The sequence below is a fragment of the Oryctolagus cuniculus genome, chromosome 1, assembly GCF_964237555.1.
Source record: "Oryctolagus cuniculus chromosome 1, mOryCun1.1, whole genome shotgun sequence".
In the NCBI taxonomy this organism is placed as follows: Eukaryota; Metazoa; Chordata; class Mammalia; order Lagomorpha; family Leporidae; genus Oryctolagus; species Oryctolagus cuniculus.
The window spans coordinates 140356385-140500563 of record NC_091432.1 but is presented as its reverse complement, the minus strand read 5'-3'; the positions used below and the strand labels follow the sequence as shown (position 1 = coordinate 140500563).

At 44.6% G+C, this 144179-nt stretch overlaps 1 protein-coding gene and 1 long non-coding RNA gene across 6 annotated transcripts; one reads left to right on the top strand and one right to left on the bottom strand.

Moving 5' to 3' along the window:
* Nucleotides 1-66071: 66071 nt before the first annotated feature.
* LOC138843881 (uncharacterized) lies at nt 66072-66860 on the bottom strand. The gene is made up of 2 exons (XR_011379026.1): nt 66624-66860; nt 66072-66333 (listed from the first exon to the last, which is right to left on the bottom strand). It is a non-coding gene; the product is annotated as an uncharacterized lncRNA (long non-coding RNA).
* Nucleotides 66861-66926: 66 nt separating this feature from the next.
* Nucleotides 66927-122322, top strand: SPTLC1 (serine palmitoyltransferase long chain base subunit 1). Of its 5 annotated transcripts, none has more exons than XM_008257928.4 (15): nt 66927-67082; nt 70024-70131; nt 72530-72624; nt 83819-83912; nt 84785-84857; nt 93106-93238; nt 96818-96947; nt 101064-101153; nt 103371-103478; nt 105789-105884; nt 106443-106539; nt 107334-107388; nt 116042-116159; nt 120119-120192; nt 120958-122322. In XM_008257928.4, the coding sequence occupies exons 1-15, from the start codon at nt 67026-67028 to the stop codon at nt 121049-121051; spliced, it is 1422 nt and encodes a 473-aa protein (XP_008256150.2). In that variant the 5' UTR covers nt 66927-67025; the 3' UTR covers nt 121052-122322. The 5 variants fall into 5 exon arrangements, with proteins under 5 accessions (XP_008256150.2, XP_008256154.2, XP_069905568.1 ...); XM_008257932.4 differs by having other exon boundaries at nt 66928-67082; nt 120990-122318; XM_070049463.1 differs by having other exon boundaries at nt 67013-67432.
* Nucleotides 122323-144179: the final 21857 nt, after the last annotated feature.

Genomic DNA, 144179 nt, shown 5'->3' with positions numbered 1-144179 from the left:
CACTCTGTGCGCATGTACTATTACGTGGATTGTGAAATATGACCAATGCTGTCTTACAAATGCTGTCTTGTTTGGAAATAGTACCATTTTTCAAAAGTCAGCTGTGTTTTTCTAGATTTGGTTTGGTCTGAATTTCTTGGGCACAATAAACCGTTTTTTATCAGCTGACCACTTCGTGCCCTTTGGAGCCCTGTTTTGTTCCTAGTGAAGATATTCCTCTGAACCTGCATACGTGGCTGAATGTGAATTATTAACAAGTGTCAGATAGTAAAATCTATACCTGGTCACATACTCACGAATTCGAGATAATGTTGATTTTCATGGCCAGTAACTAAACACATTTGCCAAGTTATCATTTTAATACTCTCCCGTCCGACCTCCAAAGTTGCTTGTTGTCCTGTTCTAGGACATTTGTGGTTCTCTGTGCACAATTGCCAGTGCCCTCTGTTGGCCTGCTTTACTATTCTGGAGAGTCATGTTTCACTAGAAGAATAGAACAGCCTGGCTTTGTTTGCTTGAGTTATTTTCTTTGAGGCTAAACCATCTTTACTGAGCATTTTAAAGACTCCTAATCGTTTGTAAGTTCCTTTGCCTCGTTTTGAGTACATTTTGTAGAAATCAAAATTACCAGGAGGACCAAGTGATGTGTGTCTCAGTTAACTCCACTGGTGTGGGATGCGGCTGCACTCAGATGGCCATCTGCCGTAGCTCTGCCAGACCCAGGGGTCTGTCTGAGTTCCCAGTCCATCAGTGTCCACCCCCTCCCCCAGTGCAGGCATTGTCGTCAACAGCGTTTTCTCTGAAGCAAAGAGAAGAAATTAGGAAATCAAGAGCTAAGTCTTTGTATCTGTTTCCACTGTACATACATAAACACTATAAAGTTTACTCCCAGAATAACCAAACGTTTGTTGTTTAAGTATATGATGTTAAGATCAGTTATTACAATAAGGAAGACAAAGTAATATGAAAATATACCTGAAACAAAGGAAGATTTCAGACAGACTATTAAAAAGAATACAAGAACAAAACTATAACGCTTGTCATATTAGTCAATGGAAATGGGATAAATCTGCCTACCAAAAGGTCATAATTAAAACCAATTATAGGAATAGTTATTTAGTTAAGACACAGCTTGGGACACTCACATCCCATATCAGAGAGCCTGGATTCAAGTCCTGACTCTTCTTCCAGTCCAGCTTCCTGCTAATGCACACCCCGGGAGACAGCAGGTGATGGCTCAAGTGCTGAGTCCCAGCCACTCATGTAGGAGGCCCAGGGTTGAGCTCCTGGCTCCTGATTTCTGCCTGACCCAGCCTTAGCTGCTGTAGGTATTTGGGGAGCAAACCAGTGGATGGTTTTGCTTGCTCGCTCTCTCTCTCTCTGTCTCTCTCTTTCTCCCTCCCTTGCTCCCTTGCACTCCACCTGTCCCCATCCTTTTGTCACCCTGCCTATCAAATAAATCTTTTTTTTATGGTGGTGAGGTTTATTTCACTTCTACACACATATTTATCACCACTAATGTGTTAAATTATTCCATTATTTTTTTTTTTTAATATGATGGGGGCTAGGGCAGAAGACAGAGACTTTCTGAGTTGATCAGCACCTGGTCTAAGTTCCAAACCACCAGGGAAATACAAGCCACCATATAAAGAACACCAGCATGGAAGGTTTCAATGTTTAGAAGTTAATGCCAGGGCCGCTGTGGTGTAGCAGATAAAGCCACCGCCTGCAGTGCCGGCATCCCATATGGGTACCCGTTTCAGTCCCAGCTGCTCCTCTTCCAATCCAGCTCTCCGCTATGGTCTGGGAAAGCAGTGGGAGATGGCCCAAGCCCTTGGGCCCCTGCACCCATGTGGGAGACCCAGAAGAAGCTCCTGGCTTCGGATCGGCACAGCTCCAGCTATTGTGGCCATTTGGGGAGTGAACCAGTGGACAGAAGACCTTTCTCTCTGTCTCTCCCTCTCTCTGTCTGTAACCCTGCCTCTTAAATAAATAATAATCTTTTAAAATTACATTTGAAAAGTATTTAAAAGAAAATATTGTAAGGCACTTGGTAGCAAAGGATTTTCTCAACAAGTGTATTAAAAAATATGCAGGCCAGCGCCGTGGCTCACTAGGCTAATCTTCCACCTGCAGCGCCAGCACACCGGGTTCTAGTCCTGGTTGGGGTGCCGGATTCTGTCCCGGTTGCCCCTCTTCCAGGCCAGCTCTCTGCTGTGGCCAGGGAGTGCAGTGGAGGATGGCCCAAGTGCTTGGGCCCTGCACCCCATAGGAGACCAGGAGAAGCACCTGGCTCCTGGCTTCAGATTGGCGCAGCGCGCCGACCATGGCGGCCATTTGGGGGGTGAACCAACGGAAAAAGGAAGACCTTTCTCTCTGTCTCTCTCTCTCACTGTCCAACTCTGCCTGTCAAAAAAAAAAAATGCAAAGATTAGGAGGCAACTCAAAGAAAATATAAATATAATTAAAATATGCCAAAACTCACTAGGATGTGGTGAGCTACCATCTAGAGCCAAAGGAGGTATCATGTTGTATTCCCAAGCGGTGGAGTGGGAGAAGGTGACTGAGACAGCAAACAAATTAGCAGGGCGACCTGGAGCAATGGGGGATCTGCTCCTCTTGGAGGAAGTCTGAATTACAACCCTTGGAGGGGTGTGAGTACGCGAGACTGTTCACACCACGACCCTGGTGCCCAGGCACACAAAGGCATATGCAAATTATACTTGCAGCAACACTATTTGCAATAGCAAAAAACCGGACGCAGGAGGAGCATAAATAAATAAATGATGGTGTTCTCATGCAACAGAATACTCTATAGCAGTGAGAATGAATAAACAGTGTTAGCAACACGGACAGACCTCACTACAAATTTTCTTGAGTAGAACAAGCAACTCAGGGGAGTGGACCAATTGTGAACTGTTCAAAATATGCAGAACAGATCTGTCTTGTTTATGAAGACATGCAAACATAATAACGTCTAAAGACAAATATGGGAATAATTAGGACTAAGTTCAGACTATTTCTGGGGGAGATTACAGGAGGGGTCGGAGAGGGCAATGTTAGGAGTCCCCTTATGTTTTTAAAGTAGGAGGTCAAGCGTGGTGCCCGTGACTTTTTAAAAGCATTTTTGTATTTACATATTCAGTTATAAAACTCATTAGCATATCTGCCCCAATGGAGAATAATACACCAAAATCTTCGTGTTGCTGAGTATTAGGATTGGGCTGATTTCGCCTTTATTTGTATACGTATGTATTTTCTAAAAATTTCTTCCAGAATGTGTTTCACTCTTATCAGGGAAAAAAAAAAAAAAAAAAAAAAAAACCACTTACGGCAGAGGTGTGTGCGCCCCCTATGGCCCAGCGGAGGGACTGCACCCACCCGTTCACTGGTAGTCAGGGAAATAGCTCCCCCTCCCCCGCCAGGGTTTGGTCCTGGCTAGCTGTGTTTAAATGCTGTAAATGAGATGAACGTGTTGGATTCCTGCAGACAATACACTGTGTGACAACTACATTTCCTTTTTTTTTTTTTTAATACCACAAGACGTGCTTGACTTGCGGTCCTTGGTGGACTTCCACTGACGCATCTTCGGAACAGTGTTTTGCATTTCCCGTGACTGCTGAGCCATTTGACCTGTTGGAGTCTTTAAGGACCACTTCAGGGCAATGTTGTGAGTAGCTGAGGGAAAGAGAGAAACACGCAGGGGGAAAGCAAGTGTTTTTAAGGCCCAGGAGGTCGCCGTTCTCTCCTGTGACTACAAGAGCAAGGTGCATGTAGCTGTGTGGGTGCACACAGCCGTGCGTTCTGTGGTTGTGGGCAGCACTGAATTCTCCCTTCCACACGGTTTGTGTCGTACACGCATCCCGCATGCGGAGCTTGAAATGGAAAACGTTGATCATTAACAAAACAGCGGCGAACGGCTCCTCTTGGAATAGTTTAGAATTACCATTTGACCCATTTTTTTAAAAAAATTATTTATTTGAGAGAAGGAGAAATAGAGAGAGAGTAACCTTCCATTGCTGGTTCGCTCCCTAAAGGGCCCTAATGGCTGGAGCTGGGCTGATAAGAGACAGGAGCTTCTCCTGGGTAGATGCAGGGGCCTAAACACTTAAGCCACTTTCTACTGTTTTCCCAGGCCATAGCAGAGAGCTGGATGGGAAGTGGAGCAGCTGGGACTTGAACCAGCGCCATATGGGATGCTGGCACTGCAGGCACAGGTTTAACCTGCTACACCGTAGCACCAGTACCAGTCCCACAGTTTGACACTTTTTGTCTTGATTGTTTTGTCATGTGTATTGACCCTTCTAGAACGTTAACGTGGATGTATTCAACAGTGTCCGCTTACAGAGAATTCCAGTTGTGTCTCTCACTCTCACACGTAACTCCTAATGTTCTGTAGCACCATGGGTAAGTGGAGTAGAGAACATTTAATTGTGGAATTCTGAATAACTAGCAGAACTAGTGGAGAAGATTGTGAATGTTTCCAACACGAATGATAATGCTTGATGTGATAAATATTCCAGTCACCCAGGTGGGATCATTTCTCGTTGCTTAAGCATATTAGAATGTGACACTCTATTCCCAGAAGAATGTAAAATTGTATGTTGAACACTTCCGCAGGACAGACGCGTTGTGTGCTGTGCAACACTGCCATCTGGTGGTCAAAACTCTTCATTACACAGTACTCCAAAGGCCACTATATTCAAAATCTCTTGAAAAATTGTACTAGACAGAGCATACAACTCCATAAGTAAAGAACAATAGCATTCAAATGTCCAGCACACATCAAATACATTTAATTATTTTTTGATTTGTGAATCTTTGCAATCCTCAACAATCTAAAAATTCCATTTCCTGAAGCTAATTTCAGGCAGGCTTTAAAAGAATACTAACTAGGTGCAGGTATGTGGAACCGCTGGTGAATTTGCCACTTGGCGTGCCTGTGCCCCATATCAACATCTGGTTCAAGTCCCAGTTCCTCCGCTTCCAATCCAGCTTCCATTTAAGTACTTGGGAGGCAGCAACTGACGGTGCAAATACTTGGGTCCCTGGCACACAAGTGGGACACTCTCACTGAGGTCCAGGACCCTGGCTTCAACCTGGCCCAGCCTCAGCTATTGCAAGCATTTGGGGAGTGAACCAACAAAAGGAAGATTCTCTCTCACTCTCCTCCCTTTAAATAAATAAGAATAAATGTTGCAACACGCAAATAAAAATATTAACTAGATCATAGAGAAAAGCATGAAACTATTACTCTCTCATTGACTCAGCTTCCCCAGGATTCATTAGTGGTTGTGTCTCTGTATGTGTGTATTTTAATATTGTTTCTCTGTTTATAAAAGCTATACGCGTTCATTTTAGAAAATCTAGAAATTATAGAATTTGATTCTTCTTATTCCAGACCCACTGGAAGAACTTCCGCTACTGAAGGAAAGGGGATGACTTGTGGACACACTCCTTCCTCCCCCATGTGTGGTCACAAGACTGGCAGCAGGAAGCTCGCTGGAGAGTCTCTGACACGGCTTGTGCTTGGCTCGTGATAAATGCGGGATGAGGGTGCAGAGAGGAGGAGGCTGCTCTGACGTTAGCCAATAACCCCGGGGTTCCAGAAACCAGTACTGAGAGGGGAAGGTGTGGAGCAGCCGGAGCAGAGCCCGTAAGAAGTCGGAATGGGGTCGGCTCCCACACGCAGCAGACACCGGCACTGTGTTCAGGTTGTAGTATCTCCGGGACTACTTTATGACGACGCATTAATCCCGTGCTGTCAGAGGCGACGCGTGACAAAGCCAAACGAGCGGATGTGAGTTCCTGATCTATTTGTGCAAAGTAGCATTCTCCGGTCATCTGTGTCTGTGTCTGGCGGCCGGGGAACGCGTGGCCATGAGCACCCTGACCAAATGAGCTTTGCAGAAACTGCACGGTGAATACCCCCGCCTTTCTGCTCAGGTGTGGGTCTCGATTGTCTTCCCCAAATTTAAAGAGAACTGGAGCGGTCGCCAGTGCTATTCCTGGGAGTACAGGGAGGAAAAAACACACCCGAGCAACACGCAAGGAAAAATATCTAACGGTGTATCCGAAGAGTGAAAATACTGCTTATGTCCAAGCTGGTGAATTAATTTTATCCTTTATTCCTACTTTCACATTACTTGGACTAAAATTGTCACAGAGATGGGGGGGTGGACGTGTCAGAATGGCTGCGGCTGCTGTGAGAACACAGCTTCAGCGCCCCCCTTCACCCCACTGCTGAGGAAGGGGCCCCGCCCTGGGGTGAGGGGTGGCTGAGCACACCCACCGGCCCCCGGCTAGAGGAGGGGCCCGGATGTTTATCAGTTGTGCGCACTGACCAGGCCAGACCCCGAGGACACCAGACACCGGTCCATGCAGGGCCTCATGGGGCTGCCCTGGGGGGGCAGAGTGTCCCAGCAGGGGCTGCAGCAGGTGGGGGTGACCCGAACGCATGGAGAGAACGTGACCGCGCCATTGGACTAGTTCCCCAGGGCTCACAGGGACCTGCAGCTCCCTCTTCAGGGATGAGCAGGCACTGCGGCTGGTCCTTGTGATGGGTGCTGGGATTGGCCTCAGGAGCCTGGCTGCAGGGCTCAGTGGGGAGGGGACTGTGATGGGGCCATTGGAGCCCCCTGCCCCAACCCGGGTTTCATATGTCAGGGCACTAAAGCAGTGGCCATCAGAAACAGGGACTTCATTTTTTAAAAAAGATTTATTTTTATTTATTTGAAAGGCAGAGTGACAGAGAGGGAGAGGAAGAGAGAGAGAGAAAAAGAGAGACAAGAGAGATCTTCCATCTGCTGGTTCACTCTCCAAATGCCCACAACAACCAGGCCAAAGCTAGGAGCCAGGAACTCAGCTACTTGGGCCGTCATCTGCAGCCTCGCAGGGTGTGCATTAGCAGGAAGCCAGATGGAAAGCGGAAGAGCCGGAGCTTGAACCAGGCACTGCAATACGGGATACAGGCATCCCAAAGGAAGGCTGAACCCCTAGTTCCACATCACCCAGAAACACGGACTTTAGGGATGGTCCCCAGTACAGGCACTCTGCCTGTGAAAGGTGGGGCACAGGCGGCCCCAGGAGGCAAACGTTGAGAGGAACCAAGGGCTGTGGCAATAGTGATGCTCAGCAGAGGTGTCTACCGGCAACACTGCAACTTAAGTGGGCACTTTGGAGAGTGCGATATGCCTCCCATGGAGCCAGCCGCCTGCAGTCCACAGGGAAGCTGGCAGTTCCGTGGGGTGCACGCTGAGAAGTGAAACCAGGGCCTGGGCCACCCTCAGGAATGCCTGAGTTCCAATGGGCACACAACTGTCCTGGTCACCACGTATGGTGATCCCAGTGTACGTAAAGGTATTTATTGGGGTGGACATTTGCCACGGTAGTTAGCATGCCTGCGTACCAGCAGAGCACCTGGGTTTCCCTCCTGGCTTTGGCTCCTGATGCACACCCCGGAGGCTGAAGTAATAATTGGGTTCCTGCTATGCACATGAGAGACCTAGATTGAGTTCCCAACTCCTGCCTGCACCTGTGTGGCCATTTGGAGGGTGAACAAGTAGATGGGAGTCTCTCTCTCTCTCTCTCTCTCTCTCTTTGTGCCTCTCAAATGAAAAAATACCAATGCAGGAAAGTAACATGACTGATGGAATCACACCAAGTTCCTGCCTCTTTCCCAAGGAGATCCCTTGGATCCAATGCACCTGATGTCTTCTCTATTCTACATGGACATGGGCAAGAGAGTTTCTAGGTGCATAGCCTGGGGGCGGAGCTGCTGGGCCACTGGGAATGTGCACATTCAACCTCAAGCACAGTGCCAGGCTGCCCTCCAGGGCCACGTGCCAGCCGACTGCCACCCCTCTTCCGTAAGGAGCCCTCGCGGGGTGTGTTTGGACACTTGGCGCATCTGTTAGCTTGGTGATTGACAGCCGATGGGGAGTCAAGGGCATTCCGTGACCTCACCATGCATTTCCCTGATGATGGTAAGACCCGCTTTCCATATGTCTATCAGCCATCTGCGTTTCCTTTTCCAGGAAAGCCCGATTTTCCTCTAGACTGCTTGGTTGTTCTGCATCTGTCCGTGACATACACTGGATGCAGGGCATCCAAAAGAGAACCCACAGAAGTCCCTGCTCCCTTCGAGCTCACATTCCCAGGATGCTAGATGGGCAGGGAGATGCGTCAGCTGTGCACACGTGTCCTACACGTGTCCCATACATGTCCAAGGTGGGTAGGGTGCTCGGGAGAGAAGTGAAGCTAGCAAGGGCAATTATGACTGCCTAAGACGAGGGGGCTGCCTCAAAGCAGCTGCTCACAGCAGGCCACGCCACAGTGAGTTCTTTATGTTACCCATGCTGAGTTTTTGTAGATTATACCTGAGGCGGATATAAAAGTACGTCCAAAAGTTAGTGGAAAATGGAATGTAAAGATAAGTCTAGGGGTCAGCGTTGTGGCACACACAGCGGGTTAAAGCCCTGGCCTGCAGTGCTGGCATCCCATATGGGCGTCGGTTCAAATCCCAGCCCGCTCCCTGCTGATGCGCCTGGAAGAACAGCAGAGGATGGCCCAAGTGCTTGGGCACCTGCACCCACGTGCAAGACCAGGAGGAAGCACCTGGCTCCTGGCTTCTGATCGGCTCAGCTCTGGCTGTTGCAGCCATTTGGGGAATGAACCAACAGATGGAAGACCTCTCTCTCTGTCTCCCCCTCTCTCTGTAACTTTGTCTTTCAAATAAATAAAATAAATCTAAAATACATTTTTAAAAATATGTTTCTTTTGGTGCCAAAAATATCAAATATATATGATGGGGGGGGTGACGGAGGGAGAATGGGAGCAGAGCTATGGCACCCCCGGGGCTTCTCCGTTCCTTGTCCACGTGACTGAGAGCAGACCCTGCCCCATCCTGCGGAGATACCTCCTCCTGCTTTCTTCCTCAACCAGCCAAAACTCACCCCCTGCTTCCCCCCGACCCAGCTCAACCCCACCCCAAACATTAGCCAGCACAAACCCGCTCAGCCCCACCTAACGCCCACCCCTCCCGATCCTCAGCAGACTTAGTCACGTAAGCCTCAGCTTGTAAGGGACCTTGGCTCTCCGCTAGGTGCTTACTCACGGGTAGTCACCTCACCTCTCAGAATAAAGACGCTCTGGCTGTGAGTTTGTGTCTGGCATCTTTTTTTCTTTTTTAATTTATTTGACAGGTAGAGTTATAGACAGTGAGAGAGACAGAGAGAAAGGTCTTCCTTCCGTTGGTTCACCCCCCAAATGGCTGCTACGGCCGGTGCTGCGCTGATCCGAAGCCAGGAGCCAGGTGCTTCTCCTGGTCTCCCATGGGGTGCAGGGCCCAAGCACTTGGGCCATCCTCCACTGCACTCCCGGGCCACAGCAGAGAGCAGGACTGGGTGAGGAGCCACCGGGACTAGAACCCGGCACCTATATGGGATGCTGGCACTGCAGGCAGAGGATTAACCAAGTGAGCCACGGCGCCGGCCCCATCTGGCATCTTCTTTGTCTTGCTCTTTGCTTATATGGGGTCTTCAAGAATTTCATGGAAAATGTGTATTAACAAAACAAAACAAAACAAAACACCATGCATAGATTTTTTAAAAATTGCACCAAAATAAATTTACGACCATTTTCCACAGTTTTTTTTTTTTTTTTTTTTTTTTTTAAGTACTCTTGTATTACACCTCACATTTGAGATCACTTCATTTGAAAAGCCATCTGCCACTCTCTGGCTTTCAAAGTGATTATCTTGTCCATCTGTGCTTTGGAACACTTTCCCTCCTGTGTCATGAAGGCGTTACACAGTGGGCTTTCAGTCAGGTCTTTACTCCAGCCCAGACTGATTCAGAGGTATGCTGTGAGATAGCAAACAATTGTGTTTTTTGGTACAGACAGAGCCAGATCTCTTCCTACTCTGCAGCGCCACCTAAGGGTCGACACCTACAACGCATGTGTTTGTTCTTAAGCACTGCTGTGTCTATTTGGTCATCCCAATCTGAACTCCATATTGTTTGTTTATGGGAGCTTTTATTAAAAAAAAAAAAAAAAGCCTTGATATCTGGTAGAGAAGGGATCTTCACCCTCCACAGTACTGGCACTTGGGGCTGAATAATCCTTACTGTGGAGGGCTGCCCTGCTGGCCATTGGTTCCCCTGGACTGTCCTCACACAGTGACAGCCACAGTCCCCACCTGCCCCAAGTCATGATGAGACAAAAATGTCTCCAAACAGGAGTAGACAAACTGTAGTAGACAAATCCTTCATCTTGTTAGTCTTCAAGAGAGGGGTTTGGTTTGGGAAACTATTGACTCTGCGTGGTGACTTGGGTAGAATTAACATTTATTTAAATACTGAGACTTGACCCATCTGCATATGTGCGGATTCAATTTTTCATTTCATTTGCTGCATTTAAAGTCTCTCAATAAAGTTTTATGGATTTCTGCGTGAACACGCCACCCTGTGCCACTGCATTTATGTCTAAATGTGCATCCGATGTTGACAGGTGGGAAGATTATCTCTGTAGTTTCTTGCATAGGTGCTGTCTCACTTCTGTCTGCTAAATTGGCTAAAAATCTCACCCATTTTACTTTTTCCCATTTTGAGAAACATTTCTTGGGTTTTTAAAAAAATGATTTTTAAAAATTTTTTCATTTCCTAGTAGTTGATTGATTTCTATTTTAAATAAATTCATTCTTCTACTTGGCTTATTTTTGTTTTTGTTCTTATACATTCCTTTTAGTAAGATAAACATGATTTTCCTCTAATCATCACTTTAGCCATTTCCCACAGTTCTAACATACACAGCACTTATTCTCATATTTTACAAAATTTCTGCATTTGGGTTCTCTTTTCTCACATAAATTGCAACAAAAGAACTGTTTCAGTTTCCATATGAAGAGAGCTTCTTTGTTTCCCGGTTTTCCTGTCGATCCCTGCTTTATCAAAGTGTAGCTATAGAATATCTTTCATAACAATGGCTGATGAGTAGAATTTGTTGAGATTTTCTGTTGACCTAATATACTTTCCACTTTTATTCGATGAATATTTTGTGGGAACTCAGAAGGAATTTTTCCCTTTTTGTCTGTTTTTTATTTATTATATCTTCCACAAACCCATTTATTTTTTCTGTCCTCTAGATCTGCTCTCAAACCAGCAAAGAATATTGCAGCCCACTTCTGATGCATTGTCATCCTTCTATCTCATCCCATACAGTCTTGTTTCACGAGTGCTGCCACTACCATTGTACTTATAGATCATCAAACTTCATAGCTTAATTTTACATGGTGATGTCCAGCTTATTAAAATGACACATTTTTCCACTACCTAAATTCTATGAATTCAGCTCTGATATTTAGAACTTGAACTCAAAACCCTATTTTTTGTAGTGACATTATCATCATCTGTTTCATTCTTTCAACCTCAGTTATTTGGCAAACATAGCAATGTTGGTAAAATTATTTTATCTGATGTGTTTGATTACATTTTGCACTTACTGATTGGCAGATCATATGTTATCTGAATTCTGTCATACTTTCTTAACTATTTGCCGACCTTATTAAACAAAGCTTTTCAGTAAGTGCATCCCATAATAGAGCACTGGGTCAAGTCCTGGCTGCTCTGCTCCTGGTCCAGCTCCCTGCGAATGCACATGGGAAGTGCTTGGGCCTCTGCCACCCACGTGGGAGGCTCAGCTGGAGCTCCGGGCTCCTGGCTTCTGCCTGGCCCAGCCCCAGCTGTTGCGGCCATTTTGGGACTGAACCAGTGGATGGATTTGAAGACTCAGTATTATTAAGATCCTCTACAATGATGGAACACAATACTAGCCAGGGATTTTTCATTAGTTAGTTTGCTTTACAAAAAAAAAAAAGTTAGTACTAAAGTTCTTAGGAAATGCAAAGAACCTGGTGAACTGTAATTCTTTTGAAGAGGGGTGAAAACAAGCTGATTTCAAAACTGCCTACAAAGGATAGGCTTGATGCATGCAGCACTTGCCAAAAACTAGACACAAGCAACTACAACTTGTACTCAATCAAAAGTCACCATTGAGAATATTAAAAAAAAAAAAAAGATATACCCTGAAAGAAATTATTCTCAGCAGGCGACCTAATTAAAAACTGGACAAAGAAGCCTTCTGGTCTGAGCAAGATCTCCTAGATGCGGTTTGTTCTGCTCTACCAAACGAAACTGCAAACCCTGGAAATCACACAGAGACAAGCAGAGAGAATCCTAGACGGTGGGAAGGGAAAAGCAAGCTGGTTCGTGATCCCAGACCTGGAAGAAGAGTAGGCAGGCAGGGTTCTGCATGCACCAGAGAGAGGCCACCCAAGTCCTGTGTTTCCTGACCCTGCACTTGGCAATGACAAGCAGCCCAGACAGGCTTATCCCTGCTCTAACCTGATCGGAAGGGCTGTCAGCTCCCACCACTGTCGTTCAACACAGTACAGGAAGTACCAGCTTCTGGGGCCGGTGCTGTGGCGTAGTAGGCTAAGCCTCCACTCTGGTGCCAGCAGCCCATCTTGGCTGCTCCTCCTCTGATCCAGCTCTCTGCCGTGGCCTGGGATAGCAGTAGAAGATGGTCCAAGTCCTTGGGCCTCTGTGCCCGCGTGGGAGACCTGGAGGAAGCTCCTGGCTCCTGGCTTCAGATTGCCCCAGTTCCAGCCCTTGAGGCACACAGCTTAGGATGTCTATATGCTAAACCGAGGGGCCTGGGTTCGAGTCCCTGCTCCGCTTCCAATCCAGCTTCCTGCTAATGCACACCCTGAAGGTGGTGATGGCCCAGGTACTTGGGTTGCTGCCACCCACATGGGAGACCCAGATTGAGGTCCAGGCTCCTGGCTTTGACCTGGCCCAGCCATAGCTGCTGGAGCCATTTGGGGAGTGAATCAGCAGATGGGAAGATGTTCTCTCTCTCTTTCTCTCTTTCTCTCTCTCTCTGTCTGTACTTTTACCTTTCAAATAAATACATTTTTAAAAATAAATTAAATTTAAGAAAAGCACATGTGAATCTGTAATTATCAGTTCAATGTCAATTTTTGAAAACCAGGCAAAGGGTTTGAGCAGATATTTCAGAAAAGGCCAGAAATCAGAGGAAGTCTTCCCATTACAGGTCCTGAGAAGGCAAATCAAAAGCATAATGAGTTACCACTACTTACCCATTAAAATAGATAAAATTACACACACATACCACAACAAACCCACAGGAAATGCCACACATCGGCAAGCATGAGTCTTTAATTGGAACTATCACACATTCCTAATGGGAATGTAAATTGGTAGTCCTTTGGAAGTTTCTCATGTAATTAAATAAACACGCACTTAACACATGACCTGCAATTCTATTCATAAGCAATTACCTGAGATAAATGGAAACATATGTCTACTAAACACTCGCAATGTGAATGTTCATGGCTCTTTCCTTTTTCCTTTTTTTTAATTTTAATTTTTTTCATTAACACATAAAGCTTGCACACATGATGAGCTAGCATGTGCAGTGCTGATCGCGCGGACACAGTGTGATGTTCCTACCAGGGTAAGCACATCTGTTTCCTGAAACATTTGTCATTCCTCGGTGGTGAAAACAGTTACAGGTATCTGTTCTTGCTCTTTTGAAATGCACACAGCTGTGTCCTTATTCATGTCACACGACTGTGCACCAGAACACCAGAGCCTGCTTCTCTTCTCCTACTACAGCTTGGGACCCATTGACCAAACTTTCCCGACACTCCCTGCCTCCTGTTGTGTACAATAGCTGCAAACTGGAAACAACTCAGGTAAGGTGCCCATGACTAGGTAAAAAGAAAAGCAAAAGTTGGTGTATTCATACAATTGAATAAGCAGTAAAAAGAAGGAGGAGGAGGAGGAGGAAGAGGGAGGAAGGAAAAAAAGAAGGAGGGCTGGTACTGTGGCATAGTGGGTAAAGCCACTGCCTGCAGTGCCAGTATTCCATATGGGCACTGGTTCAAGTCCCAGCTGCTCCACTTCTGATCCAGCTCTCTGCTGTGGCCTGGAAAGCAGTAGAAGATGGCCCAAGTCCTTGGGCCCCTGCACCCACATGAGAGACCTGGAAGAATCTCCTGGCTCCTGGCTTCAGATCAGCACAGCTCTGGCTGTTGCAGCCATTTGGGGAATGAACCAGCAGATGGAAGACCTCTCTCTCTCTCTCTCTCTCTCTCTGCCTCTGCCTCTCTCTGTAACTCTGCCTTTCAAATAAGTAAATAAATCTTTAACAAAAAAAAAGAAAGAAAGAAAAAGAAAAGAAGGAAAGAAACTACTAATATATAGTGAGATGGAGAATACTTAAAAATAGTCCAAGCAATCCGGCGCCACGGCTCAATAGGCTAATCCTCCGCCTTGCGGCGCCAGCACACCAGGTTCTAGTCCCGGTCGGGGAGCCGGATTCTGTTCCGGTTGCCCCTCTTCCAGGCCAGCTCTCTGCTGTGGCCCGGGAGTGCAGTGGAGGATGGCCCAAGTGCTTGGGCCCTGCACCCCATGGGAGACCAGGGTAAGTACCTGGCTCCTGGCTCCTGACTTCGGATCAGCGCTGTGCGCCGGTCGCAGCGCGCCAGCCACGGCGGCCATTGGAGGGTGAACCAACGGCAAAAGGAAGCCCTTTCTCTCTGTCTCTCTCTCTCACTGTCCACTCTGCCTGTCAAAAAAAAAAAAAAAAATAGTCCAAGCAAAATAAGTGAGATGCAACATGACACACGCTGATGGCTCCAATTTATGTTAAATTCTAGAACAAGCACAAGTGACCTATGGGGGGGAGGACTAAGACCCGGGGGACCGGCACTTGCTGCAGTGGGTAAGATGCCATTTGGGACACTTGCAGCCCGTAGCAGAAAGCCTGGCTCAGTCCCAAGTGCGGCCGCCGTCTGACGTGAGCTCTGGGATGATGATGGCTCAAGTAATTGGGTTCCTGCCATCCGCGTGGGCGACCTGGATTGATTTCCTAGCTCCTGGCTCTGGCTTGGCCCAGCCAGGGTCGCTGAGGGCTGATCTGGGGGCTAACCTGGGCAGGAAGTCTCTATCTGCCTGTCCCTCTGTCTCTCAAATAAAATAAATAGAATTTTTAAAAAACCAGGAAGATCAGTGGTTGCCTGGGACTAGTATGGGAAAAGGGATAGGAGGCAACTTTGGGAGCCATGGGAAGCTTCTGTGCCTTCAATATGGCACTGTTACAGAGTGCACATATTTGTCAAGACTCAGTGTACATTAAAAATGGGTGCATTTAATTTTAATAAAGTTTATTAAAAATTACAACCCCAAATATTTTCACAATAAATCCAAAAGAATAGCTAAAATGGTATCTATTTAATAAAGATCATTTTAAGCAAGTATTCCAAGAAATGAAAGTATTCTAAAATGACTAGGTTCTAGTATTATTCTCAGGACTAAATTGTTCTATGACTAGAGATTTATATAAATAATAATTTTGCCTTTCATCAAATCTTTCACAATAAAATGATTTTTTTTAGACATCTCACTTTGATGTAGTAATGAGTTCATTATTACCATAATAGTATTTTAAATTTAAGATAAAGAGGAAGTTATTAATTTATAAAAATCTCAAAATCACTCTACCTATGACTTCTCTTTCTAATAATCACTCTATGTAATGCTTGCCAAAAAACCCAAGCGAATTCTGCAACAGTTGACCATGATTCATCAGTCATTACTGATAAATCATTTTCATTTTAGGGGAGTCAGACAACTCCGCATCTGCTATACCACCTATGACCACAAGGTGGCGTTAAAACCTAACCTTGCAGTCCCGAGCTTTTTCGAACAGCGAGAGACCTCACAGAGGGCACTGGGACCAGCGGGGATTTCTCTCCTTGTGCAGTTCCCTAGAGAAGAGTCTTTTTGAGGCCCGCGTTGTGGTGCAGCAGGTGAACCCACCGCCTGCGACGACAGCAACCCATATGGGTGCTGGTTCTTGTCCCGGCTACCCCACTCCCAATCCAGCTGCCTGCCCAGGGCCTGGGAAAGCAGCCGAAGGTGACCCAAGTGCTTGGACCCCTTCTATTCTTGTGGGAGACCTGGATAGAGCTCCTGGCTTCAACCTGGCCCAGCCCTGGCCACTGCGGCCATCTGGGAGTGAACCAGCAAGTGGAAAACCTCCCCCCATCCCCCTTGCTCTCTCTCTCGCTCTCTCTCCCCTCTGCCCTCTCTCTCTCTCTCTCTCTCTCTCTCTCTCTCTCTCTCTCTTTCTGTCACTCCCTCTCTTTGTAACTCGGACTTTGAAATAAATAAAGAAGAAGAATCATGTTCCTGGATAAGCTTTGGCTTAGAAAACCCTAGTCCACAGAACAAGGTGTAAGTTACCATCAAGGAAGGCTGTCACATCAGCCTCAGGCCCACCTCACCCTAAATAAGACCCAGTTCACCCCACACAGCACCTGGTGCGGTCTTAACCATCCATCCGAGGCCCACACTTTTCTGGATCTTGTCAATGCTGGCATTTGGGGATGGAGGATTCAGTCCCTCGGGGCTGGGGATCCCGTCCTGTGCAGCATGCCCAGGCCTCTGTCCATTCCCCTCTCCCAAACTGTGACAACCAAGCACATCCTCATACCTTGCAAATGACCCCCAGCTGAGAGCCACTGTCCCAGAGAAGGCTGCAATTACTAGGAAGGCCCCTATTACACTCAAAGCCATCTCCACCAGCCCAGATCAGTTAAATTCACAAACTGGAAGCTGCCTTCCCCCTGGGGGACTCGTGGAAACGCCCCACTGGCCTCCCCCACGAGGCGTCTGACTTGCATTGCTAATGCATTCCCAGGGGACACAGGTGCTGCGGGTTCCAGGCCCACAGACAGCCTTGTTTTAATTGAGGCTACTGTCTCTCTGTGCCCAGGTGGTTGGTGCCAATGTCCCAGCTCACCTGGGAAAGGGGAGGGAAGCCAGCCAGGAAGGCACGTGGTGGTGGTGGTGGGGTCTGTGGGGGGCAGGGCTCCAGAGCAGGTGGGTTTCTGGGAGGCTATATTCCCTAGTGCCCCCCTCCCTTGGTCCATCCCACCTCCTTCCTCACTGTGAGGAAACTCTGCTTCCTGCCCCACCTCCAGGGCAGGTGCACCTGTCTGTAGAAACCTGCCGGTTGGTCAGAGCTCTGTGTCAGTTCCCTTTGTGTTGCTATCAAAGAGGCTCCTTTAGCTCCTGGAGCTGGAGGTTCAAGGTCAAGGCCATAGCGTCTGTGGCCTCACAATGGCAGGAGTGCGTGAGGAAGTCAGAGGGTGAGAGGAAGCCAGACTGAGAGGGACCAGGCCTGTGCTTTTTATAACCACCTGCTCCCAAGCAGCTGCCTCTGGCCTGCCAGACCTGAGCCACTCCTAGGGGGCAGCTCCTAGGGGGCAGCTCGGACCCACTCTCCACAGAGATGCTCACCACCTCACCCCTTGGCACCAGGCCCTGCCTCCTGAATATCCCACCTCCTCACGTGTGAATCCCTGGGGGACAAACCACACCCAAAACACAGCAACCTCCAACCCACAGCCACAGGATCTTAATGTGGTCAGCGGCCACTGATAGTGGCATCCTCAAATGCACACCTTAAATCCAATCGAAATCCTCATCGCTGCTGGTGAGTTTCGTGGAAATCATTTTCACTGAATGTTTTATACTCCACAAGAATAAGGCTCCAGATAAGACGCTTCATTATTATTATTTTCATTTAAGGCACAATCATGGGTTAAGTCCTCAGACATAAATATCAAAGCTTTTCTAAATGGCTGTCCCATTCCAGGAAATGTCTCAAAATAAAATACTTTCTCTGGGGTCGTCACTGTGGGGTAGTGGGATAAGCCTCAACCTGTGGCGCCAGCATCCCATATGGGCACCAGTTCGGGTTCTGGCTGCTCCGCTTCTGATCCGGCTCCCTGCTAATGGGCCCGAGAAACCAGTGGAGGGTGGCTCAGGTCCTTGGGCCCCTGCACCCACCTAAGAAGCCCGGAAGAAGCTCCTGGCTCCTGGCTTCTGATTGGCTCAGCTCTGGCCATTGCGGCCATTTAGGGAGTGAATCAGCAGAGGGAAGACCTTTCTCTCTGTCTCTCCCTCTCTGTGTGACTCTTTCAAACACATTTTTATAATAAATAAGTAAATAAAATACTTTCTCAGACAGCAGTTAAGCAGCCTTTAGTGTCCATGTTAATAATTTTATTGTTAAGGTAAAAGCAGGGATTTTTCATGGGAACACTTCAAAAGCAATTAGACCAGTTATTCCGGGCACAGAAGCCCCTCAGTGTGAAACAGGCCCCAGGACACAAGGATGCTTCTAGTCCTTGGGCCAAGGAAGGGCAGGTGGGGGCAGGTCCTGGGCTCCTGCCCTCAGCCGTCTTTGAAGAGAGATAAAGAAAAGGAGACAATTGGCTTCGAGGAGCAGTGCATTTAATTTTCATACTTGAAATTGGAGGAGCTTCCACAGGGCTTTGGAAATGATCACTTCAGAAATTCAAGAGCAAATAACATGCTTGGGCAATCAACTTTGAAAGGCAAAGACCCAAATCGTCTTGGTGAGTTTCATCTCCCTGCAGAGGCCCCAAAGACAAAATCCCGAGCGGAGAAGAATGCCCTTTCCTTGCAGGGTTTTTTAAGAAATGAGCTTGGAGGGTGGTTGTTTTATGTTTTGTTTTTGGTAGAATTCAGCGTCTTTAATAGCCACCAGACATCAAAGAAGCCAATGCCCTATTGCACGTTTTTCATACAATTCTGATTTTTAAAAGAATCTGTGCTACTTTAGAAGAGTTTTTATCTGCAACTCAGAACATCAGCCTGCTTTTCTGCCTCTTTGATTTTGGCATTTACTGCCAGCTTCAATCCATAGGCGCACAGAGCGATGTTTATTTATTCACAAACGACCTTGGGCGCACGACGTGGGCCATGTGCGGTCACAGCCCCTCGGCGGGACTCCCCTGCCCCTGGGGAGCTGGGCAGGGGCGACGCTGCTAGCTGTCGTGCAGCCCCCCCCCCCCCCCCCGCGGGCCTCCGAGGATTATCCGGGGTGTGATACTCATCCACACAAAACATTCTTACCTCCTCACACGGCTCCGTCCAATGAGCATCTCCGGCCGGGGAAGGAGAAAGCGCCTGCTTCAGCGTCTCTCCACGAGGGGGCGCCCTCCCCTGCCTGTGCTCACTTTTTCCAGATTTTCGAGCCAATAAGGGTATTGAAATATCTGGTTACGCTGCAGGGACGTTGAGCATAAAGAGGAAGTCTACACGTGAAGATGATTACAATTAAATACAATTATTGTTTTTTTAAAAAAATATTTATTTATTTGAAAGGCAAAGCTACAGACAGGCAGAGGCAGAGAGAGAGAGAGGTCTTCCATCCACTGGTTCACTCCCCAGTTGGCTGCAATGGCCAGAGCTGCGCCGATCTGAAGCCAGGAGCCAGGAGCTTCTTCCAGGTCTTCCACACGGGTGCAGGGGCCTAAGGATTTAGGGCATCTTCTACTGCCTTCCCAGGACACAGCAGAGAGCTGGACAGGAAGAGGAGCAGCCGGGACTCAAACCGGCACCTATATGGGATGCCGGCACTTCAGGTGGCAGCTTTACCTGCTACACCACAGCACCGGCCCTATTACCATTATTTTACTGCAGCAAAGCACTGCTGAGGCCCCCTGTGGAAAGAGGTGAGGCAGTGTCTGCAGCCCCCCACCGCCCCTTGCCAGAGTGAGACTGAGTTTCTCACGGGGTCTCTGTTCCTCACCTTTTTGATTGGTGAAAGGGGACGAGGGAAGGTGGTGAGGCAACACTTCCCTAGATCCCTAGGAGCCTGAGACCCGCTCTCTTTTAGCTCTCAATTTCTAGAAGTAAACAAAGCTGCCAACCGGAAACCCTCAAATTATTTTAGACTCCAAAAGAGAAACCAAGACCATTTGTCAGAGATTGACCCTGGCCCAGCCGCCACCCTTAACACGTGGATGTCTTAACTCCCAGTACCAGTGACTGGGACCAGAACCGGAAACAGGGTCTCTGCAGATAATGAGTTTACAATGAGGTCAATAAGGTGGGCCCTATTCCAACAGGACTGGGCTCCTTATAGCAGGGGGAAATCCAGACACAGGCGCAGTGAGAACACCAGGTCGGGATGAAGCGGAGAAGCAGGAATGCTGTTCTACCAGCCAAGGACTGGGAGAGGTGGCTGCAGACACTGGAAGCTGGGGGAAGGGACTAAGACAGATGCTGCCTCCAAGCCCCAGAAAATCAACCCAGCTGACCCCTTGATCTGGCACCGCCAGCCCCTACACTGGGGGGGGGGGGGGGCAGTGGGTTTCTATTGCTGAAGCTCCGGGCTGTGGCATTCTGCTAAGAAGGCAGCCACAGCCACGCCACAGACAGATACACGGGGACATTCCTCCACGTTAACAGAATCCAAACGTGAGATTCCAACACCTGCAGGCCTGCTAATGTCTGAGGTGTATGTGGGAGAGGTGGCATCAGCGCTGCTGTGGGCTCTGGGCTGCAGCGTGGGGCCCACACACACCCAATCCTCTTGGGAAGGCATGAGCTTTCACACTATAAATGGCGGCCAATGTTACGGGTGCTGGGAAAGGCCTTCCTGAAACATGACTGGAGGGCACACCAGAGGTGCATTCGTGTATCCGTGCACCTGGGCAAGCTGCAGGCGTGGCTATGGGTAAAGAGCCCAGACTTTAAGGCCAGGGGCTCCTGGGTGTAAATCTTGCCTCTGCACGCATGAGCGCTAGAACTTGGTCAGTCAGCTCGGGGAAGGCTCTCTTAGAAGTAGTTCTTCTAGCAAGGTGAAGTTGTCTCTTACCTGTCATCTTATTTTTGAAATTTATTAATCTAATTGTTTTCAAATGTAAAATAATTAGGGATCCTTCACAATTCAAGGGTCGAACCTAAAATAACAGAAAGCAAAATTATCGTTTCAATAAATGCTTCAAAAAGCTTTATAAGGATACAGGCTTATAGTCACATCCTATATGTGACCATATGCATATATCCTATATGCACGGACACAAGGACTTGGGCCATCTTCCACTGCTTTCCCAGGCCATAGCAGAGAGCTGGATCAGAAGAGGAGCAGCTGGGACTAGAACTGGTACCCACATGCATAGGATGCTGGTGCCCGAGCGGAGGATTAACCTACTGTGTCACAGTGTTGGCCCCCCAAATAAATTTTTTTTTATTTTTTTGACAGAGTGGACAGTGAGAGAGAGAGACAGAGAGAAAGGTCTTCCTTTGCCGTTGGTTCACCCTCCAATGGCCGCTGCGGCCGGCGCACCGCGCTGATCCGATGGCAGGAGCCAGGAGCCAGGTGCTTTTCCTGGTCTCCCATGGGGTGCAGGGCCCAAGCACTTGGGCCATCCTCCACTGCACTCCCTAGCCACAGCAGAGAGCTGGCCTGGAAGAGGGGCAACCGGGACAGAATCCGGCGCCCCAACCGGAACTAGAACCCGGTGTGCTGGCGCCGCTAGGCAGAGGATTAGCCTAGTGAGCTGCGGCGCCGGCCCCCCAAATAAATTTTTAAAAGATACAGAATTTGGGGGTTAGGCATTGTGGTGCATTGGATTCAGCCACCATTCATAAACCCATACTGGAGTGCCCATTCAACTACCGGCTACTCTGCTTCTGATCCAGCTTCCTGCTGGTGCTCCCCGGAGGCAGACGATGGCCAAGTACTTGGATTCCTGCCACTCACATGGGAGACCCTGATGCAGTTCCTGGCTTCTGGCCCAGCCCTTGCTACCGCCAGCATTTGGAGACCAAACCAACAGATGTAAAATCTCTTCTTTGCTCTCATTTTACCTTTCAAGGAGATGAAAATAATCATTTTTTAAAAGATGCAAATTTTTTTATGTTATTGTGAAATCCTGATTGAAAATCTGAAATGTGGCTTTGTTGATATGATTTCTTTTTTTGATCTGTAAATGTTTCCTTCACGGGAGGCCAAATGATGCTGAGAAGTGAACACTGGTGACAAGCGAAAGCAACTTCGCACTGTGTGTGGGAAGGAATTGCTATGCCGTGTGACATAAATAAGTAGACTGCGTATTTATAAAAGCTTACTTCATACGACGAAGCTAAACATCATGCGTCGCTCTAGTACTGGTGATAAAATGAACCACCGTGAGGTTTGATTTTCTTTTCTGTTTTCACTCTTCCTTAAGGCTCCAAGTTAGCAAGTGTGTCTTACAGTAATGAACAACAGAACGTTCCCATTTCCACTGTTCGTTCATTCCTTACTCACAGGGCCTTATGTCCAACTACCTTCTTGTGGGGCAGGGTCTGGATCTGCTCTGTGGGGTGCACATTAAGATGTCCACTGTTGGGACCCGGCGGGCAGTTGTGGTGTAGTGGGTTAAGCTGCTGCCTGTGACAGGGCATCCCATATGCGGCTCCACTTCAATTCAGTCTCCTGCTAATGCACCTGGGAAAACAGCGGGAGACTGGCTCAAGTACTTGGGCCCCTGCACTCATGTGGGAGACCCAGATGAAGTTCCTGGCTTCGGCCTGGCTCAGTCCCAGCCACTCTGGACATCTGGGGTGTGAACCAGTAGATGGGAGATCTCTTTGTCTCTCTCTTTCTCCTTCTCTCTCTGTAACGCTGCCTTTCAAATAAATAAATAAATCTTTAAAAAAAAGCAGCTTAACTGCTGGGTTAAATTCTCACCCCTTTGTTAATATTTTAAGTGAAATTTTTATTGAGATAATTATAGATGCACAGGTAGTTGTAAAAATAATACAGAGAGCTCCCTTATGCACCCCATCCAGTTTCCTCTAACAATGAAACTTTTTTAAGAGCGAATCAAAGCTGGCGCCGTGGCTCACTAGGCTAATCCTCCACCTAGCGGCGCCAGCACAGCGGGTTCTAGTCCTGGTCGGGGCGCCGGATTCTTTCCCAGTTGGCCCTCTTCCAGGCTAGCTCTCTGCTGTGGCCCGAGAAGGCAGTGCAGGATGGCCCAGGTGCTTGGGCCCTGCACCCCATGGGAGACCAGGAGAAGCACCTGGCTCCTGGCTTCGGATCAGCACGGTGCACCGGCCACAGCGTGCCGGCCGCGGCGGCCACTGGAGGGTGAACCAACAACAAAAGGAAGACCTTTCTCTCTGTCTCTCTCTCTCACTGACCACTCTGCCTGTCAAAAACAAACAAACAAAAAAAAACAATAAACAAAAAAACGAATCAATTGGGACAGTGCTTTGGGGTAGTAGGTAAAACCACCACTTGCAGTGCCAGCATTCCATATGGGCACCGTTTTGAGACCCAGCTGTTCCACTTCCGATCCAGCTCTCTGCTGTGGCCTGGGAAAGCAGTAGAAGATGGTCCAAGTCCTTGGGCTCCTGCACCCACATGGGAGACCCAGAAGAAGCTTCTGGCTCCTGACAGCGCAGCTCTGGCCATTGCAGCCAATTGGGGAGTGAACCATCTGATGGAAGACCTCCCTCCCTCTCTCTCTCATTCTTTCAAATAATAGAACTTTAAAAAAAATGTATGCAGGGCCCAGTGCTGTGGCGTAGTAGGCTAAGCCTCTTCTGGTGGTACTGGCATCTCATACGGGCACCAGTTCAAGTCCCGGTTGCTCCACTTCTGATCCAACTCTCTGCTATGGCCTGGGAAAGCAGTGGAGGATGGCCCAAGTCTTTGGGCCCCTGCACCCACGTGGGAGACCTGGAGGAAGCCCCTGGCTCCTGGCTTTGGATGGGCCCAGATTCAGCCATTGTGATCATTTTCTTTCTTTTCTCTCTCTGTCTCTCCCTCTCTTGGTCAATAACTCCACCTGTCAAATAAAATAAACAAATCTTAAACAAAAAAAAATAATAAAAGAAAATAAACAAAAGAAAAAAAATTCCATGTGAAATTTTTTTTCCAGAAGATGACTCCTGAAAAATTTCCCAAAACTAACCAAGGAGATCAGCCCTCAGATCTAGGCAGTTGGCCAAGCCTGGAGCAGGGAAAACAGAGAACCACACGGAAGCACATTGCTATCCAAGTCCTGAAAACCAAAGCTGAGGACAATGTTCAAAGTTGCAGGAGGGGAACGGGGTCGGTTACTGGGAGACAGAAGACAATGCATGGGACAGCACTGGTGAACCGAGGTCTGCTCACCGCCGGCCTTCCTGCCCATCAGCACAGCGCGCGCGTCAGGCCTCCTCACCTGTGCCTCCTCCTGCCCCAGGGCTTGCTGCACTGTCTCCGCTCACCCCTGCCATCCCCAGAGGACGTGCGCTTGTCTTCCCCTTCACTGTGACCTGGTAAATTTAACCATTAGCCTCGTAAGTTGCTCAAAGTCCTGTCCAACAAGAGAATTTACAGGTCGTATGTATTTTTCAAACTGACAGCCTGGGCAGAGGGCATTCAGCCCGCATCCTGCGTTGGGGGACCTGGGTTTGATTCTCCACTCCTGCTCCTGGCTGCAGCTTCCTGCCGACACAGACCCTGGGGGACAGCGGGGATGGCCCAGGTGCTTGTGCCCCCAGCACTCACGTGAGAGGCCTGGATTGAGTTCCTGACTCCCAGCCCCAGATGGGTGCTGTTGCAGGCACTGGGGAGGGAACCAATAAGGGCAGTGCACTTTCTCTGACTCTCTATAGTAAATTAACAAAACTTTTTTTAAAAATGATGACCTGAATTAATAAAAGTATGAAATAGGCTAAAACTATTTAGAAACCATTAGATGTGTGCTCTATACAGGTTGAGCATCCCTAACCTGAAAATCTAAAAATCTGAAATCCTCCAAAATTCATAACTTTTTGAGAACCAACACGACCCCACAAGTGGCAAATGCCACACATGACCTCTCACAGGCAAAAAGCAGGTGCACTACAAATATGGTGTAAAATCACCTTCAGACTGTGTGCTTAAGGTGTCTCTGAGACATAAATGAATTTCATATTTAGGGGCTACCCCATTCCCAAGATATCTCATTATGTGTATGTGCCAATATTCCAAACTAGAAGGAAACCAAAATCCAAAACATTTCTGATCCTAAGCATTTTGGATAAGGGATACTCAACATGTATAACCTAACCTTAAAAAACAAAAATAATAAAAATAATTTCCTTAGTAACTGTTTCCTATGGTCTGTTGATCTTTTGCATAATAAATTGTCAGTGCCCGCAAAGATACCAACACAAAGCAACAACTTGGATCCAGCATATGTTTAAGGCAAGCAATCCCATGGATGTAGTAAAAATTTAAGGCTGTGTTTATTTCAAACATATGACTTCAATGTCATTTCATTAGAGATATTCTACTTTAAAAGACACAGACAAATTAAGGAAAACCTTCAGTGGCGTTGCTTTCAAAAATAAAACCTAGAATTTCCAATATTAGGGCACAGGAGATGGAGTTGTAATAAAGAGGCAGGAGGGGTCGGCGCTGTGGCACAGCGGGTTAAAGCCCCAGCCTGCAGAGCTGGCATCCCGTATGGGCGCCGGTTCCAGTCCCAGCTGCTCCACTTCTGATCCAGCTCTCTGCTATGACCTGGGTGGGATAGCAGTAGAGGATGGCCCAAGGGCTTGGACCCCTGCATCCTAGTGGGGAACCCGGAAGAAGCTTCTGGCTCCTGGCTTCGGATTGGCTCAGCTCCAGACAGAACCAGCAGATGGACGATCTTCTCTGTCTCCACCTCTCTCTGTGATTCTGTCTTTCAAATAAATAAAACAAAGCGTTAAAATAAAAAGGCGGGAAAGATGCAGACAGGGAAATAAATTGTAAGGGAGTCTTAAGGCAGTAGGTTGGAGTTGCTGGCCTCGATCGAAGGCCCCTGCTGTCCATGTATATTCCGATGCTCTTGAAACACAGCAGGTACTCGATCTTGGAGACCTTAACTGCACACACAGCAGCCCCGGGTCGCTGTGCAAGGAGGAATGACAGTGTGGGGTCCTATGAGTGGAGCATCCTACACCGGCCTCCATAACTCCTCAAGGGGTACCTCACCCCACACAGAGCTGCCATCCACTGCACAGCGTCGGACCCGGACCTCTTTCAATTTCCTGTGAGAAATGGTCGTGCTCTGGAACTGCTCAAAGCAGAGCCCTCGGCTTTTCTGGCCGCACAGAAGCATGTTTGGGCCCTGTGGCACACGCTTCCTGCAGCCATGGGCGACACCCCTTGGTTTCTTCCAGCTTGTGGGTGTCTGTCTTTCATCTGTCCACAGCTGACATGGGAAAAAGCTGCAGGTGGTGCCTTTGCCCATAGATCGCTGCCACAGTCTGGCTCTGTGGGATGAGCTCAAGCTGACGAATCCTCTTCATGTCACCAATTTGAATGATTTCTACACAAGCAAGCCTGACAGCCAGTCATTTTCCAATTCAAGACAATTTCTGCTTCCGTATTTGGGCTCTTTACCAAAAACACTTATGAAAGTTTTCCATAAAAGTGAGCTGAGAGGTTGGCATTTGGTACAACAATGAAGACAGTGCTTGGGGGGCTGACGCTGTGGTGTAGCAGGTAAAGTCACCACTTATAGGGCCGGCATCCCATATGGACACAAGTTCGAGTCCTGGCTGCTCCACTTCCAATCTAGCTCTCTGCTACGGCCTGGGAAAGCAGCAGAAGATGGCCCAAGTCCTTGGGGCCCTGCACCCGTGTGGGAGACCCAGGAGCCAGGAGCTTCCTCTAGGTCTTCTATGTGGGTGCAGGGGCCCAGGGACATGGGCCATCTTGTGCTGCTTTCCCAGGCACATTAACAGGGAGCTGGTTCAGAAGCGGAGCAGCCTGGACTCAAACCGGTGTCCGTATGGAATGCCGTCACAGCAGGTGGAGGCTTAACCAGCTGTGCCGCAGCACTGGTCCCATAAGAGTTGTTTTGTATATTATATTGGATTTTCTACATAGGTATTCATTTAGTCTATAAATAGTTTTTCTCCTTTCTGGGTATATTTAATTTCTATTTCCTTCTTGGCTAGGATTTCCACTACATTGCTGAGTAAGAGTATTGACCGCAAACAACCTTGTCTTTTCCCTGACAAGATAAGGGAGAAAGTGTTGAATCTTTGAGCACTAATTATGTTAGCTGCAGGATTTTCACAGATGCCTGTTAGGATAAGGAAGCCCCCTTCAAAGTGCTCGTCATGAATAGACACACAACTCAGCCAAATGCATTTACTGTATCTATTGACAGAATCATTTGATTTGCTTTTCTCACTGCTAATGTGGTGGAATGCACCATTGCCCTTGGTGCTGGGGTACGTAAACATTCCCAAGATACATCACACATTATCATGATGCGGTATAACTCTGACCTCTCCCTGGACTCAATCTAGCCTTTTATGAGCTTCTGTGTCTAAGTTCATAAAGAAGACTGCTTTGTACTTTTCTTATGTCTTTTGCTTTGGTTTCAAGATAACGCCAACTTCATGGAATAAGTTGGGAACAGGTTCCTAATCTTCAGTTCCCTACAAGACTTCATGTAGAGCTTACAGAAGGTCTGCCTCAGGTGTTTGAAAGAAAAGTCTCAGTGAAGCCGTTTGAGTCTGCACTTTCGTTTGGGAGGTGGTGTTTCACTAAAATTCGGGTACTTACGAGAAATGGAGTTATTCAACTCAAATGGAGTTATTTTTCTGAGTGAGCTTTGCTAACATAGGTGTTTCCCAGAATTCTCGTTTCATCTCAGGTATAAAATTCGATGAAGTTGTTCACAATTTTCCCACACTTGTAGAATCTGTACTTGTGTAAGGTCCATCACTCATGTTGTGAGTAACTTATCTCCCTTCTTGCTTGGCTGATCAGTCTGCTGCGTTCATTGATTTTCTCCTTTTGTCTGCTTTACTGAATTTTCTTTTTTTTTTTTTAAAAAAGATTTTTTTATTTATTTGAAATGCATAATTACAGAGAGAGGGAGAGACAGAGAAAGAGGACTTCCATCCGCTGGCTCACTCCCCTATATGGCCGCAAGAGCTGGGGCTGGGCCAGGCCAGAGCCAAGAACCAAAAGTTTCAGCTGGGTCTCCCACACGGGTGCAGGGGCCCAAGCACTTGGCCATCTTCCGCTGCTTTCCCAAGCTCATTAGCAGGGAGCTGGACAGGAAGTACATCAGCCAGGACTCAACCTGTGTCCCTGTGGGATGCCGGCACGTCTATGCCACAGTGCCAGCCCTTTGCGTCACTGAATTTTCACTCTGATCTTTATTATTTCCATTGTTTTGCTTATTTTTTTTATCTAATTTGCTTTTCTTTTTCTAGTTTTTTAAAGTGGAAGTTGAGGTATTTTATTTAAAACCCTTCTCTCCTCTTATACCATATGGTTGAGTCTGTAACTCTGCCCATAAATACTGTTTTTATTGGCGCCCATGAATTTTGAAGAACTGTATTTTCGCTTTTACTCCATTCAAAGTATTTTCTAATTTCCCTTTTGGATTCTTCTTTAGCCTCTGCATTAGGTAGATGTGTGTTACTAATGTGTCCATAATTAGGCTTTTTTTCCAGAGGTGTTTATTTTTAATTTCTAAAGTGTTTCCAACATGGTCAGAAAGCATACTTTATATGACATAAATCTTTCTAAATATTTTGACACTTACTTTATGCAACATAATGTGTTCTATCTTGATAAATATTCCATATTTGCTTGAAAAGTATGTATATTGAGCTATTGCTGTGTAGTGTGTTTTATAAACATCACCAGGACAAGTTATTTGGTAGTTTAACTTTTTTTTTAAAGATTTGTTATATTTATATGAAAGGCAGAGTGACAGAGAGGTCTTCCATCCGCTGGTTCACTCCTGAAATGGCCTCAGCGACTGGAGCTGAACCACTCCAAAGTCAGGAGCCTGGAACTCCCATCCAGTCTCCCACATGGACAGCAGGGCCCCAAGCGCTTGGGCCATCTTCTGCTGCTTTCCCAGGTGCATTAGCAGGAAGCTGACTTGGAAATGGAGCAGCCGGCACTTGAACCAGCGCTCTGATACGGGAAGTCTTAACCCACTGCATCACAAGACCAGCCCCGAAAGTTTAACTGGTTTATTCCCCAAATTCCCACAGCTTCCTGGGCTGGGCCAGGCCGAAGCCAGAAGCCAGGAACTCCATTCGGGTCTCCCACGTGAGTGGTGGGGACCCAAGCACTTGAGCCGGCGTCTGCTGCCCGCCAGGAGCATTAGCAGGAAGATAGATCAGAAGTAATCAGACGCCAATATGGGATGCAGGTGTCCCTAGCAGGAGCTAACAGACTGTGCCACAGGCTGGCCCTAAGCCAATGATCTTTTAAAGAGATTTTTTTTTTAAATAGAGGGGATGAGTTTGTACATCTCTAATATATAACCAGCTATCATATCCAGTGCACTTTAGGGCTTGGCATAATACCTGATCTCATTTTTCTTCTGCCTGAAGGAGTCCTGATCATACTCCTATTTTTTTTTTGACAGGCAGAGTGGACAGTGAGAGAGAGAGACAGAGAGAAAGGTCTTTCTTTGCCGTTGGTTCACCCTCCAATGGCCGCCACAGCCGGCGCGCTGCGGCCAGCACACCGCGCTGATCTGATGGCAGGAGCCAGGTGCTTCTCCTGGTCTCCCATGCAGGTGCGGGGCCCAAGGACCTGGGACATCCTCCACTGCACTCCTGGGCCACAGCAGAGAGCTGGCCTGGAAGAGGGGCAACCGGGACAGAATCCGGCACCCCGACCGGGACTAGAACCTGGTGTGCCAGCGCTGCAAGGTGGAGGATTAGCCTAGTGAGCAGCGGCACTGGCCAATACTCCTATTTCTTAAATAATGAATCTGATGTAGACCAATCCTTTTAGCTATTTTGTTTAGAAATATTTTTATTTGGCCTTCATTTTTGAAGGGTCCTTGCACTGAGTATAGTATTCAAAGCTCATAAGCTCTCTCTCAGTATTTTAAATATGTCTCCCTATATGTTTGTGATGGGAAATCACTCTGTCCATCTCTGCAAAAGGTGCTCCCCCTCCCATATGCTTGTGTCTCTGATGCCCAGCGCTGTGGTCTGTGTACTCTCCGGTGAGTTTTTTCACATCCCCTGTGCCTGAGCTTCGCTGAGTTTCTTAGGCCTGAGACTTATAGTTTGTAGTTTTGTCCTTACTCCAGGGATTGGTTTTGGATCCTTGATCAAATATAAGTTGACTGTAGATGTTTGGATTGATGTCTGGTGTTTCTATTCTGTTCCATTGGTCTATCCATCAAATTTGGAAACATTTTAATCCATCTTTTTGTTCAAATATTTTCTCCAGGCCTCCTCTCTCCAGGCCTTCGAGGACTTAAATTACACATATTACTGGGCACTTGAAGTTTTACCAGAGTTCACTGACATTCTGCTCAATTTTGTCAGCCCATTTTCTCTATTTGCTTCATTCAGGGTCATTTTCATTGCTGCATCTTATCTCCTGCAATGTATAACCTGTCATCCACCACATCCAGTGTCCCTTTAACGTTAGCTATTACAGTTTTATCTCTAGAAATTTGACCTGAATCTTTTTACTTCGCTTTTTGAAAACATGGACTAATTGTAATAACTATTCTGATATCTTTTTTTTTTCACTGATTCTGCATCAGCTTTTGGTTGAATAATTTTTCTCATGTGTCTCATTTTCCTGTTTTTTGTCCACTTGGTAATTTTTTTTCTTACTGAATGCCTAGCACTACAGATGTTATCATGTTGGGTGCTGCATAATTATGTCTTTTCAGGCATGCAGAAACTTAGAAAGGGCTGATCCTGTCAGGTCTTGCATTTAAAATTTGATATATGGAACCAGAAAGCATGTATGGAAAGGCTAATTATTCCCCACTATTGAGGCAAGACCCTTCTGATACTCTACAGGGCCTGGAGGTTTGCAGTGTGGCTGGCTGGAGCAGACACTGTTCCCTCCCATCCTTTCTGTGTCTGTCCTCTGGCCTCGGGCTGTTCTCTCATATGCATGCCCTACTCAGTAATGTGTTGAATCTTTGAATGAGATTCTCTGCGGCTCTCTTGGGACAGCCTCTCTCCCAGGTGCGCTCTCGTCCTCACTCTCACCAGCTCTCTCCTGCTCCCTGCTCTCGTGATCTCATGCAAACTATTGATACCTATTGTGTCCTGGGGCACATGGAGAGCTCACCTGTTTCTCAATTTTCAGGGATCACTGCCCCTTTTTTTGAGATTTTTTCATTTATTTTTATTTGAGAGGTAGAGCTACAGAGAGAGACAGACAGACAGAGACAGAGAGAGAGACAGAGAGAAAGGTCTTCCATCTGCTGGTTCACTCTCCAAATGGTCACAACAGCTGGAGCTGGGCCAATCCGAAGCAAGGAGCCAGGAGCTTCTTCCAGGTCTCCCACAAGGGTGCAGAGGCCCAAGCACTTGGGCCATCTTCTACAGCTTTCCCAGGTCATAAGCAGAGAGCAGGATAGGAAGAGGAGCAGCCGGGACACGAACGGGTGCCCATATAAGATGCCGGCACCACAGGTAGAGACTTACCCTACTGCACCACAGCGCCAGCCCCTGTCGCTCCATCGTGATCCAGCTCGCTTGATATTCTTCTACTTCTTGAACGTCTAAAACAGCATCCATTCCCTTTTCCCAACACAACTCTTCATTACATCCTTTCTACTGTCAGTGCAATCTTAGTGTCTCAGTCTCAACGACATTAAAACCTCGGGGCCATCCGTTGCTCCTCTTTCTACTTTTCTTCCTCTGTCACTCACCATGTTCTATGAGGTCACCTTCCTAGCATTTCTTGCTCCCATCTTTCCTTTTGAAATTCCCACACCTAGTGTGAAAATGCATCCAACCTGAAGAACAGACTATTTATTGCAAGCTGTACGCCAGGATACCTTCATTTTCTGTTGCCAACACACACATGCACACACACTCTCAAACTCTCTTATTATTTTAAAAACCCACCATCAGATTAATCCTTCTAAAGCCACCTTCTGGCTGGTGTTGTGGCACAGTGGGTTAGGTCTCTGCCTGCAATGCCAGCATCCCATATGAGTGCTGGTCCAGTCCTGGCTGCTCCACTTCTGATCCAGCACCCTGTTAATGTGCCTGGGAAAGCAGTGGAAGGTGGTCCAATCCTTGGACTCCTGCCACCCTCATGGGAGACCCGGATGTAGTTCCAGGCTCCTGGCTTCAGCCTGGCCCAACATGGCCGTTTGGAGCCATTTGGGGAGTAAGCCAGGAAATGGAAGATCTCTCTCTCCCCCCTCCCCGTCTCACCCTCTCTCTCTGTCACTCTGCCTTTCAAATAAAGTAAATAAAACCTTTCAAAAAATAATAATAATTAAAATCTGTGCTAATGGACATACAATGGACAAAAATTTTAATTTATTATGATAATTGTCTAAAAGGAGGAGATGAAGCTGTATCAGAATAGTTTTATATACTATTATAACTGACTTTGCATATCCCAAACAACATTGCTAGAAATTAATATATTAATTTTAAACTCCAATAATCCCTAGAAAATAATTAGAAATACATAGCAAAATAAATTAAAAGGGAATTAAAACAATACACTAGAAAATATGTACTTAACACAAAAGAAGAATGTAAAGGAGAAATAGAACAAAAACAAATAGAAAACAAACATCAAAATGACAGATAAATCTTATCCAGATTTACATGAAATGAAAATGAATTAAGCTCTCCACCTAAAAAGCAGAGACAAAATGGATGAAGAATTATCCCAGATTTTGCTACAAACATACACATCAGACTCAAAGACATAAACAGGCTGAAAGTAAAGAGACAGGGCTGGTGCTGCGGCTCACTAGGCTAATCCTCCGCCTTGCGGCGCCGGCACACCGGGTTCTAGTCCCAGTCGGGGCGCCGGATTCTGTCCCGGTTGCTCCTCTTCCAGGCCAGCTCTCTGCTGTGGCCCGGGAGTGCAGTGGAGGATGGCCCAGGCCCTTGGGCCCTGCACCCCATGGGAGACCAGGAGAAGCACCTGGCTCCTGGCTTCGGATCAGCGCGGTGCGCCAGCCGTGGCGGCTATTGGAGGGTGAACCAACGGAAAAAGGAAGACCTTTCTCTCTGTCTCTCTCTCTCACTGTCCACTCTGCCTGTCAAAAAAATTAAAAAAAAAAAAAAGAGAGAGACAGCTAAGTTTAGAGCATGTAAATAGTAAACAAAGAGCTGAAGCGAGTACAAATATCAGACAAAAGAGAAAAAAATGCTGCTAGAGATAAAGAAAGGTATTTTGTATTGATGAAAGAGTCCGTCCAGGGTGCGCATTTGGCACAGCAGCTAAAAGGCTGCTTGAAAAATACATGTCCCATACTGAAAGGTGTAAGTTCGAGTGTGGCTCTGCTTCTGCTTCTAGCTTCCCGCTAATGTGCACCCTGGGAGGTAGTGGGTGATGGCGTAAGTGTGAGGGTCCTTGCCACCCACATGAAGACCTGGGTGGAGTTCCAGGCTCTTGGCTTCGGCCTGGCCTAGACCGTTGTTGAGGGCATTTGGGAGTCAACCAGCAGACTGAAGATCTCTCACTGTCTGTCTGTCTCTTTGCCTTTCAAATAACATAAAAGGGGATCAAGAATATATAACATAAACATATACTTATGCATATCCACAATACAGGCCCAAAATTCTTGAAGCAAAAGCTTAAAGAACTGAAGGGAGAAATAAACAAATCAACAATAATAGTAGAGGACTTCAGTACCTGACTTTCAATAATAGAAAGAAAAACTAGGCAGAAAATACACAAAGAAATTGACTTGAACTACACTATAATCCAATAAGATCTCTACAGTACACTCCAGCTAAAGCTGCAGAATGCAATGTTAAGTGCACATAGAAAATGCCCCACAATAAACCAGAATATTAGTCTATAAAATAAGTCTCAGTAAATTCTAAAAAAAATCCGTACAAAGTAGGTTTGTGGCCACAAAGGAATGAAATCATAAATTTATAACAGAAAATCTAGGAAATCCATCTTATGTGGAAATAAAGGATCAATGGATCTGAGGCCAGCACTCTGGTACAGCAGGTTAAAGCCCCAGTCTGCAGTGCCGGCATCCCATATGGGCACCGTTTCCAGTCCTGGCTGCTCCACTTCCAATCTAGCTTCCTACTAACGAGCCTTGGAAAGCAGTGGACGATGGTCCAAGTGCTTGGGCCCCTGCGCCCACGTGGGAGACCCAGAAGAAGCTCCTGGCTCCTGCCTTCCTATCAGCCCATCTCCTGCGTTGGGCCATTTGGGGAGTGAACCAGTGGATGGAAGGCCTCTCTGTCTCCCTCAGTCTCTCTCTGAGACTCTCTGTCTCTCTCTGAGACTCTCTGTCTCTGTGTAACTCTGCCTTTTAAATAAATAAAAATAAATTTAAAAAAATCAGTGGATCAAAGAAAAAGAAACCAAAAGGAAATAGGAAAACGCTATGTGATGAATGAAAACAGAAAAAACGGAACATCACAGAGCTTGTGGGATGCAGCAAAGTCAGTGCTCTGATGGTGAATTGTAGCTTAGTTTTCCACCTTGGCAAATTAGAGAAAAGAATGAACTGAGCACAGAGAAGCAGAAGGAGGAAGTAACACAAACTGGAGCAGAAACTGAAGAACTAGAATGGAGAAAAACAATTGAGAAAAATCAAAAACATCGGGGCTGGCGCCGTGGCGCAGTAGGTTAATCCTCCACCTACAGCACCGGCACCCCATATGGGTGCCGGTTCTAGTCCCAGCTGCCCATCTTCCAGTCCAGCTCTCTGCTGTGGCCTGGGAGGGCAGTGGAGGATGGCCCCAGTCCTTGGGCACTTGTACCCGCGTGGGAGACCTGGAAGAAGCACCTGGCTTGTGGCTTGGGATCAGTGCAGCACTGGCTGTGGCGGCCATTTTGGGGGGTGAACCAACGGAAGGAAGACCTTTCTCTCTGTTTCTCCCTCTCACTGTCTGTAACTCTACCTCTCAAATAAATAAATAAAATCTTTTTAAAAAAATCGGAAGTTGGTCCTTTGAAAAAGAACAGCAAAATCGACAAACTTTTAGCTAAAATGACCACGAAAAAAAAAGTGCAAAAAAACTCAAACTACTAAAAATCAGACAAGAAAGAGGGAACTTCACTGACTCAAAAATAATTGTAGAATTATTATGTGTACATTAAAATAAATTAATTAACTGAAAAAAATTTAAAATCAAGACTCAATTACATGTAGCCTACAAATAACTTACTTTAAATATAAAAACACATAAATACTCATTAAATAAAGAAAGTAAGAGGAACGACATGAATTCAGAAAAACAACCTTCAGGGCAAGAAAAATCAGCAAAGGTAAAGAGGGGTGTTTCATAACGAAAGGGGCCCATTCTCCAAGATGATGTAACGTTCTTTAATGTGTATAAACCTCACAAAAAAAATCAAAATATACGATGTAAAAACTGCAGAATGTCAGGGGAGATGAATTCACTGTGGTAGTTAGAGACGTCCATGTCATTCTGTCGGAAATGGACAGATGCAGCCAGCAGATAAGCAGAGACAGAGTTGAACTCAGCAACACCTCCCATCAGTTGGCCAGCACATGGATCCACAGAGCGCTGTCCAGCAGCAACAGAAGATCCCTCTCAGGGGCACAGGAGCATGTGCCAGCATGGCCCACAGCTGGGGGCAGAAAACACATCTTAATACACTTAAAAGAAGAGAAATCATACAAAATATGCTTTCAGATCACAATGTGATTAACTAAAAATCAGTAACAGAAATCTGGAAAAAAACCCAAATGTTTGCATTAAATAATATACTTCTAAGTAACATGTGGAGCAGGAAGAACTTTCAAAGGAAATTAACAAAGACTGTGAGATTAATAACAATAAAAACAATTTATCAGAATTCTGGATTGCAGTGAAAGCAGTGCTTACAGGGAAACTGAGAGCACTGACTGCATGTGTTAGAAAAAAGAACATAAAAATCATCTAACTTTCCCTCTTAGTAAACTAGGAAAAGAAGGACATACACAGTAAGCAGAAGAAAAGAAATAATAATTGGAGCAAAAAACAAATAAAATTGAAAACAGGATATTAGTGGAGAAAATCCCTTGCAAAGTCTTATAAAGACACCTAGTTATTTATTTGAATCTTCTCTCTCTTTTTTGATCTAGCTAAAATTTTGTAATTCTGTTTATCTTTTTGAAGAGTCAAATTCTAATTTTGTTAATTTTCTTGAATATTTTTCTTTTTTTATCTTTTATTTAATGAATATAAATTTCCAAAGTATGACTTATGGATTACAATGGCTTCCCCCCCATACCGTCCCTCCCACCCACAACCCTTCCCTTTCCCACTCCCTCTCCCCTTCCATTCACATCAAGATTCATTTTCGATTATCTTAATATACAGAAGATCAGCTTAGTATACATTAAGTAAGGATTTCAACAGTTTGCTCCCACACAGAAACATAAAGTGAAAAATAATAGATGATTTTTTTTAAATGATGATGAAATCAGATCAGACCTATTGTCATGTTTAATCCCAGTGAGAGTCAAGTTGGGAATTGATAATTTCTTCTTATTTTTTTACAGAAGATCAGTTTAGTATACATTAAGTAAAGATTTCAACAGTTTGCACCCCCATAGAAACACAAAGTGAAATATACTGTTTGAGTACTTGTTATAGCATTAAGCCTCAATGTACAGCACATTAAGGACAGAGATCCTACATGAGGAGTAAGTGCACCGTGACTCCTGTTGTTGACTTTACAAATTGACACTCCTGTTTATGGCATCAGTAATCTCCCTATGCTCCAGTCATGAGTTTCCAAGGCTATGGAAGCCCCTTGAGTTCTCCGACTCTTATCTTGTTTAGACAAGGTCATAGTCAAAGTGGAGGTTCTCTCCTCCCTTCAGAGAAAGGTACCTCCTTCTTTGAAGACCTGTTCTTTCCACTGGGATCTCACTCACAGAGATCTTTTTGCCAGAGTGTCTTGGCTTTCCATGCCTGAAATACTCTCATGGGCTTTTCAGCCAGATCTGAATGCCTTTAGGGCTGATTCTGAGGCCAGAGTGCTATTTAGGACATCCGCCATTCTATGAGTCTGCTGAGTATCTCACTTCCCATGTTGGATCACTCTCCCCTTTATTTATTCTATCGGTTAGTGTTAGCAGGTACTAGACTTGTTTATGTGCTCCCTTTGACTCTTAGTCCTTTCATTATGATCAATTGTGAACTGAAATTGATCACTTGGAATAGTGAGATGGCATTGGTACATGCCACCTTGATGGGATTGAATTGGAATCCCCTGGTATGTTTCTAACTCTACCAATTGGGGCAAGTCAGCTTGAGCATGTCCCAAATTATTCTTGAATATTTTTCTATTATTTATTTATTTGTTTTAATTTTTACTGTTTCCTTCTATTATTTTCAATTTTAGTTATTTTTGTAGTTGCTTAGCTTGTAAATTTTATGTTGTTGATGAGGTCTTTTTTAAATGTAAATGTTTACAGATATAAATTTGCATCACATATGTTCTGATATGTTGAATTTTCATTTTCATTTATCTCAAACTATTTTCTAATTTTCTTTGTGATTTCTTTTTTACTCAGTGGTTGCTTAAGAGTGTGTTGTTTAATTCCCACATATTTATGAATTTTGGAGTTTTCCTTCTATCAGTTTCTAGTTTAATTATATTGTAATCAGAAAAGATACTTTGTATTTTTTAAAAATTATTTATTTCTGTGAAATGCAGAGAGAGAGGGAGAGATATTTTCTATTTCTTGGGCAGTGATGACTTTTTTTTTTTCGACAGGCAGAGTCAGACAGTGAGAGTGACAGACAGAGAGAAAGGTCCTCCTTCTGTTGGTTCACCCCCCAAATGGCCAGTATGGCTGGCGCTGTGCCTATCCGAAGCCAGGAGCCAGGTGCTTCCTCCTGGTCTCCCATGCGGGTGCAGGGCCCAAGCACTTGGGCCATCCTCCACTGCCTTCCCGGGCCACAGCAGAGAGCTGGCCTGGAAGAGGGGCAACCGGGACAGAATCTGGTGCCCCAACGGGGACTAGAACCTGGAGTGCTGGCACTGCAGGCGGAGGATTAGCCTATTGAGCCGCGGTGCTGGCCTCCTTCTATTATTTTCAATTTTAGTTATTTTTGTAGTTGCTTAGCTTGTAAATTTTATGTTGTTGATGAGGTCTTTTTTAAAAAATGTAAATGTTTACAGGTATAAATTTGTATCACATATGTTCTGATATGTTGAGTTTTCATTTTCATTTGTCTCAAACTATTTTCTAATTTTTTGTGTGATTTCTTCTTTTACTCAGTGGTTGCTTAAGAGTGTGATGTTTAATTTCCACATATTTATGAATTTTGGAGTTTTCCTTCTACCAATTTCTAGTCTAATTGTATTGTAATCAGAAGAGATACTTTGTATTGGAATCTTTTTAATTTAAAATTTTATTTGTTATTTATTCGACAGACAGAAAAATGACAGAGAAAGGAGAGACAGAGAGAAAAGGAGATCTTCCATCTGCTGGCTCTCAGACTATCACCTGTTGCCTCCCAGGCACACGAGCCGGAAGCTGGATCAGAAGCAGAATAGCTGAGACTCAAACTTCCACTCTGATACGGGACGCAGGCATCCCTGTGGTTGCTCAGCCCATTCACAGCAATGTAATTGCTAGTAACGTAAAAAAATAAACGCAGCACTGATGTGATTCAATTCTCAGGACTCTCAGTTCTATAGGAATGGACTAAACGGTATCTTTGCTTAACAAAAATGTCTTGAACTTGAGGTGGAGCTTATGTTGAGAGAGAAAATGTATTACACTTTTGATTTGTGTCTTTTAATTCTATTTTCATTTTCTACAAACTTTTTGAAGTTCCCTCGTGTGTGTGTGTACATAAGTATGTTTAAAATTTATAACTGTACATCAAAAAGACAAACTACATTTTATCATATTAATTTTTAAAATAAAGTAAGATGTTGAAAAAATGAAGCACCTCAAAGAAATACATAGGCTGGGGCTGGCATTATGGCACAGCAAGTTAAGCTGCTGCCTGCAACACTGGCATCCTATGTGATCACAGGTTGGAGTCTCAGCTGCTCCACTTCCGATCCAGCTCCCTGCCAATGTGCCTGGGAAAGCAGCAGAAGATGGCCCAAGTGCTTAGGCCCCTGCCAATCATGTGGGAGACCCCAGTGGAGTTCCAGGATCCTGGTTTGGTCTGGCCCAGACCTGGCCTTAGTGGTCTTTTGGGGAGTGAACCAGTGAACAAAAGATTTGTCACTCTTTCTTTCTCTGTCTCTCTCTGTCTGTCTCTCTCTGTCTCTCTCTCTTTCTCTCTCTGTAACTCTGCCTTTGAAATAAATAAATAAACCTTTTTAAAATAAGAAAATAAATCATGTAAACTAATTAGACAGCTAATCAAGGCAAAGACTTGAACAAAGACATCACAATAAGGGAAACCCAAATGGCGGATAAGTATAGGAGAAGATCCTCACCATCCTAATTATAAGGAAAATTCAAATTAGATCCACAAAAGTTACCAGTATGCCCACATATCCTCCTAATAGCTAAAAGCCTGACACAAAGCAATAATTACACTGTTCAGTTTCAATTGATTAAGCAGACCATTAGAAGTTGTATTTAGGTAGGCTGGCAAATAGATAGATGGATAGGCAGATTCAAGGAATTTATTAAAACAATTGAATGTATTCAGTTGTGTGGGCTAGCTAAGCAGTATCTGTAAGAATGTGTGCTTACATCTGACGCTGGAGTTTGAGGTTGGCAGGGCAGGAAGGGAAGGTGATGCGAAGTGGAGGAGAGCTGTGACATCATCTGTCTGTCCGTTTACTGTCTATCTGTCTGCCTATGCACCCATCCATCCATCCAGTCATCTATCTGTATCTTTCTCTCACTTCACCAGTCTCCTCTTCCTCCTCTTCTTCCTCTTCTCTCTCCTTCTCTTCCTCCCTCCCTCCCTCATTACATTTACAGAACAAAGCTGCCCCGTGAGGCACCTTAACTGGGTCCTCTTCATCTCCACGGTGTGAGGAAGGTGATGTAGACCCAGAACTGATGTGAAACCTGATCTTTAGATTCTGCTCACATATGTTCTCTACCAGATCAGTCTGTAAAAACAAATCAGGGAAAACAAAACTTTGAGACATCACAGGATAGGATTAATGGATCTTAATACAAGTCATGAACACCACAGTAGTGTTTCTCTATAAGGGGTTATACACTGTAGCTTTAGTATTTTGGTTAGGAATATTTCAACATGCGAGACCGTAGGCTGTCTGCACCTCTGAGCCCGTCTCTCTGAGCTACACCTCATCTGCTCTCCTGTTCTACTGAAAGTATCTGTGGAAGCTAGAAAAGTTGATCTCGTGGAAGTAGAGAGTAGAACAGCGGGGCTGGAGCTGGTGCTGTGGCACAGCAGGTTAAGCTTGCAGAGCCAGCATCCCATTCAGAGCACCAGTGGGAGTCCAGGCTGCTCTGCTTCCCATCCAGCTCCCTGCTAATGTCCCCGGGGAAAGCAGCTGCAAATGGCCCAAGTGCTTGGGCCCCTGCACCCTCGTGGGAGACCCAGATGGCGTTGGTGACTCCTGACTGCTGGTTTAGCTGTAACTGTTGCAGCCATCTGGGCAGTGAACCAGCAGGTGTAAAATCAATCAACCTCTCTCTCTCTCTCTCTACCCTCCCCTGTCACTCTGCCTTTAAAATAAATAAATCTTTAATACTACTACTAATAATAAAAAGTCACTAGGGTGTGGGAAAGAGAGAGATGGGACAGGAAAACAAGTACCAAAATCCAGTGAGATGGGTGGAATGAATTTCAGTGCTCCTCAGCACAGCAGGCTGGCTACAGATTACTACAGCTATTCTATATTTTAGAGAGAAACAAAGAGGAGTTTATAGGCTCCATACACAAAGAAGTGATAAGAGTTTAAGGAGCTGGAAATGCTAGTTACCATATTGTACACATGGACCAAATTATCACACTGAGCCCCATAAATATGAGAGTATTTTTTAAAGATCATAGAAAATGGAATCAAAATTTAAGTTTATTTTGGTGCAAAAAAAATTCACGTGTATTTTTTCATGGTACACTTTTGAAAACCTTTTGTATGCCTGGATTCAAAAAATTTTGCACTAAAATAAGTGTATTGTTTAATTCCATTTTTCACAAGCTTTTTGAAGTAACTTTGAACTTATTTTGCAGCTATTATGTGCCAACTAAAAGTAAATTAAAAAAAAGAAATTGAGCAGGTGGATTCCATCTAGAGTGAGTAATAGAAAAATGAACTAGAAACTAACACGTGAATTCTGTTCCTGAGGGAACCTGCATTAGGCACTAAATGAAATGTAAAGAAACAAATCAACTTTGTGATTTATGAGGCAAATGCAAGTTCCTTACTTACTTCCAAAGTTAGAAAGTTTGTTAGTGATTTCCAAAGTTAGAAAGTTTGTTAAAAGAAATGCAGAGGATGGGCCGGCGCCGTGGATCACTAGGCTAATCCTCCGCCTTGCGGCACCGGCACACCAGGTTCTAGCCCCGGTCGGGGCGCCGGATTCTGTCCCAGTTGCCCCTCTTCCAGGCCAGCTCTCTGCTGTGGCCAGGAAGGCAGTGGAGGATGGCCCAAGTGCTTGGGCCCTGCACCCCATGGGAGACCAGGAGAAGCACCTGGCTCCTGCCTTCGGATCAGCGCGGTGCGCCGGCCGCGGTGGCCATTGGAGGGTGAACCAACAGCAAAGGAAGACCTTTCTCTCTGTCTCTCTCTCTCTCACTGTCCACTCTGCCTGTCTAAATAAATAAATAATAATAATAAAAAAGCAATGCAGAGGATGCTCCAGGACTTCCATATAGGAGTGGACCGATTGTTAGATGAGGAGAGCCCATAGTGGTGGTGTTTTGTGTGTCACTGGAGAATAAAAATACTTGCTTGAAGAACTCCATCCTGGTCTCCCACAGGGGTGGCATGGGCCCAGGTACTTTGGCCATCTTCTACTGCCACCAGGGATGCATTAGCAGGAAGCTGGATTGGAAGCAGAGCAGCCAGGACTCAAACCACCTCTCTGATACAGGATGCCAGTATTGCAAACTGCTATTTAACCAACTGCACCACAACACGGGTCCCTAAGTCTCATATTTAGTATGCAGAAGATGATGGTAGTAGGGGTGGTGGGGATGGTGATGGCAGGTGTAATTTGGGATTTAGGGATTGAGGGAGCTGGAGGAGAAGATGGAAAGTCCTACACAAGTAGTCCCACATACCCCTTCATCTCGAGTCACCACTGTGGGTTTGTATAATCATGTCTTGGGCTGCCAGAACAAAATTCGTCTACAGAATCAGCCAAAATAAGTCATAGAAATCATTGATGACATGTGGAGGGGAGCTCTGCCTCATAGATTACTTACTAAGTTTGTTTTCAGTTTAAGACAACATTGAACACGTGGCTTCAATCCCCAAGTGCCTTGTTCATTTTCTGAAGTTGAGGATAGTATTTGTTAATTCATCTGACCACTGTCATGGAATTAGGATCCACTGTTCATATAATATTTAATTGATGCTTCTTTGGTGTGGAGTACTGAAAAGTCTATTTGTCAACTAACTCCTGGTACTAAATTCTATGCAGCTAACATTTTAGAAAGTTGTAAGTTTTCCAATAAAATAATAAAGCCTTACGCTGAAGGTTGGGACTGAAAAGCAATACTATCTGTCACTTGTTGCTGACAGATTTGCTCTATGAGGGCAGAGCCATAAGCCTCACTGGGACAAGGCCTTGTCATTGCAAAGGCAGCTCTCCACGTTGCCTGGCACAACTGAAACTCATCTTTCTGCCTCTGTTAGCTGCCCACCTATCTCTATACTCCACCCTCCAACCCCTGACCTCAGCCTACAGCATTTACTCTGACTCCCCTCTGCTTCCCTCCCTGTTTCCACACTTTCTCTCCTCATTTTTTTCCTTTCATAAATCTGTTCGTGAGTGTGAAAGGCAGCAACTACAGTGGTAAATGGCATAAATCATGTGAGGGTGCTTTTAAAAACAAAGATTTATTTATTTGAACATCGTAGTTACAGAGAGGCAGAGGCAGAGAGAGAGAGAGAGAGTGGTCTCCCATCTGCTGGTTCACTCCACAGATGGCTGCAATGGCTGGAGCTGTGTCGATCTGAAGTCAGGAGCCAGGAGCTTCCTCTGGGTCTCCCATGTGGGTGCAGGGGCTCAAGAGCTTGGGCCATCTTTTACTGCTTTCCCAGGCCATAGCAGAGAGCTGGATTGGAAGTGGAGCAGTTGGGACTCCATGGACTTTAAAAACCACCCTCATGGGGCCGGCACTGTGGTTTAGTGGGTAAAGCTACCACCTGCAGAGCTAGTATCCCATATGGGCACCGGTTCTAGTCCAAGCTCCCACAGCTCTGAGGGGCAGCAGCTCCATGGTTCACTAAAAGGACCCAGACTTAAGCCCTGGGCTTGTGGTGAGAGAGACAGCCCTCCCTCTCTGAAGGATCTCTGAACCAAATTCAGCCATCCTTGTCTGTTCTTGAAGATAGCACGCGGTCACAGCCTAGGACCTAGTCCTGTAGAGTCCACAAAATCCTACACCTTTACTTTATCCCATCCCACTTCCCCTGTCTTTTTAGTCCAAATTCAATATTTCTGCTGATGTAATTGCATCTCTATTCTTTGTTTCTGCTGATGAATGATGAAGTCCATTAGTCGCCCATGGTCTCGTTATCAAATGGTTGCTCAGCCGTGCTCTTGGTGTGCTCTTGGGAATAATCTTTCTTATTTTCTATAAAAGGGTCAAGGGGGGAGAATTTTCCAAGCCTTCAGTGTATTCTGTTTGTTTCATAATTCATCCCTCAATTCATCTGTCTGCGTTTGCATTTAATAGAAGCAGTACGAAGAACCCAAACTGCACTTTCAGTATTTTGCTTAGAAATATCCTGTGCTAAATGCCCAGTCTCATTGCTCCCAAGTTCCATATGCACAAAACATTTGGACACAGTTCAGCCAAATCTTTTGCTACTTTGTATTAAAAATCATCTTTCTTCCAATTTCCCTTAACCTGCCCCTTGGTTCTGAGTCTTCAATTGAATGGCCCTTAACATCCATATATCCACGGTCTGTTTCATCTTGTCTCTTGTCTTTCTTTTTAAAGATTTATGTATTTATTTATTTATTTGAGAGGCAGAGTTACAGACAGAGAGGGAGAGACACAGAGAGAGGTCTTCCATCAGCTGGTTCATTCCCCAAATGGTCACAATGGCTGGAGCTGTGCTGACTCCACTCCTGATCCCAGCTTCCGGCTAATGTGCACCCTGAGTGACAGCAGGTGAAGGTCCAGGTACTTGGATCCCTGCCACCCATACCAGAAACCTGGCTTGAGTTCCAGGCTCCTGGCTTCAGCCTGCCCACACTGGCTGGTGTACACATTTAGGGAGTGAATCAGTGGGTGTATGATCTGTCTGTCTGCCTCTGTCTCTCTCCCTTTCAAATAAATACAATGCATTTAAAAACTAAAAATGAAGAAAAGGAAGAGGAGAACATAGGACACATGAATAGTAGCAACATAACTAGCAACATATGCTTCAGTTTAAATACCATGAGTACAGGCAGACGGTTAGCCTAGCAAGGAAGAGGCCTGCATCCCATATTGAACTGCTTATGTTCCATACCACCCTCTAACTCAGGCTCTTGACTCCATCTTCCTTCTAATACAGAAGTTAGGAGGAAGCAGGCGATGGCTCAAGTAATTGGGCTCCTGCCACCTGCAGGGAAGACCTGGATTGAGTTTCTGGCTTGCAGATTTGGCCCTGGCCTGACTCCAGTCACTGTGGGCCTTTGGGGAGTCAACCATCAGATGGGGACATGCTCCCCCCTCCCCTCTTTCTCTGCCTCTGAAATAAATTTGTAAGATTTCAAACATAATTACATAAAATACTGCCAGTAGATATTAACAGTCTTGAGTTAAAATGCCAAGTCACACCAGCTCGTGACTCACGTTGAACTACCAGAACTCTACAATCAAATAGAACATAAGAACTCTGTTCTCAATTCTGCCACCAGCCTTTATTTGAACGTTGTAATTGTTCTACAACACTGACTCTAGTCTTTCAGAATGAGTGTTGACTTTCTTCTTACCAAAATCAACATCTTCCGGGAAATATACAAATGTCTTAAATAGCTTACAAAAGATGTACCATATAGAAGATACTTCAAAAAGGTTATTGAAAATAGAACTGAAAGCTAAGTTTATTTCAGTACAAAGAACTTTGAAATTCATGACTTTGATGGAAAACCCATTCTTGAGTTTCAAAAAAATTTTTGCATCAAGAACTTATCTTGAGGGTCGAGGCGGGAGAGAAAGCTGGCATTGTGCAGTAGCAAATTAAGTGGCCGTCTGTGATGCCAGTATCCCATATGAGCACCAGTTCAAGTTCTGGCTGCTCCACTTCTGATCCAGCTCCCTGCTAATGGCCCAGAAAAGCAGTAGAGTATGGTCCAAGTGCTTGGGCTCATGCCACCCACGTGGGAGACCTGGGAGCAGCTCCTGGTTCCTGGTCTCCACCTGGCCCAGCCCTGCATGTTATGACCATTTCTGGAGTGAACCAGTAGATGGAAGATGACTCTCTCTCTCTCTCTCTTCCTGTCTCTTTGTAACTCTGCTTTTCAAATGAATAAATAGATACTTAAAAAAAAAAACTTACCTTGGGACCTGTGTTGCAGTACAGTGGATTAAGCCACTTCCTGAGACACCAACATCCCACATTGCAGTGCTTGTCCAAGTTCTGGCTGCTCCATTTCCAATCCAGCTTCCTGCTGACGTTCCTGGGAAGTCAAGAGAAGATAGCCCAATACTTGGACCCTGCCAATCACTTGGGAAATCCTTACTTTGGCCCGGCCCAGGCCTGGCTGTTGCAGACATTTGGGGAGTGAACTAGCAGATAGAAGATTCTCTCTCTCCCTCTATCTCTCTCTCTCTCTCTCTCTCTATATATATATATATACGCACACACACACATATATGTATATATATATGTATATTATATATGTTTATGTACATATATATGTGTATATGTGTATATGTATATATGTATGTATATATGTATATATATGTATATGATATATATATCTTTTTCAAATAAACAAATTTTTAAAAACATTTTATCTTATCTTTTAATTCCAGAATATTTCCAGAACTTTTTGGAATATCTTTTTTAAAAATGTGTTTTATTTATTTGAAAGTCAGAATTACAGAGAGAGGGAAAGAGAGATCTTCCAGCTGTTGGTTCACTCCCTAAATGGCCACAATGACCAGGCCTGGGCCAGGCTGAAGCCAGGAGCCAGGAGCTTCTTTTGGGTCTCCCATGTGGGTAGCAGGGGCCCAGGGAACTGGGCCATCCTTCACAGCTTTCCAAGGCACATCAGCTGAGAGCTGGATTGGAAGTGGAGCAGCCAGGACTTGAACCAGTGCCCATATGGGATGCCGGAACTGGAGGTGGTGGCTTAACCTGTGTGTCATTGCGCTGGCTCCTTGGAGTATCTTTATAGAAATCACTTATAAAATTTGGAATACTTTCATTGCTAAAATGAAAACTTAAATGCTGAAAATACTACAAATTCTCTTACAACTGAATTTGATGTTCTTAGAAAATATATATCTTTGAACTTGATCTACAGAGATTCTGTTGAGTTAAATTATGATGCTTTTATATTACATGCAATTATAATGGAACTTGAAACTAAGGCGGGGTCTCAACTATACTTACCTGTGATGCACAATACGATTGGCTTTTAGAAGAAAAAATAGGGGCAGGCACTGTGGCTCAGTGGGTTAATGCCCTGGCCTGAAGTGCTGACATCCCATATGGGCGCTGGTTCGAGACCCAGCTGCTCCACTTCCGATCCAGCTCTGCTATGGCCTGGGAAAGCAGTGGAAGATGGCCCAAACCCTTGGGCCCCTGCACCCATGTAGGAGACCTGGAAGAAGCTCCTGGCTCCTGGCTTCAGATCGGCCATTGTGGCCAATTGCAGAGTGAACCATCAGATGGAAGACCTCTCTCTCTCTCTGCCTTTCCTTCTCTCTCTGTGTAACTCTGACTTTCAAGTATGTAAATAAATCTTTTTAAAAAAAGAAGAAAAAATATTTTCCAGGTTGGGTTTTCCTGCGTGCTAATAATCAAAGAGTTAGGGGCCAGCACCATGGCTCACTTAGTTAATCCTCCGCCTGCGGTGCTGGCATTCCATATGGGTGCCGGGTTCTAGACCCGATTGCTCCTCTTCCAGTCCAGCTCTCTGCTGTGGCCTGGGAAGGTAGTGGAGGATGGCCCAAGGGCTTGGGTCCCTGCCCCCTCATGGGAGACCAGGAGGAAGCACCTGGCTCCTGGCTTCAGATCGGTGCAGCGCACCGGCCGTAGTGGCCATTTGGGGAGTAAACCAACGGAAGGAACACCTTTCTCTCTCTCTCACTGTCTATAACTCTACCTGTCAAATAAATAAATAAATAAAACAAAAACAAAAAAACCTTGCACCTGTTTTTTTAAAAAAAATTATCGAAGAGGTAAACTGGGCTGCAGGGCTCTGAATGCATTCTTACAGGAATTAAAAGGAAATCATTGTCATTGGACAAATCACAACCAGTAGAGGTTAGACAAGACAGACACACATCAAAATATGTGCAGGGAAAAAAAACAACAGTGAAAATAATGCATACATTGGGATCTTATAGTTCTGGAAGTAAGTTAGAAAACAGCTCCTCAGAGTTTGTGAGCATCTACATGTTATAAAACAAACAAACAAAAAAACCCTGTGTTTATAAATGCATGTGTAAATAGAGATATACAAATACATACAAGCACAATAGATGTATACACACATCAGGTGCTTTTTTTGTTTTTTGTTTTTTGTTTTTTGTTTTTTGTTTTTTGTTTTTGTTTTTTTTTTTTACAGGCAGAGTGGACAGTGAGAGAGAGAGAGACAGAGAGAAAGGTCTTCCTTTGCCGTTGGTTCACCCTTCAATGGCCGCCGCAGACAGCGCACCGCGCTGAACCGATGGCAGGAGCCAGGTGCTTCTCCTGGTCTCCCATGGGGTGCAGGGCCCAAGCACTTGGGCCATCCTCCACTGCACTCCCTGGCCACAGCAGAGAGCTGGCCTGGAAGAGGGGCAACCGGGACAGAATCCGGTGCCCCGACCGGGACTAGAACCTGGTGTGCCGGCGCCGCAGGTGGAGGATTAGCTTAGTGAGCCGCAGCACCAGCCGACACATCAGTTTTAATCAGTCAAAACCTTAGAATTAATAAATCAAGAAAGTGGTCTGAAGAGTGTTTAAGTATCATAATTCTAGTTAATTTCCTAATTTGCCATTTTTGTGATGTATTTTAAACACAGTCCTACTTATATTTCATAGTGCCATTTCCTTGTACAATTTTTATAAGAGAAAATAGAAATTTATCTAACCAAAAGAAATATCTCTTTGAACACAGAAGCCCTGAAACCCAGCTCCTGGATTAACATAGAGGCTGCTTATTATACTTTTTTTTTTTTTGACAGGCAGAGTGGACAGTGAGAGAGAGAGACAGAAAGAAAGGACTTCCTTTTGCCGTTGGTTCACCCTCCAATGGCCGCTGCAGCCGGCGCACCGCGCTGATCCGATGGCAGGAGCCAGGTACTTATCCTGGTCTCCCAAGCAGGTGCAGGGCCCAAGTACTTGGGCCATCCTCCACTGCACTCCCTGGCCACAGCAGAGAGCTGGCCTGGAAGAGGGGCAACTGGGAGAGTCCTGTGCCCTGACCGGGACTAGAACCTGGTGTGCCGGCGCCACAAGGCGGAGGATTAGCCTATTGAGCCACAGCGCCGGCCCTTATTATACATTTTTAAAAAGATTTATTTATTTATTTGTTTGAAAGGCAGAGAGGGAAGGAAAGGCAGAGAGAGGTCTTCCATCTGATGGGCCGGGTACCCATTGCGCAGCGTGTACTTCTGAAATAAAACCTAGACCTTGCTTTTGCACTTCCGTGTGTTCGAGTTTCTGGCGGCGTTTGGGGATCCAATGATCTGAGCATAACATGAGTATAAACTTTCAGACGTGTGTGGCTGTCTGCTACCCTGCGGGGCAGTATGAAATTAAAAGATGAGTTTAGGGGCAGGTGCTGTGGCACAGCAGATCAAGCCAGGGCTTGGGATACTTATATGCCATACTGGAGGGCCTGGTTCAAGTCTTGACTACTCCACTTCTGATCCAGCTCCCTGCTAAATGTGCCTGCGTGGCAGTGGATGATGGCTCAGGTACTTGAGCCCCTGCCACAAATGTGGGCAACCCAGATGGAGTTCCTGGCTCTTTGGCTTCAGCCTGGCCCAGCCCTGGCTATTTTGGACATTTGGGGAATGAATGAAAGGATGAATTATCTCTCTCTCTCTCTCGCTCTCTCTCTCTCTCTCTCCCTCACTCTTTGTCATTCTGCCTTTCAAATAAAAAATAAGTCAATTAAATCTTTTTAAGCTTATTTTGGTGAAAAGCTTTTCAAATCCATGCATTGTGTGTTCATCATATACATTTCCTATTAATTTTTTTTAAAAAGATTATTTATTTGAAAGGCAGAGTTAGAGAGAGAGAGAGAGAGCGAGAGGGAGAGTCAGAGAAATGTTTCATCCCCAGATTGGGGAGCCTCATCTGGGTCCCCGTGTGGGCACAGAAGCCCAAGGACCCGGGCCGTCCTCCACTGCTTTCCTAGGCACACCAGCAGGGAGATAGATTGGAAGTGGAGCAGCTGGGACTCGAACCGGCGCCCATATGGGATGTCAGCACTGTAGGTGGAGGCCCAACCAGCTATGCCACAGCGCCAGCCCCTCCTATGAATTTTTAAAGACCCCTCTTATCATGGAGTTCAATTTTCTTTACATGTATACATTCCAAGAAAGTAGGATATATATAACAATACTGCATATTATATATTAGACCCTACATATTAGACTACATGCTAAACTATGTGTTAAACATACATTTATATATGTATAAAAGACAAGGATTTTTAACAAGTTTTTGTGAGTTTTCTTTTGTTGAGATATTTCCTTCTAGTAACCTTTGTTTTTGATCTATTTTCAAATTTGTGGAAAAGTACAAGAATAGTACGAAGTGCTCCTGAATGTTGCCCTGTTTATTTTACCATTCTCTTCCCATCCTGTATATGTAATATGTACTTTTTCCCCCAAAACAACTGGAGAGTAAATTTCAGACACTGTGCCTCATCCTTTCCTAAATACTTGAGAACAAGGACATCTGTAGATACACAGAAAAAGGATAAACCCTAGGAATCTCACATCGGCACAATACTACTTCCTAAAACACAGCCCATCACCTGCGCCTCTAAGGTCTGCATCAGCAGAACCATGGAGTCAGAAGGCAGAGGCGGGTGTCAAATGCAGGCATTCTGATGTGGGAGGCAGGTGTCTGAACTACTAGGCTAAAGTCTATTGTACTAGGCTGTGTCTTCTTACGCGGATGCTGACCCCACTCTACTACAGTGTCGGGGAAACTCGGCTTTGCTGCCTGTGTTCCTTTGCTCACAGACAGCCCCAGGCAGAGTGGCTTCAGCAACAGGACCGCATCCCTCACAACCCTGGAGGCTGGAAGCCGCAGGTGGAAATGTCAGCAGGTTCTTTTCTCTGCAGCCTCTCTCCCTGGCTGGTGGAAAGAGTCTACTCCTTGTGTCCTCACAGGGACACACATGCGTGCCTAAATGTCTGCCTTTAAAAGGTCTCACATAGACCCAGCTTGGTTCTTCTCCAGTATCTCCTCTTGGCGTTACACCTGATTTGATGACCAGTTTTCATCCGAATCTTCTGGGGAACGGGCAGTTTTGTTTGTGTTTTTTTTTGGCCAGGAATATCTTGATTCTGAAGGTCTTGGGAGAAGGAAGACGTGAAGATGGCAGGGGAAAGGAGAAAAAGCTCTTCTTCCATTTTTTCTTACATTGTTTTATTCATTGAAGTGTTGATTACCTTGTAATAATTACGTATTTTATGGGGTATGGTGCAACATTGCAGCACATCTGCACCAGTGTAAACCAACCGAATCAGGCAAGCAGCCTTCCCACCTCCTCCCTTACCTGTCCCTTGTGTTGCCAGCCTGGCAGCTCCTCTCCCAGCCTTTCACACAGAGTATGATACAGCATTGTGAACCACGGTTCCCGCCTGCACATTCCGTCTTCTCCTTAGGACACTAAAAGTATTGGATTAGTGCCTCACCCTGATGACCTTATCTTAATTTAATCAGCCCTTTGAAGGTCCTGTCTCCAATTATTGTCACATTCCTCCATACTGGAGGTTAGGACCTCAGCGTAGGAATTTTGAGGGACACACTGCAGCCCATAGCAATGACCTCATCCAGAATTTCTTGCTTAAATTTTGTGTGTTTTTTTCCCCAACTCCCTATGGTCAGTACATCCATATACCTCTTTCCTTAGCCTAGATTTAGGTTGCCAAAAATATATATATATTCAGGAAGTCTGGGAATAGCAATGAACTCCAGCACTGCTTGTTCAGACTGTAGTTTCTCTGGCCATGAATCCTGATTCCTCGGCTGATTGTCTCCTGCTTCCGAAACCCCACCTGCAGGAGGCAGGAAGCTCAGCTGCTTTCTTTATTGCTGAATGTTCAGGTGGTAAAACAATGTGTGTAGTAGGGTTTAATAAATACTGTATGTACTGAATGAATGAAAGCACTCCCTGCCTCCATCCAGCATCACCCTGCAGGACCTGCTGGGCTGTGTGTGTGTGTGTGTGTGTGTGTGTCTCAATGCATGCATTTGTCTGATTTCCCAGTCTGACTCATTTCTTGCAAAATCTCCACGTGCAGATTTTGTCTGAGAAAAGGAAGCTACCCAGATGCTCTTCAATGTAGATGTTGACGGGGAAATGTCTCCAAGACATTTTAACCTTTGAAAAGGAAGCCACAGCAGATTTCGGCCTCTCCTTGTCTTATACCCTCCGCCCCACTCGTACTTGTCTCCTCTCAAGGCCTGTGGTTCCACTGTTCCAGTCTCTGCAGTACTCCCTCTGCTCTTGATCAGCATCTGCCAGAGCTGAGGGCCTACGTGCACCTGTGGGATTTGCGATCTGTCCGTCTCCTGCTCAAGGCGGTTCTGGGAGGACCAGGTCTGGTCTTTCTCACCATTGTACCTTCCTCACAGCACATATATTTGAATGAATGAGTGAATAAATGTAAAATCCTGGTAAGATAAAGCTAAAGCTTTATAAAAGATTGTGTGAATGTATTCATAAGAATGAATTAAGTGCTTTTAAAAAGATTATAGAATATACCCACCAAATTACAGATGTTTACCTCTGTTAAGAAGGAGAGTGAGAAGGATGTGTGGGTACAAAAGGTCTTTTGTAGTTAATTCTATGACCTTAATTATTCTTTGAGTTCTTTTATAATGCATATGTATGCAATAAAGTTATAAAATAAAATAATAACCACAGGAGCCAAGACCTGAACAATTGTACCTGTGACTAATCTTGTAGTAATTGCGCTGCTGATTTTCCTGATAGAGAGCGAGGAAGTGTGTCAGGTGCTTTCTTTAGTCAGCACATTTCTAATCACTTGCTCACTCCCTCAGGAATTCTGGGCAGTTTAGGAGCTTACGTGTGCACAGCAATGCTTTGGATTGGGGAAAACTACCTGCTGCCCCTAGACATTCAGCTCCAGAGTTTAGATCCACATCTAAGCACAAGGATGAAAAGGGAACATGGAGTTGTAATGAGGGACGTGGGAGCTGCTCGGTGCTCTGTGCAAGCCTGCTGTTGGGAAACCCAGCAGAGAAGACGGTGATGTTGTCAAACTCGTCCTCCTTGTGCATCCCGATGCTTTTCCTCCAAAGCCTGTCCCTTGGATCTAATCGAGGTATTTGGGACAGCATGGCACGGCACTCCCTCTCTCCTGGGTTCCTCCCCCGATTCCCACCCAAACCAGATACCGCCTGGGTTCAGGACTAAGAAAATTACAACATGCTTGAGCATTCGCCTATGTCCAATGACGAAGTAGTCACTCATTTCTTCCAGTCTCTGACACAAAAACCCAGTAATTTTGAGTGCTGAATGTCTCAGACACAAAGCTCTAATAGAGTTTTATGATAACAGTCTACTCAAATCCAATTCATCCAAGTTCTGGGTGAAGCGGGGATTTTAGGGCTGTGTCTGGGAGGGGCTGGACCAAGTGTGTGCAGCTCCAGATCAAGTGCTGGTGGGGAGTGGGCTCTCTTTCGCTCATCCACGGTCCCGTGACGTCTTCTTTGAGCCCTCTGTGAGCTCGAATCTACCAGACCCCACCGACATGGCATCCCGTTACGGGCTGTTCTATTGCCCTCTGCCTACTACACATTTGACTGACTATATTATCTCAGCAGGTAGATTCAGTTCATTTCAGCCAATTCTGAAGCTCACTCACAGAGACCAAGGCCACAGAGGTGAGTGAGTGGTGGGGAGTCTTAGTGAGCATTCGGTGAACCCTCCTCTGGGTCCTGAACAGAAAGCTGGGCCACGAAAAGTAGAATGACTCATCTCAGGTACTGAGGGAGTGAGCACCAGGCACACAGGGATGGTTAGGCACTAAGGATTCAGCCATGGAACACATTCATTCATTGCATCAAGATGGGTCATGCCCAAGTGCAAAACTCCTTCCTTTACACACTGGCTGGCTGTCATGGGGGAGCAAGAGGAGAAGTGAAATCAAAGCAGGTCCTGGGTTCCCTTTGTCTTATCGCTGGTGGATTGGATGTTTTGTTCAGGCTGGGTGTGAAGGTTTTCTTCATCCTAGATAACTCAGATGAAGCCAGTGCAGGCATGCCTGATCCCATCCCAGCTGGAGATCTCGTTGGGTCACCAGGAGGGAGTGGCTCCCTGAACCGGTCTGGACTCCTCCTCTGGCAGTCTAGTAAGGAATTCCAGCCCTTCTGTCCCCAGCAAGCTGAAGCAACTGCCAGTTACTGCTGTCTATGATGGTGCTGCTGGGGGCTTCCTATTTGTTAAATTATTTCGTCTTCCTGATTCTCCATCCCCATAGTACAGAGGAGAAAACCAAAACAGCACAGAGGTGTTTGTTTATTTCTTTGTCTTTAATGTGCGAAGGGCATTAACGCTAAGGTTTGAGGCTAGATCCATCTAATTGGGTTTGAATAACTTTGGTTCTTCCCTGTTCTGTAGCCTACATTCCCAATCTGGCTCTGTCCAAAAAGGGCGTCTTCTTTGAGAACCCAACTTCAGTTCTTTGATCCTCCATACTCACACCATACCTGGAACCCAAGCTGATCCTCAGTAACCTAACAGGGAGAATTGAGTCAACTATTTTATGCCACAGAGTATCCATCTAACAAAGAAATGCAGTAGATGGAAAAGGAAAAAGAAATAAGAGGAAAGGGAGAGAAGGAAAAAGATGCTAAAGCAAAACCTCCTTTTATTGGGCTATTTCGTTACCCTGAATTTACTCGCAGAAGAGCATAAACAGACTATTGAGATGGTTAGAAATGTGTGTGTGTGTGTATATATATATATAAATATATATATGTATAGATATAGATATAGATACTTCAGAGAGTCTGTGGAAAACAGGATTGAAAGGTGAATTTAGGGGCAGCCATTGTGGTACAGTGGATTAAGTCATCACTTGGGACCCCTGCCTCCCATCTGGAGTGCCTGGGGTTGAGTTTTGTCTCTGCTTCTGATCCAGCTTCCTGTTAACATACCTGGCAGGCAGAAGATGACGGTCCAAGTGTGTGGATCACACGAGGGAGGCCTAGACTGAGTCCCAAGATTCTGGCTTTAGCCTGGCCCAGCTCTGGCTGCCGTGGGCATTTGGGGATTAAACCAGTTGACAGAAGATATCAGTTTATCCGTTTCTCTCTCTCTCTCTCTCTCTCTCACTGTGTTTTTCAAATAAATAAAATGAATAAATCTTTTAAAAATAAGTTTTCTTTGATGCAAAAAAGTTTGTATCTATGCATTTTTTCATAATATGCATTTCTATGAACTATTCGAAGATTGCTCAGATGCGTGAATTTTAATATTTTTGTACCTGAATCATCTTATCTTTAAATTCCATGTTTTCCATAGTTCTACTTCTTGTCTGAAACCCTACAAACACTGTAAAGTTATAAATTCTTTCGTGCTATTGTTGAGGTTGTTAAGAGAAGTTATTTGGGAGAAGTGTGTAAAAGTTCCACATTCAAAACATGTTAGGGACTCAAAGATGAAAACAATTATAGCTCTATTGGAAATCACATAAAACAGGAAGCAAAACAAAGGTACAAAGTGTCTGGGGATTTTTCTATATAAATGTTTCATTTTAAAACATTTAGATTTTTTTCCTCAGCATAACAATATTAGCAAAGGCCTAGTGAACATTGGCCATGTGCCAGGCAGGCTCCTAAGAACTTAGAACTTAGGAGGGACCAGGTCGTGTACTCCCCCACAGTGTCCTGAGGGCCGAGTTCTGTCACTGTCTCTGTTTGTTGAGGAGGACACAGGGTGCATGGATTTTGAAGACTAGCCAAGTCCAGTGATGAAAAGGGGCTGTAAGATTTAAATCCATCTTCCCAACACTCCCGCACCCCCCTTGCTTCCCATTGAGTTCACCGTCATGATGAATTTTACCTTCGTCTAAACCCTAGGACATAGTCCTTTCTCTTTTTTTTAAGATTTATTTTATTTATTTGAAGGGCAGAGTTAGAGAGAGAGAGAGAGAGAGAGAGAGAGAGGTCTTCCATCCACTGGTTCACTCCCCAGATGGTTGCAATGGCAACAGCTGGGCCAGGCCAAAGCCAGGAGCCAGGAATTTCATCCAGGTCTCCCACATAAGTGCACGGACCCAAGCATTTGGGTCATCTTCTGCTGCTTTCCCAGGTACATTAGCAGGGAGCCGGGTGGGAAATGGAGCAGCTGAGACCTGAACTGGTGGCCAAATGGGATGCTGGCCTTGCAGGCGAGAGCTTAACCTATGACACTACTGTTGCATCTGGTATGGCCATAAGAGTTGAAAACAGAAGTGGCTGTCCAGAGATATTTCCAAAAGTTGATGGAAAATGGAATTAGAAGATAAATTTATTTTGGTGAAAAAAATCTTTTGAAATCTATGCATAAGAGGGGGTTCCTTAAAAAGCTTGTGGAGGGGGCAGTGCTGTGGTGCAGTGGGTTAGAGTCTCAGTCTGCGGTGTCGACATTCCAGATGGGCGCCAGTTCGATTCCCAGCTGCTCCACTTCTGATCCAGCTCTCTGCAATGGCCTGGGAAAGCAGTGGGGGATGGCCCTAGTCCTTGGGCCTCTGCACCCACATGGGAGACCAGGAAAAAGTTCCTGGCTTCAGATAGATACAGTTCTAGCCTTTGTGGCCATCTGGGGAGTGAACCAGTGGTTGGAGGACCTTTCTCTCTCTGCATCTGCCTCTGCCTCTCTGTAACTCTGACTTCCAAATAAATAAATAAATCTTTTTTTAAAAAAAGTTCATGGAGAGGGGCCAGCATTGTGGCATAGTGGGTAAAGTTACCACCTGTGATGCCAGCATTCCATATAGGTACCAGTTCGAGTCCCAGCTGTTCCACCTCCCATCCACTCCCTGCTAATGTGCCTGGGAAAGTGCTTGGGCCCCTGTACCCAGCTGGGAGACCCAGAAGAAGCTCCTGGCTCCTGGCTTTGGCTTGGCCCAGCGCTGGCCATTGTGGCCATTTGGGGAGTGAACAAACTGATAGAAGATCTCACTTTCACTTTCTGTACCTCTGACTTCCAAATATAAATAAATGAATCTTTTTTTAAAGTTCATGGAAAAGACACAGCACCAAACGATATGCATAGATTTCAGATTTTTTTTACTACAATAAATGTATTTTTAATTCCATTTTCTTTTTTCAAATACTCTCATATGACTAGCCCTTCTGAAAACAGCACATTTCCTACCCCATGTTCTTATCTTATGCAATGACACGTCACCAACAGTGAACAGAGTCAGTGGAGTTTTCTCTTACAAGCATTCTTGCCGTATTTTGTTATATAAGATGTATAGTGTTTACACAGAAACTATGCACATTATGGGGCCAGCGCTGCGGCACAGCCGGTTAAAGTCCTGGCCTGAAGTGCCAGCATCCCATCTGGGCGCCGGTTGTGGTCTTGGCTGCTCCTCTTCCGATCCAGCTCTCTGCTATGGCCTGGGAAAGCAGTGGAAGATGGCCCAAGTCCTTGGGCCCCTGCACCCACGTGGGAACCCAGAGGAACTCCTGGCTCCTGACTCTGATCAGCTCAGCTCTGGCCATTGTGGCCATCTGGGGAGTGAACCATTGGATGGAAGACCTCTCTCTCTCTGTCTCTACCTCTCTTTGTAACTTTGTCTTTCAAATAAATAAAATAAATCTTAAAAAAAAGAAATTATACACATTAAATCGTGTCTAGATTACTTATAGTATGTAATATAATATACATGCTAGACAAATAGTTGGTATACTGTACTGTGTAGGGAATAATGACAAGAAAAAAAACTCGAACATGTTCAGTACAGATGCACTTTATTTCCTTAATATTTTGTTTGAGTCTTTGAATGGAGAAGCCATGGATGTGGGGAGCCGACTGTACAGATGTTACCATGAATCACGAAGACATACAATTGTTTTTCTTTCACAATATGGGTTTTGCTCTCCCTATCTCTAACTAGCTGGCTACCTTTGAATAACTCATTTTATCCCCCTCTTCCTCAAGCCCTAGCTTGTTTCCTCTGGAAAAAAAAAAATATTGAACTTGAACTCAATGGCCTCCACATGTCCTTCCCGCCCAACATTCCCAGGGGCCCTGGCCAGCGTGGGTGGATGATAGCTTCTTGGTGGTGGAGATAATTCCAGAGCTGTGTGGGAGAGCAATGTGGTATGTCAGGTGCTTCCAGCCATACCTCAACTTCATTTAATCCTCATTTCATCAGGTGGGTATTGGTGCCCCTCCAACAGAGGTTAACTAATTGACCAAAGGTCTTAGTTAAGCGGTAGGGTCTGGTTTCAAACCTTGAACACCCACACCCTTAGAGACCTGCTGCTGTGCTGGACATGGAATAATAACCAGCAGGGAGACAGCAGTGACCAGGGGCCAGCCACTGTCCTCACTTGGTACTAACTCCCCAAGTCCTCACAACAATCTTAGGCCTACTTGACAACTGGGGAAACTGAGGCCAGACAAGTTAACTTGCCCAAGGTCACACAAGTCAAAAGTGTAGGAGAGGGGCTGGCGCTGTGGTGCAGCAGGTTAACGCCCTGGCCTGAGGCGCTGGCATCCCATATGGGCACTAGTTTGAGACCTGGCTGCTCCACTTCTGATCCAGCTCTCTGCTGTGGCCTGGGAAAGCAGTGGAAGATGGCCCAAGTCCTTGGGCCGCTGCTCCCACATGGGAGACCCGGAGGAAGCTCCTGGTTCCTGGCTTCGGATCAGTGCAGCTCCAGCCGTGGCGGCCAATTGAGGAATGAACCATCGGATGGAGAGGATCTCTCTCTCTCTCTCTCCCTCTCTCTCTCTCTCTCTCCCCCCCTCAACCCCGCCTCTCCTCTCTCTGTGTAACTCTGACTTTCAAATAAATAAATAAATCTTTTTTTAAAAAAATAAGTGTAGGAGGAATTAAGAACAAACTATGACATAGAACAATGTTTCCACTTTCTTTGTAATAATGTATGAAAACATTACTTCTAACATTTCTCAATAGAATCTTGGCCCAGAAATTTGACCATTATCTAAGAGAATACTTTTCAAGATATCCTCTAATTTTAAGATTTAATTCCCCGACAAATGAAGTCACAGGCTCACCCGTGAGCTCTATGAGCTGGGCAGGTTAGTGAAAGACATCAGTTTCTTGAGCAATCAGTCTGGTCCATCTTCAAGCAGAGGTCTCCTAATCGTGTTAGTCTGGACTTTTTACCCCCACACATGTGACATAGTTATTCAAGATTTGAAAAATAAGTAAGATCATGTGTCATTATAAATTGCTTACTTGTAGTATCCTGAACTGAAACTTAAAAATTTCTCCAAGCGTAAAGTGAGCTCTCATTTAAGCAAAATGGAAGCTATTGTGGGGACAATCTAAGACCATCCTGTTAAATTTTTTCACTGTTTAAGGCTCTGAACAACACTTACCGATGACTTCTGTGTTTACACAACATCAGCTAGAGAGGTGTGGGTGATGCTGAGGGGTCAAACACAATCGTTCACTTACAGAGTGATTATTTTCTGAGCACCAGACACTTGAGAATACAGTGATGGAGATGTCACAGTTCAATCTCTGGTCTGTGGAGGACAGAAGTTAATCTGTACATAACACAATTACGTATTTGGGTTTTATTACGATAAACCAAGAAATGCAGGGTCACAAGAGTACATACAACTCAGGAGGGGGCCGGTGCTGCGGCTCACTAGGCTATTCCTCCGCCTACCGGCGCTGGCACACCGGGTTCTAGTCCCAGTCGGGGCACTGGAATCTGTCCCAGTTGCCAGTCTTCCAGGCCAGCTCTCTGCTGTGGCCAGGGAGTGCAGTGGAGGATGGCCCAAGTGCTTGGAGACCAGGAGAAGCACCTGGCTCCTGGCTTTGAATCAGTGCAGTGCGCCAGCCGCGGCAGCCATTGGAGGGTGAACCAACGGCAAAAAGGAAGACCTTTCTCTCTGTCTCTCTCTCTCACTGTCCACTCTGCCTGTGGGGGAAAAAAAAACAACTCAGGAGGGGCTTCCTCCCTGGAGAGCAGCATCTGAGCTGAGACCTGGGGAATGAGAACGTCGGCCAAGAAGAGAGGACTCCCAGGTTTGGAGAATGCCGGTGAAATGCACAGGCAAAAGAAGGGGAAGGTCAGTGGGGCGAGACCGCAGAACCAAGGGAAAGGTAGCACCTCTAATTCCCCCCTTCCCGTTTGATTCAAGCAGCATCAGAGACCCTTTAGTCTGCTGCAGATGGGCCAGTGCATAGACCTAGGAGACAACTTATGGTTGGCTGGCTAATACACTCCCCCCCTCCTTTTCCAGTGACCAATTAGGAGGTGCGCATGTGACCTAGTTCTGACCAATCAAATGTAAATGGCATGAAATGACATTAAAGCTGAAATTAAATTCTAAATCAGACCATTGTGTGTTAGGGAGAATGCTCGCAACTGAGGAAAAAAAACGATGTACTAGACTGCTGACAGCAGGAGTTTGCCAAAGTTAAATGTAAAAGGACAAAAATTGGAAATTTTGAAAAAAAAAAAAACATTAATTTGTAGTGTCAACTAAAATAAACACAAACAACAACCAGGTAGGAAGATTCTCTCAAGAACACTGATATTTATTTGGGAAGGACAGAGAATTGCAATGGAAATACACATGCATAGTAAACTATGGGTATATTCAAAGAGATTGAGGCAAGGGGAAGTTTTTAAAGGCAAAAACGAGGAGGGTTACATCAGATATTTTACAACAATAATATCTGAACACAGTGATTATTAATAGGGTGAAATTAATCTGAGGACAAACAGTTGCCAGGTAGATGTCCTTGTAAAAGTATTTTTTGTATAAGGTTTGGTGGCCTCTATACAAGCCTATGATTCTGACATTCTCTTGTGATACTATTAGGCACTCATAGGTAAGAATAAGAACCCTTTCCTTATTTAGTCAGTTAGTTATCAGTTAAGACTGACACAACTAACTCCGTTTGCATTTCAACAAGTTCCACATTGCTTTTGCAATAGAAAAGGTAAGTGTATGTATGTGTGTGTGTATATATATGATATACATAAAGAAAACATTTTTCATTGATAAAATATATATGCAAAAATTTACATTTCAACCACTTTTCAGGATATTTCTATAATTCTGTAGCATTAAGCATCATTTCATGAATTTGCTGGCCATTTGTTTATCTTCTTTGGAAAAATGTCTATTCAAGTTCTTTCCCAATTTTTGACTGAGTTGTTTGTTGTTGTTAAGTCATCAGAGTTCTTTATCTATTCTGAATGTTAACTCCTTATCAGATTTAATGGAGTCTGAAAAATGTTCATAGAAAATTCATATTATCTTTTAACTCCATTTTTCCATGAACATGGAAGTTGAACACTGAAGTACCCTTGTATATACTTTGCAAATATTTTCTCCCCAAAACGGGAGTATTTAAAAACATGAGAATAGAAATGCTGAGAATAAAATAGTTAAAGAACTACTTGAAATTTTTGTAGAACTGAAGACATTAATTCTTCAACTTGAAAAAACCTACCCACTCCAAGCCTCAATTTTCAAAAAACAGAAGGTTGAGCAAGATAATAGTCTTGACTTAAAATGAATTACTGAGCTGAAAGATCAATCTGGAAATTTTTTCAGTGCGTAGTACAAAAGAATAAAGCGAAAGGAAGCAAGGGGAGAACAGCACACTGCAGAAACAGGCAAGTTGATTTGGAAGATCTGATATCTGTTTAATACTCATAGGAGTTTCAAAAGGAACAAAAAGTATAAATGAACCAAATATGTCACTAAGAATGATAATGATGACAATGATGAAAAAAGTTGTATAACTTCTCACAAAGCAGATATAACACAATAGCAAAAACAGAAATAACAGCTCAAAGCTGTAAAGGATTTGAATAGACATTTCTTCAAAGAGAGCACAAATGGTCAACAAACGCATGAAAAGATGTTCAGTATCCTTGGTCACTAGGGAAATACAAATCAAAACCACAATGAGAGGCACCCCACACACACCAGGATGGTTACAACCAATAACATAGACAATATGGGGCCGGCGCTGTGGTGTAGCAGGTAATGCCTGCATCCCATATGGGCACCCTTTCAAGTCCCAGCTGCGCCACTTCCCATCCAGCTCTCTGCTATGGCCTGGGAAAGCAGTAGAAGATGGTCCAAATCTTTGGGGCCCTGCACCTGCGTGAGAGACCCAGAAGAAGCTCCTGGCTCCTAACTTTGGATTGGTGCAGCTCTGGCTGTTGTGGCTAATTGGGGAGTGAACCAGCGGATGGGAGATCTCTCTCTCTCTCTCTCTCTCTCTGCCTCAGCTTCTCTCTGTGCGTAGCTCTGACTTTCAAATAAATATATAAATCTTAAAAAAAAAAAAAGACAGTAAAAAGTGTTGATCAAAATGCATTTGGGAACACATATTGGAAATATTATTCTAAGGATTCGTTTAAAAGATGTGTTGTTGGGGCCAGTGCCATGGCACAGTAGGTTAATCCTCCGCCTGCAGCGCTGGCATCCCATATGGACACCTGTTCAAGTCCCGGCTGCTCCACTTCTGATCCAGCTCTCTGCTATGACTTGGGAAAGCAGTACAAGATGGCCCAAGTCCTTGGGCCCCTGCACCCACATGGGAGACTGGGAAGAAGCACCTGGCTCCTGGCTTTGGATTGGCGCAGCTCTGGCTGTTGCGGCCATCTAGGGGGTGAACCAGAAGATGGAAGACCTCTCTCTCTGTCTCTCCCTCTCACTGTCTGTAACTCTACCTCTCAAATAAATAAATAAAATCTTTTAAAAAAGAAAGTAATAGCTATTAATAAATAAATAAAAGATGTGTTGTAAATTGTTTTAACTCAGTGAATTTAGATGTTTAACAATCAGTAAGCTATTTAATGAACTGTTAGAACATACAGCTGCCAACATATTTCTTACCATGTGGGCTAGAGGCTTGGTTGTAAAGAGCATTATTTCAATTGAGTAGATACAATGCTAAGGTGGCTGCACATGCATGTTTCACAAAACACATGACATGTATAATATATGTCCACCTCCTATTCCGTGGGTAGGAATATACAATGATTCAGTAGCTCTGAAATAATTGGGCATTTTTTTCAAAATGCTATACATACGGTTACCATGGAAGCCAGCAATTTCACTCCTAGGTATATGCCCAAGAGAGAGAAAAACAGATGTTCACACAAAAACTTGTACATGCAGAGGCCAGTGTTGTGGCTGTCAGTTGTGACAGTGGTATCCCATATCACAGTGCTTGATGAAGTCCTGGCTACTCTGTTTCAGATACAGCTTCCTTCTGATGTGCCTTGGAATGCAGCGGATGATAGCCCGAAGGCGTAGGCCACTGGCATCCTTGTAGGAGAAACAGATGGAGCGCCTCCAGCCTGACCCAGCCCTGGCTGCTGGAGCCAGTGTTGGGGAGTGAACTGGCAGATGAAAGACCTTTCTCTCTTCTTGTCTCTTCTCTCTGTGTTGCTCTTTCAAATAAATAAACACATCTTTTAAAAAATTTTAAAAAGAAAGCAAGTGGTACATACATTGTTGGTGGGAACAAAAATTAGTACAGCCATTGTGGGAGCAATGTGATGTTTCCTTAAAATACTAAATATAGAGCTACCATATTACCCATCAACCTTCCTACTGGGTACATACCCAAGGAAAATGAAGTCAGTTTGTCAGAGACAACTGCACTTCCACATTTATTGCAGCACTATTCACAGCAGTCAAGAGACAGGAACAACCTAAGCATCCATAAATTGATGAATGGATAGACAATGAGCTACAGAATTATAATAGAATACTGTTCAGCCATTAAAATTATGAAATTGGGGCCAGTATTATGGAGCAGGGGCTCAAGCTGGCACTCCATATCAGAGCATTGCTTCAAGTCCTGGCTGCTCCAGTTCTGGTCCAGCTCTGTTAGTCACCTGGGAATGCAGGGGAAGATGGCCCAAGTGCCTCGGCCCTTGCCACCCATGTGGGAGACCAGGATTCTGACTCCTAACTCAGTTTCAGACTAGCCCAGACTTGGCCATTGCAGCCAAATGAACCAGCAGGTGGAAGATCTTTCTTTCTCTCCCTCTCTCTGTCACTCTGCCCTTCAAATAAATAACTAGATATTTAAAAAAAAATAATAAGATGATGAAATCTTGTCATTTGTAACAACATGGATAGAACTGGATCTTGTTACAGTAAGTGAAATAAACCAAGCACAGAAACACAAAGAAACACAAGGACTGAATTATCTCACTCATATGTGGAACCTAGAAAAGTTTATCTCAAGAAAAGATAATGGTGATTACTAGAAGCTGGGGACAGCAGTGATGGTGGGGTGGGATAAGGGTACTGAGTTATCTTACAGTAATCTTTCTTTTTTTAATTAATTAATTAATTAATTTATTTTGACAGGCAGAGTGGAGAGTGAGAGAGAGAGACAGAGAAAGGTCTTCCTTTGCTGTTGGTTCACCTTCCAATGGCCGCTGCGGCTGGCGCGCTTTGACCGGCACACCGCGCTGATCTGATGGCAGGAGCCAGGTGCTTCTCCTGGTCTCCCATGGGGTGCAGGGCCCAAAGACTTGGGCCATCCTCCACTGCACTTCCGGGCCACAGTAGAGAGCTGGCCTGGAAGAGGGGCAACCGGGACAGAATCCGGCGCCCCGACCGGGACTAGAACCCGGTGTGCCGGCGCCGCAAGGCGGAGGATTAGCCTAGTGAGCCGCGGCGCCGGCCTTACAGTAATCTTACGGGAATTACAGATAATGATAATATTGCATATTTCCTTGAAAAAGAACTAGAAGAAATTATTTTTAAAGTTATCACCCTAAAGGAATGTTAAATGTTTAAAGAGATAGATATGTTTACTCTGATGGACACTGCAGAGCATACATTTATAGAAACATTTTAAGATACCCATAAAAATGTGTAATTTTGTGTCATTAAAATTAAAAATACATCACACGACTGTAAACTTCAAGAACTTGTCCATAAATATTCATAACATTATTGGTAATAGCTGAGAAGCTGAAATGATCCACCTAGAATAGAGGTTGCCAGGGGCTAGGAAAAGGCAGAAGAGGAAACTTGTTCAATAGCTACAGTTTCAGTCTTGCAAGATGAAAACGATCTGGAGATCAATTGTGTAACAATGTATGGATAGATAGCACTGCTATACCGTACACTTCAGAATGATTAAGATGGAAATTTTGTCATGTATTTTTGATCATTGTAGTGGGGAAAAAACCCACATGGTGCAAACCACTAGTCTTAGTGTGTTTGAGGCTGCTGTAACACAATGTCATAGGCTGGCAGGCTTACATAGAAGCCAAATTCACCCTTCCTTGGCCTTTCTGTTCTACTCAGGTCTTCAATAGATTATGTGAGCTAACTTGCACAGGGTGGGTTTTCTTTATTCAGTCCATTGATCCGAATGCCAATCTCTTCTGGAAACACTATCACAAACATATCCAGAAATAACAATTTACATATCTTAGCCCAGTAAAACGAATCATCACATGGAGACTAGGACGTGGACTTTTTTTTTTTTTTTTTTTTTTTGACAGGTAGAGTCATAGACAGTGAGAGAGAAAGACAGAGAGAAAGGTCTTCCTTCTGTTGGTTCACTCCCCAAGTGGCTGTTATGACCTGTGCTGCACTGGTCAGAAGCCAGGAGCCAGGTGCTTCTTCCTGGTCTCCCATGCAGGTGCAGGGGCCCAAGCATTTGGGCCATCCTCCACTGCCTTCCCGGGCCACCGCAGAGAGCTGGACCAGAAGAGGAGCAACCGGGACTAGAACCTGGTGCCCATATGGGATGCCAGCACCACAGGAGGAGGATTAACCAAGTGAGCCACGGCGTCGGCCCCCAACCTATCTTTTCTAAGCAGACACACAGAAGCAATAAAGGAATAGATTAACACATTGCAAAGACATGTAAAATGCAGGTAGCACAAAAGACAACAAGAATTGGGCAAAAAAATGGAAAGTGTAAGATATTCAGGGTGCATAATAAAGAGTGCTACAAATTCATGAGGAAACAAAAATAATCAATTGAAAAATGGGCAAGGAACATGAATTGGTGTTTCACAGGAGGTCTACTGATGCCAATAAATATCGAAGTTGCTCAAGCTCATGAGTAGCCAGAAGCATGAAGAATAAAGCTCAATGAGGTACCATTTTAAAATATTTATTTATTTATTTGGAAGGCAGAGTTACAGGAAGGCAGAGGCAAAGAGAGAGAGAGAGAGAGAGAGAGAGAGAGAGAGAGAGACAGAGTGTCTTCCATCCACTGGTTCATTCTGGAGCTGGGCTAATCCAAAGTCAGGAGCCAGAAGCTTCTTCCGGGTCTCCCACACAGGTGCAGGGGCCCAAGGACTTGGGCCATCTTCTACTGCTTTCCCAGGCCATAGCAGAGAGCTGGATCAGAAGAGGAGCAGCCAGGACTCGAACCAGTATCTATATGAGATGCCGGCACCGCAGGCAGCAGCTTTACCCCCTATACCACAGCGCTGGCTCTGAGTTTTCATTTTATATCCATTAAATTGATAAAGATTTTCAAAGAGATTCATAATGTCCATCATGGACTACGGTGTGGACACACTGTCAGTTGGTGGAGCTATTTTGGAGAGACTTCTGGCCATATCTTTTTTTTTTTTCCTGGCAGTACCTTACCAAATGAATAATTCCATCCACTTTGAGGAAACCAGTCAGAAGAAATGCTCCAACACGCACAGACAGACTGACAGATAGGCACGTGGAACATCCAAGTTAACTTCAGCCAGCACTGTCTATAAACCAGAAAAAAAGCTGCAACAACCAAATGCCCACCAGTGGGGAAAACAGATCAAGAAATACACAAATTACTCCAAGAAATAGAATTCAGCCATTACAAAACAAGTTAAACTGAAAGGAAAAAAAAAAAAAAAAAACTACTGGAGAAAACAGACAAGGTAAAAGTAAGTTACAGAAAAATATTGTCCCCATGAGCCACATTATATTTAAGAAATGCAATCTAATTAAGTGTGCATGTGGGCATACTGTCTCTCGTGCAGTCTCTACTCCAAACACACAGTGTTACCTAGGAGTTGGCTAGTTTTGCACGAACTTCTGCTTTTCCATGATGCACCCCTGGATTATCTACACAATTTAAAAGGAATTTGCTGCCATTATCTTCAGTCTCTGCGCCCAAGGGCAAGGACTAATTGGTGTTACTTCGCCTATTGCGAGTCCAGCAAGGGTCCGGCAATTAATGGACACATGGCGACCACCTGTTTAAGGAATCTGTCTTCCCCGGTGCGCCTCTGGCCCCGCGCGCACCGGCCTTTCCCCGTCACTCACTGCGCAAGCGCGAGGAGGCGGTGACCAGCGCGCGGCCGCTCCGGCCCAGGCCCCGCCCCCGAGGGCACGGGACGTCACTGTACCGCGCCACGCGCGAGTTGACGTACCTGTGGCCTTCCGGAAGGAAGCCCAGCGCCTGACCATGGCGAACGCCGCGGAGCAGTGGGTGCTGGTGGAGATGGTACAGGCGCTCTACGAGGTGGGCTCCGCGGCCCGAGCGACGCACGACCCACCTGGCTCTGGGGCGGGTGGGACGCCGCGCGTAGATCTGTGGTCTGAGTCTGCCTCGGGTTCGGTCACGCCCTGACTCGGTGCCCTGCCTGCACTGGTTCCTGGGCGTTCTAGTCCCCGCGGCAGACTGTGGTGAAGGGACGGGGCAGGGGGCGCCGGGACCCAGAGTCTCTGAGGTCCCGCTCTCCAGCAGATGGGTCTTTCCACTCCTGCGGCTGGGACTGATAGTAAAACGGAGTTGGGAAAGTCGAGTGGAAATTTCTGTCTCGGGAGGTCCTGGGGAAGTGAAGCCCCTGGACGTCTGAACAGTGCCTCGGTGTAAGCCTTGTTGTAAACTGGACTTGCCCAGTGTTTGTCCGGGTGGGGAGCGCGGGTTAGGAAAGGATCGATACAGGGTGTGCGAATGCGAAATAGCTTGTCAGTCTTCCGCCCAAGTCCCATTTTTTATAAAGAGACTGGGGAGGGGGGTGGATTTTGACGAGAAAGTAGGTGAGCGAGTTCTTTTGAAAAGCTGGCTATTTCAGATGCGGAAGGCAATAGGTGATCCAAATGCCTGTCTTAGGGAATGTTCCTTCATCTGTTGTCTTCGTCTCTTTCTCCTATAGAACGTTGTGAGCCTTTTGTCCCTGAGGCACTCGATACAGTAGTGTCTAACCACGTTGTGTGTATTAGGCACCGAGGAGTTCAATTTTTAATTGAACTTAATTGTAAATAGCCACACGTGGACTAGCGGTTACGTATTGGACCGTGCAAAAGTCAGAAGCTAGGATTAGTGCAGTGGACAAACAAGCCAATCCCTGTGCTTACAGAGTTTATATTTACTTAAACAGAAATTCACTCTTCTTTGGTGATTTTTCAGAATTTAATATTGCTGTTGCTGGCACCGGTAGTGGTGGTGTTTTCCATTGCGAGATATCTCGGGATTTTTTTTTTTTTTTTAATATTTGAGAGAGCATGTGGCTCTTGCCTATTTTGTGTAAGCGATGGTCGTCATCGGGTTAGGATAGCAACAAGATAAGAACCACTAAAATTTTTAAAGAAATGAGTAATTTTCTCTGATGCTTAAACCGATTTTTAAATAATTTCTCTTACCCTGAAATTGATCAACAGTGAGTCTTGGGAAGACGACTCTATGGTGCATTTTCTGGCAAAGAAAAGAAGTGACATTGTTGTGTTTATTAATTTGCTGGACCAGTAGTTTTTCAACTTTTTTTTTTTTTTTTTTTTGACAGGCAGAGTGGACAGTGAGAGAGAGAGAGAGAGGTCTTCCTTTTGCCGTTGGTTCACCCTCCAATGGCCGCCATGGCTGGCGCACCGCGCTGATCCTATGGCAGGAGCCAGGTGCTTCTCCTGGTCTCCCATGGGGTGCAGGGCCCAAGCACTTGGGCCATCCTCCACTGCCCTCCCTGGCCACAGCAGAGAGCTGGCCTGGAAGAGGGGCAACCGGGACAGAATCCGGCGCCCTGACCGGGACTAGAACCCGGTGTGCCGGCGCCGCTAGGCGGAGGATTAGCCTAGTGAGCCGCGGGGCCAGCCTCAACTGTTCTTAGGATAATTTCTTTGTGGAGTTGGTTGTGACTGAGAAAATTAAAAGAGTCCTTTAATTTTAAATGAGATCAGATTATTCGAAGAGTATTATTTCCAGTTTTTGTGTACTTTGCATGTAGAATTTAATGACTCTTGTCTGGCTTACTCCATTAACCATAACGTGTGAGCATATAGCCTATGTGTACAGTTTTACATTGTTTGTGCATTGTTTTGAAAGTCTACACATGAATTTAATCAGAAGTTTTCCAGTTGCCAAATTCTAGTTTTGTTTTTTAAACAATAGCATATCCCCATCACTTTCTAATATTTGAAAATAGTTTGTGTTTAAGTTTTTAAATGGCTTTTTAAATGATTTTTCCAATGAAAGCCTGACCTTATCATGAAAATAAAGTTGAAAAGAAGACTTGAGACAAATAATTTTGACAAGGTATTTTTATGCCTCCTGGCTTAGAAAACACTGGCTGCTTTTGGAGAACTGTGGTTAAGAGAGAGAGAGAGAGACCTGCTATTACTTTTACCATTTACAGTCGTTTTTCCCTCTGCCTGATCTTCCTTTGACCATTTGTAATCTTTTTTTCCTCTGCCTCAATCCAAGAAGAATTCAAAGAGGTTTATCAGGATACAGAAAATATAGTAAGATGCGCAAAACATTAAAATTGTGGAAATTGGTTTCCACATAACTCTGTTAACACATCCATGGCTGGATGGAAATAGTAGAAGACTTGTTAAGCTGTGAAATGTTTTGTTACATCATTTCCTACTGGCAAAATTTTAAAATTACTGCCCAGTTCCCACATAGAATTACCTGGGCTGGATTCCCAGGTCTGGCTCCTAACTCCAGCTTCCTGCTAATGCAGACCCTGTGTGGCAGCAGTGATGGCACCAGTAAAGAGATTCCTGCCACTGCCATGGGAGACCTGGATCCCACTCCTAACTCCGGGCTTCTGGACCCCAGCCCAGACTTTGCAGGCATTTTGGGGAGGAGACTGTAGATAGAGGCACCTTCTTTATGTTGCTCTCTTTCTCTCTTTCAAATTGGATAAAAAGCAAACTTTTTTTTTTTTTAAGTTACCAGAGGTAGCTGGTAGTGATAATTATTTTTAAATAATGGGATTCTCTGCTGTCAGATTTTATTTTTTTAAATTTATCTTTTATTCCTAAAGAGGTTTCAAAAAGCTGAAATATTAGAGATTTTTCATATGAAAAAGAAATTGCCTACTGTTAGAAACAGGAAAAAGAGTGAGTAGAAATGAAGAGGGCTTTTAAAGTAAGTTGCAGTAAATAGTAGATTAACTGTCTTGGGGGGTATATATAAGTGTGCTAAATTTGATGTGCATTTCCTTTTTGTTTTTCACTCTTAGGCTCCAGCTTACCATCTTATTTTGGAAGGAATTTTAATACTCTGGATAATCAGACTTCTTTTCTCAAAAACTTATAAATTACAAGAACGATCTGATCTTACACTCAAGGTAAGAAATTAAATTCCTATTTTATTTTTTGACATAAGATTTAGCTGCTATATCTTTACAAAAAGAGTGTGTGGTGGCTCACTATATTTTTTTTTCCCCCAAAGATTTGTTTATTTATTCGAAAGGCAGAGTTACAGAGGAGCAGAGGCAGAGAGGAGAGAGGAGAGAGAGAGAGAGAGAGAGAGAAAGTCTTCCGTCCACTGGTTTCACTCCCCAAATGGCTGCAAAGGCTGGAGCAGGGGTGATCTAAAGCCAGGAGCCTCTTCTGGGTCTCCCACGCTGGTACAGGGGCCCAAGGCCCTGGGCCGTCCTCTACTGCTTTCCCAGGCGCATTAGCATGGAGCTGGATTGGAAGTGGAGCAGCCAGGACTCGAACCAGCACCCATATGGGATGCTGGCATTGCAGGTGGTGGCTTTGTCTGCTACACCATAATGCCGAAACTAGCTTACTATATTTCTTTTTTTTTTTTTAACTTTTATTTAATGAATATAAATTTCCAAAGTACGATTTATGGATTACAATGGCTTCCCCCACATACCGTCCCTCCCACCCACTACCCTTCCCTTTCCCACTCCCTCTCCCCTTCCATTCACATCAAGATTCATTTTCGATTATCTTAATATACAGAAGATCAGCTTAGTATACATTAAGTAAGGATTTCAACAGTTTGCTCCCACACAGAAACATAAAGTGAAAAATAATAGATGATTTTTTTTAAATGATGATGAAATCAGATCAGACCTATTGTCATGTTTAATCCCAGTGAGAGTCAAGTTGGGAGTTGATAATTTCTTTTTTTCTTTTTTTTTTTTTTTTTTACAGAGGATCAGTTTAGTATACATTAAGTAAAGATTTTCAACAGTTTGCACCCCCATAGAAACACAAAGTGAAATATATTGTTTGAGTACTCATTATAGCATTAAATCTCAATACACAGCACAATTAAGGACAGAGATCCTACATGAGGAGTAAGTGCACAGTGACTCCTGTTGTTGACTTTACCAATTGACACTCCTGTCTATGGCATCAGTAGTCTCCCTATGCTCCAGTCATGAGTTTCCGAGGCTATGGAAGCCCTCTGAGTTCTCCGACTCTTATCTTGTTTAGACAAGGTCATAGTCAAAGTGGAGGTTCTCTCCTCCCTTCAGAGAAAGGTACCTCCTTCTTTGAAGACCTGTTCTTTCCACTGGGATCTCACTCGCAGAGATCTTTTTGCCAGAGTGTCTTGCCTTTCCATGCCTGAAATACTCTCATGGGCTTTTCAGCCAGATCCGAATGCCTTTAGGGCTGATTCTGAGGCCAGAGTGCTATTTAGGACATCTGCCATTCTATGAGTCTGCTGAGTATCTCACTTCCCATGTTGGATCACTCTCCCCTTTATTTATTCCATCGGTTAGTGTTAGCAGGTACTAGACTTGTTTATGTGCTCCCTTTGACTCTTAGTCCTTTCATTATGATCAATTGTGATTGTTAATGAACAACTTAATACATTATCCCTCTTAGTAGTTTTTTTGTCTTTTCTACTTAATATGACTGGTTTAATTCTGTAATTAATACACAGTTATTCTTAAGTGTTAAAAATTAACTGAAATGTGATCCCTGTTAAACATAAGAGTGGGAATAAGAGAGGGAAGAGATGTATAATTTGGGACATGCTCAAGCTGACTTGCCCCAAATGGTAGAGTTAAAAACATAACAGGGGATTCCAATTCAATCCCATCAGGGTGGCATGTACCAATGCCATCTCACTATTCCAAGTGATCAATTTCAGCTTACTATATTTCTTAAAATGTTTTCTGTAATGTAAATAAATCAAGAGGAATGAGATATTATGAGGGTAGGCAAAATACAGGAAAAGTTAGGGATAAAGTCAGTATCCAACAGATTACCCTATTATGGTTCTGTATAGTTTGCTAGGATTGAACAGTAGTCTGACAAATAGATGATTTGAAGGAAACGTGGCAATTACTAGATTTTGAATGACCATAACATGGTTACATGAGTTACTCAGAAAAAGTACACCTGTTTCTAAATCCTAAAGGTGGGCTTTCTCTGGTCTTCATAAAGATTTGGAGTTGGAAATAATCCTGTCCACCCCACCCCAGCTTGACTTTTGATTTGTTGTATATGGTAAAGGAAAAAAAAAAACTCTGAACATGGAAATAAAACTTTCTTAAATTGTTGTGTCACCCATAAAACTATATGAAAAAGAACTTTTAGCTTGTGCTAAGGAACAAGGTGAGAGTAGAACATGCACACAACTCAAGAGTGATTTCTTTCTGTCTAGCTATAACTATATGTGGCATTTCTCATAGTACATTTACTAAGATTTTCCATTATAACAAACAGTTTGTATATTTCTGGAGTTGCTGTATTTTAAATTCTTTTCTCCTGTAGGAAAAGGAAGAATTGATTGAGGAGTGGCAGCCAGAACCTCTGGTTCCTCCTGTCTCCAAAGACCACCCAGCTCTCAACTATAACATTGTTTCAGGGTAAATCAGTTTTGCTACTCAAAGAACTTGTGTTTGGTTTTCTGTAGGTGATTTGTTAAAATGTATTTTGTTAAAATGTATTTTGGTTTACATAGTATTCTTTTTTCAACTGAAATAACTAACTGCTTTAGTTGGCACTATAAATTTTCTTTTAGGGATGATATGATCATTTTTTTAAGTCTCAAATTTGAGAATGAAAACTTTTTTTCAAAAAAAATGTTCTTTTCACACTAATGCATGCACATAGTAATATTTCAGATGGTCAGACACCTTTAAAATGAAAAGTGACAGACTCCTTTTTCCCTTGTGTGTTTGTGATGTTTAGATTGGTCATAATTTACCTTCATAACTCTAAATATTAACACTGTGATTACATTGCTCTTTCTTGATTCATTGACTACAAACAACTCCTGTTGACCCTCCACACATTATGAGTTATAAAACTTGTCTCACTTATGCCACCTCTCTCATTGCTTCCAATGTCTGATCTATTTTTATTTTTTTAGTTTTTCTGCTGATTATTTTATTCTATTTTTTAAATTAAGAAGTTGTAGTTGGTGTTATAACAGAATACCCAAGTGTGGATAGTTTATAAAGAAAAGGAGGCTGGCGCCGCGGCTCACCAGGCTAATCCTCCGCCTTGCGGCGCTGGCACACCGGGTTCTAGTCCCGGTCGGGGCGCCGGATTCTGTCCCAGTTGCCCCTCTTCCAGGCCAGCTCTCTGCTGTGGCCTGGGAAGGCAGTGGAGGATGGCCCAAGTGCTTGGGCCCTGCACCCCATGGGAGACCAGGAGAAGCACCCGGCTCCTGCCATTGGATCAGCGCGATGCGCCGGCCGCGGTGGCCATTGGAGGGTGAACCAACGGCAAAGGAAGACCTTTCTCTCTGTCTCTCTCTCTCACTGTCCACTCTGCCTGTCAAATAAATAAGTAAATAAATAAGAAAAGGAACTTATTTTGGCTCACAGTTCTGAGGGCTGGGATGTCAAAGAGCGTGGTGTTGGCATTTGCTCATCTTTGGTTTCATCTTATGGCGGAAAAGCAAGGAGACCCAACCCGAGGGACAGCCTGACCTTATGACAAACTGTTCTTGCAATAACTAAGTTGGCCCTGCAACTCACTAATGCAATAAGGTTGTTAATCTGTATATGAAGGCTCAACCCCATGACCAGAACACCTCCCACTAGGCCCCATTACAAGTACAACTTAAGAAATTTTTTCTCATCCATTCCTTACTTTTACCTCCCATACAAAATAAGTTGAAGTTAGTAGATGTTTTTCTTTTGCCGATATTTATAATTTTACCCATATGCCTGTTACTGTGAAAATATTTAGTGTTTGTTAAAATGTGATACAGGTTATTCTGAATATATTTTCCTACTTCTGATCTGACACAAAAGAAACTTTATTCCTCATTTCTGTGGATCTTTTTAGTCTTATAGAAATTTTCCATGTTCTAAAATAAGACTTAACTAATGTTTTATCTTGCTGTTTGGTTTTTTAAGCATTTAAGAAATCCTGTCTTACTCTAGACATCTAATTTGCTTTTTTCATGTCTTATGGCTGATCATCCCAGCTTTATTAATTGAATAGTCGAGTCTTAACTTTGATTAGAAATTTGCCTTTGTTTCTATGCCAGATTCCCTTGTAAAGGATCCATATTAAAGACTTTATTTCTGTTCTTTTGGTATATTTGTCTCTCTGTGCCAGAATCTCACTCTTGATAATACCACAGATTTATAATAATCTTACTACAGTGAGTCTTTCTACCTCTTTATTTCTCAAAATTGTCTAGACTGTTCTTGACTCTTTATTCTGGACCTCGAGTTTAGGTTTAGCTGGTTAACTTTGACCCAGAAATGCATTTTTTTATTAGAAATGCATTAAATTTATGGGTTAATTTGTAGAGAACTGGTATCTTTCTGATACTGAATCTCATCACCCAGGAACATGTTGTATCACTTGTATATTTCAGTCATTTATTTCCTATACAAAATGTATGTATTTTCTGTCTTAAATGCTTTACTTGTCTTTTCTTCAACTCTTATTTTGAAATGTTTGTACTTTTGTGTACAGTCATAAAAAAGAATACAGAGAGATCCTTATACCCTTTTCCGTTTGCCTCCAGTAGTGGTAATGTCGTATTTAACTATAGTACAGAATCAACCAGGAAATTGGTATTGCATATATTTTAATAGAGTTTTGTCTTATATCAGGTAGTTTTTATTTTTTCTATAAGAATCTCTTTCTTCCTGTTCCTTGTCTTAATGCACTGGCTAGGAAACCTTCCATTCAGTGTTGACCAGGAATGACCTTGACCTATACCTGATGATAATATCTAGTGTTCTTTAGCATCTATTCATTTTTTAAATATGCACAATGTGTCTATTGCGGTATTTCATTTTTAACACTGTTATTTTGTGAAAACCTCAAGAAAAAATTGAAGGGTATTTTGTTGATTTTGATGTATTGAGTGTCATTTTTCTTCAATTAATGCAATGACTATTTACATTCATTACTGAGCTGACGCACAAATAATTGAATCTACTTAAGTTGGATTTTTTTCTTTAAATAATAGCCTTATTGAGATATAACCCGTAGCCCATAAAATTCATTCTTTTAAAATACACAATTAAGTTGTTATTAGTATATTCACAGAGTTATACAATCATCACCACCATCTAATTCCAGAGCATTTTCATCACTCACAAAAGAAATTCCACACTTATTAGCAGTCACTCCCCAGGGCGTTTTCCCCCGGGCATTAGCACCACTGATCCACTTTCTCATTCAGTTTGCCTATGCTGGACACTTTGTGTCTGGCTTATTTTACTTAGCATAATGTTTTCAATCTGAAAATAAATCCTGCTTGTTGTTATTTAACTTCTCTCTGTATCATTTAGGTTGACTCAGTTCTTTTTCAAATTTAGTTGAACATTTTAAACAGCTTTTTTCTAACTGTCTTAGTAATGATTCATAATCTCTTTTCCAAAACTGAGAATTTTTTTAGTTTTAAAAAGATAATAAAGTATATCATCCTTATTTTATATATATATATATATATATATATGTATGTATGTAAAACCACTCTCATGAAGGGCAACATCTCATCTAAATATTTTCATTCCAGTGGGGTAAATAAAAGCTATAAATAGTTCCCCATCAGTATAAGACAGGTTTTGTTGCCAAATAAATTTATTGCAAGCTTTAAAAAATGTGAGAAAGGAATAAGGAACTTTTAATATCAGGTCTAAGGCTGTAAATGCCCTTCTAAGTGCTGTTCTAGTACATACTTAAATACGTGTTACTCATACCTAAGTGTTTTCTAATTTTTATTTGCTTTTTTTCTTTGAAGCATAATGTTTTCATGGGACTTTCTTTGCCATGTGATTAGAAAGCATCTTAATAATAATGCTGTTGCTGAGCCTTGCTTTATAAAAAATCTTACTTTATTCTAAATTTTTGCAAAGTTCTATAGGTTTATGTTCCATACTTGCTTAATTTCAAGATATTTTGTGTCCATTGCATCAAATATTTTAATTGTTCAATTAATTTAGTCTTAGCCATCTATAAATAAATGAGAAAGATGATAGAGATCAGTGTTACTCACCATATGGATTTATTCTCTGTGTGTGTGTTTTTTTTTTTTTTTTTTTTTTTTTTTTGACAGGCAGAGTTAGACAGTGAGAGAGAGAGACACAGAGAAAGGTCTTCCTTTTTCCATTGGTTCACCCCCCAAGTGGCTGCTACGGCCGGCGCATTGTGGCTGCGCACTGCGCTGATCCAAAGCCAGGAGCCAGGTGCTTCCTCCTGGTCTCCCATGCGGGTGCAGGGCCCAAGGACCTGGGCCATCCTCCACTGCACTTCCGGGCCACAGCAGAGAGCTGGACTGGAAGAGGAGCAACCCAGACAGAACCCGGCACCCCAACTGGGACTAGAACCTGGTGTGCCGGCGCCATAGGCGGAGGATTAGCCTAGTCCTATTCTCTGTTTTTTATATTGTTTAGTTTGAGGGTATGTTGTTGAGTATGTATGGGTTCAGCATTTTTACCTCTTTTTAATGTTCTTGTGTCATTATATAACAACATTCCTTATCTTTTTTTGTCTTGAAATTATTTATGTTAGCAGCATAGCTACACCAGTTTCCATTTAGTTCAGTAAGTGATTAATTTGATTGTTGCTCTCTTTTCAGTTTTACTGTGCTGTTATTTGCAGTTGTTTCTTTTGTACCTAATTGTACATAGTCTTTTAACTGAGGATTTTAATCTGTTTACATGTATTGTGATTCTTAATTTATTTGTATAATAAATGCTAATATCTGCTGAAATATGAGATGATGGACAATTTACCCAGTAAAATTTACAACAGATTTTGGCTAGTTTGGTATGTAAACTTAAAGGGATATACAAGAAATAATCAAAAATAATCTTACTTGAAATTTATTTGTGTGTTTATTAGAAAGAATTACATGGAGAGAGGGAGATCTTCCATCCACTGGTTCACTCCCTAAGTGACTGCAACAGCCAGAGCTGGGCCAGGTTGAAGCCAGGAGCTTGGAGCTCTGTCCTGGTCTTCCACATAGGTAGCAGGGGCTCAAGCTCTCAGACCATCTTCTGCTGCTTTCCCAGACATGTTAGCAGGGAGCTGGATCAGAAGTGGAGCAACAGGGATTTGCACTGACGCTTATGGGATGCCAACATCAAAGGCCTAACCTGCTGTGCCACAATACCACCCCCAATAATCTCAATTACTATTTTTGTATGGTCTTTAAAAAGTTTGTTTCTGTGGTGCTTTGCATGGTATAGTTAAATCCACTCCTAAGAATACGTACTGTCAATATGTACGCTTTTTTACATGCTAGAAGATGTAGTATGTGTTGTTATTCTGCCTCTCTATAGGGGGCAAAAACTGATTTTGTCAAAATACCTAAGGTTAGCATTCATAGAGATCACTTCTGTCTGAAGCTGCACAGCCTCACGTAGTAGAAAACCCAAACGTCCATGGCTTAAGGAAGGTGGAAGTTTGTTTTCCCTCACCCGTGAGTGTGGAGAGAGGCTCCACAGATGACCAGTGACCCAGGTTTCCCCTCCCGCGGCTCCACCCATGGGTACTGTGGCCCCAGTCATAAGGCCCCATATGACAGCATGGCAGCCAGGTTTGCAGAAAAGAGGCACCTTCTTGCTTGTCAGCTTGGTTAGGGCACCACTGGCCACACCTAGTCGTAGGAACAACTGGAAAATGTGGTCTTTGTTCCAGGTGGCAGCGTGGGAACAAGAGACTACATGTTAGGTTGGCAGCTGCTGATCTCTGCTGCACGCCTCACACAAACAGCACAGTGTAATTGCAGGAGTGCCCCATGGTGGGAGAGACCGAAAACTCACCTACGTGGCTACTCCCTATTACTGCAGGCATAACTAGGAAATATGCTTGTCATAGATATTGTTTGTCACCCTTTCTAAATACCACGTGTGGTTAACCTTAAGTATCTCCTGCCTAGGTTTTACTTAATGTTTCTCTCCGCCATACTGAGCAGCACAGGGACTTACCAGCTTCTTTCAACTTCATTCCCCATCCCCACCTTCCTGGATGTCTTGGTCTGTGTATTTGAGAGTTCTTCCTTATTTTACATTCCCCAGGATTATTATTTGAGAATCACCATTTACATAACTTACTTACCGGTTTATTTGCTGACCATTAGGTATTTATTGCTTTATCCATCAATGTCTTTGGGCTTAAAACTCCTTTTTTCCTAAAGTATTTTCTGTCCCAGGCTTTCTTATGTGATTATATCAGTTTGTCTGTTATATTTTCTGATGGTTTTCACAGCTATCTATGCAGTGCTGCAATTTCACTATAATGTCTTACCATAGTTCTTATTTATCTTGCTTGGGATTCATTTTCCCTTTTCAGTCTGTGGGTTCCTGTCTTGTATGAGATCTAGAAAATAGTTGTTATCTCTTCCTTTTTCCTCCATTCTTTCTGGAGTTTCTGTTAATGTGATTTTAACTTCTTTGTGTCCTCCATGTCCATATGCACCCTTTCATATATTTGCATCTCTATAACTTTCTCAGCTCTTTTGCTTTTCTACTGTGTCTCATTCGACATTTGATGCCTCTGTTAGATTTCTGATTTTTTTTGACAGTCTTGTTTCTAGAAACTGTATGTCATTATTTTACAAATCTTCCTGTCCTTTCCTCACAGTGCCTTAACTTTCTCTTCTGTTTGTGCTTTTGGTCCTTAGCAGTTGTCAGTGTTCAGGTGTATCCATCTCCTGAATGCTGGTCCTTCTGTTTTGCTTGCATGTTCTTGCTTATGGTAGGTTATGGCTTTTGAGTGGGCAGGGTTTTGTTTCCCATCCTTTGAGTACTCTGAAGCTTTGATTCTTGAGGTATCTTTCTAGATTGGTTTTATTGGCTTCTGGGAGATACCCTGTTGGGTTTTAAGCTCTACAATTCCTGTGTCAAACACTCATTCTGAAGAAGTGCTGCTCCCCCATATGAGGCACAGGTGTGAGACTTCCATTTCTTACCAAATCCTTTGTTTCCTTTGATACTCGAAGTGCTGGACAGAGAGAACACCCCTGCATCACCTCATGCTGTCATCTGACAGTAGATGGGCTGTGATTAGGGACTGCAGATGTACTTATTCTAATTGTTTCCTACTTGTGTTACAGTGTCTGTAGAATGGCCTTAACTCTTCATAGCAGCAACTTTTAGTACAGGCCTATTTCCCTAGGAATTTTGTGTTTTCTTTGTTAGAAGGCTTCCTGTACCTCTATAATCAGGGAGGACTTAGGAAATAAAGCCCTAGGAAGTTGGGAATTAATTAACATGATGGATTCAGAATCACAGTGGTTGAGTAAGCAAGTGGTGCTTGATTTTAAAGAGAAGCTCCTGAAGACACTGGGGGAAAAGGAAGAAATTTTGACAGAGTTCTTCTTAGGGCCAGGCACTTTACAATGACAATTACTCTCCGAGGTAGGTTCTCACCCTACTTTATAGATGAAGAAACAGAGGGCTGCAGAGGCCAGATGATGTCTCTGAGTTTCCAAAGTCCTCAGTAGCTGTAACGCATGGGGTCTGTTGAATAGCTCTACGACACAGGGTCTTCTCACTGAGTCTTCCTGCCTTTGTTATGAGTTGGTTTGCATTTGTGAATTCACTTGAAACCTTCCATGATTTCCCAGCTTCTTATGTTACTTTTCTTTTTTTAACTTTTATTTAATAAATATAAATTTCAAAAGTAAAACTGTTGGATTATAGTGGCTTTTTCCCCCCATAAACTCCCTCCCACCTGCAACCATCCCATCTCCCACTCCCTCTCCCATCCCATTCACATCAAGATTCATTTTCAATTATCTTTATATACAGAAGATCAATTTAGTATATACTAAGTAAAGCTTTCAACAGGTTGCACCCACACAGAAACACAAAGTATAAAGTACTATTTGAGTACAACGTATTAAGGACAGAGATGCTACATGGGGAGTAAGTGTATGGTGACGCCTGTTGTTGATTTAACAGTTGACACTCTTATTTATGATGTCAGTAATCACTCGAGGCTCTTGTCATGAGCTGCCAAGGCTATGGAAACCTCTTGAGTTGGATAACTGTGATCTTATTTAGACAAGGCCATCGTCAAAGTGGAAGTTCTTCCTCCCTTCAGAGAAAGGTACCTCCTTCTTTGACAGCCTGTTCTTTCCACTGGGATCTCACTCACAGAGATCTTTCATTTAGGTTTTGTTTGTTTGTTTGTTTGTTTGTTTTTTGTGCCACAGTGTCTTGGCTTGCCATGCCTGAAATACTCTTATGGGCTTGTTAGCTGGATCTGAATGCTTTAAGGGCTGATTCTGAGGCCAGAGTGCTGTTTAGGACATCTGCCATTCTGAGTCTGCTGTGTATCCCGCTTCCCATGTTGGATTGTTCTCTCCTTTTTAATTCTATCAGTTAGTATTAGCAGATACTAGTTTTGTTTATGTGATCCCTTTGACTCTTAATCCTATCATTATGATCAATTATGAACTGAAACTGATCACTTTGACTAGTGAGATGGCATTGGTACATGCCACCTTGATGGGATTGAATTGGAATCCCCTGGCACGTTTCTAACTCTGCCATTAGGGGTAAGTCCAATTGAGCATGTGCCAAACTGTACATCTGCTCCCTCTCTTATTCCCACTCTTATATTTAACAGGGATCACTTTTCAGTTAAATTTAAACACCTAAGAATAATTGTGTGTTAATTAAAGAGTTCAACCAATGGTATTAAGTAGAACAAAAAAATAATAAAAGGAATAAAGTAGTAAGTTGTTCCTCGACAGTCAGGACAAGGGCTGATCAAGTGATTGTTTCTCCTAGTGTCCATTTCACTTCAACAGGTTTCCTTTTAGGTGCTCAGTTGTCACTAATCAGGGACAACATAGGATATTTGTCCCTTTGGGACTGGCTTATTTCACTCAGTATGATGTTTTTCAGATTCCTCCATTTTGTTGCAAGTGACTGGATTTCATTTTTTTTGACTGCTGTATAGTATTCTATAGAGTACATATCCTATAATTTCTTTATCCAGTCTACTATTGATGGGCATTTAGGTTGATTCCATGTCTTAACTATTGTGAATTGAGCTACAATAAACATTGAGGTGCAGACAGCTCTTTTATTTGCCAATTTAATTTCCTTTGGGTAAATTCCAAGGAGTGGGATGGCTGGGTTGTATGGTAGGATTATATTCAGGTTTCTGAGGAATCTCCAAACGGACTTCCATAGTGGCTTTACCAGTTTGCATTCCCACCAACAGTGGATTAGTGACCCTTTTTCTCCGCATCCTCGCCAGCATCTGTTGTTGGTAGATTTCTGTAGTGAGCCATTCTAACCGGAGTGAGGTGAAACCTCATTGTGGTTTTGATTTGCATTTCCCCTTATGTTACTTTTCTTTTTTTCTTTTTTTTTTTTTCTTTTTCTTTTTGGACAGGCAGAGTGGACAGTGAGAGAGAGAGACAGAGAGAAAGGTCTTTTGCCGTTGATTCACCTTCCAATGGCTGCCGCAGCCAGCGCACTGCAGCTGGCGCACCGCGCTGATCCAGAGGCAGGAGCCAGGTGCTTCTCCTGGTCTCCCATGGGGTGCAGGGCCCAAGCACTTGGGCCATCTTCCACTGCCTTCCCGGGCCACAGCAGAGAGCTGGCCTGGAAGAGGGGCAACCGGGACAGAATCTGGCACCCCAACTGGGAATAGAACCCGGTGTGCTGGCGCCACAGGCAGAGGATTAGCCTATTGAGCCACGGCACCGTCCCTTAGGTTACTTTTCTTATAAATTACCAACTCTGTATAAAGGTAGGGACGAGTGCAGTATTTTCAGTCCTTCATGGCTGCCATGCATTTTCTAGAGCAACCAGTAGTATACAGAGCAATTCAGAGACATAACTGAAACCAAACTTTGCTGGTACCATCCTTTGCTTCAGTCTGCGGTGGCTCTTGTCTTTACCATTCAACTGTGTCTTGCAGTTTCTTTAGTTAAAATAGGCTGCTGTGGGCTATTTGTCCTCACAGCCCATTAATGATTCATGAATCATATTCGAAACTGGGTTTTGAAGCATGGCTTGCAGTTTAAGAATGTGTCAGCAGAGGGTTTACAGGTTGCCTCCATGCATGCCCATTCTCCTATCGATGCTGTGCTAAGATCCAGCTCCTGTGTAGCTAGCTACCCTCATTTTTTCCTCCTCTGAAAACATGGAGTTTCACCTTAAGTAACAACCAGCATTAACTTTTTTTAAAGATTTATTTTTTTGAAAGGCAGAGTTAAAGAAAGAGAGAGATCTTTCACCCACTGGTTCACCCCCAAAATGGCCAAAGTGGCCAGAGGGGTCTCCTTCAGGGATATAGGGCGCAAGCACCTGGGCCTTCTGCTGGTTTCCCAGGCACGTGAGCAGGAGCTGGATTGGAAGTGGAGCAGCTGGAACTTGAACTGTCACCCAAATGGAATGCTGACGCTATAGATGACAGCTTTACCCACTATACCACATTACTGGCTCCAAGCATTAACTTGAGAAATAGCATATCACACATATTCTTTTAGTGTCTTCCTATAGATAACATCTACATATTTATATATATAATTTATTTGAAAGGCAAAGTTGGGGGGGGTGGTAGAGAGAGAGAGATCCTCCATCTGCTGGTTTACTCCCCAGATGAATGCAATAGCTGGGGCTGGGACGGGCCAAAGCCAGGAGGCAGAAGCTCCATCTGGATCTGCCACATGGGTACAGGGGCCCAAGGACCCAGGCCAGCCTCTGCTGCTCTCCCAGGCTTATGAGCGGGGAGCTGGATCAGAAGTAGAGCAGGGACTCGAACCAGCACCCATGTGGGATGCTGGCATTGCAGGCGGTTGCTTAGCCCATTATACCACAGTGCAGACCCCAATGACATTTATTTTTAAGCCACTCAACTCTGTAAGACCATAACTCAATTTTCTTATTCTTGTCTTTGACATTTCCTTCCTGTTCATCTGATTCCAGATGCTTCCTGAGATCTTAGTTACTTTCTTAAATGAACTTTAAAACCAAAACAAAAGTTTCCATTCATCCATCTTGGAATTTATATTGGTCAGCTTTTTTTGTTACTGCAATGAAGTACCTGAGGCATCCTGATTTTATAAAGAAAAGAGGTTTTTTTGGTTCATGGTTTTGGAGATGCACAGTCCAAGATTGGGCGAGTGCCACTGGGTTAACCTCTGTTATTGGTGTTCTTGCTGGCAGAGTGCCAAGATGGTGAGAGGCAGCATACACATCTGTCATCTGATCATTGAGACTCTACCATAATGACCTAATCCAATCCATCAATCACTCCCCACCCAGTCACCACCTCTGAATGCCATAATTGGATTAAGTTTCCTCCATCTAGGTGCTGCTAATATAAGACTTTGCAGTCCAAACCAATGAGTTCATAGGTCAGAAATTCAAACCGTAGCAGAAGTCTACCTTTTTTTTTTTTCAAGTAGCACAAGGGTAACTTATTAAAAATACAATTAAGGAAAAGGTTTGTGAGTTTTAATGTGCCATTCTCTGATTTTAATTACTTAAAGCAAAGAGTGGTATTCAAATAGCGTAGAATGACAGCACTATTGTTAATGCCAGTCACCAGAGTGATGTGACACTGTGTACTATTAATGTGTTGAAGAGTTCCACTCTCTGTCTTCCCTAGCCCTCCGAGCCACAACATTGTGGTGAATGGAAAAGAATGTATAAACTTCGCCTCATTTAATTTTCTTGGATTGCTGGATAACCCTAGGGTGAAGGTGAGTGGCATCTGATGCTGACGTGGACAGGGAACATCACTGACTTACGAAACCACACATGAAGTAAAGACAGATGCAGACACTCAGGCCCATTTAGGTGTTGCCCATTACCCTTTGTCTGACAGAGTTGTCATTTGGACTTGGGCAAAAGGTGGCAGAGTGTGAATGGGGCTTCATGTTGGTGACAGCCAGAGAACTAAATAAGCCAGAACAAGGTCAGAAAAGTTTCTAGGAAATTGTTCCATCTCCTTTTGGGATTGTGGACTAACAAGCATTTTTCAAGACAGACTCAGGCCCATAAACACAAAAGTATAGAGTCATTATGTTAATCAGGCGTTGAAAATCAAGGTATTGGAACTTGTCCATGGTTTAAGTTATATAAGTATTTTTTTTTAAGATTTTATTTATTTATATGAGAGGTAGAGTTACAGTGAGAGGGAGAGAGAGAGAAAGGTCTTCCGTCCCCTGGTTCACTCTCCAGATAGCTGCAACGGCCAGAGCTGCGCCTATCCAAAACCAGGAACCAGGAGCTAGGAGCTTCTTCCGGGTCTCCCACGCTAGTGCAGGATCCCAAACACTTGGGCCATCTTCTGCTTTCCCAGGCCACAGCAGAGAGCTGGATGGGAAGAGGAACAGCTGGGACTAGAACCGGCGCCCATATGGGATGCCTGTGCCACAGGCGGAATATTAACCTACTGCACCACAGCGCCGGCCCAAAGTTATATAAGTCTTTATATCAGTGTTTCATCATTCTAAGAAGCAAAGAAAATTGGGGGAGAGAGGAAGGAGCTGTGTGGGTTAAACAGTCTGAAGTTTCAGTTTTACACTCTTAAAAGATAAATGATTAAAAAATAATTTTTACTTCAATAAAGGCAGCAGCCTTAGCCTCTCTGAAAAAGTACGGTGTGGGGACCTGTGGACCTAGAGGATTTTATGGCACATTTGGTAAGTTTTTGTCATATTCTTGTTCAGACTATTACTTCGAAGAGTTAAGATTCAGTTTTATTTCAGAAGACCTCAGATTACATATCCTTAATTAGTTGCCACGTAAAGCTGGTGTGTGTGATTTTTACCTAACTTTCTAGGACACCCTGTGGTTTGGAAGCACTGGTGGGAAACACATTGGTCTGGGGCTGAGGTGACCTGTGGAGGGGAGAGCTGCAGGTTCTAGGGTTCTGCTGCATCAGGAGGGTCAGGTGGTGTCCGTGGCCCACCCCCAGGGAACTCTGGTGTGAGAAGACAGATTGTTTCTGTTGTTCATGACTACTGGAGGTGAAGATCTAGCTCAAGTGACTCTGCATTTCCTAGCCGTACAAGGTCCTGAATCTTCCCATCTCACTGCTCCACTGAAAGGTGTCCTGGCATTGCCTGTGTTGCAGATGCCATGTCACAGTGAAAGAGAATAGCAGTGCCTTCTTGCAGGGAAGGAGACCCTTGCACATCACTAATGCCCACAGTCCACAAGTGAGAACCAATCCCAGGCAATCCTAACCACCGGGGGGCTGGGAAACAGCATTAGCTGGGCAGCACTATACCAGGGAGAAAGGCAATAACATATTCTTGCAAGGGTTGGGTGGAGATAAACTTGTAGCCGTTTTTCTTTTTGGAAATGAAGAAAGGACCTGAAGGTGAAAAATCACTGATTTCCTCGGGTGTGGATGCCCTGAAGGCAAGCTAACTAAACATTCAGATGTTGAGTACCGTGAACTCCCTAACTCACAGTCATCAATGATTGTTTTTATTGTCTGTGTTATTCTTTGCTTCTAAACATGTCATTAAATCATTATTCCAGTGCATATATTCTGGAAATAACAATTTTGGCTTACACAGTGTCATAGTGTGGTGAAAGCAGAGCAAGGGAAATACGTTCTGTCTTCTCTTTGTATCCATTTCTGGACCTTTTTGTATTGTTTTTATTTTAACGGGATGTTATGTAAGGGGCACCCGTCTTTACTCTTCAGGTAATATGGTGATTACATTATTGGTATTGAAAATAGATGAGGACAGTTAGTGTCTAAGAATCCTGCAAGTGGAAATGATCTCAAGAATCTCGTGTTCCATCATCCCAGTTTTGAGATGTCCAGAGAGGATAATGTCTTCCTCACAGTTACAGCTCATAAATTTCAACCCAAAACTTGGAAAGCCCATATCCTGACCTCAGTTTTGTTGGCAAACTCAAAAGTATAGAGCTCAGATCAATCTCCCACTTACTCTGGCCTAATGCAAACATGGATTGGCTGCCTGGTTTTTATTGGTAGGGAATTATTTCCTAGAATTTAGGTACGAGAAGCTAGGAAAGGCATTTTAAAAGTTTACTTATTTAAGAGGTGGAGACAGAGCTCCCATCCACTGGTTCACATCCCCAAATGCCCACAACAACCAGGACTGGCTCAGGCTGAAGCCAGGAGCCCAGAACTCCATTTGAGTCTCATGGATAACAGGGACCTAAGTACTTGAGCCATCACCTGCTGCCTGTCTTAACATGAAGCTGGATTAGAAGCAGAGTAGCTGGAACTTGAACCAGACACTCTGGTAGGAGATTTGGACATACCCAGTTGACCTGCTGTACTGTAATGCGCACCATTTTTTCTTTTTCAGAAAACTGAATACTGTGAAAAATATTCATTAGTCTGTACAAGTTGGTTTTGATAAACTGTTGATTACTTATTAGAATAAATTGTCAAGATTTTCATTGGAATAGTACTTTCCTACATACATCAGAATTTGGAAGCAAAATGCCTGTCTCAAATTGTCATCTAGTGTCTTTGTCCTACCCCTCAAAACACAGAAACAGGTTTTGAGTATCAGCTGCTATTTTTTAAAAAAGATTTATTTATTTATTTGAAAGTCAAAGTTACACAGTGAGAGGAGAGGCAGAGAGAGAGAGAGGTCTTCCATCCGATGGTTTACTCCCTAATTGGCCGCAATGGCTGGAACTGCTCTGATCGGAAGCCAGGAGCCAGGAGCTTCTTCCAGGTCTCCCACGCGGGTACAGGGGCCCAAGGACTTGGGCCTTCTGCTGCTGCTATCCCAGGCCATAGCAGAGAGCTGGATCAGAAGTGGAGCAGCTGGGTCTCAAACCTTTGCCCATATGGGATGCCAGTGCTTCAGGCCAGGGCGTTAACCTGCTGAGCCACAGTGCCGGCTGCTATTTATAGAAGCCATAAGAAATTGATATTCGTCAACATTATACAAGTTACAACAGAAGAACTTGAATAGATGCTACAGCATATATGATGAAAAAAATTTTTGGTTTTAAAGGTGATAAATATGACAGAAGTTAAAATAAACACATTATATATGTTCTGAAACCAAAATGAGGGGAAACCTTACTGCTGTTCTTCCAATAACCACATTTGCTCAATATGCTATAGAGGACCATGAGTCCAGTACACATATCTCAAGATTAAAATTCTACTTAAGCAACTGAACTAATCACTGAAGGAAATTAAAAATTAATATCAAATTTCTGTAACATGTCAATACTATTTTAGAAGCATCATCAAGACAGAAAGATACTTAATAATAAACTGGCCTGGGCTACATTCTGTAGTGTGGGTTTTGCTTAGCGCTAGAAGAGAATCTGGAACATCCCAGGAAAGCTGTGAAATCATAGTCGTTGTCATTCCTGAAAGGAAACTTGGCAGGTCTGATGATGCCTGGATACCTCCCCAGGGTTCTGGAGTTCTGCATACCAAGTGATCTGGTAGTGGAGAGGATCTAGGCACAAAGGAAGAGACCAAAAGCAGACCTTGTATCAACATATATTAGATAAATGGATTCTTTGAAAATTACATGATACATGTAAATGATAAAATCAAATGCATTCATAAAGGTATACCTGTTTTATGTTACATAAAAAATTACAGACTGCAAACTGCATGCTTACTATAATAGTCTACGTGGGAAAGTCAATGAGTGGGATTTCTTGCAATTACTTGCAAAAACATTATGTGCACTAATCCTCCACCTTGCGGCGCCGGCACACCGGGTTCTAGTCCCGGTCGGGGCGCCGGATTCTGTCCCGGTTGCCCCTCTTCCAGGCCAGCTCTCTGCTATGGCCAGGGAGTGCAGTGGAGGATGGCCCAGGTGCTTGGGCCCTGCACCCCATGGGAGACCAGGAAAAGCACCTGGATCCTGGCTCCTGCCATCGGATCAGCGCGGTGCGCCGGCTGCAGCGGTGGCCATTGGAGGGTGAACCAACGGCAAAGGAAGACCTTTCTCTCTGTCTCTCTCTCTCTCACTGTCCACTCTGCCTGTCCAAAAAAAAAATAAATAAATAAATAAAAAAAATAAAAAAAAAACATTATGTGCAAAGCAGCAAGGTCCCCCAGATATTAAAGAGTATAAATACAAAACAATGTCACTATCTGATGAAATAGGCAAGAGATGGACTTTCCCAGAGTTTACAAAACAGAACAGTAACTGCTGCAGGTGCCTGCTCTCTAGCCTTCCCTGTGTGTCAGTCTGATGCCTTTATTCTGGGTCTCACTCTCCCACAGGTGTCTGAATGAGCTTTTCAGTAGTGTTCTTAAAGGCACATTGAACAGTCAGATTTTTGCACTTGTCCTCTATATTTCTTTTTTAATGCATTCAAATCTTATCTGTGATTTCCACCACCATGCTCCTCACACCCCCTGCCCTAGAACCTGTTATGTGTATTTAATGCCAGCCTAGTTCTTGGTCTTAAAACTACATCAAAAGAGAATCGTGTGACAGAGTTAATAGTCTGAATTATGGCATTTAATTCTGTTCTAGAGCCACTAGTAAGTAGTTGTTCATTTGGGTAGTTTTTAAAACTTTTTCCTTTTTTTGTTTTAGAGCAGTCAGCTGAACCATGACTTCATGTTTTAGTTGGAAGAACATCTAGTCAGAAATTCCCAGATCTGCCGCTTCTTCCTACCAGACTTGAGGTCATAGTTTTCTCAGGTGTAGGATGGAACAGTCTTTGCTTGCACAGCTTATAGCACGTTGCTAAGATCCTTGTAAGATTCTGCCTGTGAACACATTCTGAAAAACATTCAGCACTATAATTTCTAATGAATTTGTATGTGCTGTACTTGTACTTAAAAAAAATTGTGTCCCTGGGGTTTTTTTTTTTCTTTTTAAAAGAACAATACCTGTGAAAAAGTAAGAAGGCTGTAAGAGAAAATGAGGTTGGTCAGTTGTTTCTAAATTGTTCTAAGACTGACTTTTGTGGTCTCTCCTCTGGAAACCCACCAGGAAGATCATCATTGCCCCTTCTTGTCAGTGAGAAGCTGAACAAGCAGCTCTGAATAGAAGGGACTCTTCACTTGGGGTTCAGATAACTTAATTAGAGGATAACTTAAAGTGTAACTGGATTCTCCCTTTTAAAATGCCACGTTTTCTTTTACTCTACAAACATGGTTTTATTTGAATATACTTTAGATCAGAGGTGGGGAACATCCAACCCATGGGCTGTATAAGGCCTGCAAAATCATTTGGTCTGGTCCATCCAAGGCAGCAATAGACACAAGTCCCGAAATTGAATAATTATATAATAGGCTATTTTTTTAAAGATTTATTTTATTTTATTTATTTGAAAGACAAAGTTACAGAGAGGTAGAGACAGAGAGACAGGTCTTCTATCCACTGGTTCACTCCCCAGATGGCTGCAACGCCGATCTGAGGCCAGAAGCCAGGAGCTTCTTCCGGGTCTCCCACATGGGTGCAGGGGCTCAAGGACTTGGGCCATCTTCTACTGCTTTCCCAGGCCACAGCAGAGAGCTGGATTGGAAGTGGAGCAGCTGGGGCTAGAATTGGCACCCATATGGGATGCCAGCACTTCAGGCCAGGGTATTAACCCGCTGCACCACAGCACTGACCCCTAATAGGCTATTTTGAATGTTTATAGCCCACAACTAATGTTATGAATGGCCTGTGGCAGAAAAAGGAAGCCCTGTTCTGGAGTGTGCTACTTGCTGTGTGCTGGGCACTGTTGTGTTTCTTCAGCATTACCCATATTGCTCTTCCACCAACTCCCTAAGGAAGGTCCTGCTCTTACTTCTGGTTGGCAAAGAAAGGTACAGGGAGGCACAGAGCATTTCCAGGCTTGTCCAGGTACACACCTGGTGATGAGCGGAAGCCCAGATCTTGAACCCCAGGCCTAGCTGCAGTCGGAGCTTGTGATTACCACCGAGGCCAGGCCTCCCATCTGTGAGCTTCTGGTTAGGAAATCAGAGGCGAGTGCTTCAGGACGGGCAGAGGCTCACTGGGGGCGCCTCGTCTCTGCTGCTGTGAGCGGGAGAATACAGCGCTTGGCTTTGTTCACACAGATCTCTGGCACCAGTGGGTGAAAGGCATCCCACACAGAGACAGGAACGTCAGAGGTGGAAGAACTGTGCCCTGGTAGTTTTCCTCCCTGCTGCCTTCCCTGCCCGAGGTTGAGTTTCTTCATTGTACAAAGTAGCATGAAGAGAAACGAGTTCTGCAGGCATCCACGTTTACCTGTCAGAAAACCTGCTTTGCAAGGCTGACATCCGCTGAAACCCAGTGTCTCTCGGATAGGAGGAAAAGGCCCATCTTTTTGAAGCTTTTGAGATGAGGCAAGAACCAGTGAGTCATTGAAGTATTATTTCTGAGAGATTCTTCTTAGCACTTTAGGGTCTGTGTGTGAGCAGTTATGGGTGCATGGTGATGGGAATATTTGCCCATTGTACATCAGCTTGGTGCTCACTCAGCCCTGAACCAAAGCCATATTCAGTTCTGGAGTCTCATCACTCATCAATAAAAAGAGTCCTTTAGAGCTGAGAAACCTGCAGTGATTTAAAGTCCCTTTTGTAGTTAACAAAAATAGTTCACCTGTATCCATAGCATGTTTCTCTCTTTGGAAGGGAGATACCAAGTGAAAGCAATTTACCCTGGCCTTGGTTATCTGTCTACTGAATAAATTGTGGGAGTTTGTGGTAGATTTTCCCCCACTGGAGGCAGAGTTGTCATCTGAAGTTCTGCCCTCAACCTGCCTGCCATGGAAGTGAGAGACAGCAGGTGGTGATGCTCGGGAAACACTAAAGAGACTAACCCCTGCTCAGCTACCTGGGAGGGGACCTGCTCCCTTAACTGCTTCACCGCTTTCCTCTTTCTTGCTGGATTTTGCCTGAAACCTTTCACTGATAGCATCTCTTCTAGAAGGCGGCAGCAGTTCAAGGTGTTGGACGTTGTGTGCTTTTAATGTCACAGATCCAGTACTTACAGGTCTGCAGGGACATACTTACCTAAATGTTGTGTGATTAAAATCCTATATTCGGCCGGCGCCGCAGCTCACGAGGCTAATCCTCCGCCTGTGGCGCTGGTACCCCGGGTTCTAGTCCTAGTTGGGGCGCCTGTTCTGTCCCGGTTGCTCCTCTTCCTGTCCAGCTCTCTTCTGTGGCCTGGGAAGGCAGTAGAGGATGGCCCAAATGTTTGGGCCCTGCACCTACATGGGAGACCAGGAAGAAGCACCAGGCTCCTGGCTTTGGATCAGCGCAGCTTGCCAGCCGTAGCGGCCATTTGGGGGGTGAACCAACAGAAGGAAGACCTTTCTCTCTCTCTGTCTCTCTGTCTCTCTCTCTCTCTAACTCTGTCAAAAAATAAAATAAAATAAAAATCCTATATTTATTTAATGTTGACATAATGAAAAATATCCTTTCAATAAAATTACTGTTAACTGATTGTTAATGGAAATCTAATGATACTTCCAGACTATGTTTGTGTTCATTTTAACTTGTAAATGGGAAGAAGCATGTTTAATATTTTATCACTACTTGACTGGAGTGGGATAGTTAATTTTAACAGTTTTATAATACTCTGTAGGAAGTCTGTAAACAAACCGGACTCTGCCGGGCAGCACCTTCTGCCCATCCTTTACTTAGTACTTTCCAGACCCCTTGCCTTTCGTACACAGTGAGTTCTCTGAGAGGACACATGATAGCTCCCTCTTCCACCATCTCAAAAATCGCCTCTGTGACCGCTGACCCTCCCTTCCTCCCATAGAGCTCCGGGGCCGGTTTCAGAATCTCCGTACTCTTCCAGAGGCCACAAGCTGAAGCTCTGATCTAGCTCTCCACTCGTAAATTCTCCTGAAGTAGAGGAGCTAAAGGGATGTTTATAAACCCATCTCTTGCCTCAGTAATGCTCTGTTTAAGGCCATGTTGAAGTTTTAAGATTCAGAGCCAGTCCGTAACCCGTTTTCTCTGAGCCTCATTGGGCCTTCCCTACTAGGGCGTGACTCCTTTTGGCTCAGCCTGGAAGGGGAAAGGCTACAAGAACCATGAAGTATAATTTATCCCCACCATTATATTCGCACTCTTCTTAAGCTACTTCTATTAAAGGGCTATTTTTAAAATTAAAAAAAAAAAGTTGATCTAGAAAGAAAGAGAGATATTCCATGTTTCATTCCTCAGGTGCTCACAATAGCCAGGACTAGGCCACGTCAAAGCCAAGAACATGGAACTCAATCTGGTCTCCCATGAGGGTGTCAGGGACCAAAGTACTTGAGCCATCACCTGCTGCCTTGCAGGGTGTGCATTAGCAGGGGGCTAGAGTTGGGAATGGTGCCAGGACCAGGACTTAGACCCAGGCTTCCTGACGTGGGAGGCTGGCATAACAAGTGGCGTCTTATCTGCTGTACCATATACCACCCTGTCATATTTATTTTTGGTACATAAATTTGAATTTCCAGTATACTTTTTGGGAGTTCAGATGAAGCTGTGTCCTATAACGGGATGACAGGCACCACACTGATTTGTGACTTAGATTGTTAGGAGAGAGATTGCTGGCGATCTGAGAGGTGTCACTATTTTGATGCAGAGTACACAGGGCTTTTTTTTTTTTTTAATGTATTGATAAGTTAAAATCAACCATGGTAAAGCCTCGGTGTTTTTGAATGAGGGAAGTTAAAGAGGTGGTCAGTGGACCTTGAATGCTATTGTAAAATAATACAAATGCAAAGCTGCCCCAGTAGCACATTTTACAGACAGATGAGTAACTGATTTAGTTCATCTATTTTAGAAGTAATTTTGGCCTAGAATTATTTTAATAGATATTGTATAACTTATTATTTAAAAGCAATTTCACTTTGGCCATAAGGTAGAAGTTTTAATAATTAAACTGCATATGTTCTTTTCTTTGTTCTTTAGTAGAGGAAAAAGAATTATAAGATGGTTTAACTGCTTAACTTTCTTTATTAAAATAGATGTTCATTTGGATTTGGAAGACCGCCTGGCCAAATTTATGAAGACAGAAGAGGCCATCATATACTCGTATGGATTTGCCACCATAGCCAGCGCTATTCCTGCTTACTCTAAGAGAGGAGATATTGTGTTTGTGTAAGCAGCCTTTACAGAATCCCTCTGGAAGTAACACTGACTTGTTAGAGAATTCGTTTATTAGAAACTGATGGCCCAACATAATACTGACTTTTCATTTGTTTTTAAAGAAATACATGATAGCCCCTGCTAAGGGATGTGAGTCTCCCACTCAAAGGATACTTAATAGTGTCAGTAGTCACCTCTCTACCAGTATGAGTTTATTTTTTGATGTCCGCTTGAGACCTATCATCTGCTGGCCCTTGTAAGCCCATGGTCACAACTTCATGAGGTCACTCCCATTGCCTGGCAGAGTCACTGCACTCTTCATCACCCATCTCCCAGCCTCTGGTGTCTGCAGACCTTGCTTCATAGCTTATTAGGGATTTGGGAGTCGTGAGTCAGGAGTCAGGAATGTCCTTGGCCGCCCACAGGCAGATCTGCAAACTGGCACATGTGCAGCCTGAATGTGTGGTACAAGGAAGGGGCAGCAAGCAGCTGATTGTGCCGGCCAGAAGCGTCTGCCCCTCTAGCCCGAGCCTCTGCCATCTTATGAGGCGGCTGTTAAAGGTCTCTTAGTTTTAAGTCTCAAAATTACTTTTGTTTCCTGTTTTCCTTTTTAACACTATAGAGTGTTTTAACACTACTGAGTAATTTTTTAAAAATATACAAATCTGATTATGTCACATTCCATTTAATATATTTAAGAATTTCCGTGTTCTCCAAAATAAAGACCCAAGTCCTTATTGGGATCTTGTGAGTGCCTTTTCAGACGCCTTTTGCACCACCTTCCCTCAATGAGAAGGGCTGGAGGCTCCGCAGCTTTGTAGGCTAGCTCCCCCCTCTCCTCAAGGCCTTTGCACTTGCCAGGCCCTATGGCCTACTCTACTGTTTCTCCTCTTCTACTTGATACTTGCTCATCTTCTACATGCAGCTCCTCTGTAGGGAAGCCCTCCTCAGGCTCTGAGAACAGCTCAAGACAGAGAGAATTTGGTGTCCTCATGAGTCTGTGCCCAAAGGGGCTCTCGCTACCTGTCAAGATCACTCTGTCTCAGACCTCCCTTCCACAGGCAGTCACACACACTCACTCTCCCCTGCTCTCTTCACTTGCATCAGTCTCACTGTATTCGTCTTTTATAGCATTTAGCTGACTGCTGCAGTGTAAAAAATCAGTTATGACTAACTTATTGCAAGCTTGAGACTCACTGATAGAAATAAGTTTCTAGGGTTTTGTAAAAGCAGTTAGAATTGCCATGTCATTCAGTATCACTTTATGCAAGCACCCCATTGTAAATTCCCTTTTAAGTTTAAGTCCTGAAAAAGTTTGTTGTTGCAGGTGAATTTTATGCTTCCTTTGTCAGACAATAAATTATATATTTTCTTTTTTATTTTTATTGCTAGGATGCCTAAGCTAAATTCAGTTCCAGGTATTATGCCCAGGGTCTTAAAACTTCAGTTACCAGTGAGTTATTAGAAACTCAATTATTCATGCATTAAATTGGTTTGAATGCAAAAGTGCTAAAGGTAAATATGGTGTTTAGGAAACTGATTTTGAAAAATCACATTAGACATAGGTACTATATTGGAGGCCTCATTTCTTTCCTTTGGGTAAATAATGACAGTGCTTTGCTTGTAGTAGGTTTCAGCACACTGGTCAATCATGTGCTGGTCTGTCCTGTGATTGCCAAGTCTATGTCCATGTTATATCGTATACCTTTTTAAATTAACCTGTTTATATTGCAGTAATTATAGATTCACAAGTATTTTAAGAAAACATACAGGACTTGTGTGTATTCTTTTTTTTATATCTATTTTATTTATTTGAAAGAGTTATGGAGAGAGAGGTAGAGTCAGAGAGAGAGAGGTCTTCCACCGACTGGTTCACTCCCCACATGACCGCAACAGCCAGAGCTGAGCTGATCCGAAGCCAGAAGCCAAGGGCTTCCTCTAGGTCTCCTATGTCGGTGCAGGGGCCCAAGCACTTGGGCCATCTTCCACTGCTTTCCCAGGCCATAGCAGAGAGCTGGATCAGAAGTGGAGCAGCCAGGACTCAAACCGGTGCCCATATGGGATGCCGGCACTGCAGGCGATGCCTTTACCTACTACGCCACAGCGCCGGCCCCTTCTGTGTATTCTTTCCCAAGTCTGTTTTTCTCTGGCTATTTTCAAGAATTTTGCTTTCCCCTTAGCTTTCAGAAGTTTGACTGTGATGTGTCTTGTCATCTGTTTGTTTGGTTTTCCCTGTTTAGATTTCACTCAGCCTCTATAATTTGTGGGCTTAACCCACTGGCCAGATTTGGGGAGTTCTTAGCAGTTGTTTCTTTGAGTACTTTTTTAGCCCCACCCTTGTTTTCTTCTCTTTCTGGAACTCCAATAATCTGAATCTTTTCTCTTACTCCCACTCTGCTCATGTCTGAGAGTCTGTCTTCTGTCTGTTGTACACAGTGAATGATTTCTCTTGTTCTGAGTTCACTGGTCCTTTCCGCTGTCATTTCCATGTTGCTAATGAGTTTTTCTTATTTTTTCCTTCTACTAGTATCTCCGTAGGATTCTTCTCTGTATATTTTTCTTTGCTGGAGCTATAATCTCAGTTATTGACATTTATCATGTTTTTTTCATGCTAGTTGATATCTTCTGATAGCTTCTGATTCTTGGTATAAGTGATATTTGATTATAACCTAGATATCTCCATATAATAAGCCTATAGCTTATTTAAGTCATCTGTTTTAATTGGCTTTCTCTGACACTGTTCCAACAGGGAAAAGGGTCAGGAACGGTTGCCTCATTACTGCCAGCACTGGGAAGTAGGGGTTTCAGACCAGGGTCCGTGTTTGGCCTCTGTGATTGATACCCCAGGTGGGAGTTCCTTGCTGCAGATTGATGGTGACAGTGCTGAATCTCTGCTAGGTCTCCTCTGCATTGTCCAAATGGAAGTGGGTAGGGTGTCCTGTTCCATCAGATGAGGGTGGGAGGTCAGTCTGTCCATGTGGTCTTCATGCATTCCACACTAGAGGGTGAAGGGTCCACTTGATAGCAGCTGGCTGGAATGAAAATCCCTGCTCCCTGCTTGGCCCTCTCAGACGCTACTTTATCAGGTTCCCCATTCAGCTTTTGCTGGTGAGGGTGTTTTTTTTTTTTTTTTTTTTTTTTCTGCGTTGTTTGGCTTCAGAGTGGTTATTGTCCACAAGTTGTCTGTTGAGCTGGGCTGCCAGTTGTTTCTCATGGCATGATAATAGCAGAGTAGTGTGGCAGTCAGATCAGAGATGCTACTGATGGTAAGATGCACCTGTATTTTATGTATTTCTCAGAGGTAAGTCTATGAGTTTACTGATAAGACATCCATGGTAAAATGCATGCTGATTTGAGAGAGGCTAAAGCGAGGTGAGCGTGTGCTTCTTAGAATAGGCTAAACATTGTAGTTGTATGGAAAGGACTTGAAAAGCGCAGACAGGACATATTAATGTTCAAGCATGTTTTATTTATTTGCCGTGTTCATATGAACAGCCGGAGATTGATCAGTTTCCAAAAGCAAGCATTCTTTTTTTGAGAATGTTGACAAGGTCTTTAAGCCCCAATTTTGTGGGTCTCTCTTCCTTGCAGAGATAGAGCTGCCTGCTTTGCTATTCAGAAAGGATTACAGGCATCACGTAGTGACATTAAGATATTTAAACATAATGATATGGCTGACCTGGAGCGACTACTAAAAGAACAAGAGATTGAAGATCAAAAGGTATGAGTCCTTTGAAGAAAATTATACAGTTCTTTTGTACTTTCTAACCAGCTAAATTATATATGAAATGGTAATTTGTCATTGAAAACTTGCCTGCGGATCACATTTGGATATTAAGGAAGGGTGTTCTTGCTTATTAAATGTACTTCATGTTGGTGAGCCAAGTCTGATTGTAATTGCCTTGTCATTGCCATAATTACATATAGCAAATTTGCAGGGAAGTAATCCAGGCAGCTTTCTAAGGCAGAAGGGGCAGGGGGAGGCAGACAGAGAAATAGCAACATGTACTGGGGCACTGGTAGGTGAGGGATGTGTGATCTAAGCTCTGCGTAATAACACCTCACTCATTAGGGTTTTAATGAGATGCACCTATTCATCTCATAATAGGCTTCTTTATTTCAGTATAAATCATGGCAGCAGATTTTAACATTAATTTATGAACAAAGGAAGACCCTTTCTTCCCACCCCACTTTCATTTTGGAGCTCTGAGCAGCTACTGCTTGTGGGAAACACCTGCCCCAACAGAGTTCCTCACCTACAGCCTGGTTTTCAGTTCTTCCTCTTAGGCCACTTGGCTCCTGCTGCTGGCAGTGGTGGTTTGGAAGCAGCTCCGTAGGGTTCTGATTAGAGAGTGAAACAGAGGAAGTTGTGTTCAAAGCCCCACTGTTAGGATTATAGATTATAGTTTATTTTCCCCTGATGACATGCATGGAAAAGGTAGCGGTGTTCTGTGGCTCAGCAGCAGGACAGTGTGGTGCAGACTGCCCTGGGATATGGGAGCCTGGCCATCTAGGTATTGTCTCAAATACCACTTTCAAGAGGACTCTGCCAGTGTAATTCAGAACCCATAAAAATGCTCATCACATTAATTAATTTTCCATTTTCCCAAATACTTGCATTATTCATTTAGGATCCTGTTGTCTTTGTTTAGATGTCATCTTCAGTGCAGTACTTCCTGAATATACAATTCATGTGATGAACATGCGTAGATTTACCATTTTATGCTAGGTCTGTACTAGGCCAGTAGTTTTTATTTATTCAATTTAGAAAAATCTACAGGAGGAAAAAAATCTTAAAATTGAGACCATTCTACTGGTTGATTTCTTCCTACAAATTAGAAAAATATGTTCCTTATTCTGATTCAGTAATAGAATACAGCCCACCAGGTTGAAGAACACAGCCTTGAAAAGAATGACAGGGAATCAGTCTCTTGTAGTTTATTTGGCTAAATTAGTATTGTACAATTTTTGGAGAAATATTCAAGTTTTTCATGTGTGTTTTAGTAAGTTTTTTTGGAAAAATTTTATTTATTTGAGTGGTCAAGTTACAGACAGAGAGAAAGAAAGACAAAGACAGAAATCTTCCATCTACTGGTTCACTCCCCAAATGACCACAATGGCCAGAGCTGGGCTGATCCGGAGCCAGGATCAAGGAGCTCCAGCCTGGTCTCCCTTGAGGGTGCAGGGGCCCAAGCACTGGGCCATCTTCCACTGCTTTCCCAGGTCATAGCAGAGAGCTGGATCAGAAGAGGAGCAGCCGGGACTAGAACTGGCAACCAAATGGGATGCTGGCATTGCAGGCAGCAGCTTAGCCCACTATGCCACAGCGCTGGCCCCTTAAGATTTATAATCCATGGAACTGCCTTTTTGTGAATAATAAGTAAAATTAATTATCTTGAAATTTATTTATATTCTGTGAGTTTTACTTTTTTACAAGTTAAATTATACCATATTTTCCTGCCAAGAGTAAGATTTCTAAATAACTTCACATTTTGAATTTTAGAAATATTTTTCCATTTTCATATAAATAATAAATTTGAATAGCTATTTTGAATGTTTTCTACTTGAACATACCTTTACTTGAAAACAAATTAAAATATTGCAGTTTAATCCAGGTTTGAGTCAAGCTTTGTCAGCTGAGAGGTTTTTTCATCCCTTTTCGTACGTGTTTTCTTGTCCCATGTTAATTCTTCTAAACAAAAGAATAGGCAGTAGCTATGAATAGTGTTCATATAAAATGTATACATTACTATGGATAAGTGAAAACTAACTTCACCTCACCAACAATTAAGGAAACTGAACTAGGACTTTTGCCTGTCAAAATAGGGCACATAGTTAATATACAGAGATTATACTCACAACACAAGTGTGATGGCATGAAGACTACTTCTGTAACACTGGGAAGTATAAATTGGTACAAACTGTCATGAAGGTAAATGAGCAGATAGTCCAGAATCCTTAAATGTCCTTTTTTTTTTTTTTTTAAGATTTATTTATTTATTTATTTATTTGAGAGGCAGGGTTACAAACGGAGAGACAGAGAGAGAGGTCCTCTGTCCACTGGTTCACTCCCCAAATGGCCACAACAGCTGGATATGGGCTGATCTGAAGCCAGGAGCCAGGAGCTTCTTACGGGTCTGCCGTGTTGGGGGCAGGGGCCCCAAGCACTTGGGCCATCTTCTACTGCTTTCCCAGGCCTTCAGTAGAGAGCTGGATTGGAAGAGGAGCAGCTGGGACACAAACTGCTGCCCATATGAGATGCCGGCACCACAAGTGGAGGCTTAGCCTACTATGCCACAGCGCTGGCCCCACTTTTATGCTTTAATTCCATTTTTTCACAGGCTTTTTGAAGTGCTCTTATATGAATATACAGGAAAAACAAAAAATACTATTTTTGATATGAAGAGCTAATTTTTAAGGGCTTTTTTTTTTTTTTTTCATCTGAAAGGCAGAGCAACAGAGAGAAAGTGAAAGAGAGATACTCCATCCACTGGTTCATTCCCAAATGGCTGCAACATTCTGGTCTGGGCCAAGCTGAAACCAGGAGACAGAAGCTCTGTCCTAGTCTCCCGCATGTTGGAAGGGGCCCAAGTACTTGGGCATCATCTACTGCCATCCCTGGCACAGTAGTAGGAAGGTGGATGGAAAGCAGAGCAGATGGGACTTGAACTGGCTCTCTGATAGACGATGCTGGTGTCCTGAGAAGCATCTTCATCACGGCGCCACAGTGCCTGCTTTTTGATTTTATTTGTCTCACTTAAAAAAAAGAAGTTAACAGGCACATAAAATTATTTTTACATATGTAGGGGGTACTGTGTGATGATACTTGAGTTTCTAATAGCTCATTGGAGCAGAAGCTTAGAGGCAAGAAATCTTTGTATAGGAAGATATTAGCAAACTCTTGGTGGAACTCGGTACTTTTTCAGTCCAGCACACCTGAACATCTACAGATTTATATGTGTGAGGGGTCTTTGGAGCAGGGTAGGGAGGTGTGTGTATTGTTTGGAAAGGCCCTTCTGCCTGACTGCCTTGGAACCTCACTGGGCAAGGTCAGAGCGTACTTTTACTTGACTCAGTGATGGGTCAGTCAGGAGTAGGAAAGGAAGAGCTTCATGGTTTGGGCGGGTGAAGGAGAATGGGATTTGTTCTGCTTTGTGACTTTTTGGTTCTAGAAATCTGCCAGCACATATAAGGAAACTGTGTACAATGAAGGTCCATGTACCTGCCCTCCCCTGGAATTGTTACCAGCAATCTGCCATTGTCCAGTTAGTGTCCACCTGCTCAGCCCCCTCCCCATCTCCATCATGGTGATGATGCTAATCTTCATTATAGGTCTTTTAGATAAAAATAGAGAGACATTTAAATGCATAAATCCCAGCCATACAGCTTTGACTAAAATGTAAACTAGGTCTCACCACTTTGTTATGATATACAACACTCTCAGATTCCCAGAAAATTCCCTCAGATCCCTTCCCAATCATTCTGGAGTTGGAGGGTTTATTTGTGTTTTAGTATTCTAGAATTCCTCAGCAGTGGTGGGGGCGGGAGGGTGCCTATTATGGTCTTCAAAAAAGTTCATGGAAAATGCATATTATGAAAAAACTTTGTTGTGTGGATCTCAAAATTCTTTTGTACTCTCTTAATTCCATTTTTATGAGCTTTTTGGGTTTCCCCCTTGTAGTTGGTGTTGTGACATGGAAACGTTGTCACTGTTTATTCAGATTGGGTTTTGAATTTGTTAATGAATAGATCTTGGAAGGTAAAGTGCTAGGGAGTATGTAACAGAGTGGTATTTGCAGCTACTGAAATTTAACTCGTCTATTTTTTTCTTTTAAAGAATCCTCGCAAGGCTCGTGTAACTCGACGTTTCATTGTAGTGGAAGGAATATACATGAACACTGGAACTATTTGTCCTCTTCCAGAATTGGTAAGCAACCATGGGTAGTTATTTCAGTATTTAGACTATTTGGTAGAAATACCTTTTGTCTATGTTGAAAGTTCTCACTTTTAATGTATAACATTCATACTGCTTTATACAGTAGGTATCATAAACATCTTATGATCATATAAGGGAAATGATATTAAATGCCAATGTCAGCCTTTAAGGAGTAATCAAGACTTAATTAGCTTTTAACAACCAACTTTATTGCAGTAAAATTACCATATAAAATGCACTATATAAATTCAGTGAGGTTTTTTTTTGACAGGCAGAGTTAGTCAGTGAGAGAAAGGTCTTCCTTCCGTTGGTTCACCACCAAATGGCCGCTATGGCTGGTGCACTGCGCTGATCCGAAGCCAGGAGCTAGGTGCTTCCTGGTCTCCCATGTGGGTGCAGGGCCCAAGCACTTGGGCCATCCTCTACTGCCTTCCCAGGCCACAACAGAGAGCTGGACTGGAAGAGGAGCAACCGGGACAGAATCCGGTGCCCCAACCGGGACTAGAACCTGGGGTGCCGGTGCCATAGGTGTTGGATTAGCCAAGTGAGCCGTGGCACCAGCCTAGTGAGTTTTGACAGATGCATACAACCCTGTCACTACTTACACCATAGTCAAAATGTAGAATATTTCCCTCACTCCAGAAAGTTCCCTCAGACCTCTGTCTTCATGGTACCCATGTAAAGACTATAGAGTAGTTTTGCCCTTTTGGAGAATTTTATGTAAATAAACTCTATTCTGTAGAAGTCACCTTTTAATGGTGAAAACTGTGTACTATGTATAGATTTTGGAAACTGTAATCTTTGAGATTTTCTTTATGAAGGTAAAATTCACATATAAAACAAAATTGACCATTTTTTAAAATGTATAGGTCTGTGGAATTGAATAAATTCACCATGTTGTACATCCTTCAACTCTAGTTCCAACAAAACAGAAGACTTCATACCCACTGAGCAGTCCCTGCCCATCTGCCCATTCCTCCCACCCCCTCCCGACCCCACCTGGCCAGCTCTCTGCAGTCCACCAGTCTTATGTATGTCTCTTAGATTTTCTTAGATTTACCTGTTCTGAATATTTTCTGTAGATAGTATCATGCACTGTTTGACTTTTGTGTCTAGATTCATTCACTTACTATATTTTCCAAAGTTCATCTGCATTGTACCTTGTGTCAATGCTTCATTCCTTTTTAATTGCAAAGTTCTGTTCTATTATCAATATACTATATTTTGTTTCCCTATCCATCCACTGATGGATATTTGCATTACTCTACCTTTAGTGTACCATGTGTAGTGCTGCTGTGATACTCCTTTACAAGGAAACTAAACAAGGAGTTTTGCCTGTCAGACTAGGGCACATATTGGGGCTGGCGCTGTGGTGCAGTGGGTTAAAGCCACAGCCTGCAGCGCCGGCATCCCATATGGGTGCCAGTTCAAGTCCCAGCTTCTCCTCTTCCAATCCAGCTCTCTGCTATGGCCTGGAAAAGCAGTAGAGGATGGCTCAAGTCCTTGGGCCCCTACACCCACATGGGAGACCCAGAAAAAGCTCCTGGCTCCTGGCTTTGGATCAGCTCAGCTCTGCCCATTGTGGTTATTTAGGGAGTGAAGCAGCAGATGGAAGACCTCTCTCTCTGTCTCCGGCTCTACCTCTCTCTTTAACTGTATCTTTCAAATAAATAAAAATAATTCTTAAAAAAAATAAAAAATTTTTAAAAATAGGTCATATTTAATAATACACAAGCAGAGATACAACACAAGTGTGATGGCATGAAGATTGCTTCTTTAACACTGGAAAGTATAAGTTTCTACAAACTGTCTTAAAGCTAAATGAGCAGATATTACAGAATCCTTAAATGTCCTTACTTTTTTTTAAAAAGATTTATTTATTTATTTGAGAGGTAGGCTTACAGACAGAGAGGTCCGCTATCCACTGGTTCATTCCTCAAATAGCCACAATGGCTGGATATGGGCTGATCTGAAGCCAGGAGCCAGGAGCTTCTTTCAATTGAAGTCCTGGCTGCTCCACTTCTGATCCAGCTCCCTGTTAATGTGCCCCAAGCACTTGGGCCATTTGCCTGCTTTACCAGGCCATAGCAGAGAGCTGGATTGGAAGAGGAGTAGCCAGGACACAAACTGGCACCCATATGGTATGCTGGTGCTCTCTTGTGCTGCTAATCATCAATTTGATAAAATTGTGTTTTATTTAACACCTAGGTTAAATTAAAATACAAATACAAAGCAAGGATCTTTCTGGAAGAAAGCCTTTCATTTGGAGTCCTTGGGGAGCATGGCCGAGGTGTCACTGAACACTATGGAATCAATGTGAGTTCTTTTTTGTAGAATTTCCCCTCATCTTGGAAATAGGAAGTTCATTCTGCTAAGCATGCTTTTATCTACTATCTCAGACCTAGAGCCATCTTCCCTGCCTACCTGTAATCACAGAAGGGCCAGTCCTGACATTTATATTCTGTTCACATGGGAGCATTTGATCAGGATTTTAATATTTCTAGAGACCAATTTTGCTTTCCATTTATTTCTTAAAATAATTAAGAGTTCCTTTAGTCGTCCTTTTAAAGGTATTTATGGTGTCAGTGAAGGAATTTCTAGCATTTAATATTCTGTGTGATTTGGGGGTGGTAGACAGTAGATATAGTTATGCCACCTTTTTAAATAGAGAGAGACTGTCAGAAACACCACTGGAATGGATTCAGCAAAGCCCCTGGAGGTCCCAAAAAGCTGGAGTTGTTTATCATATTTCTTTTAGCTGGAGAGAACTGGCCCCAGGCCCAGAGTGCTTAGTGGGTTCTGTTTCTGGAACCTCAGTGGTGGGCAGCTGCCTTTATCATCCACCATGGAGAGAGCTACAGGAAGCTTGTTCTCTAAATCATATTCATAAAAGCTCTGCAACCTGTATTACAGAATTAAGCTATAAAATACAAAATTGCCTTAAGTTAACTGTAGCCTACCACCCATATAGTCCCAGGGAAAAACAGCACAGTGAATGTCAGTGTGAAGGTAGGTAGAAGCACACTCCTCTAAGGCCGACTGATACTTGGCAGTTCAGTGCACTGAGGAATTCAGGATAAATGGAAATATGATCCAAGCAAGTTTAATCAATGCAGAAGAGCCATTATGAAAATTTTGTAAATAGGAAAAATGTTAACTTCACTTTTGTAGTTTTCTAAATGCTTTCAGTGGTTGTTATTGAGGTATAATATTTATGAAGGTCTTAGAGTGCAGAATTTATGGGCCTTACTTGGATCCTGATTCAAACAAATGCTATTAAACAAACTTTGTGAAACAATCAAGTATATTTGAATACTGAATATTTGATGATATTAAGGAGTTGTTAACTTATTGGGTGTGATAATAGTCTTGAAATCATACATTTTTAAAATTTATTTGAGGGACACAGAGAAAGAATTTCCATCCACAAGTTCACTCCCCAAATCTCCACAATGGCCTGCAGCCCCGGCTTAAATTGGGAACTCAGTCCAGGTCTCCTGTGTGAGTGTCAGGAACCCAGTAACTTGAGCCATCACCACTCTCTCCCAGAGTCCACATTAGCAGGAAGCTAGAATCAGGGGCTGTTATCTAACCTAGGCTTTCCAATGTGGGACATGGATACCCTGACTGGTGTCTAGACCCATAGGCCAAATATGCCCCTATGATTGTGTTTGATCATTTTATCTGCTGAAATAATTAGAGAGGGAACCCCATGAAGTTAGGATTTGCTCCAAAGAAATGCTGAAGGCAGGAGTTACCATAGATGAAACAAGATTGTCTTTGAGTTACTGCTGATTGAATCTGGGTGGTAGGGATTATTTATTTTTCTGTTTTGGTGTGTGCTTGAAATTTTTTATCATAACAGGTAAGAACTTTTTTCTTTTCTTTTCTTTTTTTTTTTTTTTTTTTAAGAAAAGGAAGAGTCTACAGGGGTTTCTCTGTTGGATCTGGGAAACAGTAATACACCTGATTGATATGATCTGAGGAGCCATCATCCTGGCTCTTAATAAGAATTTATTCAGTGCCTACTAAGGATGATTGGAGCTTGTGCAGGCCAGGGCAGCAAGGGAGGACTTAAGAAGATGTGGGAACCCAGAAGCCCATGAGGCACTTGGGGTGGTACAGTTGGTTCAGATTCTGTTGTGATGTTGTTGGGATTTTTGAAACAACAGAAGGTAAATTGAATGTAGGATTCAAGTGCTCAAAACTTGGATAGATTTATTTCTGTTTATCTCCATTGCTTTCAGTAATGAAGACTTGTTAGAGTATTGTTTTAACAACGAGATAATCTTTGGGGGGATCTCTGACTTTTTAATACCAAACAGCTTGGGGTTTTATCGTTTATTATCTTTTTCACTTTGAGAACAATGTCGGTGTATGATGAAATGGCTGAAAAGTATATAAACTGACATACTTTTCAGAGATGGGCCGTGAGACTACCGTCCTTTTAGCCATAGATTCTCTGTGATATATCCTTTGTTCTCATGTAGGTCGTCTCTTTAAGAAATTCAGATGTTACAATAAATGCTGATGCTAAATGCTAAGCTTTTTTCTCTCCAGGCTTGACTTTGCCGTTGTTTCCCTTTCAATCAAGGGGTAGCTGACTGTCTCCCGCTTTTCTGGCAGATTGATGACATTGATCTGATTAGTGCCAATATGGAGAATGCCCTGGCTTCTGTGGGAGGTTTCTGCTGTGGCAGGTCCTTTGTCATTGACCATCAGGTGAGCTTTTTTTTTTTTCTTTTTGAAGATTTACTATTTATATGAAAGGCAGAGTGACACACAAGCGAAGGAAAGAGGTCTTCCATCTGCTAGTTCACTTCCCAAATGACCATAATGGCCAAGAACCTGGAATTCCACCTGGGTGCCCTACTTGGGTGGTGGGGGCCCAAGTACTTGGACCATCATTCGCTGCTCTCCCAGGCACATTAGCAGGGAAGTGGATCAGAAACAGATTCAAATTGGCACTGCCGTACGTGATGCCAGCATCATAGGTGGCCGCTTAACCTACTGTACCACAACACCGGCCCCCAGGTAGGCTCTATTTGAAAACAAAAGCAAAAACCAAAACTGCTGCAAATGAAACATTTATATTTAGAAATTATCGCCCTCTTAACAAAAGGTCTTTTTTTCTTACATGTATAATGGCTGGATTTTACCCCCTTACCATGTGTGCATACTTCAGTGGGTAGTGTAGAGGAGAATCAGTAACTTTCAAATGTTTTACCCAAAAAGATGGAGAAAATCCATGTGCATGTTTTTGATGTGCTTGTTTCTCAGCGACTCTCTGGCCAGGGATACTGCTTTTCAGCTTCGTTACCTCCCCTGTTAGCTGCTGCTGCCATTGAAGCCCTCAACATCATGGAAGAGAACCCAGGTACAACCTTTTAAACCCAGGTAGTCAGAGATCTCAAGCTACATTACCCATGTGACTGGTCTGCTTTTGGAGGAATTATCCAGAAGAAATTATTTGCCAGGCAAAACTCTGGCTCTAAATGGTATTATTTGGCATTGTAGAAATAGTGGCAGTAAGGAAACTGTGCCTTGGGGACATGGGTTAACTGAAATGTACTGCCTTTTTATCTACACAACTAATCATCATTTGGTACTAAAGCCAAAACAAATTTGCCAACAAAGAACTTAGTGAGCAAGATAAAAAGTCAGCTAAGAATTTAACATGTGGTCTTTGTCTGCTACAGCACTATCTTACCAAAGCTTAAAACAGGAAGGGAGAAGCAGGCTTTACCCAGGGGTCCTGGATCCTAAAGGTGGATGATAATTCAGAGAATCAGCAGGTGCAAAACCGTGCACACTGTTCGTGTGGTCTGGCACTCCTGCCTCCTGGTGAATTCTTTAGATTTTAAATTTCTTTGAATAAAAGGAAAATATCAAGAGATGACCAAAGAATTACTTTGGTACAATTTTGTTTGTTCTGTTTTTTACCAAATTGTTTAGAAACAAGAATAAGTAATAGATCTGTACACTTTTATTCTTAGCCATTTTATCTGTGGAATCTTGATAAGAATACAAGCTACCATTTTGCTCAGAGGCATTGTCCCAGATTTTGCTGGAACAATTTTGAGTTAGTGCTGTCACATGTTAGTTTGCAAAAATATTTTTTAAATTAGTGCTATCAGATGTTCCATATCATATGTTATTTTTTTCATTCAGGTATTTTTGCAGTTTTGAAGGAAAAGTGCCAAAAAATTCATAAAGCTTTACAAGGGTAAGTTTTAGGTATTTTCAGTCAGCATATTGTTTATCTATACCACCCTTAAACAACAAGTCAGTAATTTTAAATATGGTAGACTTGGGTCAGTTTGACTGAATTTGCAACTAAGAAACCAAAAACTTAGTTCACACCAATTGGTTTATTTATATAAAGCCAGAGCAACCACTTTGTCTCTGTTTTAGAGTCATGCCTTTGTTATTCTAAACATGAATCAAACTCTTAATAAAATATTATAGTATGGAAGGTATAAAAATTATAGTAATCCAGCATCTTACCCCAGGATTAACCAGGTTAAATCTCAGAGCATCTCCTCACACCTGTGCAGATGAAAGGATACAGTTACGCATTAGTAAGTAGATGACACCAGCTTCTCATGTCCATGTTCATTTTTAGTAAGTGAGTTTTATTTAAATTAAGGACATAAAAGAAATTGAAGGGACTCTTATGAGTATTTCTTTAAATAGCAAAAGCAAAAAACCACAGAGGTAGTTCTGTAAACTTCCTTCAGAGTTGAGAAGAAACGTGAGATTGGTGATGTCTTCAAGCAGATTTTCTCACGTGGCCCAAGCTGTTTCTTTTGCCTTTCCTAAGGTGAGCATTGCCTTTTCAATTGTGAAAGTCCTACGTCTCTATTTCCAGATACGGAAACTGGAGACTGCTAAAAGAAAAGGAGAATTGAGAAATGAGTATATCACAGCTGTTCCAGATAAAATAGGAGCAAGGACAGTTAAAATTCTGGGTGTGTCTATCTGATAGTAACAAGTTTTGCATGATTTATGATAGATTGGCTCCAGGTACATTGGTTTGTGAAATATTAATATGCCAGCACAATGGAGTCACTTCAAGTTCATGAACACAACCTCAAATGCTGTAAGTCTGATCCTACACCTTCCCCAGCTGTTTTGGAAATCCCTGACCATGAATCTTCACTCCACCCACCTTCAGTTGACATCCTGGCCTCATACTGTCACTTGGGAACCCCCTCATTTTTTTTATAAAAAAAATCTATATACCTATAGGTATCTGAATCATTCTTTCTTCCTGTTGTAACCAAAGAAGTGTTCCTATAGCCGTTATGGACCCTTCTTTCTTAAAGACCAGGTGCCTTTGGTTGTTCCCTCTGTGTTGCCATCAGTCTCTTCTCCCTTTCTCCTACGCCGTTTCATTAGTGTTCAAGTTCACTTGCCCTCTCTTGCCTTTGTACTCCTCTTGCCCCTGACTCTACATTCCCTTCTAGGAACTATGCCATTTCTTTGTTTCTCTTTGTAGCTACTCTCAAGAATTGTTAGGCTTTTTACACATCCTCATCTCCCATTTACCCTGGAAACTACTGAGATCTGACTTCCACCCAGACTGTTCCTGTGGGTAGGAGCAGCGACCGCCCTGGTGCTCTGATGGTGGGCCGTCGTCAGAGTGCAGCTTGTTTATGTGTCACAAGCTTTCAGCATGGGTGGCCATTCTTTCCTTCCTTGGATTCTTCTCTACCAGGGTCTCCCATATAGGTGCCAGGGCCCAAGGACTTGGGCCATCTTCTACTGCTTTCCCAGGCCATAGCAGAGAGCTGGATCGGAAGTAGAGCACCTGGGACTCGAACCAGCACCCATATGGGATGCTGGCACTTCAGGCCAGGGCTTTAACCCACTGCGCCACAGAGCCGGCATCCCATGGTTCTCTGTTCTCATTATTTTGTTGGAGAATTACCTTCTCCCATACCTGAGCTTCAGATGGTTTCATGACACCTGTGTGTGGATAACTTGCAGGTTTGTGTTTCCTCTATGTATTGTCTAAGGCTTTAGGTCTCATGTGCAATTCCTACTTGGTCACTATCTCACACCAACCACACACCAAAATAAGAGAAAATGATATAAACCAAACAAAGCAGCCAGGAAGCCAATGTGACAAGTGGGGAACCTGGCGGAAAGTGAGGGCCAGGTGACACGAACCCCTTGCAGTGTCTTGCAGGCCATCCATGACATGACCCTTGACTCAGGTAGGAAGCCATGGCATAGTTCTGAGCAGAGAAGTAGCCTGGAACCCATGAACTTCGGTCTAAATGAATTTACTCACATGATGTGGAAAAAAAAAGTTAGTTTTTTGATACAGGCAAAAGATGGTGTGGTGATCTTCTTAGTGACAATGAGAAGTATTTGGATTCTGGTTATTTTTTTAAGAGAGAGCCAGCTGAAGAACACTTAGCGTTCACCCTAGGGTCTTTGGTCTGGGTGACTAGGTAGAATTGCAAGGGGGAGGACACACCTGTGGAAGAAGCGCTCGTGGGAACATTTCAGTGCCGGGTGTGTTTAGCTTGAACTGTCAGATGCCTTGTGGAAAGCAGCATTTGGATGTGCAGATTTAAGCATGAGAGAGCACTTGCAAGTTCTGAGCTAGAGATAAATTTTTGAGTCTTTTGCTTGTGATAGCATTTCAGCATGAAGAGGTCAGATTCGGCCAAGGAGAAGGAATGGCCAGTGAAGAAGAGACAGACCAGGGGAGCCTGTAGTCCCAGAGCCCAGTGAAGAAGGTTTACGTAGGTCAGCTGTGACGTGCTGCCACCTCTGAGCCGGGTGCTGATGGATTTCATAAGGTGGAGCTTTCTGTGACAATGAGCGCTGCTAAGGGCAAAATGCCTGATGGAAGTTGGCTCAAGAAAGACTCAGAAGAGATGCATTGAACACAGCTTCGACAACTGGAGGAGTTTTGCTGTAAAGAGGAACCAAGAAACAGTGTGGTGGCTGGAGGAAGAACTGGGTCAAGGCATGATGTCTTGTTTATTTTAAGATGAATGAGCTCAGTTTTTGAATAACATCCAAACTCTACTTCCTTTCTTCTGCTTATTGCTGGTACTGTGTCTTTCATGCAGCGATGTCCCATTTGTACCTGTCTGTTTTATCACTATATGAGTTTTAGAGTACAGGTTCCCCCAAAATTATTGCTAGAATTTTAACTAGAATTGCATTAAAGTTTTTGATTGATGTGAAGGGAATCGTCATCCATGAATATGAGTGCTTTATTTATTTGAATCTTCTTTTGTGTCTTCTAGTACAGTTTAAATTTTCTCTCTGAAATCCTTGTGGCCTTAAAGAATTCCTAGATGTCCTTTTGATTTTGTTGCTATTATAAATAGGGCTGTCTTTTCTCTTATTTTCTTCTTGATTATTGCTGATTTATGAGGATATTAATTTTCTCTAAATTGGTCTTAAATCGATCAGTCTTTCTAAGTTCTTGTTAATTTCAGTATTGGTTTCCTTCAGGTATGATGATGTACATAAAAATCCTATTATGTGCCAGAATGGCTTTTTTCTCTTTCTTTCCTAGTTCTTAAACATCTTGGTTCTTTTTCTTCTTATCACTTTCACTTGGTTCTATAATGCTGGGTTAATTAATAACAGCAGTGTAGCTGGATTCATAAACAGAGATGAGACACTAAGGCCTTTAACAGGAAGCAGTCTTCTATTATTATTATTATTATTATTATTATTATTATTCTGGCATAAGGCTCAGTTGGATTCAAGTTCAGAAAGACTGAGCCCTGAACAAAGAGGGGTATTTTCGTATATTTCTTTTTAGTTTCTTTTTCTCCCATATATGATTACATACCTACATTTGATTGGATATTCTAATGATAACATGGCAGCTATAGGAATTGATACAATATTGTGCATGCATATATAGTTATTGATAATGTTTAGCTTCCTGTAATATACCTAATATTACTTCCAAACACATACTAAGCTGTGCTGTCTGGCATGGGCTAACACCAGCGCTCTGTGCTGACAAGTAGAAGTTGAAACCATCACAAGAAAGTAGATAATGACTACATTCCATTCCTAGGATAACTTTCTTTTTTTCTTTTTCTGTTTCTATTTTGGGAAGTCCTCCACCACAGCAGATACACTTGTCTTCCTAATTCCCAATACAGAGCATTTATTCATTAAGTACGAACACTATTTAGGTTTTAGGTGCATGGCTTTTACCAGATTATTCCTAGATTTGGAGACCTGGTTTTAAGAAAACATAGATAGGTCTTAAACTTTATCAGAGTATTTTCAAACTTAGAAATTTCATACATTTGTCTCATGACTGAATTACGTCAATAGATTTTCTGATGTTAAACTGTCCTTACATTCCTGAGAAAACCTCTGCTTGATTACAATTTATCTTTCTACAGTTAGATTTACTTAGCTAATATTTTAATTTGAAAGTTTTTATAAATTATTTTTTTTGAAAGAGACAGAGACCTTCTATCTGCTGTTCACTCCCCAAATTCCATACAAAATGCCTGGAACTCAATCCAGGTCTCCCACATGGTGGCAAGGACCCAAGTAATTGAGCCATCACTCCTGCTTCCCAGGGTGCACATTAGCAGGAAGCTAGAATGGGAGCAGAGACCCCAACCCAGGCACTCTGATATGGGATATGGTAGCCCAAGTGGCATCTTAATCTCTGGACCACCAGCCCACCCCAATTGGGCTTTTTGTAGCTATATTTATAACTTATATGTACCTGTGATATTATTATACCCCCCCCCCCTTTTTTTTGGACAGGCAGAGTTAGTGAGAGAGAGAGAGAAAGGTCTTCCTTTCCGTTGGTTCACCCCCCAAATGGCTGCTGCGACCGTGCTGCGCCAATCCGAAGCCAGGAGCCAGGTGCTTCCTCCTGGTCTCCCATGCGGGTGCAGGGCCTAAGCACTTGATCCATCCTCCACTGCCTTCCTGGGCCACAGCAGAGAGCTGGACTGGAAGAGGAGCAACCGGGACAGAACCGGCGCCCCAACTGGGACTAGAACCCGGGGTACTGGCGCCGCAGGCGGAGGATTAGCCTAGTGAGCCGCAGTGCCAGCCTATACCCCTTTTTTTAACTTGAGGGTTTTTTGGTTGTTTTCTTCTTCTTTTTTTTTTTAACGAAAGAGTCCTCTTTCTTTTTTCTTTCTTTTTTTCTTAATAAGTCTTTGTGTTTTTTTTTTATTTATTTGACAGAGTTAGAGAGAGGGAGAGAGAGAAAGGTCTTCCTTTCCGTTGGTTCACCCCCCAAATGGCCGCTGCGACCGTGCTGCGCCAATCCGAAGCCAGGAGCCAGGTGCTTCCTCCTGGTCTCCCATGTGGGTGCAGGGCCTAAGCACTTGGTCCATCCTCCACTGCCTTCCTGGGCCACAGCAGAGAGCTGGACTGGAAGAGGAGCAACTGGGACAGAACCGGCGCCCCAACTGGGACTAGAACCCGGGGTACTGGCGCCGCAGGCGGAGGATTAGCCTAGTGAGCCGCAGTGCCAGCCTATACCCCTTTTTTTAACTTGAGGGTTTTTTGGTTGTTTTCTTCTTCTTTTTTTTTTTAACGAAAGAGTCCTCTTTCTTTTTTCTTTCTTTTTTTCTTAAGTCTTTGTGTTTTTTTTTTTTTTTATTTATTTGACAGAGTTAGAGAGAGGGAGAGAGAGAAAGATCTTCCTTCCATTGGTTCACCCCCCAAATGCCTGCTTCTGCCGGGGCTACGCCAATCCGAAGCCAGGAACCAGGTGCTTCCTCCTGGTCTCCCATGCGGGTGCAGGGCCCAAGCACTTGGGCCATCCTCCACTGCACTCCCTGGCCACAGCAGAGAGCTGGACTGGAAGAGGAACAACTGGGACTAGAACCCAGTGTCCATATGGGATGCTGGTGCTGCAGGCGGAGGATTAACCAAGTGAGCCACGGCGCCGGTCCCAGTTGTTTTCTGTTTTTTAAGATTTATTTATGTGACTGACAGAGATGGAGATCTTGCATGTGCTGGTTCTAAATGGCTGCAGGTGTCAGGTCTAGCCCAAGCCAAAGCCAGTAGCCTAGGACTCCATCAGGTCTCCTATGTAGTTGGGCCGTCTCTCATTGCTTTCCCAGGCACATTAACAGGGAGCTGAATCAGAAGCAGAGCAGCTCAGACTGGAACCAGCACTCAGATGTGGGATGCCAGCATCACAGACACAGCTTAAACCATACACCACAGTATTGACCCCTGTACCACTGTTAAGTAATGTGGGAATCAGTGTTATGGGAACTTCAAAAAATGATTTGGCCATTTCTGCTCTGCTTTGTGGAACCACTGAGACCAGGTTTGATTATTTCTTTTTTCTTTCTTTTTTTAAAAATTTATTTATTTTATTGAAAGGCAGAGTTACAGAGAGGCAGAGGTAGAGAGAGAGGTCTTCCACCCGCTGGTTCATTCCCCAAGGGTCAAGAGCTGGGCGGACCTGAAGCCAGGAGCCTGGAACTTCTTCTGGGTCTCTCACGTCTCAGCCCTCCACTGCTTTCCCAGGCACATTAACAGGGAGCTGGATTGGAAGTGGAGCAGCCAGTACTCCACCCAGAGCCCATATGAGATGCTGGCACTGCAGGTGGTGGCTTTACCACTATGCCACAGTGCTGGTCCCTGATTAGTTCTTAAAAGTTGGGCAGGGCCACTCTCTAGGTTTGGGGCCTTTGGGTAGTGATAGTCTGTGATGATCTCTCTTGTGTGTATATTATCTCCCCATTTTCTTTCTTTTCCCTCCCTCCCTCCCTCCCTCCCTCTCTCTCTCTCTCTTTCTTTCTTTCTTTTTTCTTTCTGTTTTCATTATAATCTTCCAGAATTTTCCCTAGCACATTCTTTTTTTGACAGGTTTGGTTTTGTGCATTCTTATCTGTTTGTTTTCTTTCTATTTTTTCTTTATTTTTGTATACTTTTATTTCACTGGATTGTATCTTATTTTCAGCTTCTTAGAGTTAGTTTAATTTTATTTCTTATTTTCCAATCAATATAGTAAAGGTAAACATTTTTAGAGGCAGTTTACTTCTTAGTAAGTTTTTAAGATTTCCTGTAATCAGTGATTCCCTGCTTTCATCTCTGAAATAGTGGGAGAGGGAATCAGCAGCGTGTGCCAGGTTGACTGTATCAGAAACTTGAACATGGCCCAGATTCAGCAGACATAATTGTTGGTTTCTGGCTGTCTCCCCAGATTGTGAGCATACAGCCCCTGGCTGCCTTTTTGATTGCTCTGTCCCTGGTGCTTAGCCTAGTGCTCAGTATTTATTTACTCATGTGGATAAAGTGATGCTTACCAAAGTTTTTCTGTAAAGAGCTTCTAAGTTTCTGAACTTGAGCTACAATTCTGTGTCCATTTTACGTTAAGCACCTCTGACATTCGACATGTGAGCAGTCAGACACAAGACATTCTGTTTCATTCCCAGCAGCCTGTTCCACCTAGCACGTGAGATGAGCCCTTTTGATCAAAGCCCGAGATAGCTTTGGGCTTCATGTACCTTGTAGATATTAGGAAAATCAAGGCTATTTGATTCAGGTGAAGTGCTATTTGAAAAGCAGTTTTTAAAGTTCTGCCCTGAGAGTACATGCCCTGAAAGAGAATGATAATTCTTGGTGTGGGGTTTAACACCTCAGAATCCACATCGCGTGGTTTCTGTGTTAGTGAAAGAACTGATCCAGAAGGCTCTCCCACATTCTGAGACTCCACAGTTCAAATGGACCTGTAGCCTGTGTTCATGAGAGATCCTAGCACGAGGCGTACGCTTAAAGAAAGAAGACACTGATTAACGAAGTCTAAGGGCGGTTTGCACCAAGGTGAGATTGGCTTCCCACTGCACGTGGTTCATAGCACGCGGCAGCCGTTCTGTGAAGCTTGCCGAGTCCTAACCTGGGACAGCTCAGATGTGCCGCCTGGTGCTTTCTGTGTCGTTTTGTTCTGAGAGAAAGACAAATCTTTCTGAGTAAGCCTGAGGAGCAGTCATTACGTTCAACTTCAGAAAGACAGTCACCATTTGTGTCTCAGGACAGAGGCCAGAACCAAACAGTACTTTGTATTGTAGGCTAACATGGAGTTTAAATAGACTTGACTGCGTGGGATGGCATACAGTTTTCATGACACCTGTAAATCATTGTAAAATACAGTGTTTTACCGTAAAGAAACCTGTCGTTCTCCCTGAGAAACCACCTCTCTCTGTGCTGTTGATCCTGAGAAAGAAGAAAGTAATCTTAATCCAAGTAGAATTAAACGTGTAAATAAGAAAGAAATTTTTAAGTCTAAGTGTACAGCTGCTGGTGGTCAAAAACGAAATGTTTTCAGTATCAGAAATCATTTCTAATTTATGAGAGACAAAATACAACTAAAGGTTAGATAAAGCAAGGAAACACAATCTTATAAATTGGAGTTGAGTCCATAAAGGAATCAAACAGAATAAATAATAGAAAATGATGGAGCGGACCTTAGACCTTTCCCTAACATAGGTGGTGAGGGAGACCCCTCAGGAGGGCAGCCCTGGAGCCGGGACCAGGCACGTGCAGTGCGCAAAGGAAAGAATAGAGTGGGGAGCTAGAGGGCAGATGGGTGGGGCCAGCAGGGAGATGAGGGGAAGGAGGCGTACCTTGCTGGGCTGGCCAGGCAGGCAAAGGGGGTGTGTAGACGTCCAGGCTCCATGTAGGTGGCCAGGTGTCCTCCTTGTCTTGCACTCACAGAAGACGTCGATGTTGTTTTCCCCTCTTGTTGGAGTTGGAATTCCACTGAACGATGCTTCCCGCAGCCGCAGGTTTCTTTAGCATTCAGCAAGCCCTGACAGCTTAGACTTGACTTCTGTCTGTGAGTTATTTCTGGGCCTGGAAGGGATTCACGGATATGCGTGTGTTTCCTTCCGCAGCATTTCTGGATTGAGAGTGATGGGGGAATCCTTTTCTCCTGCGTTTCACCTGCATCTGGAGGAGAGCACTGGGTCTCGAGAGAAGGATGTTAAACTGCTTCAGGAAATCGTAAATCAGGTAGGTATCAGTGACTCCAGGAAACCTTCCTGTTTCTGTCCTCACTCCGAGCAGTGGTTGGTTGGTTGGTTTTATAAATCTTCATTTGTCTATTTGGGAGACAGACTTTCATCTGCTGGTTCAATCTCCAGATGCCCACAACAGCCACAGTTGGGTCCAGTCAGCCCTAGCAACCAGGAGCTCAACCCAGGTCTCCCCGCTGGGTGGTAAGAACTCAGCCACTTCAGCCGTCTCCACTGACTCACAGGGTCTGCAGTAGCAGAAAGCTGGAGTCAGCAGTGGGAGCCAAGGCTTGAACCCAGGTACTCCAGTGTGGGACCAGGGCACCTTAACCATCGTGTCAAACGTCTGCCTCCTTGAGCACTTCATTTTTTAACCTCGTTTTTAAGAAACACACCTTTGTCCTTAGAAATAGTGTGTGACTGAAGTTGCTGTCCTGAGGCTCAGGGTCCCTCAGGGCGCCCAGCTCTGCGCAGCCGAGCTCACAGCATCCCCGTAGGAACAGGCTGTGGCCTTTCCACAGTGTCAGTTTTCAGCTCCCACTGAAGTTGCTGCACCCAGTGCCACATTGTACCTAAATACACCTGACTTCTACTCTGAACATCATGAGCTAGCAGAAAGCTCCCTCCCTGTAAACAAGGCCAGGCTTTGGGGCATACAGGAGGGGAAGCAGTGGGAATTGCTTGTATTCCTGGACAGCAGGCCGAGTTGGGGAATCTCCAGCGTTCTCAGAGATGGCCTGTTAACTGTCGTCCTGCCGTCGTGACACTCCTAATCGAAAAGGAAGCTTCACTTGAGACATTGTTAAAGAATTCTTTATCTTCTGAAAACTGTTTTCCTTCTAATGACAACGTCATTGTTGAATGTGTCAGAGACTTGCCTGTTTCTGTCCATGGCACTTCCTGTCACCATGGCTGCTCTAAGTGCAGATGACCTCTGGTTGCATGGCCTGCCTCAGCTTCCCTCTGTCCTACAGTGTTTGAGCCACGTAATCTGGAAAAATGGATCCATGGAGACTTGTATACAGCTGGTGGCCTTCTTACACTCTCTTACTCTCTTATTCTCACATCCAAAAACCAAAGCTGGAAACACTCAGACCCTGAGAGTCCTCGTTAAGGAGAGTAGGAACAATCAAGCTGCAGTGACTAGGCTTGTGGTGGGAGGAGATGTCACAGTGCTTCTCAGACCCAGCTCTGCAGGCATGACGGTAGCAGGCCCTCCTTAAAGATCCAAAATGTGCCGCTCCTCCCTTTGCCCTCAGTGCTTTTATTCCCATGTTGCTTACGTACCCACAAACACATGAGTAAATACAGCATCATTGTGATGAGGGTTCTTACACAAAAGTAAAACCAAAACAAGCTTCTAAGTTCAATACAAACTGAATGGACAAGCAGTGGATTCATGGTGTAATGTTGTAACAGGTAGTTTGGACTTTGAGTGAAACTCCCTGGGGCCATGCTGGCAGTGTGGGTAGCAGGCACTGGTAAACTGCAGCTCTGTCCTGTGTTGGATTCTTCCCATGGCTCCATCCTCCTCCCTCAGACTCCCGTCTCCCTCAGATTGCCCCAGAATAGGTCTGCACGTACGTCACGTTGTGAGACATGGCCGCCTCTGTGTACCATGCGTCAGTCCCATATGGAATCCACTGTACCCTCTCTTCATTGGAGAGCAGTGTAACTCCGTTGTTCCCGAGAGACCAGTCAGCACCCACACGTTTGCATCCTCAGTGAAAAGAGAAGTTGCACATTCATGAGGACAGTCAGAGCCCAGAGCCCTCCCTGTGGCCCCAGTTGGGTGCTGGCTGTCGGCATTCACCTGGAGGGTCTAGAAAGGAGAGAATGGGCAGGAGGGGATGGGTAGTGGGGAAGTGCGGGGACAAAGCACTCTAGAAACTCTTGGTGCTGTGGTGCAGCGGGTTAACGCCCTGGTCTGAAGCACCAGCATCCCATATGGGCGCCGGTTCTAGTCCCGGCTGTTCCTCTTCTGATCCAGCTCTCTGCTATGGCCTGGGAAAGCAGTGAAAAATGGCCCAGGTCCTTGGGCCCCTGCACCTGTGTGGGAGACCTGGAGGAAGCTCCTGGCTTCTAGCTTTGGATTGATGTAGCTCTGGCTGTTGCGACCATCTGGGGAGTGAATCAGTGGATGGAAGACCTCTCTCTCAGTCTCTACCTCTCTCTGTAACTCTGTTTCAAATAAATAAAATAAAAATCTAAAAAAATTTAAAAATAAATAAAAAAGTAGAAAGAAAACAGAAAAATCTCACCATTGCTTTGCATAATCATAGCTTCCATCTTTAAAAAAATTTCTTTTTAGCAATTTTATTTATTTTTTTGAGAAGTAGAGTTACAGACAGGGAGAAGGAGAGACAGAGATAAAGGTCTTCCACCCGCTGGTTCACTCCCCAAAATGTGGCCGCAGTGGAGCTAGGCCGATCCGAAGCCAGGAGCTTCTTCCAGGTCTCCTACACAGGTGTAGGGGCCCAGACACTTGGGCGGTCCCCTGCTGTCCTAGGCCATATGCAGAAAGCTGGAAAAGAAGAGGAACAGCTGGGACACAAACCTGTGCCCATTTGGAATACGGCACCCAGGCAGAATCTTAGCCTACTACACTACAGTGCTGGCCCCTAAAAATTGTTGTTTTTTTTTTTTTTTTTTTTTTTTTTTAAATTGATTTATTTGAAAGGCAGGAAGAGAGAGGGAGAGAGAGTTTCCATCTGCTGGTTCAGGCCCCAAATGGTAACAACAGCCAAGCTAAAACCAGAGACCTGGAGCTCCATCCGGGTCTCCCACATGGGTGGCAGGGCCCCAAGCACTTGGGCCATCTTCCACTGCTTCCCTAGGCCATAGCAGAGAGCCAAATCGAAAGTGGAGCAGCCGGGACTCGAACTGGTGCCCACATGGGATGCCAGGTCTGCCGGAGGTGAGTTTACCTACTATACCACAGCGCTGGCCTTGACTTTTTTTTTCTTTTTAAAGATATAATTCACATACTATAAAAGTCGCTTATTGGAAAGTGTGCAGCTCAGTGGTTTTCAGTATACTCACAAGGTTGTGCAACCATCACAAATTCCAAGACATTTTTATCACCCCAAAACAAACCTACATAGCCTGTTACCTTGCTCTGGGTGTTATGCTTTATTTGTTTGTTTGTTTGTTTTTAGGTAGAGAGTGTTCTTATTTAAAAAAGAACAAGGTTGAATGGTGGTTAAGTGTGAGAAAGATGGGCAGAAATTTATCAGGACAGAGTCTTGGACCAGATGTAACACCTGGAACTCATCGTTGCTGTACGTGGTAGACAGACAGCAGTTTACCTCGGAAGTGACGCTGCTGGTGTGAGTCTGAAGTCCAGTTCAGTTCCTGCTTGGCCCGCAGGGCTGTGCTCATGCTGTTTCCCCGTGCTGTAAGCCTCGTCTCTCCGCAGTGGTGGCCAGTGTCTAGAAATGCAGCTGCGGAGTGGGTGTTTGTACTTGAGGTTGAGACACCCTGTCCACAGTCGGGTCAGTCCCCAGCTCCTGCTCTGACTCCTGCTTCCTGCAGGCCCTGGGAGCCAGTGGTGATGGCTCAAGTAGCTTGGCCATGGCCAGCCTCAGCCATTGAGGTCATTTGGAAAGTGAACCAGTAAAAGGGAGCTCTAGCTTTGTGTCTCTGCCTCTCAAATAAGTAAATGAATGACGTGTCTTAAGTGCAGCCTCAGTGGGGCAGCCGTGTCTCCAGGGCAGTCACGTGGGGCTTCCAGTGACTGGTGGGTGCCCAGCATGGACGTGCCTGTCCCTGCAGGATGTTTTGTGGAGAGTGGGCACTGGCGGGCGTTAGGAGACGGTGTTGTAGTTCTGACTTCTGGCAGATACATGCTGGGGAAGGTGAGTGAAGACTGTTGAGGGACTGCAGCATAGCTTCCTGGTTTACTTACCGCAGTGTCTGAACTTCCTGCTGCCAATGTATTCCTTTTTCTTCATACAGTGCATGAACAGAAGTATTGCATTAACTCAGGCACGCTACTTGGACAAAGAAGAGAAGTGCCTCCCTCCTCCGAGGTTGGTTGACATTAAAATAGGACTTTACCTTTTTTCCCTACCTTAAACTCTGTAGGAAATTATGTTTTGAACAATTTTGAAAAACTATCACAGAATAAGAAAGAATGTCCTATAAGTATAGTACATTACCTGTTTTCATTCTTAACCCAAGTGTTTTCACATTTTAGCATCCAGCCCCACAGGACCCACTGTGCACCCTCCAGTTAGCTCAGTGAAATGCCTGGAGTCCCAAGAATGAGTGGGAACAAGTGAGGGTCGCGTCAGCTGACCTCTCCCGTGTCCTGAGGGAGGCATGTCCCTTGCCAGCACTCTCACTCTCTGCCCCTGAGGACAGCGTGCAGGAAAGGGATGGCAACCTAGATGTGGTTGCCACACCACCTCTGCTGGCCATGTGTGCAAACACCGAACAAGGCGGGCTTGGGGAGATCTAGAGTCGGCGGTGTGCACTGGCTGTGAAAGGCAGTGAGGAAGCCTGGGTTCTGTCCTCAAAGCGCTTGCTGGCAGACGCCCAGATGGCACTGGGGAAAGGACCTGACTTTCCAACCTCAGGAACAGAGGTGCAGTACGGGTCACTGCCACCAGAAGTGTGCTCATGGCAGGGGCCAGGCAGCAGAGCAGGTGCCTGGGACAGCTGCTCACCTCCACCACGGTGGTGAGAAAGCTGCCACAGCATGGGGTGAATTAATGGGCAAGGTGAGCTCCTCGTAGTCACGGCTGGCTGAGCTGTGGTCTTCTCACTTGATAACTGTGGCCTTGCACTTTCAGCATTAGGGTCGTGGTCACAGTGGAGCAGACAGAGGACGAGCTGGAGAGAGCTGCAGCCACCATCAAGGAGGTGGCCCAGGCTGTCCTGCTTTAGGCCGAGCGCAGCCCTGGTGGCTCTTACCACACGACATGCAGAAGAACAGAGACCTCCCACAGGCCGAGGAAAGCCCTAAGGAGAACTCCAGGGTGTTTGACAGGATTATCACCAGACAAGTGCATATGGACCAAACGTGTGCCCAGGAGAAGCAGCTGATTATTTTTAAAAAGAAAACACGTCTAAAAACCCAGGAACTGATTTTTTTTTTTAAAGAGGACAGCTAATGACAGCATATAACATGTATGTAAATTGTGCTCTTTAGTACTGTTTAAAACCTTTATTACCCTCGTATGCTTTTCACTGTCACTGTTTAAAACTGGAGCCTCAGTCTGTCTCCCTGCCTCCTGCTGGGAATGATTCTGTATGCACTCCAGAGACTGCCCAGGGGAGTGACCGTGCGGCAGCAGAGCCAGGAGGATGCTCACTCCTGGTGCCGAAGGTGGAACCGAAGATCTGACCCAGCCGCGTCACGTGAACCGAAAACCACGTAAAGGAGCACTTTGCTATGGGATTACTACGGACTTTTCATTAGATTTGATTCCTAGAATTTTTATATACACTAAATATTAATGTGACACCATTTCTAATCTACGCATTCCTAACCAGAGAATATTCATTATAATTTCTACATAAGCAATAATTTAAATCAAATCTTATTTTAATATGATTGACCTTTGCACTTACATGTTGACTTCTAATCTGTTTTAAGAAGGTTATCATGTTGATCCCAAGAAGAGAAACTATATCCTGGGTATCTTAGGGTACCTCAGAGGTGTTTCTTTTATAGAGAGATGGATTGCCTCAGGATGTATAACCATAGGCTTTGCCTAAGCTAAAAGAAATGAGAACTTTCTTTTCAGCCTATGAATTCCAAACATATAAGAAAGATGTAAAGTCACTAAAAAGTTAACTGTTTAAGCTGTGCTTTAGCTATCTGTTTTTTCTTTAGCAAATCAAGTTGAGTGGGTGAAGATTTGTGATACGTGCTATAAAAATTTTGCATAAATATTACACCATTATTCCTTCTTTTATTAAAGATAGAGGAATAAAATTATAAAAGAAGTCATTTTTATAATCTGTATTCACATTAACAAGAGGTCGTCACCATCTTTTTAAATAACATCATTTTTTAATGTTCAGTTTCTGTTCTTGAGTTATTTTATTCGTATGTGCCTTGTGATTGCTGCTGCTTTAAAGGATACAGTACTCTAGGGATGTGAATCTGTGTTTGTTTTTTAATGAAATAAACCTGCATTCCTGATGATCAATCTATTTGCATATGTAATATATTCAGCAGAATGTTTAAGCACTTTTGCAAACCTGGGCCAGTGTTCTTTTTGGTTTTTTTTAGAAAGTAATTTACTTTTTTAAGTCCCTTACTTGATATCTAAAGAAAGAATTAAAAAATATCTGAAGTTTCCCGCATTGCTACTGACTTAAGCATTAGTCATAAATACCTGTTATTTTTATAAACAGACAATAACTTTAGCTTCTTTAATAATACTTACAATGTCAGGTAGTATCTAGATGTTGATTATTGCTTTTAAGGACATGAGAAGTTTCTGGGGAAGATCATGGAGCAGCCTGCTCTATTTTACTTTCGGTAAGTGTATTAAAACTGTGGAGCCCTTTCTCTCTGTCTCTCTCTCTCACTGTCCACTCTGCCTATCAAAAAAAATTAAAATTAAAATTAAAAAAAAAAAAAGGCCGGTGCCGCGGCTCACTAGGCTAATCCTCCGCCTTGCGGCGCCGGCACACCAGGTTCTAGTCCCGGTCGGGGCGCTGGATTCTGTCCCGGTTGCCCCTCTTCCAGGCCAGCTCTCTGCTGTGGCCCGGGAATGCAGTGGAGGATGGCCCAAGTGCTTGGGCCCTGCACCCCATGGGAGACCAGGATAAGCACCTGGCTCCTGCCATCGGATCAGCGTGATGTGCCGGCCGCGGCAGTCATTGGAGGGTGAACCAACGGCAAAGGAAGACCTTTCTCTCTGTCTCTCTCTCTCTCACTGTCCACTCTGCCTGTCCAAAAAAAAAAAAAAAACTGGAGCGACCACAGACGAGTAATAAAGACCACACACACAAATCACTAAAAGATAACATTTGGATCAAACTGAGGCAGAGTGCTGAGGACCGTTGTCAGATCTGACGCAGGCTCCACGCTTCTGTGTTACAAAGCATGACAAGGCTCTGGAGCTGTCAGCGACCCCGTGTGTAAAAAGGTAGAAGTCTGGGGTGTGCAGTGTGTAACCCATTTCCACTCAACACAGCTGCCCACGGGGAGCAAGGACCCTCATGGCTGCTCGCTCGGTACTATCTACAGCCAGATTCCAGCTCTGCAAAACAGGAGCTTTGAGGCAAGTTGAAACAGAAAAAATGCAGAACTGCACTGATTGTACTGTGTCCGTTGGTTGTGTGTGCCACGGTAAGACTCTGCTGTCTCTGATGTGCTCTCAGTTGTAATATGGACTGCAGTATCAGAGTGTGCAAAAGGCGCTTCTGAAAACCTGTGCAGACAGACTGATCTGCTGTGTGAGCCTCGTGCCGTCTTTCCTCGTGGACAGAAAGCTTGAGTCCCGGAAGATGGAGATGTCCAGGGCTAACGGTAGCCACCTACAGTGACTGTCTCCCTACGTCTTCCCAGAAACAGTCTCCTTACTGGTGACATCAAACCAAAACCGCCACACCTGCCACCTGCAGGGCGGGTTCCTGCTCAAAGACTGCTGCTGTCTCCTTCCTGGCTGCGTGGGGGAGGAAGAGCGATCAGAATGGGAAAACACCGTCGCCACAGCAGCCAGCCGCGGAAGCAGCATTTTCCAGGATTCAAAGGAAAAACGCGAATAAAGGAATTTATCCTGAAGCCATCTTTCTAATAACAAGATTACAGAAAAGCAGTTTACAGTGAGAACTCTAGACAGTCTCTTCTTTTTTTTTTTTTGGACAGGCAGAGTAGACAGTGAGAGAGAGAGACAAAGGTCTTCCTTTTGCCGTTGGTTCACCCTCCAATGGCCACCGCGGCCAGCGCACCACGCTGATCCGAAGCCAGGAGCCAGGTGCTTCTCCTGGTCTCCCATGGGGTGCAGGGCCCAAGCACTTGGGCCATCCTCCACTGCCTTCCCGGGCCACAGCAGAGAGCTGGCCTGGAAGAGGGGCAACCGGGACAGAATCCGGCGCCCCGACCAGGACTAGAACCCGGTGTGCCGGCGCCGCAAGGCAGAGGATTAGCCTAGTGAGCCGCGGTGCCAGCCCGACAGTCTCTTCTTACAGAGTCCTCCTTCTTAAGAATCTACTTAAGAGACTGAATCTAATCAAGAAGTAACAAAATTTCATCAAAAGGACCATTGGGGGCATGAAAATAATTAGAATAAAATATGGAGACAAGTGGAAAAATAGGAGGTAAAATGTTACACACTGACATAACATTACTAATACATGGGAGAAGAGAGGAGGAGCAGAAGAAGCCCACCTATGGTGCAGGGAATAGGTGGAGTGGAGGGTAAGGGTGTCAGCTGGAAGGTTAACTAAGAAAAGGGGGATTAAGGATGTCGTGAGGGGCCTTTGTTGTAAAGATAACTAGTGTATCAAATACTAATCAACCTAAATTTATAAAAAGCAAAATAAGACCTTGATGAGGCATTGGGAGCTGGGGAGGGGATAACAAGACCAAAATACAGCAAAATAGCATGAGTTGAAACCAAGCACAGTAATCACACAAATAGATGTACACACACCTAATGTCTACTCCAGTGAAAAGTTTTCATAACAGTTCATACAGCAAAAGACAGCTGCTCTGTTCAGCAGGAGAGACACCCAAAATCAATGGCAAGCTGAAGTGGAATCACACAAGGTAGAAGTCAAGCCAGACGACCTTAAGCGTGTACTTCTAAAGGACAAGATTCAAAATAGTGACAATTATGAATAGTTATGCTCTAAATATCACAACAACTCACATTCCCAATGCTGCTGCAGCACATTCAAGGGAAAGTAGAGCACACTTGGGGGTTTGAGCTTGTAGTCAGAAAAATCAAGTGGGCAAAAAATACTTAGGGCTATAGATGACATGAGCAATGAAACAAGATTACAAGGCAGTAGATCAACTTTTACCCTGTGTATGTGCGGTGTGTGTGTGTGGTTTATCAATACACACCCCAGATACTACAGAACAGAACTAAGAATTTCACAGATACTGGTCCACAGCAAGCATGAATCCGTTTCTTTTTTCTTTTTAATATTTTATTTATTTATTTGAGAGGCAGAGTTACAGACAGTGAGAGAGTGAGGCAGAGAGAAAGGTCTTCCATCGCTGGTTCACTCCCCCAAATGGCCGCTATAGCCGGAGCTACGCCGATCCGAAGCCAGGAACCAGGAGTTTCTTCCGGGTCTCCCACATGGGTGCAGGGGTCCAAGGACTTGGGGCATCTTCTACTGCTTTCCCAGGCCACAGCAGAGAGCTGGATCGGAAGAGGAGCAGCCGGGACTAGAACCGGCGCCCATATGGGATGCCGGCACTGCAGGCAGAGGATTAACCTACTGCACTAAGGCACCAGCCCCATGAATCCGTTTCTTAGCTGGTTCTCAAAAATGAAAAAGTGCAACTTGCGGAGGAGGGGAGGGGAAAGCAAGTCAATGGAAACTCTCTGTTGTCACCAGATACTGGATTTGGGAAGAAAAAAAAAAAGATTTTTGAAACAGCTATTCCAACTATGACCCCAACTGTAGGAAACCCTGTTAGTAAATTTAGAAGTGTGACAACAGCAAATAATCTTAACCAAGATAGAAATTACTTAAAGAAAAATTCACTCAAAGGAACACAGCACAGAACCAAGGCACTTGGAGACAGATCCATAGCAAATAGCCAATCTGGAGAGAGTGTGATGACTGAAGAAGCATGAATGGAGCATCCGAGACCCAGTGGGCAGTGCCTGGCTCAACGCCACATTTGGGACAGCAAAGGCAGGTGGCAGATAAACGCAGAAAATATATATATATATTTTTTTGGACAGGCAGAGTTAGACAAAGAAAATATTTTTGAACAAAATAGAGTCCCAGAACTTCCCAAACTTGATTTAAAAAAAATAAATAAATAAAGGCTCAACAACAACAAGTTGGGTAAACATACAGAGATTTATACCTAGGCACATTTTAGTCAAAATGTTGAAAGATAAAGAGAAAAATCTTAAAAGGGAGAGAGGAATGACTCACTGTATATGTGGACCACACGATTAACAATGATTTTTTCATCAGAAGTAAGAAAGCAGAATGCAGTGAACAAACGTATTTGAAGTGCTGGCAGAAAGACCCTTGGCAACCAAGAATTCCATATCCAGCAAAATAATCCTTCTAAAATGAAAATGAAAAATAAGCATTCCTAGGAAAACAAAGAGAATTCATTGCAAGCAGACATGCCTAGTAAGAACCTTGGTAGTCACGCCTTGACCCTGGTTGCATTCCAACAGCTCCAAGGGGTGCCTAAAAACAGATAATCTGCAACCTTATATGTACTGTGGTTTCTCTGTGCATACACACCTCTGATAAAGTTTAATTTACAAATTAGCTATCGTAAAAGATTAACAATAAAATAGAGTAACTCATGCCGCTGTGATAGAGCATTCTACAATGCCCATTTGATGAGATGAAGTATGAATGACAATAGGCATTGTGGTGTAGCATTGGGCAGGTAGGCTACCGTAAAGGGTGACTTGAACACAGTCACTGAGACATCTGACAACTGATGACTAACGAGCGTGTGAGTAGTCTATACAGTGTGAATGTGGTGGACAAGGGTGTGCAGGAGATAGTGAGGATGGGACTCCATTTTGCCACAGTCAGAATGACATGCAACTTAAAACGCAGACGTTTCCACCTGGAATTTTTCATCTAAAGTGTTTGGACTGCTGTTGACCACATGTCCCTGACCCTGCAGAAGGTGAAACCACGTTCGAGGAGAAAGGCACCTGTACAGAAATGGTTACAGGTGTGCGTCATGATGGGACCATTCACCACGTGCCAATGTTCATCAACGGGAACTGATCGCAAGCCCAGAAACAAAGCCGTGTTCAGTTTCACAGTCTCATCACTCGCCACAGAGTCATTTACAGCTAAGAAGCCCACAGAAGGATTTAGAATCTCTTTTGGAGTGAGCAAAACGTTCCTATGCACAGCAGGTTTTTAACACAGGACTCAGCCTGGAATGAAAAGCCCCAGGTGGTAGGTCAAATCTATAAGAAGAAATGAAGAGCTCTAAAATGGGCGAAGGTAAATAAACTTTCTTAAGACTACAAATACATTGACTTCTTTAAAAATACGTAAGATTGTGATAGAGTTATAAACCTACATAGCCGAATATAGCTCAATGGTGTGAGGAGTAAAAAAGTTTTCTATTTTACCAGAATTAAGTTAGTGTCGCTCTGAAGTAGATTATGATCAATTAAAATGAGGGGTCAGCGCTGTGGCATAGCAGGTAAAGTCACTGCCTGCAGTGCCAGCATCCCATATGGGTGCCGGTTTGAGTCCTGGCTGCTCCACTTCCGATCCAGCTCTCTGCCATGGCCTGGGAAAGAAGTGGAAGATGGCCCAAGTGCTTGGGCCCCTGCACCCATGTGGGAGACCCAGAAGAAGCTCCTGGCTCCTGGCTTCGGATCGGTGGCCATCTGGGGAGTGAAGGCTTCTCTCTCTGTCTCTACCTATCTCTGTAACTCTCTTTCAAATAAATAAAATAAATATTTAAAAAAATTATTTGCAGATTATAGGAATCCTCAAAAAGTTCATGGAAATTGAGCATTATTTAAAATTCATGGTCTTCAAAATAATTGCACCAAAATAAACATAATAAAATAAACATCTGCTGCATTTGGTGCAGCAGTTAAGACACAACCTGGGACATTCACATTGCGTTTCAGAGTGCCTGGGTTCCAGTCCCAGCTCTATTCCCAATGTCTTATTGATGTGTACCCTCAGAGACAGTAGGCGATGGCTCAGGTTCAGGCATCTGGGGAGTGAACGAGCAGATAAAAGATCTCTCTCTCTCTGTCTGTCTCTGTCTCCCCCACCCCCGGCTCTCCCAGCTGCAAATGAGGCTCACTGGAAACCTGCACAAGGGATGTGCTGTGTTCAGAGCGATAGGGAAGTGCTGAATGTGGCTTGTTGGGATGGACGCACCACTCCGTGAATACACTGAAGACCATCGACTCAAGAACAAGTGTGAACCGTGGACAAGGAGCACAGGTATTAACGTGTGAGTGGACTTGCAGTCATCATGGCAAATACTCTCTTTACAGTGTTGCCCATAACAAGCATTTATAAAGAAATCCATGATATAGGACAGGACGAGGCAAATCGAAGCACCAGGGGGCAGTACGCCAGCACTAGAACAAGGGAGAAGCCCAAGGCTAATTATTATTTAAACATTTATTTATTTGCAAGGCAGAGTGACAGAAGGGAGAGAGAGATTGTCTATTCATTGGTTCACTCCCCAAATGCCCTCATTAGCTGGGAGTGGGCCAGGCTGAAACCAGGAGCCTGGAACTCCAACCAGGTGTCCCACGTGGGTGGCAGGGACCCAACTCCTTGGGCCATCCTCTGCTGCTTTCCCAGGCACATTAGCAGGGAGCTGGATCAGAAGCAGAGCATCTGGGACTGGAACCGGCGCCTATGTGTAAACAGCGGCTTAACTCTCCATGCCACAGTGCTGGATACTAATGCTTTGTTGGATAGATGATTTGCAAATATTTTGTCCCATTCTTTAGAATGTCTCTTCACTCTATTGATTGTTTCTTTTGCTGTGCAGAAGGCTCTGAATTTGATTTAGCCCCATTTGTTTAGTTTTGCTTTTGTTGCCTGGGGCTTTAGGGTCCTTATTCAAGAAATCTTCCCCTACCCCAAAGTCTTGGAGTGCTTCCCCTACATTTTCTTCCAGCAACTTCATAGTCTTAAATGCAGGCCTTTGATCCATCTTGAGTTGATTTTTGTATACAATGAGAGGAATGGATCTAATTTCATTCTTCGGCATATATACATCCTGTTTTGCCCGCACCATTTGTTGAAGAGATTATCTTTACTCCAATGTATGATCTGAGCACGTTAGTCAAAAATCAGTTGGCTGTATGGATGTGGATTAATTTCCGGGTTCTCTCTTCTATTCCACTGATCCATGTGTCGGTTTTTATGCCAGTATCATGCTGTTTTAATTACGATAGCTTTGTAGTATGCTTTGAAGTCAGATATTGTGATGCCTCCAGTTTGATTTTTTTTCCCCCCTAAGGATTGCCTGGACTGTTCTGGGTCTTTTGTGATTCCATATGAATTTTAGAATTGTGCTTCATGTATTTTGCAGCTATTGTGTCCTAACCCTGTTAGGACTGCTGTATCTTGGAAGATAGCCTCCTTACCATTATGTAGTGCCCCTTTTATTCCGAACAACTCTCTCTGCTCTGGAGGTTATCAGACAATAATATACTCACTTCTGCTTTTTTGCCTCATTTGTGTCCGCACTATATTAACCCCTTCCATCCTTTTATCTCTGCCTATGTTATTTTTAACGTCATCTTCCCAACAAGAACAAACCAAACCCCAAATCACAGCGAGTGAGAAGTATTTTTTTTTCGTTTTTAACAAGATCAAAGCAGAAATAAATGAAATTGAAATTTAAAAAATACAAGAGCAACAAGACAAAAAGCTGCTTTGAGAAGATAAAACAGATAAACCTCTAGACAAAGAAAAAAAGAGAAAAAACTCAAATAAATGGAACTAGAGATGAAAAAGTGGACATTACAACTGCCGCCACTGAAACACAAGGGATCATGAGAAGCTATGAAGAACTGGACGCCGATAAACGCAAATCTTGAAGACATGGCGGCTTTACGTGCTATGCCACAGCACGGCCTCTGTGCTGTTTCGATTTCGCTTGAGTTCTTCCTTCTGTAGATTTATGTCTCACACCAAATTTGGGACATTGTCAGTCATTATTTCTCTGAGGATTTTGAGCCCCTACCTCAACCTTGTTCTCTTTTCCTGATGGAATTCTGATGACGTGAATGCGAGACATGTAGACATTTAGTTGGTTCTCACTCTCCACATCCCTGAGCTTCGCTCGTGGCTTCCTTGTCTATTTCTGTTCTTTAGATTAAATAACTATTGATCTGTCGTCAAGTTCATGGGCCCTATCCCTCTTCATCTCTGCTCTAGTATTGGGTCTATCCAGTAATTTTTTTTTTTTAATTTGACAGGCAGAGTTAGACAGTGAGAGAGAGAGAGAGAGAGAGAGAGAGAGAGAGAAAGGTCTTCCTTCCGTTGGTTCACTCCCCAAATGGCCGCTATGGCCGGCGCTGTGCCAATCCGAAACCAGAAGCCAGGTGCTTCCTCCTGGTCTCCCATGCGGGTGCAGGGGCCCAAGCGCTTGGGCCATCCTCCACTGCCTTCCTGGGCCACAGCAGAGAGCTGGACTAGAAGAGGAACAACCGGGACTAGAACCGGCGCCCATATGGGATGCCGGTGCCACAGGCAGAGGATTAGCCAAGTGAGCCATGGCACCGGCCCTTATCCAATAGATTTTTAATTTCAATTGTCATGCTTTTCAATTCTAAAATTTTTAGATTCTCCTCTTTTGCAACTTCTATTTCTTTGCTGAGAGTGTCTATTTTTTATTTGTTTCCAGAGAATTCATAATTGCTTGCTGAAACATTCTTACCGTGCCTGTTTTAAAATCCTTACCATAAAAATCACAGTATTGGCATCAGTTTTTTTCCATTAGAAGTGTGATTTTCCTGGTTCCTAGTAGGATGAGTACATTTTTATTGTATCATAAACACTTTGTTCTGTTGCGAGAGCCTTGATGCCTCTGAAATCTGTTGGCAGACATTCACTCTTCTAGGTTCCGGTCTGCCTTAGTGGCTGCACAGCAGTGACATTTCGTTTGCAGAGCACTTGCAGTTCCGCTCTGGCTTGTCTCATGGTCTGGCAGCCTGGGGACATTCGCTCAGTCCCTGCTCTGCCACCAGGAGAGTGGGAGTGCCGTCCGTGACCATCTGGTGCTGTGAGGCCGCCGTCTGCCTCAGGGTTGGGAAGGTGTACAGGCCATGCCACTGCATACAGGGCGGGGGTCGCTGGGCTTTGCTACCACCCACCAATCACTCAGCTATGGAGTAGGGGGTGGGTCAGCCCACCAGGATTGTAGAACCAAGTCAGGCCACCAACTTGTGCCCGGGTGTGAAATAGGGGTTAGAACTCCTGGTTTGGCCTCTGTTGGGCTTCCTCTTTCTGATTCGGGGGGGGGGGGGGAGTCCCATATCTGTTTGTTTATCCACGCCTGCTAGAGGCCTTGGGCCTCTTAGACTTGAGTCACATGGGAGAGAAAAAGAATCCTAGGAACTCACCGCACTGTCTTTCCTGAAGCCCTGAGGTCTCCATTCTGTCTTCTTCCAATCACTCAGAATCACTTTATCATTGTCCACTGAATTGTCTTAAGGGCATTTAATTATTTTTAGAGGAAAAGAGGAGATGGAAGTGAGTCTATGGTTTCTCATCCTGGAGTGAAAAGTGCCATAGACTTTGCAAATGCAAATGGGGGCCGTTGCTGCGGCTCAATAGGCTGATCCTCCACCTTGCGGTGCGGCACACCAGGTTCTAGTCCTGGTTGCCCCTCTTCCAGGCCAGCTCTCTGCTGTGGCCAGGGAGTGCAGTGGAGGATGGCCCAAGTCCTTGGGCCCTGCTGTCGCTCCCCCTCTTCATGGAGGAACGACACAGGACCCTGCGTTGTTCTTTCGTCTGCTCGGCCCTCCCCGGGTTTGCTGCTGGTTCTTCCCGGGTTGGCTACCGACCCTTCCACCTCCGTGGAAGGGCGGTTCCCCCTGCCACTTTCCCCACTTCCGCGGGGGAGCAGCACACCACCGGCCGGCTCTCTCGGGGGCTGCTCAGGTGTTCCTTCAGATAGATGTTCCCCTTAGATGTTCCTGGTGCATGTTGTCTCTCTCCTCCTTTATAGTCCTCTTCCACCAATCCCAACTCTGCTATCCACACGCCGAGTATGCTGCTCTCCTCCAATCAGGAGCAGGTCCTACAGTTTATTGGTTGAACTGGAGGCAGCTGTGTAGAAGCTGTTTCTCCCTTCTCAGCGCCATATTGTGGGAGAGCAGATGCATAGAATAAGTCTTAATTCCAGTAACTTAGTCTAGTCCGAGTTGCTCCCCACACCCTGCACCCCATGGGAGACCAGGAGAAGCACCTGGCTCCTGCCTTCGGATCAGCGTGGTTCACAGGTCGCAGCGGCCATTGGAGGGTGAACCAACAGCAAAAGGAAGATCTTTCTCTCTCTCTCTCTCTCTCTCACTGTCCACTCTGCCTGTCAAAAAAAAAAAAAAATGCAAATGAGAGTAAACCAATTAAATTCCACAATGGCAGGAATCGTTGCTGGACCATGGTACACAGTAGACAGTCTAGAATTACCTGTTGAATGAATGAACAGTGTTTCATGCTCCAATTTCTTTTTTTTTTTTTTTCTTTTTGACAGGCAGAGTTAGACAGTGAGAGAGACAGAGAGAAAGGTCTTCCTTCCGTTGGTTCAACCCCCAAATGGCTGCTATGGCCAGCCCGCTGCACTGATCTGAAGCCAGGAGCCAGGCGCCTCCTCCTAGTCTCCATGCGGGTGCAGGGCCCAAGCACTTGGGCCATCCTCCACTGCACTCCCTGGCCACAGCAGAGAGCTGGCCTGGAAGAGGGGCAACCGGGACAGAATCCGGCACCCCAACCAGGACTAGAACCTGGTGTGCCGGCGCCGCAGGTGGAGGATTAGCCAAGTGAGCCGCAGCGCCGGCCTCATGCTCCAATTTCAATATTTATTTTTAAGGTTTTCCCTGAATTATTGGGCAAGTATCTCTTAGGATTTAAGGCTGAATATTTCTGGGGGAAAGAAAAAAAGCACTTGAACTGGTGACCTGAGAGTAGGACGTTGTTATTTTCCAAAAGCTGATGATACTACTGTCACCTTATAGCCATCCATCCACCACCTACACATCTGTCTGTTCATTCATCTGTCTTTCTGAATGGATCTCTATCCATTCACCTTGGGGGTCAATCTTCACTTCCTTTTTTAAAAAGACATTTTATTTATTTAAAAGGCAAAGAGAGAGAGAGAGCGCGCGATGTTCCATTTGCTGGTTCACTCCCCAAATGCCTCCAGTATAGAAGGCAGGTGTCCCTAACCCACTGCACCTCAACACCTGCCCATTCTTTTATCTTCCCCAAAAAGGACACTTGCAGCTCGGTATCCAGACATACTCAGAATAAGTTAGGACTGGAGAACACCTCTTTTGCCAGAACCTTCTCCTAGGAGCAATGCCAGTATTCAGCATATAGAAATGACAAAATGTGTGAATTTTCACTCTTTGTGTTTTTTTTTTTTTAGATTTATTTATTTATTTGAAAGGCAGAGTTACACACACACACACACACACACACACACACACACACACACACACAGGTCTTCCATCTGCTGGCTCACTCCCCAAATGACCACAATGGCCAGAGCTGAGCTGAGCTGATCCCAAGCCAGGAGCCAGAAGTTTCTTCTGGGTCTCCCACATGGGCAGGGGCCGAGGGACTTGGACCATCTTCTACTGCTTTCCCAGACCACAGCAGAGAGCTGGATGGGAAGTAGAGCAGCCAGGACTAGAACCGGCGCCCATATGGGATGCCGGCACTGCAGGTGAAGGCTTTACAGCTATACCATAGCTCTGGCGTGAGTTTTCGCTCTTAATAGCCCTGGATTAATAGGACAGAACTTCAGGATCTCCCTAAACCATTGAGATTTCCACTGAACCTCCTTGCGTTCACGGTCCCCTTTCTCTGTAAATATTATGATGACTCTCGGGCGTGGCTCCTTAAATGAAAACATCTAAATGGAGCAGTAAATAGCTCTGCAGAGAGAGAGAGACCAACTGCGCGGGGCTGGGTTCCACGAGGCTCACACCCGCACGGTTCTGTTTTCTTAAGTCTGAATCTTACTCCCCAGAGGATACCCCACTTCTGCAGTCACGAGATGAAGTGCATACGGAATTCATTACGAAATCAGCCTTCGGTGGGACGGCTTTGATTTGACACTTTTGAAATATGATCCAGGTCACGGCGGTGTACGGCGCAGGCCTCTTTCTTGGCAGCAGCATCTGGACCTGATTACTTTCAATCAGGTTGTGGGGCGCTGGTATCCACTCCTCTGTGGAGCTGCTACTGCAGGCCGACCGTGCATCTCGCGATGACCCGGGAGGTGACCGCGGGCTCCGAATAGCTAGAAATACAAGCATTTCTATTCATGCTTGGCTTTGTCTTCCAGTCTCCTTCCTATCCACAAGTTTTTAGAATGGCACCTTCTAGATCGCATCTGCAGTCACCCCCACAGATAAACTCGACCTACAGCAGTTTGCATTTCATTTCTTCCCTGTGAAATGTAAGTGACGCTAACTAGGCGATTGAAGGACTCCTTACAGAATGAAAGGGCAACTCCTGCCACACAACCTGCCATTAAAAACAAGCAAGGGGGGCCGGCGCCGCGGCTCACTAGGCTAATCCTCCGCCTAGCGGCACCGGCACACCGGGTTCTAGTCCCGGTCGGGGCGCCGGATTCTGTCCCGGTTGCCCCTCTTCCAGGCCAGCTCTCTGCTGTGGCCCGGGAGTGCAGTGGAGGATGGCCCAAGTGCTTGGGCCCTGCACCCCATGGGAGACCAGGAGAAACACCTGGCTCCTGCCATCGGATCAGCGCAGTGCGCCGGCCGCAGCGGCCATTGGAGGGTGAACCAACGGCAAAGGAAGACCTTTCTCCCTGTCTCCCTCTCTCACTGTCCACTCTGCCTGTCAAAAAATAAAAAATAAAAAAAATTTAAAAAACAAGCATGGGAGAGCCCCGGGGGTTCGGGGGGCTGCCTGTCTTCCCTAACTGGGCAGCTTCACACCTCTGCGCGTCCAGTGGTCACAGGTTCAAAACAAAGCTGTCCTTTGCATTCCCTCCCTAAGTCAAACACGAGGGTGTGAAACTGGATCCCGCCCTAGTTTTCAGCAGCTAATGCAAAGGTCCTTCTAAAAGTTCATGGGAAACGGAACGGGAAGAGAAGTTTATCCTGGTGCAAAGAATATTTGATGTCCATATTTGGCTTTTTCACGCTAAGCATTCTTGAAGTTTATCTGTACATACTGTTTTCTGATTTCAGGTGCGCACAACCCTCAGGATCACAATTTTGTTTTGTTTTGTTTTTTTTTTTTTTAAAAAGGAAAAAACACTTTCACATCTAAAAAGTTTTTATGCTGCCTCCTTCCATCAAGAAGGATGTCTCGGCCGTTTCTCAAATAATTTCCTAGAAACCAAGTTCCAAGTGCATTTGTTTTTTCGAAGATGAGGATATTTTGATGAGCTTTCGTATCAGTAAGACACTGAAAAGTATTTGGGGAAGAGAGTCTGTACTGAGAAGGAATTCGTGTCAATTCTGTGGGTTCAAATGCAGATTCTCTCTCTCTCTCTCTCTCTCTCTCTCTCTCTCTCTTTTTTTTTTTTTTTTTTTTTTTTTTTTTTTTTTTTGACAGGCAGAGTTAGACAGTGAGAGACAGACAGAGAGAGAGAGGTCTTCCTTTCTGTTGGTTCACCCGCCCCAAATAGCTGCTACAGCCAGCGTGCTGTGCCAATCCGAAGCCAGGAGCCAGGTGCTTCCTTCTGGTCTCCCATGGGGTGCAGGACCCAAGCACTTGGGCCATCCTCCACTGCACTCCTGGACCGCAGCAGAGAGCTGGACTGGAAGAGGAGCAACCGGGACAGAATCTGGTGCCTCAACTGGGACTAGAACCCAGGGTGCCGGCGCTGTAGGCGGAGGATTAGCCTAGTGAGCTGCAGCACCAGCCCCCCAGATTCTCATTTATACACACACGCCAGCCTTCTCCCCAAGACTTACCTTGAAAGTACCCAAGGGGTGGGCATTTACTGCAGTGGTTAAGACCACGCTTGGAAGCCCACACCTGTATCAGAGCGCCCGGCTTCGCGTCCCAGCTTCCTGCTAAGGTGCTTCCTGGGAGGCAGCAGCCGGTGGCTCAAGAAGTTGGGTCCCTGCCACCCATAATTCCCTGTGGGAGGCTGAGATTGAGTCCTGGGCTCCTGGCTTCGGCCTTTCCCAGCCCTGGCTGCTGTGGGCATTTGGGGGAGTGAACTAGCAGAGGGAAGATTTCTCTGTCGCTGTTTACCTTTCTTTTTCTTTTTCTTTTTTTTTGACAGGCAGAGTGGACAGTGAGAGAGAGAGAGAGAGACAGAGAGAAAGGTCTTCCTTTGCCGTTGGTTCACCCTCCAATCGCACCGCGCTGATCCGAAGGCAGGAGCCAGGTACTTATCCTGGTCTCCCATGGGGTGCAGGGCCCAAGCACTTGGGCCATCCTCCACTCACTCCCTGGCCACAGCAGAGAGCTGGCCTGGAAGAGGGGCAACCGGGACAGAATCTGGCGCCCCGACCAGGACTAGAGCCCGGTGTGCTGGCACCGCAAGGCGGAGGATTAACCTAGTGAGCCGCGGCGCTGACCTGTTTGCCTTTCAAATACGTAAAACTTTAGAGGTACCCAAGGATGTGGAATTTTTGCATCTGCAGTCTTTTGCCTCAAAGGTCGCTAATAAACTGCATCTCATTTAAACCTCATTCAAGACAGAAGAAAAGACTGATGACCTTGCCTCTGGCTCCCAGCCGGGGTGTAGCCCAGTCCTGGCTCTAGATTCCCAGCCTGTTTGCTGCTGTTTTCCCTCCACCACACAGAAATGCACACACGGCTGCAAAGGGCTAGGGAAGGTAGAATCCTAGAAAAACAATCCTTTCCCAAAGGCTCTGTGAACCTCCCTTGAGGTCTTTCTAAAAACTACTTTCATTAAGATACAATAACTGGGGCCAGCGCTGTGGCATAGCAGGCTAAGCCTCCGCCTGTGGCGCTGGCATCCCATATAAGCACTGGTTCATGCCCCGTCTGCTCCTTCTCCAATCCAGCTCTCTGCTAATGGCCTGGGAAGGCAGTAGAAGGTGACCCAAGGGGCCCCTGCACCCACGTGGGAGACCTGGAAGACGCTCCTGGCTCCTGGCTTCTGATCAGCTCAGCTCTAGCCATTGCGGCCATTTGGGGAGGGAACCGGTGGACAGAAGACCTCTCTCTCTGTCACTGCCTCTCTCTGTCTGTAATCCTACCTCTCAAATAAATAAATAAAATATAAAAAAATACACAATAACTGAACATTTTTATGGATGCAGTGTGATGCTGATCCACAGACATGTGGTGTAGTGATCAATTTGGGATACTGAGTGTGCCCACTTTCTTGAGCATTTATCATTTCCTTGTGAAGAGAACATTAAAAACCCTTTCTTGGAGGGGCCGGCGCCATGACTCATTTGGCTAATCTTCCGCCGGCGGAACCAGCATCCTATATGGGCGCTGGGTTCTAGTCCCGGTTGCTCCTCTTCCAGTCCAGCTCTCTGCTGTGGCCGGGAAGGCAGTGGAGGATGCCCAGGTGCTTGGGCCCTGCACCCACATGGGAGACCAGGAGGAAGCACCTGGCTTCGGATCGCCGCAGTGCACCGGCCATAGCGGCCATTTGGGGGCGAACCAATGGAAGGATAGACCTTTCTCTTTGTCTCTCTCTCTGTCTATAACTTTACCTTTCAAATAAATAAATAAATTATTAAAAAAACAACTTTCTTGGAGCTACTTGGAACTGCACAATAATCACCCCCTTGGTACACCAGTCCACCAGAATTTTCTCTTCCTGTTTAGCTGTGACTTTGTATCCATCAACCAACCTTTCCCCATCCTTCCCGGCACCCTCCAGGCTGGTAACCACCCTCTGTGTCTTCTCCATCAGCTGCTCCAGATTCCACATGCGAGCGAAATGTGAAATCAGCAGTGTTTGCCTTTCCTGCCTGATTATTTCACCGAAGCTTGCGTTTCCCAAGTTCACCCATATTGTCACGAATGACGGGATTTATCTCTTTATGTTGAATAGTATTCCACTGGGAAAGCAAACCTCACTTCCACTAAAGCGACTGTCATCAAAAAGACCAAAGATGACAGATGCTGATGAGGCGTGCAGAAAGGAGAAGGCTTGCACCCTGTTGCCGGGAATGTGAACTATTTCAGCCACTACGGAAAACAGAAAGGAGCGTCCTCAAAAAACGAAAAACCATCAGCTGTGTGACGCAGCAATCCTGCTTCTGGGTATACAAGGGGAATGCAAAAAAGTTCATGGAAATGGAGTGAAAAGATGTATTGATGTTGGTGGAAAAGAATTCCAGTCCTTGCCCAGGTTGCATAACACGCATTTCCCGTGAAGTCATCCAAGCCACCCCCCCCCACCATGTATTTGAAGGAAAGAGAAGGAGCTTGATGGGTTGAAGACCACCCCCATGTCCCTCGTGGCTCCATTCCCTGCAGCCGGGACCCAGAGTCAACCCTGGACTCCTCGTCCAAAATGCCCTCTCTGTGCCACCAAACTGAAGGTTCTCTGGGCCCCACCCACCACCTTCTCCATTCATTCATTCACTCATTTATTCATTTGAAAGTCAGAGTCACACAGAGAGGAGAGGCAGAGAGAGAGAGAGAGAGAGAGAGACAGAGAGAGGTCTTCCATCCGCTGGTTCACTTCCCAATTGGCCCCAATGGCCAACGCTACACTGATCCGAAGCCAGGAGCCAAGAGTTCCTCTGGGTCTCCCACACAGGTGCAGGGGCCCAAGGACCTGGGCCATCTTCTCCTGCCTTCCCAGGCCACAGCTGAGAGCTGGATCGGAAGTGGAGCATCTGGGTCTCAAACCGGCGCCCTTATGGGATGCCAACGCTCCAGGCCAGGGCGTTAACCCGCTGCACCACAGCGCCAGCCCTCCTTCTACATTTAAATGTGAGGTTTTGCCCTTCCAACTTCTGGCGTGTCCGTGTGTGTCTGTGTATCAAAAACTACTTACAACACAGTGAGAGAAGCTAACACGTTTGTCAGCAAGTAGACGTTGACAGTCTTGGGAGTCTAACATTGTGAGGCTAGTTTTCAATCACTTTTTATCTGATTTCTTTCCAAGCAAGGCAGATGCTTCAGGGCTAAGGACATCGGGCTCCGGGGTCAGGAAGATAAGGAATCAGAAATATATGGGGAAGCCGGCGCCGTGGCTCAATAGGCTAATCCTCCGCCTTGCGGCGCCGGCACACCGGGTTCTAGTCCCGGTTGGGGCGCCGGATTCTGTCCCGGTTGCCCCTCTTCCAGGCCAGCTCTCTGCTATGGCCAGGGAGTGCAGTGGAGGATGGCCCAGGTGCTTGGGCCCTGCACCCCATGGGAGACCAGGAAAAGCACCTGGCTCCTGGCTCCTGCCAGGATCAGCGCGGTGCGCCGGCTGCAGCGGCGGCCATTGGAGGGTGAACCAACGGCAAAGGAAGACCTTTCTCTCTCTGTCTCTCTCTCACTGTCCACTCTGCCTTTCAAAAAAAAAAAAAAAAAAAAAAAAAAAAAAGAAATATATGGGGGCCCCAAGAGCCTCTTAGCTGCGCGGCCTTGGGCGGCTTCTTGGGTCCCAGTTTCCTCATCGGTGAAATGAGGTGTATTTGGGATGTGGAAAGGATACCCCAGTAGGCTGGAGGCCGGTGCCGCCCAAGAGAGGGCAAGTCAGGGCGATGAGTTGAATCTCGACTCAGAAGCAGCTGGTGAGACAAGGATTCAAGAGCAAACAGTGCCAGGAGCTCCCGCAGGCAGTGGAGAGGGAGCAACCCGGTGACTGCAGAGAACATGAACGGTGAGAAGCTTCCCCCATGGGCAGCCAGGACTCAGCCCTGGAGGGAGCCCCTGGGTTCACTTCCTGGTGCACAAGGAAGTTGGCCCATTCTCCAGGTCGCTGCTCTTGTTGACTGAGGCCAGCTCCAGGTATGTTAATTCCAAGCTCCAGGTATGTTAATTCCAAGCTCCAGGTATGTTAATTCCAGGCACTTCTCATCTGCCTTGAACGTGCTCCTCTGGATAGAGGTGCCTGCACTTGGAAGATGAGCTCTCAGGGAATGGGGCACTGGGTCACAAGATTGGCAAAGGAGAGCCCAGCGGTGACGGAGGATCCTCACGTCGGTCAGCGTTAAACCTAGGAACAAGAGGAGGCGGCGCCCCCTGTGGGCTTGTGCTGCCTCTCCCTGGTCTCTGTGCAATGGCAGACCCGCCAGTGCCACTGAAGCTCAGGGCTCCAGGTAGACAGCAGCAGCAGGCGTTCACCTCCATCAGGCAATGGGTGGGGGCACGCAGGAAGACTGTGAGAGGGCTCCCTGCCCGGCAACTGAGGCAGAGCCTAGAGGAACAGAGAGATGAATGCTGCCTGCTAACACCTGGGACAGCAGGTGTTCTTTGGAAAGAATATATCCAGCACATTTGCCCTACCTTCCTTCCAGAATCCGGGCACGCAACCTCTTACCACCCAGGGCCACCCTGTCGGGGGACCCTGCTTTGAAGAAGAGACTGTCAGGCGCTGACATGTGGAGTGAAAGATCTGGCTCCCTCCAAGCACACTTGAATGGGGAGCCCCCAGACCTCAAGATCCCTGCATGGGGCGCACACTGTGGTGCAGCAGGTAAAGCCACCGCCTGCAGTGCTGGCATTCCATATGGGCGCCCTTTTGTTACAAATCCCAGCTGCTCCAGTTCCGATCCAGCTCTCTGCTGTGGCCTGGGAGAGAAGTGGAAGATGGCCCAAGTCCTTGGGCCCCTGCACCCACGTGGGAGACTCGGAAGAAGCTCCTGGCTCCCGGCTTCGGATCAGCCCAGCTCCAGCCATTGCAGCCATCTGAGGAATGAACCAGCAGATGGACGTTCTCTCTCTCTCTCTCTGCCTCTGCCTCTCTGTAACTCTACCTTTCAAATAAATTAATAAATCTAAAAAAAAAAAAAAAAAGATTGCTTCATGCCCACAGAGAACCAACAGGAAGCTTCCCCCTTCCCACTAAATGTGACAGATACACAAGCATTATCTGCAGGGAGTGGGAAGACCCAACACAAATGAACAGACAGAAACAGAGACAATTCGGGTAAAAGGTGGGGTGGAAAATAAAGCCCAGGAACTATCAGGGGTAGATAAATGAAAAGCAAAGGCTGGTGTTGTGGCGCAGTGGGTTAAGCCACCTCTTGTAACGCCAGCATCCTGTGTCACAGTGCCGGCTGGAGTCCTGGCTGCTCTCCCTCCTTTTTTTTTTTTTTTTTTTTAAAGATATTTTACTTATTTATTTGAGAGGTAGAGCTACATACAGAGAGAGGGAGAGACAGAGAGAAAGGTCTTCCGTCTGCTCATTTACTTCCCAAATGGCCACAATGGCCAGAGCTGGGCCAAACCGAAACCAGGAGTTAGAAGTTTTTTCTGGGTTTCCCATGCAGGTGCAGAGACTCAAGCACTTGGGCCATCTTCCACTGCTTTCCCAGGCACTTTAGTAGGGAGCTGGATCAGAAGTGGAGTAGCTGGGACTCGAACCGGTGCCTATATGGAACGCCATCGCTGTAGGAGGCCACAGTGCCAGTCCCTGCTCTCCTTTTGATCCAGCTCCCTTCTCTCACACTTGGGAAGGCAGTAGAAAATGGCCCAAGTAGTTGGACCTCCACCACCCATGTGGGAGACCCAGATGGAGTTCCTGACTCCTGGCTTCAGGCTAGTCCAGATCCGGCTATTGCAGGCATTTGGGGAGGGAGCCTACAGATAAAAGATCTCTCTCTCTCTCTCTCTCTCTCCTCACTCTCTCCCTCCCTCTCTGTCATTCTACCTTTCAAATAAAAAAATTTTTTCCAAAAGGAATGGAAAGTAGAAAAGATAATTAGAGAAACGTTCTAGGCAGTACTAATTGTAACATTCTAGTTAATGAATTGGAGGTATTTTGGAAATTAAGAACAGAAAAATGTTTAGACTATCTAAAAGCTTGGCCAACAGAAATATTTGATTTAGGCCTTCTAGAATAAATAAATGGATAAATGAGACTCAAACATTAATATATGGGGGCAGCCACTTGGAATAGCAGTTAAGATGTCACGTGGCAGGCTTATGTCTCATATCAGACTGCCCAGGTTCAAGTTCCATCTCCACACCTAATTCAAGGTTCCGGCTAACACACACCCAGAGCAGCAGGGGATGGCTCGCGTGGTTGAGCCCCTACCACCCACGTGGGAGATCCAGACTGAGTTCCTAGCTTCCAGCTTCAGCCTGGCCCAGCCCTGGCTATTGTGAACGTTTGAGGAGTGAGCCAGTGAATGGGAGATCTGTCTCTGATTTTGAAATAAATTTTAAAAAATCATTCATAGAAATTTCCCAGGACGAGGTATAGGTGTTTACACGTTGAAAAGCAAATGGAATAGTGCAGATGAGTTTAAAAGACACATAAAGTGCACCATCATGAAATTGCAGCTGTCATAGCAAGGCAAGTTTCTGAACTGTGTTTAAAGCTAATCTGTTAAAGTCTTGTTATTCTACTTATAAATATAAATTCATTAAAGGCTATATGCCTAACCTATGTTTCTAATTTTAGGAGAATCAGCATTGTTATTTTGAGGTGGGCAAGCTAATTAAAGCAAAGGGACTGAGTCATTGTGAGTCACTGAGGTTTGTGAGCAAAGTCAGCTTTCAACAAGAAATACAATTTGCAGGGGCCAGTGCTGTGGCGCAGGGGCCAGTGCTGTGGCGCGGTGGGCAAAGCAGCTGTGTACAACACCGGCACGCCGGTTCCTGTGTTGGCTGCTCCACTTCTGATCCAGCTCTCTGCTAATGGCTTGGGAAAAGCAGCAGAGGATGGCTCAAGTGTGTGGGCCCCTGCACCCACTTGGGAGACTTGGAAGAAGCTCCTGTCTTCTGGCTTTGGTCTGGCCCAACCCTGGCAGTTGTGGCCATCTGGGGAGTGAACCAGTGGATGGGAGACCTCTCTCTCTCTCTCTCTGTCTCTCCCTCTCCGAAACTCTGACTTTCAAACAAATAAATAAATCTTCTGAAAAAAAAAAAAAGAATACAATTTGCAATTTCCCATAAGCAAATACAGTCTACACTTGTCTAGTTTTAAAGTGTGGACTGTTTTGTGTTAAACATGCTCTAGTCTCAAAATTACAAGAAAGCCGTCCTTGGAACTGTTAATTAAACATGATCAGCGTGACAAGAAAACCCCTTACACTTCTTATCCAAAAGACTCACCTAGAGGCTTCCCACACGATGATGACATCCAGAACAAATGTAGCTTCAGCAGGCTGAGCCCTGAAAAAGCTCAACGCTGTTCTTTCGCAAATACCTGTTTTAACAGATTCCCGTTCTCCCAAGGTTTTTCATTAAATGCCTCCACTGCAGCCAAGATTTCTGGCCAAGTCTGTATTAAGGGATATGAAGCTTCGAGTTTATCTCCTTCCACCAGCAAGGACTGATAATCCTAAACTTCCAGAGAGGAAGCAATGCAGGTCTCTACTGCAACAGACACTGTAGCCTGTGCACCAGACAGCTGTCTCCTCTTTGCGGCTTATTCCCAGGACTGAAATTTGGAGACGCTCCAGGAGGAACCATGGTCATGCCAGCTACAGTCATGTGGGGCCCCTCGGCCAGTCATTGAACATCTTCTGGGGTTGGTGTTATTGTATGGACACTCTCCTTGGTTGAAGCTGGTGCAGCCATCTCCTGTATATGAGTGGCCTCACCAGGATGCTGAAGACGGAGAAGCAGAGAGGTAGGAAGCCTGGAACTCGGGGAGTGCTCTGGCTTGGATGTGGTTTATCTTCCAAGGTGCCTATGCTGGAGGCTTGGCTGTCAATGAGGTGGTATTCTGGGTAGTAGACTCTTGTAGAGATGGGGCCTGGTGGAAATGAACTGGATTATAGTGGTTAAGCTGCTGTCCGTCCCATCAGCATCTCACAGGAAAGCACCAGTTGGGGCTCCAGCTGCTCCACTTCCCATCCAGCTCCTGCTAGTGCACCTGGGAGAGCAGCAGAGGACGGCCCGAGTGCTTGTGCCCCTTCGCCCACCCGGGAGACCTGGATGAGTTCCAGGCTCCTGACTGTAGCCTGGACCAGCCCTGGCTGTTGCAGCCATTTGGGGAATGAACCAGCAAATGGAAGATATCTCTCTCTCTCTCTCTCTCTCTCTTTCTCTCCCTTTCAAATAAATAAAA

Bases quoted from the DNA above. Each gene is read 5' to 3' on its own strand.
- SPTLC1 (XM_008257932.4), top strand. From the start codon at position 67,026: ATGGCGAACGCCGCGGAGCAGTGGGTGCTGGTGGAGATGGTACAGGCG. The intron at 72,625-83,818 runs GTAAATCAGTTT...TGTCTTCCCTAG, and splicing joins AACTATAACATTGTTTCAGG to CCCTCCGAGCCACAACATTG. The intron at 83,913-84,784 runs GTGAGTGGCATC...ACTTCAATAAAG, and splicing joins TGGATAACCCTAGGGTGAAG to GCAGCAGCCTTAGCCTCTCT.